The following is a 114319-nucleotide window of genomic DNA, read 5'->3' on the forward strand; positions in this document are numbered from 1 at the left end:
TTTCTGTGTATAAAACAGGCATAATAAGTAATTATGAAGTTTGTTAAATGAAGAAGTATATGCAACCTAGAAATATAAGAAATAGCTCAGTAAATATTTGAGGCTCTTACTGTTTTTCCTTTTACCCATTCCCTCCTTAATAGTTTTTTTTTTATACCCTTCCTCTAGTCAGTCCAAATCAGGAATGGCAATGTTTTGTTTGGTCTGACAACTTCCATTGCATTGCAGTAGCATTCTAGAGGTTTGTGATGCTTTGCCAAGCTCCATAGGCTGTCACCTGTTACCTGTGTTGGCCAGTTTTGAAGGAGGGGAAATAGCAGTACATATGCCTTGGGGTTGCCATACTTGCTGTAAACCTTCTTTTGCCTCTTTATACACCTACTAGAGGCCCGGTACACGAAATTCGTGCACTCAGGAGGGTCCCTCAGCCCGTTCAGTGCCCTCTCGCAGTCTGGGAGCCCTCGCGCAGTCTGGGATCCCATGGGGAGCTGGCCTAAGCCATCAGTCGGACATCCTTAGCACTGCCGTGGAGATGGGAGAGGCTCCTGCCACTGCTGCTGCACTCGCCAGCCATGAGCTCGTCTTCTGGCTGAGCAGCACTCTCCCTGTGGGAGCACACTGACCACCAGGGGGGCAGCTCCTGCGTTGAGTATCTGCCCCCTGGTGGTCAGTGCGCACCATAATGACAGGTCATTCTGCCTTTCGGTCGATTTGCATATTAGCCTTTTATTATATAGGATTCTCTCCCTGTTCTCTTGGGTTTTATCTACTTTTTGTTCTTGTACCTTTAAAAAAATGTTTTGGCTGTTACTATTGTTTTATATCATGAATTAGTCTTCATAATAAGGTAGTAATCTAGCGCTAGCCTTAGGTCCTTTTTAGCCCTGCTGCTTATAGACCTCATATGAAATGCAAATATAGCTGGTTTGACTTGGCCATGACTCATTTAAGGAAGATTAGATTTTGTGTGAACTTTTTCTTCTTTTTCTACTCTTTCCCTTGAGTAGAAAGTTCCTGCTCTGTATAGTATAGATAACAAAATGCAAAGGAACTTTTCTGTAAGGGATTATGGTGTCCTTATAGAGGAGATAGATTATGACCAGAAAATTTTTTTTGTGTTAAATGGCATAAACTTAAAATCATGGTTTTTAGGTATAAGTTATTTTCTGAGGGCATGCAGTAATAACAACCAATAAATTATAATCATTGGTTAATGAAGTAGTCCTTAGCATACAATGCAAAAATGATTTTACTTTTTAACACATTTTGGGTATTACATAGAAATGAACTTATGGACACCATAAAAAGGTTCTACTTTAAAAAATATATATATTTTTTATTTCAGAGAGGAATGGAGAGGAGAGAGAGATGGAAACATCAATGATGAGAGGGAATCATTGATCGGTTGCCTCCTGCACACCCCCTACTGGGGATCAAGCCTGAAGCCTGGGCCTGGGCCCTGATCAGGAATTGAACCATGATCTCCTGGTTCATGGATCAATGCTCAACCACTGAGCCATACTGGCTGGGCAGGTTTTATGTTTTTGGTGACTATATAGGTAAGTCCAGAGTATTTATAAATTAACATAAATCAGAATTTTATTTATATTGAAGGTTATTATCAGTTGGATTTTGAAATCACTTGCCTTGGATTTACTAATTTTTTGGTTATTTTAAATGCAGGCATTAATATCAGATGGTGTTCAATTAACTTCATTTTGACTTAATTTGAAGGACAAGCTAAAGATTTTTTTGGGGGGGGGGAGAGAGCAATAGGATTACAATTTTACTTTATTTTATTTATTGTCTAAAGTTTTACATATGTCTCCTTTTTCCCCCAATTGACTTCCTCCAACCCCCCAGCTATTTCCACCCCGGGCAAGTCCCTGCCAGGGGTGCATATATTCTTTCTGATTGATGTTTCTGGTTTCTTTGGATATAGTTCTAGAAGTGGGATTACTGGGTCAAATGGGAGTTCCATTTATAACTTTTTGAGGAAACGCCATACTGTTAAAGATGTTTTAATGACATTACCAGCTAGTAATCAGAAGATAGGCTACTTGGGTAAGTTGCTAACTCTCAAGACCTGGACTACTTCTGTCTAACATAGCTCTGGTGCAGAATTGTCAAGAACCCTAAAATTCTATGACCTTCTCCCCGACCCCAAATCTCTGCCAAAATTCATTTTTTTTTTTACTGTATTTTTAATGTTAGGTAGATATTAGACATCAACATACATTTCCAGTGCTTGATTTTTTCCCCCCTTTAACTTTATTCTGAAAAGACTATCACTTTTTTTTTTTTTTAAAGCTGTGTTTGGTTTTGTTTAGATTGTTCTTTTATTTATTAAAACACTAGAGGCCTGGTGCATGAAAATCATGCACTCGGGGAGGGGGTGTCCCTCAGCTCGGCCTGTGCCTGCTCACAGTCCAGGAGCCATCGGGGGATGTCCGACTGACAGCTTAGGCCCGCTCCCTGTGATCCTGGCTTCTGGCTGAGCGGCGTTCCGCCTGTGGGAGCGCACGGTCTTTCCCCGTTCTGTTAATTTGCATATTAGTCTTTGATTATATAGGATAGTTTCAGCTCTATATAGTGACTTGCATATCATGTATTTACTTCTGAGATTTAGAAAAAAACACATCTAATGCCCCAGTTTCATCCTCCCTATAAACTTTGTATCACATTTATATTGACAAAGTAATATAAATAAATGATTAATAAATAAAAAGTTAATGGATTTGAGCTTGAACATTCTAGACAGTGAAAAAAGCAGTACTGAACTATGAAATAGCCCTGCAGAAAAATCTACCAGGGAAGAGGCATGTGTTTTACATACTAAAAAATCAGCCTATGGCAATGAGGCACTGACTTGCTATGTATGGTTTTAACAGAGAATTGAATAGTTTTGTTATGTGGATTCTTTACTGAGTTGTTAAAACAAAAGAGGAATATTTAAGGCCTTTGATAATTTAAACATTTTTTTTACCCTAAAATGATCCTCAAGAGGCAGAGGGAATTCCTTGGTTATAGAACCTCAAGTGAAAAGCTCTTGCTGGGAAGAAAGCTGTAGAGCGAGGTTTTAGGAACGTTGGAGTAATTTCTGTTGCCTCAGTGGTAGTTACTCCTTGCATATAGGTGTTTTCCTGTGTCATCACTTCTCTTTAACTGTGTTCCTTTGAAATAAATTTAAAATTGGTTAGACATTTCTCATATTTTAAATTAGGAAAATGATTATTCAAATTTATAAAAATAAGTTTTCCAAGACTGCACAGGATAAATCCATGCTTGAATGTGAACAACACTTCTGTGTTTCTTTGGAGAGATTAAAAATAATCTTTTTTTCCCTGTGGAGATGAGGCAGGTAAGAATAAGTATTACCCCTACTTGATGTGTGTCAGAATTCTTGGTGGCAGTAAAACCCAATTCAAGCATATCATGTATTTAAAAAGGATATTGGGTAGAGCTCAGTGGTTCATCAAATTGTTGCATGGGTTAGAGAACCAGATTTAGGACTAAGCAGCCAGAAACAGTGCCCCAAATCACATTGCACAATGATTCCCACGAGGATGCCAGCACCATCTAGAGACAGACTGATAGACGCCACAGCCTGCCCCAGTGACTCTAGCTCTGGATGACTCTAAATGCTGCCACCTCTGCCCTGGACTTGACCTGGCTGCAATTATTCCACCATTAGTGTGAGAGAGAGTTCCTTCTGGTCTCTACTTTTCTTGCTCACTAGTTGCCCATTTCTAGTCTGGGCTGGGCATATATGTTTGGCAGAGCCCATGTATAGGACATGTGGGAAAGCATTTGACATTTTGAAATGATAAGATGAGAGGAAGTTCTCAAATTTAAGATGTAGCAAACTATTTGACCTTCTGAAATCATAAAATGGGGAAGTTCCCAAACTTACGAAGGGAAAGGCAGACAGAAATAATGAAAGATGTTCACTGCATCCAATGCTTTATTTTATTTTTGTGTGTTAATCCTCACCTGAGGATATTTTTCCATTGATTTTTAGAGAGAGTGGAAGGGAGGGGGAGAGACAGAGAGAAACAGCAATGTGAGAGAGACACATGGGCACAGGCCCTGACCAGAGCCAGGGATTGAGCCTGCAATTGAGGTACATACCCTAGAGCAGAATCCAACCCACGACCCTTCAGTCTGCAGGCCAACACTCTATTCACTGAGCCAAACCGGCTAGGGTGCATCTGATGTTTTAGCTGTGATATGTATTGAGCCTTCACTATATGCTAGGCACTATGCTAAGTGTTTTATAAGATTATTGCACATCGTCCCCACATTAGACATGAGGTAATAGGCCAAGAGAGAGTAAGAAACCTACCCAAAATCATAGTTAATCAAGGCAGAGCTGGGACACAATCTGAGAGCTCTGATTCCAAAGACTATGATTCCATAACCTCTGTATTAAACTGTTTTAATCCCCCCGACATATTTAGCTCAAAATTCTATAAATAAATCTGTTAGATTGACGCTACTAAGTTTATTAAAATTGTATGTATGGCATGTATACGTATTTAGGCATTTTAAAGAAAGTTGAAAATTTGTGGCTTTAATTTTACCTATTTTTAACTAATTGAATAATTTCTGATTATTTTTCTCATTTAGTAACTTACTGTAATTCACTTTGCCACACACTTCAGCCTGATAAAATTCTGTCTCTCTGAGTATCAGTGTTTGGAAGCCATTTGTTGAGTGTAAGAGAGACAAGTCAACAAGGAGAGGGGACACAGAATGACCAAGACCAAGGCAGGGCCTAGTATGGAAGACAAATCCTATATAATAAGAGGCTAATACGCAAATCCACCAAACAGCAGAACGACCGGTTGCTATGATTTGCACTGACCATCAGGGGGCAGACGCTCAATGCAGGAGCTACCCCCTGGTGGTCAGTGCACTCCCACAGGGGGAGCACCACTCAGCCAGAAGCCGGGCTCACGGCTGGCGAGTGTAGCGGCAGTGGCAGAAGCCTCTCCCGCCTCCGTGGCAACCATAAGGATGTCCGACTGATGGATTAGGCCCTCCTCCCCCTGGGGAGCGGGCCTAATCCATCAGTCGGACATTCACTGAGGGCTCCCGGACTGCAAGGGGGCACAGGCCGGGCTGAGGGACACCGCCCCCCACCCCCAAGTGCACAAATTTTGTGCACCAGGCCTCTAGTATGTAAATAAGTAAGATGCAATGTACTAAGTGTCATAGTGATGCGCGCGTGCGTGCACACACACACACACACGGGAGAAGCAGACAAATATATATTGAAGGACTGGGAACATGTTATCCTACAAAGTGGTATTTTTTAAAATATATTTTTTATTTCAGAGAGGAAGGGAGAGGAAGAGAGAAATAGAAACATCAATGATGAGAGAGAATCCTTGATTGGCTGCCTCCTGCACGCCCCCACAGGGAATTGAGCCTATAACCGAGGCATGTGACCTGACCAGGAATTGAATCCGGACCTCTGACTTTACCGACTTGGCTAAAGTGGTACCCTTTGTTATTTGTAATGGTTGAAAAACAGTGAAATTTTTTCTCTGCTTTAGGAAAGTCATTGAGCCCTCCCCCCCCCCCCGCCCTTTTTTTTAAAGTTAGAATTAATGCTACCTCTAGAATAAACTGTAAGTTTTAACCCTCTGTACCAGTTTGTATTTTAAATCGACTTGTGTACTTCTATTTGAAAACTAAAAATTATTTGCTATCTAGGAGTAATAAACAGGAGCTGTTATTTAACTTGGGACATATCCAACTTGGTTTTGGGGGGAAAAGTTGTAAAGAAACTCCCATAGTTACTATGATGTCAATCACGCTAGAGTATTTCTTCATAAATTTCTTGTTAATTATTCATTTAGTACAAGTCTGTCTGTACTGCAAATTTTTCTATGCTACCAAAGCAGCATTTTATAATGATGTAATTTTATTCACTTGTGCCTTTGGGACTAAATGGGCAGCTATAATTTTTGTTAAAGTGAGTAGATCAAATGCCCTTCCACACACATATTCTTATAGACCAAGCATGTCAAACTCAAAGGCTAACACAGGCCAAATAAATGAGGCATGTGGCCTGTGGGCCGCGAGTTTGACATGCTTGTTGTAGACCATCTACTTGTGGGTTGAGTGTTAGAGAAGTACTTGATATAAGGTAAATGTCCATGAAAAGAAGTGATTTTTGTCCTTTTAAGTATTACATTTTTTAATATTCAATATACTATGCTTTTTGTCCTTACCTCCCCACCTGAACTGTTTTAGTGGATGGACCAGCAATATTCAGATGGGCAATAGTTCATTTATTTTTTATTTTATTTTTAATATTTTTATTGATTTTAGAGAGGAAGGGAGAGGGAGAGAGAGATAGAAACATCAATGATGAAAGAGAATCATTGATTGGTTGCCTCCTGCATGCCCCCTACTGGGGATTGAGCTTGCAACCTGGACATGTGCCCTTGACTAGAATCAAACCCAGGACCCTACAGTCCACAGGCTCACACTCTATCCACTGAACCAAACCATCTAGGGCAATAGTCCATTTATTAAGCTATTAGGTTGAATACAGGATATTGGTATATACAGTTTCTTATCTTTTTATTTATTTTCTTTTTTTATTATATCCTTTTTAACATATTAATGACATTATGTTCAGTCAGCTACTCTTATCTTAAAAAAAAAAACTTCACCAGAGAACATGTTTTTATTTATTTTTATTGAATATTTGGGATATGGGTTTACTGAACGTTCTTTCATGTGACATGGATTCTACTTTTCTATTTGTTGGAAACCAATAATGGAATAGCTATCACTTAGAGGTGATTAGGTTAATCATGAATGAATAGTAATTAGTGAGCTGTGCAATGCCTAAATTACTCTTACTAGTTCTCTTAGACCAGTGGTCGGCAAACTGCGGCTTGCGAGCCACATGCGGCTCTTTGGCCCCTTGAGAATGGCTCTTCCACAAAATACCACTGCCTGGGCTAGTCTATTTTGAAGAAGTGGCGTTAGAAGAAGTTTAAGTTTAAAAAATTTGGCTCTCAAAAGAAATTTCAATCGTTGTACTGTTGATATTTGGCTTTGTTGACTAATGTGTTTGCCGACCACTGCCTTAGACCTAAATGTAGCATATTCTTGTGATTCATCCCTTAATGCTGTGAGAAATGCTCACCTGTCTGAATTCAAATAACAGACTTGGAGACACAAAGTACAGCGAAAATGAGACTTGTAATGTGGTCTTGCAAGATCGGATGTCTGGTTGAACAGGCACACTTGGAGCTGTGATCACAGGCTATTTATCCCCCCCCCCCCCCCCCCCCCCCCCCCCCCCCCCCCCACCCCCCCCCCCCCCCCCCCCGGTTTCTCATGGGCTGAGTACTATGGGGTTAATAGTTTTACCTGTACGTCCCCAGGTCTTATTGCCTCTTACTGGGTTATTTAAAAAAAAAAATGAGCTGAGGCCTTTTCTAGTTGTCTTCACCTCCCTTTGTCAAGTTGTGGTGGGTGTATCTTCCTGGAAAATGTGTTGCTGGTCATGTATACAGTTCTTTGTTCTTATACCCTTTCCCTTCCTCCCTACATCCTGTGTGCCCTGGGAAAATTCAGTAACCAACTGGCAACATGCTGTTAGTTTCCTCCATTAAAAGTTGATTATGTGCCCTAACCGGTTTGGTTCAGCCCAAGGACTGAAGGGTCCCAGGTTCGATTCCGGTTAAGGGCATGTACCTTGGTTGCGGGCTCCATCCCCAGTAGGGAGCGTGCAGGAGGTAGCTGATTGATGTTTCTCTCTCATCGATGTTTCTAACTCTCTATCCATCTCCCTTCCTCCCTGTAAAAATCAATAAAATATGTATTAAAAGAAAAAGTTGAGTATGCTGAAGATGGATCACAGAGGCCTGTTTCCTACAGTGCCACAGTTTACTTATTAATGTGTAACAGTAAACCTTTTTCCCCTTTTGCTTTTTTATCTAAAGCAACTTTGGAAGAATGGAACAAAATTTCTTAAATGAGCAGCCTGGATTTATGTTACTCCTGTGGGGCAAATGTGATATTTGTGACTAATATTTTTATTCCAGTTTACTGCAGATTGTAATAGTGAAAAAGAAAGACTGACATTTTGTATCCCGGCACTGTCTCTTTTTGGTTTGGACAAAATATTTAACCACTCCACATGCTTTGTTAATACCTTTCCCATAGGGAAATTCTGAGAATTGTGAACTAATGTAAATACTTGGCACACAGAGTTGCTCAATAAAGGATACTTTAAAATTACTAACCTTCTTTCAAGTGACTGGACTTGTTGAAGTCTGATTTCCAAATGAGAGGGGGCATTTCTGCAAAAAATACTCAAGAATTCTTCCCTCCTCCCAAAACAAAACAGATTTTAACATTAAATTTCATCCTCCAACTCTTAGAACCCCTGCTGATTGTTTTCATTGTCCTCTTGGTTTATTTTTGTACCTAAGGTCCATAGGCACATAACAAGTGCTTTGTGAAACTTAAACTAAGTAAAAAGAAATTGTTCAGATGAAAGGTATGTGAATAAGTCAGTTTTGGGGCAATTCTAGAGAACTCTTGCCAGAACTGGTATCTTTGTTTTGGTCTCAGAGACTATTAAATGTGATCACTGAGTCATACTTGCTGTTTTCTCTGTCCCCTGGCTATCTCTCTTAAGACCCTGAAGCTTGGCAGCCATAAGACGTTTAAAACAGAGTAGGCCTTACTCCAGAGGGAGTTTGTTTATTTAAAGAAAAATAATTAAGTTCAAACATCCCAACTATGTCATAGCTAGTCTAGTCATGTTAGAGTTAGTGAGTTCTTTTGATTCTTTCTGGTGGTCATGGTGCCTGAGGTAGCAGATACATTTGAAAGTAGTTAAATTTTTCCTGAGATTAATTGGAAGTTTATCATGTAATCCCTACAGAAATCCTTAAAGGAGTGGGAGGAAAGGGAGTGCTATTTATTTGGCTATTTTTTTTTAATGGAAGCCATTTGATTTAAATCTTTAACCACCTCCTTTCTAGTGTTATGATATAGATGATTTAAAAACAAAACAAAAAATCACACTGTAGTAGCTGTATCTTCATTAATTCTTTGAAGTTGGGACCCTAAGAATCCTTTGGACAGTAGTTCTATAGATGTTTAGACACAAAAATTGATGATTTTACATTTCAAATGATTGTCATCTCCAAAATTTATGGCTGATTTTTCCTAGCATATTCTCTCCCAAATAGGAAAATCAGATGCAGAGGTTTTGGGCTTGCCTAGGGAACTAGGATATATCTCTTTGAGATAACTTGTAAAAACAGTTCTAAGGGAGGTGGAGGAGGAATAAACCAGAGAGATAGCTGGTGTCATAGGCAGAGGGAAAGACAAATCCAAAGGCCCTGAGAACATGCTTGATGCATTTAAGGACAGGAAAGAGACCAATGTGGCTAGAATGGACTGAACAACATGGAGAGTGGTAGGAAGTGAGGTTAGAGAGACGGGGAAGGGAAATTTCAGATCATGGTCCTGTGCCTTTGTAAGGACTTTGGCTTTTATACTAGTGAGGAGGATTCAATTAGAGGGTTTTGAGCAGAGGAATGACATGATCTGACTTTCTTTTGAAAAGGACTAATCTGACTGCTTTGTTGAGGTGAGCAAGGAGGAGGGAGGCTGGGAGTTCAGATAGGAAACCATTATAGTAATGCAGGTGAGAAATAAGGTGGCTTGGTCTATGGTGATAGGAGTGGTAATATTGTGGATATCATTTGGAACCAGAGCTCCCAGGATGAATACTTAATGGATAGTGATGAATACTTCTGCACATAATATCTGATTGAACCATTTTTAATGATGTTAGGATTAATCACTGGGTTCAAGTTTTGTCAATTTGATTTATCCATTATAAAGTTTTCCATCAGCCTATTACCTAATGGTTTTAGCAATCATTGATCATTTTTAAATATCTATTATTTCATTAGGGGTTACAAAATGCTGATTTTTAAAAAAAATATATTTTTATTGATTTCATAGAGGAAGGGAGAAGGAGAGAGAGAAACATCAATGATGAGAGAGAATCACGCCTCACACTGGGGATCAAGCCTGCAACCTGGGCATATGCCCTGACCAGGAATCAATCCGTGACCTCCTGGTTCATAGGTCGACGCTTAATCACTGAGCCATGCTGGCTGGGCAAAATGCTGATTTTCCAATCCTCTCATTCCTTTTATATTTAAATTTGGAATCCTATAAAAAAGAGTTTATTGACTCTTGATTACCTTGGGGTATTTTTTCATATAAGAAAGCCAGGATAAATGCTTGATTATTCCCCTTTATCAAATGTCAGATAATAAGTTAGTGCCCTAGCAACATCCAAAGATGTCCTATGTGTTTAATGTTTCAATCAATGGTAGTTCGATGTTCATTTGATTTTAAAATATGTCTTCAAAGTAAAAATGATAAAATAAGGTTTATTCTGAGAAGTCTTCCATTTCTATCCCTTCTACCCTGTTTTCTCTTTTCTCTAATAGATAACTGTTTCAGTTTATCTTTCCATTGCTTCTTTTTGAAAGAAAAATCTGTATCAATATTTGCATTCCCCCAATTTTTACAAAAAGTGTAGCATTTTGTGGAATACTGATTGAGCCATAGGATAGAAAGGAGCTCCTAGTTTCCTTGAGGGTTATTTTTGAGACCTGTCAACTTTTCACTCTGTATGAAAGATTTTCTCTTATATTCTTAACTGTCTTCACAACCAGCACTTTTAAGAACATACATACTTAAAAAAGAAAAAGACCTTCACCCACACTATTGGACAATTTTTAGCACAATTGCATGTCCAGTAATTCCCCTTTCAGTAGTCTTTCCCAAAAGTTGCACTAATACAGTTATGAAGTGACATATGCCTTTGTTCTGTTCCTTGAAGGTTGGGATTATGTCTTGTCTTTTAATTAGGGACTTTGTTTATTTGGACAACAAAGCAGCAAAGATGATGTAGTTGGCATTAGCATCAGTGGTGTATGTGTAGAAGAGATGCCATTTTGACACTTGGCTGTTTTGAAATACTGTAAGGTTAAATCATTCATCAATTCATTTTTTCAATAAATATTACTGAGCACTTAACTCAGGCAGTCATTTTCTTAGGTGCTTGAAAAATATCAGTAAATTAAACTAACAAAAATCTCTGGAGCTTACTTTAAAAGTGTGAGGAGGAAATAGACAAACAAGCATAACAAACAAGCAATTTATTGTTTTCAAATGTGCAGTTTTAGGGCTTCTCTTCTGCATCTTCCTTTTTTCTTTTAAATGGCATTCTTTGGAATTGTAAGACCCTGGTGGGTGAAAGGGATTTAGGATTTAAAAGAGGTTGTGGATTTCTATATGCAGTAATTGTAACATAACTATGGAATTCTGGGCCTATGGGACCATAGCCTGTATTTCATCCATCCCACCTTACCCTCAGTCCTGTTACTGTTTTTATTAGGAGGTTGCTCAAGAACTGTTTTGATGGTTCCCTGTAGTCACTGAAATTTAGATAATTGCCCTTCAAGATTTCATGTTTTGTTATAATATATTCTTAATTATTGCATCTTTATTTCAGAAATGACCATGGAGAAGTAGATGCCCAGATGCAAAGTGATGAAACAACCAATTTGTCATAAAGTAAAATGCAGCTGTGGCTTTTCAACCAGATTAGTAAGTGTGGCCAACTTTTTTCTTTTAACTTTATACTTATTTTATCTACTTGGAAAAACATTTACTAAAAAAAAAAATACAGTGAGATATTTTAAAAGAGTCAATTTGTATTTGGCTTGTTTTTTACTGTAGATTATAGTAAAAATTTTAGCATATAGCTCTGGAAAATGATGTCAGTGTTGTACCTTTTTTTGTTTTTTTTTTTTTGTTGTTTGTTTGTTTAATCCTCACCCGAGGATATTTTTTTTCATTGATCTTCCGAGAGAGTGGAAGAGAAAGGGAAGGACAGAGAGAAACATCAATGTGTGAGAAACACATCGATTAGTTGCCTCCTGCACTAGGGCCTGGGCTGTGAAGGAGCCTGCAACCAAGGTAGATGCCCTTTACCGGAATCGAACCCGGGACCCTTTGTTCCGCAGGCTGATGCTCTATCCACTGAGCCAAACTGGAGAGGGTGTGCTGTACCTTTTAAGAACAATAAAGGTACTATTATACAATCATAGCTTTAGAGGAAATATATGAAAAAGAGTCTCTATAATATCATTATCCAACATAACTACTCTTATAATTTTAGAATATGTGTTTTCCCTACCAGTCTTTGTTCTACACATTTAAAAGAAAACAATTTTGATCATAGTGTTGTAGAGTATGCTTCTTGTGTAGTTTTTTAAAATTAAATTGTTTCAGATGTTTCTCCCTGGGGGAAAAATGTTTGCTTCAGTACAGGGTTTTTTATTGGGGGTGACGAAAATGTTTTGGAATTAGTGGTAAAGGTTACACAACTTTATGAATATAGTAAAAACCACTGTATTTTATACATTAAAAGGATGAATTTTACGACATGTAGAATAAACCCCAAAAGTACCCTTCAGAATATCAAATTTTGACTAAAGTAAACCCAGTTGAGTAATAATATTGTAGAATATGAAAATGTGCCATATTATGTACCTAGAAAAAATGATTTGATAGGCAGTAGAATAAGTATTTTTGTAATGATAAGAAATATGTTTTATAATAAACTAGAGGCCCGGTGCACGAATTTGTGCACAGGTGGGGGTCCCTTAGCATCGCTGGCGATAGGGGCCGGCTGGCTCGGGGGGCCGAGGGGGGGCGCGGAAGGTTGGCCGGCCGGGGGGAGGGACCTTGGGAGGTTGGCTGGCCACGGGAGGTTGGCTGTGGGAGTGCACTGACCGCCAAGGGGCAGCTCCTGCGTTGAGCATCTGCCCCCTAGTGGTCAGTGAGTTGCCATAGCAACCGGTTGAGCAGTCGTTTGGTCTTAACGGCTGCTTAGGCTTTTATATATGTAGACATTTTCATAAAAATAATAAATTACTTTTATTATTAGAGATTTACTGTCTCTTACTTAAGCTTTGGTAATACCAAATGTCATAGTAGTCTGTATGTACTATGTTAGCATTTTGTAACTTTTCATTTTTAAGATACTTTTCTGTTTTGAAACTAACATTTCAACCTGAAATTTTTTTTAGGAACAAAATTGTATCTATTTTCCTCAGAGGAGAATTCCACAAGGTAAGAAATTAATATAGTAATAAACTAAATATAGTTGATTACAGGCTTAATTGTTCTTGATTTTTTTTAAAAGTGTTTTTATTAATTTCAGAGAGAGGAAGGAAGAGTGAGAGAGAAATAGAAATGTCAGTGATGAGAGAGAATCATGGATTGGCTGCTCCTACACACCCCCTACTGGGGATAGAGCCTGCTACCCGAGCAGGTGCCCTGACCAGGAATCAAACCATGATCTCCTGGTTCATAGGTCAATACTTAACCGCTGAACCACACTTGCTGGGCAATTGTTCTTGATTTTAAAATTCTTTTCCCATCTTTATTTCATATCTTTTCTTGATTATTACGAGATTCTCACAGATTTATTAGCAAACTTTTACTACCTCAGATAGGCTAAGAAGACATAGGCTCGCCCTATCTGGTTTAGCTCAGTGAATAGAGTGTCGGCCTGTGGACTGAAGGGTCCTGGTTCAATTCTGGTCAATGGCACATGTTTGGGTTGCGGGCTCAATCCCTAATAGGGGGCGTGCAGGAGGCAGCCGATCAGTGATTATATCTCATGATTGATGTTTCTATCTCTCCCTCTCCTTACCTCTCTGAAATCAGTAAAAATATATTAAAAAAAAAAAAAAAGGGAACAGGCTCATCTTATTTGAAGTTAGGATTAAAAGGGTATGATAAAAGTAGTCACCTTTGAAACTCAAATACTACTTTTCATGGTCAGAGCTTATTCCTAGTGTCAGTAGGAGTGGGTTTGTCCATTTTATGAAAAAGTTCTCTTCTTCCACTGGGACCCCTTCACCTTTTACCTCGATGGATATTACTTAAATGACTTTGCAGAGTAGAAGGTTCATAGAATCTTTCTTAGGGGCTTTAAATTAAAAGAAATTATTTAGCTATGTTTCCACCTATGGAAATTGTATAATTGTTATATTTAGTTTTAAAAGTATAATGCACCTGACTGGTGTTGCTCAGTGGTTAGATTGTCAGCTTGTGCACCGAAGGGTCTTGGGTTCGATTCCCCGTCAAGGGCATGTACCTGGGTTGCAGGTTTGATCCCTGGCCGGTTTGGGGCTCCTGTGGGAGGCAACCAGTCAATGTGTCTCTCTCACATAGATGTTTCTCTCTCCCTCTCACCTCTTCCCCTCTTTCTTCTCTCCTCTCCTCCCTCCTCCCTCCTCCCCTCTCTCCCTCTCTCCCTCTCTCCTTCCCTCCCTCCCTCTTTCCCTCTCACTCTCTCTAAATCACAATGAAGAAAAAAAAAAATCCTCAGGTGAGGATAAAAAAAAAAAAGTATAATGTTTTTTACCAGGTAGATAATAAAAGACTGAGTAACATCTAGTATTTTAAAAAAATACCGAATGAGCACTTTTACAATGGATTTTAAATCATCATTGATTTACATTATTATACTCCTGACTTTTGAAGGTTGAAATGTTCAAGTGAGTCAATAGTAAAATCTCCTTATTGGTGTGCTTACCCTGTGCCAGGAACTTAAAATCAATTTCTTGTAAGCCTTAAGTTACTTTGGTTAAAAATTTTTAGGAACTTTTTAGTATAGGTAGTGGTGATCACTGCAGATTAATTCAACCTGTTAACTGGAAATACTTATTTAGCTAATTACTCAGATCAGTAACTCTCATTTATTCACTTTTTCCAGTATCCTATGTCCTGAGGGGCACCTGGCAGTCTCTCAAGCATATCTTTTCCACCTGGTTTTGAGACTGCCACTGGTTTAGTTAATCAGGCCAGTCTTTAGCCTGGTAACTGAGAACAAAGGGTTAAAATAAAGGGACTAATGAGGAGGAAGGAGGGCAAATCACCAACAGTTTTCATTTTCAAGTTTCTTGTGAAACTCTTTTTCCCTGTTTTTTCCTTCTACTTTTGGGTGTTAAGGAAGGGGATCCTGAACCTGTGTGTAGCACTATGTGATCTTTCAGGGCACTGCTCAAAGATTGCAGGAGAAATCTAGATCTTTCTTTTCCTGGACCACAATGCTTAAAGCAAAAACAGAAACTTCAAAGGATCTAATCTTAGTGAACCTGATCTGTTACATCTTTGTTTCTGTTCTTTTTGCAAATGAAATTTAAGTCTTCCACATTAAGGCAATGCATGATACAATGACATAAAATTTTTATCCTGACAACTAAAAACAAAGGAAATTGGACCAGAAACCTTTTGGTGTACAGGACGATGCTCCAACCAACTGAGCTACCCACCAGGGCTCAATTATTCTTAATGTACAACTTTCCAATATATTGACTGACTTTATATGTATATCATTAAGCATTTATTAAGTTAATATAGATTTTGTCTACTACTGTTATATAGAAAAGTATTTCATAAATATTTCCCATTTACAATGAAGGCCATAAATTTAGATATCTTAGTTTTGAACATGCCTGTGTACTTTCTGTAAATGTTTAATTTTGATGGATGGCAGATAAGAATCCCTTTGTGGGCATGGAATAAGCAGTTTGATCTCACATATTGAAGAATATGGTAATCCTTTGCTAATCCCCAAAAATAATCTGGTAATCCCCAAATTATCTGTAGTATAAAAATCAGGCGTACATATTATAAACCTGTATCTTTTAACCCAAGAGAATTAATTTGGTTCAGGCTCAGCTTTCATGGTATAAGAATAAGATTAAGATTGGTTTTGAGTAATCCAGTGCTATCCTAGGTCATTCTAGGTCTAGAGTATTCTCAGATGTACTAGCCATTTGGTTTCGATACGATTTGAGCCTTTGGAAAGACTGTGAGATTTTACATGTAGGTGGTAGGATAAATCCATTGACTCACAGTGTATTGAATAGATTGGAATTATAGGACTTTGAAGTTTAGCAATGTTTTTGTTGTTCAAAAATAACAAAAACTATATGTTAAAATAGACATGTCTTCTGACTCTGATTTCTAATTGCATAGGAAGGCTTCAGATGTTACAGTTCAATTTAAGTAAATTTGAACTTTCAAAATTGTGAATGGCTTTATCATTTTATAAAAGAATATAATTATTTTTCATGTTCTACTCTTCCTTATAATTCCATATGAGTTGCCTTTCTTTTTAGCCACTTGCTTTAGATTAAAAAACAAACACAAAACAACAACAAACAAACTCAGAATAGGTTGAAGCTCGACACAACTTGCTGCCACATAACAAAAGTGCTGATCAAGTTGAATCAATCCCTGTAATGTGTATTGAAAAGAAAACCTCTTCTTTCTCCCCCAATTTGAAGAACAAGCATTTTCCCTGCCAAGAAGGGCTGACTTTAAATGGACCAGCTGTCCATATTAGGAGCATAGGGTTGCTAAGGTGACCATGGCTGTTTGGAGAAGAATGCAGCTGAGAGGGCAAGTTCTTGATGTGTGAGCTGAGGGAAGGAATGTGGTGTGATTGTGCATCATTCCTCCTAATCACATGCTCACAAAATGCTGTGTGGGCAGCGTGTTGAAATTACAAGTCTGAGTGCTGGAATTTGTGTGGTTAAAATAATTTTGTTTTCATGTGAGCCTGAGGTTTACAGTTTAGATTGAAAATATCTACTTTGTATTTATGTGTGTATTTTTGGAGAAAGGGAGGGTGTTCTGGTGGTGGATAAAATGGGAATGAAGCCCGGCTAGTGTGGCTCAGTGGATGATCGTCCACCTATGAACCAGGAGGTCACGCTTCGATTCCTGATCAGGGCACATGCCCAGGTTGCAGGCTTAAAACCCAGTGCGGGGAGAGCAGGAGGCAGTCCATCAATGATTTTCCCTCATTATTGATATTTCTATCTTTCTCTCTGAAATAAATGTTAAAAAAAGAAAAGAAATGGGAATGAATTTATTTAGCTTGATGGACACTTGCTTTCATATTATTAAAAAAATTATCTTGAGATAAATGTTTATACCAACTCATCCCTTTGTCATATATACTCTATATAGTTAATAGTTTCCAAAGTGAATGATGTATTTATTTCTTCTATTGTGCTTATTTCCTTGGCACTTTGAATTTCAGAATTATTTGAAAGTCCTAAGAATATGTTGTCCATTAAAAAAAAAGTTCTTATTCTTTCCAAAGGAGATATTAATATATTAGGTGTTTCTTCCCTGAAGCATCCAAAGAGAGGTTCTGGCTTTTGGTAAAAAATATGATTCAAGGAACAATGGGATGGGTCAAACCAATACCCCACTTATTTGAAGCACTAGTTAGATTTTGCCATTGCTAATACTTAAAATGAGATATAGGCATAGATATTGATATAGGCACTTACTAAACCATGAGCTTTTTTGTTTTTTTAAATTCTTGTTAAATCCCTACAATAATATGCTGATCTTTAATGAGGTCATAAAAGTATAATACATTTAGAATGTGAAGTAGATGGAACATTGGAGGCTCTGTATTACATTAGCATCACATTATTTTTTCTTAATCAGATAGTCTACTTGCTTTGACATGGTTGGTGTTTGATTAATTTGAAATGAGATATAGGCACAGCATTGTGGAGGGAAATTAAAAGATTAAAATAATTTCATCTTTGAATTCAGTTGGTTATTTGGCATTTCTCAGGTATACCATTTTTAAAAATTTATTTTTTATTTCATTTTTTCCGTCACCATTTATCTTCTGTATGCCCTTGATAATTGTATTCTGAATTGTTAATTTGGAATATCTGCATAATTCAGTGAACCAATATTTACCAGATAACCAATGTATGATAAGATAATATACAATCACATGGGTAAAGATGCAAAGTACAAGATAAACCAGTAGATTTTAATGTAGTAGAGCATGAAAGTTTAGTGATGGTTTTAGAATCCAAATTTAACTAACTTTTAAGAAACTACCATTTGTTGAGTTTAGGTAAAGTATCAAGAATATCAAGTTATTTGAAATAGATTATTTCAATATTCTCTTTTGCAACTGTATATCTTCATATGCTTATATACTTTAACTGAAACAGTATATCACAGAGTGTCTTAAGAACCCCCTTTCATAAAGCAAGACATTGAAGATATTTGCAAAAATATAAAATGCTGTCACTTTTCTCACTGAGTTTTTTGGAAAATAGGATGTTTTAAACAGTTATTTAAAAAAAATAAATATGTATGTGTGAAAGGCTTATTTTAAATAAACTAATAAATATTTAAAACATTTTGCAGATTTAACTTCTAATTTGGTAAATATGAATAGATAGAACCCAGGTAAACAAAAGCTCTTTGTAAAATTCTCAAATAATTTTTAGAAGTGTAATGGGGTCCTCAGACATTATCAGGGCTTCAGGGGATATGATGTAATGAAAATGGCACTTTATCTCTGTGGTTTTCCTCTCCAAAACTCTTAAGTTACTCATGAAGAAAACATTAGACCAATTCCAAAAAAGGGTCTACAAAACCAGTATTTCCCCAAACTGCCAGCGGCATCAAAAAACAAGGAAAAATCAGATATTCTGTAAAGTCAAGAGGAACCTAAGAAGATATGGTGATTAAATGTAATGTGATATCCTGAATAGGATCCTGGAATGACAAAAAAAAGGACATTATGTAAAAACTAAGGATATGTGAATAAAGTGTGTATTTTAGTTAATAATAATGTATCTATATTAGTTTATTAATTGTAACAAATGAAAAGATATGGAGTCTCGCCCTAGCCGGTTTAGCTCAGTGGATAGAGCGTTGGCCTGCGGGCCCAAGGGTCCTGGGTTCGATTCCGGTCAAGGGCATGTATCTCAGTTGCAGGCTTCTCCCTGGCCCAGGCCCTGGTCAGGGCTCAAGCAGGAGGCAACCAATCAATGTGTTTCTCTCACATCAATGTTCTCTCTGTCTTTCCCTCTCTTTTCCACCCTCTCTAAAATCAATGGAAAAATATCCTCCAGTAAGGATTAAAACAAAAAAAAAACAACAAAAAATGATTTGGAGTCTCAAAATTTTTTATTTTATTTTTTAAAAATGTTTTTGTTGATTTTAGAGAAAGAAGAAGGGAGAGAGGGAGAGCGAGACATGGATGTGAGCGAGAGAAACACCAGTCGGTCGGTTGCCTCCTGTATGCATCTGACCGGGGATTGAACCCGCAACCTGGGCATGTGCCATGACCAGGAATCAAACCGGCAACCCTTTGGTGCACAGGATGATGATGCTCAACCAACTGAACTACACAGGCCAGGGTTCTCAAGTATTTTTTTAAACCCAGAAATCACGTGCTTCACAACTTTTACCAGATTTTTGCTCGTATTTCATTCTTTAATATGTACTACTCCTGGAGCAACCCGATTTTTAAAAATCTGGTAATAGAATAATTTGCTTGAGGGTATTGCATAACTGGTTCTTGCAAACAGGCTTAACATTTTTATGCTGCATTTGCTGCCAGCTGAAGGCCTCCCTACAAGTAGAAAGTTGTTTTTATTATAATCTTAAGTTCTTTAGTATCATTTGAAATATTTAGTCTTCAGACCAACCAAAATTTTTGTAAAAAATATTGACTATACTTTTGGAAGTATAATTTGTTAACCTAAAAGTCCTTTCTTATTCTTTGATATAATCTTAACATATTTTTAATAATTTAAAGAGAGATAATGGTTTCAAATAAATAATTTGTTTTTTAGAATAATTTTGCCTTAGGCACTTGAATGATGGTTTGGTTTTCTTTTTATTACTCAAGCATCACTGAGGCCATATACAGTGTGGGGGAAAAGTAGGTTTACAGTTGTGAATATGGGAAACACGGCTTATTATTGTATTATTATCTATTAGTTATTGTATTATTTTCCATACGAATAATTGTAAATCTACTTTGGTCACACTCTTCATTAGGAAAATGGCATTTATTGCCTCCAACTCAGGTATTTTCTTGGGTCGGGGTGGAGTGTGTTCTTGATATTTCTCCTTACTAAACAACAGACATATTTATTTTTGACTAAATAAACATTAATATGTAGCATTTTAATTAAAAAGTGAAAAGGCTAGCAAAGTCAACCTTAACAGTTTTAGCATTATCAACAGGAATTTAAAACCTTACTTTGTTAGCTTTACCTTTAGTTTATTTATAGATGAAAGAAGAAAAAGATGACCTCTTTTATTTTTACACTAGGGGCCCAGTGCACCAATTCGTGCACCTTGAAAGGAACTGTGGGCTGCAAGGCTATGGTGACCACAGAGGTGGGTCTCGGCCCATTCTCCGCTCCCCTGCAAGGCTCCTCCCGCCACAACCTTGGGTCCCCTGTCTGCCAGCAACCCCACTCCCGCTGCCACCACTCCCACATGCTGACAGCACCCAGTGATTCAGGCTGGTGCCAGCAGCAGGTGTGAGTGGGGCCAGCGCAGGCAGTGGGTGCAAGTGCTAGGCAGGACCGCAGTGCATGGGAGCAAAGAATTTTCAGTAACCACCAGAGGCTCACCCTAATGACAGCCACTGGCGCTCCACCTTGGTCTGGTGCCCCGCTCACCTGCTCCACCATCCCACCATGGCCGACGCCCATCATGTTCTATGTGTGCCCCCTGGTGGTCAGCACATGTCATAGCAACTGGTTGTTCGGTTGTTCCACCGTTTGGTCTATTTGTATATTAGCCTTTTATTATATAGGATTTTAAAACAGATTTCTGAGTGAATTAGGGTACAGAAAGAAAATATTTGAAGAAACAAATGTTGTGATAGTTAAACCATTATTTTAGTAGCCTGTGATGTTTCACACTTGTCTTTTCACTTACATATTTCTCTTTTAGCTGAAATAACTACCAAAGAAATACCAAATAATTAAACCAAAGATGTTGGTGTTGGAATTGTATATGGCAGGTGATTCAAGTGATATTCAAAGAAAATACTAGTTAATATTAGGTACCTTTTAAGGTTAAAAATGAAAAGAACTTAGGGGAAGGGTTTGGATCAGAAATCCAAATAAATTGTAGTCTCAGCCCTAGAGTTACTCACCTTCAACTTGAAGGAGTAACCTAGCTTGGAGGAAGTGATACAGGTTGGAAATGACTTTTAGGCAGTTGACTTGCGCAGACAGAATCTTTAGACATTTCATCTGCTATAATAATTACAATCCAAATGACAGTTTTTGAATCTATGTAGTATGAAAAGGAGGACATCTGGTGGCAGCTAAGTCTTGTGAATATACTTGCTCACTTTGACAGTCACATTGCTTAGAATAATTGCTTCTAAGAGAAATTTGTGATACAGCATGCTGAATTTCAAAGCATTTTGCATGACATAGCTGTCAGTGTTTAGACAAATGCTACCTAATAAAATGGTAATATGTAAATTACCATCACTCCACTACGCCTACGATTGGGCCAGAGGGAGGTGCAGGGGGCAGGACTCGGGGTGGCCGGGGTAGCCGATTAGGCCGGCAGGACGCTGAGCTCGCGCTGCCAGTGGCTCGCACCGCCAGTGGCTCGACGCTGAGCTCGCGCCGTCAGCGTCTGTGCCATGGCTGTGCTGCGGAACAGAAGGGGCCTCTGGGGCAGCGAGCTCACGTCCTGCCGCGGACCATCTAAAGCGGGGGAGCTGGGTGCCTGTCTGCTCCGGCACCAGGCCTTTCAGAAGCCTCTGCTGAGCCGGAGGCTTCTGAAAGGCCTGGTGCACCAGCGGACAGGCATCCAGCTCCCCCGCGATCGAAAGTGAAAGTGTGGGAGCTGGGTGCCTGTCTGCTCCGGCACCAGGCCTTTCGGAAGCCTCTGCCGCGCTGGAGGCTTTCGAAAGGCCTGGTGCCGGAGTGGACAGGCACCCAGCTCCACCGCGATGGAAAGCAAAAGCATGTAGGGGACCCTACATGTGCATGATTCAATCATGCACTGGGCCTCTAGTCTAAGTGATAATTTTGAGCTCTATTTAAAAAAGTAATCTATAAATAACTATAAAGTAACATCTTAATTAGTGAAAATGTAAAATTATCTGGTTGTAGTTTTATTGATATGTTTTCTTGTTGCAGAAGTTTAGGGACAAGATTTATCCTTAATAAGTATGCTGCTGCCCTAGCCAGTTTGGCTCAGTGGATAGAGCGTTGGCCTGTGGATTGAAGGGTCCCGGGTTTGATTCTGGTCAAAAGGGCATGTACTCAGTTGCAGGCTCCTACTGGGCCCAGGTCAGGGCTCGTGCAGGAGGCAACCAATTGATGTGTTTCTCTTACATTGATGTTTCTGTCTTTCCCTCTCTCTTCCACTCTCCCTAAATATCAATGGGAAAATGTCCTTAGGTGAGGATTAACAACAACAAAAAGTATGCTGCTGTTTTGAAACATTATCTAATACTAGGGTATTCATTTAACTAAAACTTATTGAGCATTTAATATGTTCAGCATGGCAGGCACTATGTATATAGCAGTGAAGAAAAAAAAGTCTTTGCCTCAATGAAGGCATTTTGTGGGGGCTATGTGATAGAGAGAGAGGGACTCAAAAAATAAAGAAGTCAATATAGCGCTAGCTGGTTTGGCTCAGTGGATAGAGTGTTGGACAGCGGACTGAAGGGTTGCGGGTTCGAGTCCAGACAAGGGCACATATTTTGGTTGGAGGCTTGATCCCCTGCCCTGGTTGGGGTACATGTGGGAGGCAACCAATAGATGTGTCTCTCACATCGATGTTTCTCTCTTTCTGTCTCTCCTCCCTTCTACCTTCTCTGAAAATCAATGGAAAAATATCCCTGGGTGAGGATTATCAGTAACAACAAAAAGTCAATATATAGTGTGTCAGTTGGTAGTAAGTCATTTGGAGAATAATACAGCAGTGTAAACAGAAAAGGGAGTACCATTATAGGATAGGAGTCTGCCTATTTAAATAGGGTGCTCAGGAAAGTCCTCTAATAAATTGATTTGTGAGCAAAGATCTGAAGCAGGGGAGGGTGGGAGCTCTGTGGGTATCTGGCAGAATAGTGTTCTAGATAGAACAACAGTTGGCAAAGGATCTTGAGGTAGGATCATGCCTAGTGTATTCAGAAACAGCAGTGTGGCTGGAATAGAGAGTGGAGGGGGAGAGCACATGAGATCAGTAGTTGAACCAGAAGAGCAGGAAGTGCTACCAAAAGTGTTTACTTTTTACTTTCAGGGGACAGGGGAGCCATGCAAGATTTTGTCAGAAAAATTGTGAATGACTTTGAAGTGGGCAGAAAATGATGAATGGGGGTTCTGTCTTGTTCATCCATTGGATTTATCTCTGTCTCATTTTCTTTGAGTTATTTTATAGTTTTGTAATTAGTAGAAACTTAAAAATGCACACGATTCTTATCCATAGAGATGCAAATGAGTTGTGTCCAGTGGAATGCAATTGATTATTACCCTGTGAATAAGAACTGCTTTATATCTACTTGTAAATTTATTTCAGAACTAGAGGCCCAGTGCACAAATTCGTGCATGGGTGGGGTCCGGCCGGTCCGATCCCAGTCGGGGCAGATCTGGGCTGGGCCTCTGGGGAGGAGGAGATGGTGGGAGGTTGGCCAGCTGGCCTGCCCCAATCGGGGGCAATCAGGGCCGGGCCGGCTGGGGAAAGGGGCCGCAGGCCGATTGGGGTTGGGGGGCTGATTGGGGGTGGGACCAGCCATGGGGAGGGGCTGTGGGCAGTGGGCCGGCCAGCCCCACCCCCGCATGGGGTGGGGGGTGCTGATCGGGGGCCAGTGGCCTGGGGGAGGGGCCATGGGTGGTTGGCCAGCCGGCCCTGCCCTGATAGGGTAGGGGGGCCAATTAGGAGTGGGGCGGGCTGGGGGAAGGGGCTGCAGGAGGTTGGTTGGCCTGCCCCAACCCCTATTGGGGTGGGGGGTGCGACAGGGGCGGGCCAGCCAGGGGGAGGGGCTGCGGGCCTATCATGGTGGGATGGGATGATTGGGGGGCGGGCCTGGCCAGGGGGAAGGGAGGGGCGTTTGACCGGTGGCCTGCTCTTGATTGGGGTGGGAGAGTCTGATCAGGGGCAGGCCGGCAGGAGGGAGGGGCTGGCCCCACCCTATGATCGGGCTGGTTTGCTGGCCACAGTGGGTGTCAGAGCGACCGGTCGTTAGGGTTGTTATGGCCCTTAAGGTCGCTGGCTTTTTATATATATATATAGATTCCTTATTCTCTCTTTATACAGGGTGTCCCCAAAAAATGTATACACACTTTACCAGCTGATAGCTCAATTGATGTTTCTTTCTTTTCAGATTAACCTGTTGGAATTAATAATTATTCAAAGTGTATATATATTTTTTGGGACACCCTGATAGGAGTGTTTCTTAGAACTCTCCTTTGAACCAGTTATAACATCTTAATGGTTCCCTCCTTAATTAATCCTATCTAATAAAAGAGTAATATGCAAATTGACTGTCACACAACACACAAGATAGCTGCCCCCATGTGGTCAAAGATGGCTGCCCCCGTGTGGACACAAGATGGCTGCCACAAAATGGCTGGCAGGGGAGGGCAGTTGTGGGCAATCAGGCCTACAGGGGAGGGCAGTTGGGAGGGACCAGACCTGCAGGGGAGGGCAGTTGGGGTGCAACCAGGCCTGCAGGGGAGGGCAGTTAGGGGTGACCGGGCTGGCAGAGGAGCAGTTAGGCATCGATCAGGCTGTCAGGGGAGTGGTTAGGGGGTGATCAGGCTGGCAGGCAGAAGCATTTAGGGGCAATCAGGCAGGCGAGTGGTTGGGAGCCAGCAGTCCTGGATTGTGATAGGGATGTCCGATTGCCAGTCGGACATCCCTCAAGAGGTCCCAGATTGGAGAGGGTGCAGGCTGGGCTGAGGAACACACACACACACCCCATGCACGAATTTTGTGCACCGGGCCTCTAGTGAGTTAAATAATATCTTTGACATATGTTCATTTTACCATGTTTATAAGAGTCATGATTTTTACCATTAAAAAATATATCCAATCCAGTAACACTTTTTTTGTTGTTTTTAATCCTCACCCAAGGATATATTTCCATTGATTTTTAGAGAGAGTGGAAGGGAGGGGGAGAGACACATCGACTGGTTGCCTCTGGCACGTACCCCTACTAGGGCTGGGATCGAGCCTGCAATCGAAGTACATGCCCTTGAATGGAATCGAACCTGGGACCCTTCAGTTTGTGGGCTGACGCTCTATCTACTGAGCCAAACTGGCTAAGGTAATAACATTTTTTTTTTTTTTTTTTACCAGAAGTACTCTGGCTGCTCTGTTGGAGGACAAGAGCAGAGGCAGAAGCCTTCAATCAGTTAGAGGCTGTTGCAAAAATTCAGACTAGAAATGATGGTAGCTTGAACCTGAGAAGAATGGTGGTTATGGTAAACAGCTAGCTATTGAACTGGGATATATTTTGAAGATAGATCTGAAAAGATTTATAGATTGGATATGGGATGTGAGAATGAGTTGTTAAGGACAATTGCAAGATTTTTGGGTATTAATCTTAGTAAAATTTACAAATAATTTTCTTTTTTATCCGTTTTTATGTTGATAATTTTTATTTTCCATTAAGAATTTAGTTTGATAAGAAATGTAAAAGCTGATGATCATGGTTCTTTTCTCATGTGCTATTTTCTGTAGTGGTTATAGTATAATATGTAATTATTGAATTGAAAACAGTAACAACTTTGAGTCAGGTTCTGGCAGGAAACAGAACACTGACAATGTTAATAGAAAAGAATTTAATGAAGGGATTATTTGCATAGTTTAGGCAGGTTAAAGGAAACCAGCGAGCAAAAATGATGACCAGGCTAGCTAGTAACAGCAGAAGCTGTTACCACCTCTGTCTGAAAGGGACAGGGGAAGGGAGTGATCACCTGAACAGCAAGAGCTGTAAGTATAGGAGAGGGCTGCCTGATAGGAGCCATCAGTAGAGAAGCTTCAGTAAGGAATGGAGCCATAGCTAACCTGGTCTGCTGGTGCTCCATGTCCCCAGGGCCCAGAGCAGGTCGCTTTGGAGGATAGATGGAAAATATCCAACATCGCAAAAATATTTTTATAAACTCTGCCATACAACCAACATAAAAACAAATAAACAAAACCAAGTAAACAAACAAACATAAAAATAAACAAGCAAACCAACTGACCGATGTGCCTGAACTTTAAAAGGAAGAAAAGAAAGAACATAATTTTTTAGTTGTAAAAAGTTATAAAAACTCAGTTGGGTAGGTTTTAATGACATGGAACAGAAGAAGTATTACAAATAATATCAATCATAAAAGTTTTTACATCATGTTAAATGTTTTACTTTGGACTCACAAAGTTATAAAAATCCCTTTATCTTTTTTATGTGTTTTACTTAGAATCAATTTAATCTAATTTTAAAACTTTATACAACCATTACTTTATAATTCTAAATATTTAAAAACTTTTTGTTGTGTCTTTCCCTTCTTTTTAATGCAAAGTATTTCAGATTTAGTTTGGTCCTTGAAATTTACTTAAATTGAAACAAAGCTCAAGTCATCTCATCCAGTTTCTTAACCAGTAGTGGAATCTACGGAACATTGTTAGTGATTGGGAACTCAACATTTAAAGTAATTCAATTTTTTGTTAGATGGAAGTCTGTTTTATTCTTGTAGACTTTCTATGGTTTGGTCCAACTTCTGTTCTAGGAGCAAGTGAGTTTATTCCATAAAATAGAGAAATTTGAAGACAGCTGACTATTCTTCCCTACTCTTCTTCTTCTTCTTTTTTTAAAATATATTTTTATTCAAAGAGGAAGGGAGAGGGAAAGAGAGATAGAAACATCAATGATGAGAGAGAATCATTGATCGGCTGCCTCCTGTATGCCCCTTACTGGGGATCGAGCCCGCAACCCGGGCATGTGCCCTTGACTGGAATTGAACCTGGGACCCTTCACTCCGCAGTCCGACCCTCTATCCACTAAGCCAGACTGGCTAGGGCTGCCCTACTCTTCTTTACTGCTAAATTTTTTTTTTAAAATCCAAACTAACTTTCTGTTGTTTTTGCAATCTTACCTTACTGACTAGACAGTTCTTAACCGATTTCATTTTGAATCACTCTCTTCCTTATTAGGCTTCTGTGATACCACACTTTTGGAGATTTTCTTTCTCTCTCTTGGACAGTGCCTGTTCCATTTCCTTTGTGGGCTTCTCTTCCTCTGTAGTTCCCTTAAATGTTGGTGTTTAGCTGGTGTGGCTCAGTGGCTGAGTGTTGACTTACTGGTATGAACTAGGAGGTCACAGTTCGATTCCAGGTCAGGACACATGCCCTAGTTTCGGGCTCAATCCCCAGTAGGGGGTGTGCAGGAGGCCACCCATCAATGATGCTCTCTTATCAATGATGTTTTCTGTCTCTCCCTTTCTCTCTGAAATCAATAAAAAAATATTAAAAAATCAGCCTTAAAATCAATTGTATCTCAGCTTTGATGAAAAACAGTATATACTAGTATCTCCATTAGTATTCAGAATAACAACAACAATAACTGTAGTGGCCTCCATACATGAGGATTACTGTTTGGGTAAGACTGTTTTCTTAAACATGTTCAAGAACTGGAAAGTAAGCAAAAAAGGCTTCTGGTGCTTGAAAAAATTGTTGTTATGAATCTCATAAAGTAAAGATTATATACTTTAGCATACAGTATTCTTTTGTCTCTGATTATAGGGCTTTATTTTGTATCTAGTTAAAATTTTTTTTTTGGTTTAAATTTCAGAGAGAGGAAGGGAGAGGGAGAAGAAGATAGAAACATCAATAATGAGAGAGAATCATTGATTGGCTGCCTTCTGCATGCACCCTACTGGGTATCAAGCCTGTAACCCGGGCATGCACCCTGACCGGGAATCGAACCAGGACCTCCTGGTTCATAAGTTGATGCTCAACCACTGAGCCACACTGGCTGGACTTGCATCTAGTTTTAATAGGCTTGGATGTCTAATTATAGAGTCTATAAGGATTCAAAAGCGTAAACTAAAAATAAAAGCAAACACAACAAACACAAATACATGTTTATTATGTGATAGTTCTAGGACCTGCTGTATATACTGTCAGCTGAGAATGAGGGTGACCAACAAAGTAGAATTAAAAACTATTTTTTAAAAAAAACAACATAAAACCCAGAACTAGGCAGACAGCCTGACAACACATATGTCACCGATTACAGCTTGGAAAGATTCTTTATCAGAATGCAGGCTATCTGATTCCATTGGCACTTTTTTTTTAAAGGACAAAATGTATTTTATTTTCTCATTTTGACTGGGGAACACTTGGTGATTATTTATCCCCTCTTGTGGCTTTATGAAATTGCTTAGAACATATTTTGCCCTGAAAATATTAGGGGGAGAATAAAACTTTTGATACTCACCTGTCAAGCATCTGAAATAGGATTTGATTCTGTAATCCTAGTGGTGTCTGGACCCTGATCTGTCTACCCTTGTTGACACCAAAGTGCCATTTTTAGGCCTTCGGGCTAAGGATTGGATAGAGGTTATTAGGAAGGTGTTGGAGAGGAAAGACATAGCAGAGGAGAAAAGCTTAGAGAACAGACTGTGGTACTGAAGAGTGTTTCTAGAAGCTCTCAGTGGGCAGTTGTACACCAGATGGCCAACTGCATTATTTTTGTTTGGAATAAACCCAGGTTATGTATATTCATAAATTCTTAGTATTAGGGGGCCTTTCGGGACATTCCCCTAAGACATGTGAATTCTGAGAATAACTTTGCTGGCTGCGAGCACCTTTAGCCTAAGAGTGGATGTTAAGTTCTGTGCATTGGCAGATTTCCAGCATTTACTAATTAGGTTTTGCCTACTTAAATTCTCCTGGCAGTTTCTCTTGGCCACACTCTGCCCTAACCTGTTTAGTATATAGTCTGCCTTTGGGATCTGCTTAGACATTTATAGCTTTTCTTTCTAAAGAAGCCTTTAATAAATATTGATTTGTATATTCTTTAGCTAATAATTTATTATTGATTATAAAAGCAATTCACACTATAGAAAAAGTCTTACACCACATGAACCAGCATTAACATTTTAGTATGGTTTAGTCTAGTTCCCTCCCCCCTCCCCCCTCCCCCTCGGGTTTATGTATTTTTGTAGGGGTAGAAGAGAGATAAGTGCGAAAGCTATTTTTTTAAAACTAAGAAAAAATCCTCTAAATTTCCTACTGGTCACTAAGAGCAATTTTTATTTATTTATTTATTTATTTATTTATTTTTTTAAATTCTCATCCCATAGGATAATTTTTCTATTGATATTTTGAGAAAGTAGGAGGGAGGGAGGGGGGGGGGAGAGAGAAAGAAAGAGAAAGGGAAACAGGGATGTGAGAGAGCCACCTTGATTGGTTGCCTCCCACACATGCCCTGACTGGGGCGGGGAATTGAAACTGCAACCCAGGTATGTGCCCTTGACTGGGAACTGAACCTGAGATCCTTAGCTGCACGGGTCAGTGCTCTAACCACAAGACACCAGCCAGGGCAAGAGTAATTTTTAAAATAAACTTTATTTTCTGAACAATTTTGAATCACAGAAAAATTAGGAAGATAGTACAGAGGTTTTCATATACCCTTTACCCAGCTTTCCCTAATGTTAATCACACACAACTATGGTACATTTGTCAAAACTAAGAATTGACACTGGTATGATATTATTAACTAAACTATATGCTTTATTTAGGTTTCGCCAGTTTTTTGACTAATGTTTTTTTTTCTGTTCCAGGATACAATTCAGAATACCATATTGCATTTTAAAAGAACAGTTTTGTCCTTTTTTTTTCTGTTTAACTTTATACCATGAACATTTTTTGCAATTAAATATTCTTTAAACAATGTTTATTAATGGCCTTATAAATGTACATCAAATGGATAGATGTATTCTGTTGTAAATATCTCTGGTTAACTTTTTTTGTGGCATTTTGTGAGGGTGGGAAGTGTTAGAAAACACACCCACACGTCAAATCATTTTTATTAGTGGTGTATTTGAATCAGGTGAGTTTGCTAGATTGTAAGAATTTTTAATGCATTGCTCTAAAAGAAAATAGTCAGTTTATTTTCCTTTGAGAATATGTTTAAGAGCATTTCAATTGAGTTAAATGCAGAAACTGATGAGCTATTCATGAAGTAATTTGTTTTGAGGGTTGGATTTGCTTGGCATTTGGCTTTATTTTGTGCAGATTTTGTGTGTGTGTGTGTGTGTATGTGTGTACATTTTATACACACATACACACACAGTTAATATTTACACTTTTGATATGTGTCTAGTTAACAATATGATAGTCACCTGAGTTTGGAAATACAGATTTATGGTATATTCTACTTAAGCACTTATATATTTAGTTTTTAAAATTACCCCTTCTTATTTTTTTTATTATCTTTGTTTATTTAGTTCTAAGTTAAGCATATTATATAAAAAGTGGAGATGTCTAGATATTTTCTTGATGCCTTATATTTTGTTGATTGTTATAGCTTGATTGATATTGACTAAGTTTTATATTTGTTTAACATGAAGTAAGGTCAGAGGGATGCTCAGTTTACTAAAACCTCATAAGTTAAACATTTTTAATGCTAGATTCAGTCCTTAATAGTAGACTAGTGTCTAATAGTAAATTTATAAACTAGAGATTTATTAGGGTTAAGCAGTCATTTATTAATTTGACACAATTATATGTTATTAATATATAGAAATAATAACAGTTGAAGAACACAAATACGGGAGTCTGATATACAATAATTATAGAAAATTGAATGCACTATCTTTTTTTTTTTTTTAATCCTTACCCGAGGATATTTTTTCCCACTGATTTTTAGAGAGTGGAATGTAGGGAGTGAGGGGACGCATACACACACACACACACACACACACACACACACACACAGAAACATCGATGAGAAAGAGACACATTGATTGGTTGCCACCTGCAAGCGCCCCGCTGTGATTGAACCTGCAACCTAGGTATGTGCCCTTGACCGGAGGATTGGACCCAAGACCCTTTGGAGCTCCGGCTGAGACTCTAATCACTTAGCACCACCGGCCAGGGCTGAATGCACTATCTTTGTAAGATCAAATATATTCATTGCAGTTTTCAGAATTAATGATAAATACTTTCTGGAGAATGCTTGTACTCACTTCTGCAATCTTGCAATCACTTGCATTTTTATGGTGCAGTCTGTGAAGTTTAGTGGGGAGAGCTCCGTGATTTGTCATACAGAATGTTTATCACTTTTATGTTGCTGGAGGACAGCATTTGATTTCCTTGTACATATTTTTATATTGCAACATAAAGTACTAAACTAAGAGTTTCTTTGAGAGTCCCCAAGACCGATCCTATTTTTTCCTGTGATTGAAGGTACTGGGAGTTTTGCCCTCCGGCACTGATTACATTATTGAATTAGCTAAGGCAGAGTGACTCATCTGCTGGGTTTGCACATCTGTAGGTGCGTTTTTATATCTTAGGGCAGAGATTATGGGCACTCTGACTTAATTGTGTAAATTTCATCATTAGCGTTTCTGGGTGTAAGTATATTCCAAGGTTATAGATGACTCTAGGATTGAATTAAGGCAGAGTTGTGTTTTTATATAATTGTCCATTTCAGCTTTCTCTTGTTTTATTTTCGCAAGCCATTTTAGTACCATTTTAATAGTGTTTGCTATGTACAGACAGTTGTTGATTAATAGATTGATAGATGGTATATAAAGATATACAGATATAGATTTTTAAATTTCTGTTCCTAAAAGCCAAAGTGTATAATTGAAAGAGACTTTGTTAAATTCATTGTGAAATATAAGGTTAAAGTGGGTGACTTTTTCTAGGTCTAGAAGGATTATCTGAAGTTTATGTCATCATCCTTCAATGACACTGCAGGTCCAGATGCTTTTGGGAGAATGTTAATATTATAGATGGATGCTGTTACTTTTAGGTTAGACTTTGGACATCATCCTATATAATAAAAGCCTAGGTGGTATCACGCCCTCGTGTGACACCGTCACAAGATGGCTGTCACAAGATGGCTGCCACAAGATGGCCGCACGCACAGTGGAAGCGAGGGCCCGGTGGCCACTCCGCGCGGTGAGGCCCGGGGGTCCCACGGCTCTGCGCAGCGCGGAGGAGGCCAGTCCCAGCGTCTCTGCCGCCTTGTGCAGAGGAAGCGGGTCTCAGTGGAGGAGGTGGGTCGCGGCAGGGGAGGGCAGTTGTGGGCGATCAGGCAGGCAGGGGAGCGGTTAGGGGGCGATCAGGCTGGCAAGCAGAAGCGGTTAGGGGCAATCAAGCAGGCAGGTAGGCGAGCCGTTAGGAGCCAGCGGTCCTGGATTGTGAGAGGGATGTCCAACTGCAGGGATCGGGCCTAAACCAGCAGTCAGACATACCCCTGAATGGTCCCAGATTGGAGAGGGTGCAGGCCAGGTTGAGGGACACCCTCTCCCCCCGACCCCCGTGCACGAATTTTGTGCACTGGGCCTCTAGTCAATAAAACATCTTTAATTTTATTCATATAAATTGGAAGTTTTATTCATAGATTTTCTGCCCCTATAAGAATGTATTTGGTAGGCCATTAGTGGTGTCTTTAAGATTATAAAGGAAATGTGAACTGCCCACAGTATTGCAAACTGACCCTTCATGAAATTGTATAAGTCTACCTTCCCGCCTATCTCCTAATGTTTTCCCATGCATTCCTACATTTCAATGATAAGGAATTACTTTCAGCTTCTGGAACAGGCTATGCTTTTTCAGATTTTTAAAAACATATTTTTATAGATTTTTAGAGAGGAAGGGAGAGGGAGAGAGAAAGAAACATCAACGTGAGAGTGAAACATTGATCGGCTGCCTTCTGCATGCCTTCTACCAGGGGTCGAGCCCACTACCCTGGGCATGTGCCCTGATGGGAATTGAACTGAAAATCTTTTGGTGCATGGGACAATGCTCAACCATCTGAACCATACGGGCCAGGGCAGAATTTTGTGTTTTTGCATGCAGTCTTCTTGGTCTGAATTGCCTTTGCCCTAGCAAACTCCCATCTGTCTTTTAGGACTTGACTTAGAAGTCACCTTTCCCAGTCACCTTTCCATTTTTCTTAGGGAGAGAGTGGAAGAGAGAGGGAAAGACAGAGAGAAACATTGATGTGAGGGAAACACATTAATTGGTTGCTTCCTGCTGGAGCTCCGACCAGGGCCTGGGCTGGGGAGGAACCTGCAACCAAGGTAGATGCCCTTGACCAGAATCAAACCGGGGACCCTTTGGTCTGCAGGCCGATGCTCTTATCCACTGAGCCAAACTGGCTAGAGTTATAAATAATTTTTATCTACTAAGTAACCTTTTGTTATTTCAAACAACTATGTCTGAAATATAGAAATGTTACTTTATTAATATTTTAGATTTATCTATAGGAAAACGAATTGATGTCAATTTAAATTACATGTAAGCATGTCCTTAAGCTTTCTTGATCATCCCGGTTTTACTTGTCTCTTACAGAGGAAACAGAAATGAGAGGAATCTCATTTAAAATTACAGCACAAGGAATTTAGATTAGACTAAGAGTTTCCAGAAAAGAAAGTACCAGATATTGAAGTGATTTGTAAGTAGTTAAATTGATTTTTTTTTTTTTTTAGCGTTAAATAGTGGGGTGTGGATGGAGGTTTATGAATTGCAAACTGGTTCACAAACATTACCCTCAGATTAAAAAACCTAAAGGAAGTAAAAAACATTTTGTAATATACAGATACAACAACATTCATAGGTAGATGCTTAAAAAAGAGTTGGATACTTTTTGGTTTTGTGTGTATATTTGCATTTTAAATTTTCAGCTAACGAGGAAACTATGTTGTAGGTATCCTTACTTTTCACAGAATGGCTCTGGTTTGTTTAGGTGTCAAGAAGATTGTACTGAATAATCTCCTTCCTTAGCTTTTTTTTTTAAAATTCCTCTTCCTTATAATATAACTAGAGGCCCAATGCACGAAATTCGTGCAAGAGTAGGCCTTCCTTCCCCTGGCTGCTGGCACCGGCTTCCCTCTGGCACCCGGGACCTGGGCTTCCCTCTGGCTGTCAGCACCCAGGTCCCAGGCTTCCCTCCGGCCGCTGGCAGGCACCGGGCCCCAGGCTTCCCTTGCAGCCCTGGCTTCGTCCGGAAGGATGTCCAGTCTAATTAGCATATTACACTTTTATTATTATAGATGAAAAAATCGTTAGCAGTGTTAAGAATAAGTCTGAAACTATTGTATATCAGTATAAAAAAGACCTACCTCATAGTTTAAAAACAATGCAGCCAGACCATTGACACAAAGAACAGGAATTGAATGCCATTCTCTTGATTGTTTTAATGTAATTAAACATGACAGTTAGCTGTGCCCAAAATTTAGTTATATTGCTAAGCTTTTAACTATAGATATTCTATCCTGGCTGTATTTGAACAGAACTACTGTAGTAAAGGTCAAATTCACCCTCAATGCTAGTGAACTGAAAGAGCAAATATACCTTCCTGAGCACCAAATTTATAATCACTCTTATGAATAGAGTTCAGTGTTCTCTTTGCTTGTCAGTCTGCAAGAATTGGAATAATTTAGGATAGTTTTACTAAATGTATTAATGTAACTCTTGTTATGAGGATGGTGCTTAAGTTTTAGGATTCTAAGCTTATAGTGCAAAAGGCTTCTTTGTGATACTAGAGACAGGATTTTACTGTTAGTGATAATATAATAATGCCTTGTTTTTTAAACTATGTATTTTTCTAAATGTCTTCATAGCCAGAATTTATTTTGTCTTCACAATACCTCTGTGAAATAGGTGTCCTAATCTTATAAATGAAGAAATTGAGGCACAGAAAGGTTGACCAACTGCCAAAGGCATATAACATTGCTTTAAAATAAATCATCATTAGTCCCGTAGCTAACATTTACTAACTGCTTACCATAGACTAGGCACTATTTTAAGGTTTTTATGTGTATTAATTATTAAGAGTTAGATCTGGATTTAATTCTGGCTCTTCTGCTTATTTTCTATTGACCATGGGAAAGCTACCTAACCTCTTCAAGCCTTGGTTTCCTCATTTGGAACAAGGAAATAATGATAGTGCCTACCTCACAGGGTGGTTGTATGGATTGAGATAATCCAAATGAATGTGTCTATCATACAGTGAGCGCTTTAAAATCAGTTTACTATTGAAAAACAAGGTGTTATTAAATAGTATTTAGTGTAATTTTTAGCTTCTTGATGATTATCCTGTTAAACTCATTGTATTTTTCTTGAGTAATATAATCATAGTACATGCAGCTATATATACCTATTTTATAGAAAAACATTCATGTTACAACAAGATCATAGCTCCGTATAGTGGCTATAGTTACCTCTTCCCTTTTACTATTTCCCAATCACCTTTTGGCTCTAAGCCTTCCACTAGTGCAGGGGTCCTCAAAACTACGGCCCATGGGCCACATGCGGCCCGCCGAGGACATTTATCCGGCCCACCGGGTGTTTTTGCCGCCGCAGCCTGTCCTGCTTAGCAGCCGACTTAGCAGTGTGCATAGGAATTTGTTCATAGTTGTTGTTTTTTTAAACTATAGTCCGGCCCTCCAACGGTCTGAGGGACAGTGAACTGGCCCCCTGTTTAAAAAGTTTGAGGACCCCTGCACTAGTGGGAAGAAACCAAAGAGAGTTAAGTCATGGAGAGTTATCTAAGGTGTCCATGTTCCAAAATCAATGGCAGGACACCTGCACTCCATCGGCTTACGTTCATTCCAGAAGTACTGTGATATGTCAGTTATTTGGAACCCAAACATATTTTCTTGTAGAAAGTATCCTTTTAAATGAGGTACAAGAATTCTATTAATCCCTGATACAACTGACATGGTGGATATTTGCACTGAAAAATAGTAAATACAAGCAAAAACACAATACATTGGCAATGCCAATAATCAAAGTAATTAAAACAATAAACTGAATATATCTTGATCCTTACAAAGAGGTCTGGAGAAGATTCTGTGAAGATGGTGGAGTAGCAAGCATCCAGAATCTATCTCCCCTGCATGGGCAGAACCTGATGTAATTATTCTAGAACTCTGGAGCTATTGAGGATTTGTAGCTTTTAGGAGAAAAGCCTTACATGTAAATTGCACTTACTTTTGATCAATTTCAACTTTTTACACAGTAGCAGCTACCCATCATCTACTCCCAGCTCTGTACATCTTATACACAGCTTATAGGACCCAGGGCAGGTCCAAAGGACCCTCTCCAAATATCAGGAATCTATGTGTGATTACTGCTTTTGATAGTAGAGGAGCAGACAAAGAGATGGGCAACCATTGTGTTGTGCCTCCCCATTGTTGCAAGCCCCTTCTCCTCCAGCTGAAGTGACTTCCAGGATATTTAAAGAGCTAGTATCCTCTTTTGCTTCATTCATTTTTCTCCTTTTTCCCTTTTTGGGAGCCAGAAATTAAAGACTAGAAATCAGTGACATTGCATATACAGGAAAAATTAGAAAGTGACCACGTGCACCAAAGGAAAGGCTCAGAAAAGACCTGAGAACACCTTAGGTTTACACCTCAGGCTAACAGTTGGTGCAGAGATAGCCTATAACTGTAAAAAATAAATAAATAAATAAATAAATAAATAAATAAATAAATAAATAAATAAAACTAACAAAATAGTTACACCATTATTAGATTCAAATGTTCAGTTTTTAAAAACAAAAATTACAAAGCATGCAAAGAAATAAAGTATGGCCCATTCAAAGGGGGAAAATCAATAAAAGCCACTGGTGAAAAAGATCTGATTGTAGTACAAACAACTCTCTTAAAGATGTTCAGAGAACTAAAGGAAGATGTGGAAAAAGTCAAGAAAACTGTGCATGAATAAAAGGAATGTCAATGAAGAAATAGGAAACATAAAAAGCAACCAAATACAAATTCTGGATCTGAAAAGTACAATAACTGTAATGGAAAATTTAGTAGAAGGATTCAAAGTCTTACGTGAGCAGACAGAACAACAAATCAGCAAAGTTGAAGATAGGACAATGGAAATTATTCAGTCTGAGGAACAGATTGAAGAAAAATGAGCAGAGCCTAAGGGATCAGTGGGACACCATCAAGTGGTCTAACACATATTGTGGAAGTTCGAGAAGGGGAAGAGAAAGGGGCACAGAGAATATAGAAATAGATGAATATAAATATCTAAGGAGCTCATTGTACTTCAAGTAAGATTACCCCACAGAAACCCACCCCAAGATACATTATAATCCAGTTTATTACACAGGACTCTTGAAAGCAGCAAGAGAGAAGCAAATTGTTATACATTCAAGGAATCCTCAGTAAGATTACTTCCAAACTGTTCATCAGAAACTTTGTAGGCTAGACAGAAGTAGACATATATATTGAAAATGCTAAAAGACCCATAAAAATTCTTTTAACCAAGGATCCTATATCTGAAAAACTGTCCTTTAAAAATGAGGGAGGGAGAAAGGAAGACATTACCAGATAAACAAAAGCTGGAGTTTATTATCACTAGACCTGCCATTAAGAAATGCATTCTCTAAGAAAGGGTGTCCTGCAAGGTGATACAAAAGGACACTCTACACTAACTTGAAGCCATGTGGAGAAATAAAGATCTCACAAGGGGAATTCTAAAAGCTAGTACTATTATAACAGATTTGTAACTGTACTTTTTGTTTTCTGATTTAGTATTTAAGGGACTAATACATTCAAAGAAAAAAATAACTTACCTGAAAGCTAGTATTTTAACTTTGGTTTGCAACTCTTTATTTTCTATACAATTTAAGAAAAATAATTAAAAGAATTGTTTATTTTTCTGGGTGCACTGTATAAAGGTGTAGTTTTGTGATATCAATAACTGAAAGGAGTGAGGACAGAGCTGTTAAAAGAGCAGAGTTTTTGTATATTATTGATGTCAAGCTGGTATAAATTCAAAATGTAATCCTTATGGCAACTACAAAGAAAATAGCTAAAGACCATATACAAGACTCAAAATACTTAAATCAGAAATGAAAGTGGGGACATCACTACTGATTCTGTCAAAGTAAAAATGATTGTAAGAGAATACTATGAACAATTGTACACTAACAAATTAACCTAGATGAAGCAGACAAATTCCTAGAAACACAAAACTTACCAAGACTAAATCACAAACAAAATAGGAAATCTGAACAGAGCTATAACTAGTAAAGAGATTAAATGAGTAATAAAAAAATCTCTTGACTAAAAAAACCCCTGGCTACCTGCCTCCTTAGCGCAGTAGGCAGCGCGTCAGTCTCATAAAAAAAACCCTGGCTTCACTGGTGAATTCTTCTAAACATTTAAAGAACTCATATCAATTCTCAAACTTTTCCAAAAAATTGAAGATGAAGGAACACTTTGCTAACTTATTCTATGAGGCTAGCATTACCCTGATACCAAAGCCAGATAAAGAAACCACAAGGAAAATACAGACCAACATCCCTTACGAACACTGATTCAAAAATCCTCAACAAAATACTAGCAAATAAGTTCAGCCAAAGTGCGATTTGTTCTTGCAATGCAAAGATTTTACAACATATAAAAATCAGTCAATATAATACACATTAACAGAAGGAAGATAAAAAACACATGATCATCTCAGTTGGTACAGAAAAAAAAAATTGACAAAATTCAACACCTTTTTATAAAAACACTAAAAAGCTAGGAATAGAAGGAAACTACCTCGACATAATAAAAGCTATATATGAAAAACCCACAGTGAACATCATACTCAATAGTGAATACTGAAAGCTTTTCCTCTAAGATCAGGAAAATGTCAAGGATGCACACTTTCACCACTTTTATTCAACATAGCACTGGAAGTTCTAGCCAGAGCAATTAGGCAAGAAAAAGAAATAGGAGGTATCCAAACTGGAACGGAATAAGTAAAATTATCTTTGTTTGCAGATGACAAAATTTTCTATTTAGAGAACCCTAAAGATTCCACAGAAAAAAGTCTTAGAACTAATAAATGAGTTCAGCAAAGTAGCAGGATACAAACTCAACATGCAGAAATTAGTTGCATTTCTATACACAAGCAATGAACAGTCTGAAAAGGAAATTACAAAAACAAATTTAATATGGAATCTCAAGGAACTCCAAATAGCCAAAATAATCTTGAAAAGGAAGAGCAAGACTGGTCAACTTACACTTCTGATCTCAAAACTTACTACAAAGCCACAATAATCAAAACAGTGTGGTACTGGCATAAAGACAGACTTGTAGATCAATGGAATAGAATAAAGAACCCAGAAATAAGCCCTCACATGATGAAAAAACTCATGTTCAAAAATGTTTTGACAAGAGTTCCAAGACAATTCAATGGAGAAAAGGGCAGTCTTTCCAACAAATGGTGTTGAGAAAACTGGTTATCTACATGCAAAAGAATGAACTTCAACCCTTATCTAATATCATACATGAAAATTAACTCAAAATGAATCAGATGTAAATATAAGACATGAAACAATAAAATTCTTAGAAGAAAACATGGGCCAAAAGCTTCACAACATTGGATTTGGCAGTGCTTTCTTGGATATGACACTAGAAGCACAGGTAACAAAAGCAAAAATAGACAAATTGGACTTCCTGAAAAATAAAAATATTTGTGCTTCAAAAGACACTGTCAACAGCTCTGGCAAGGTTTCTCAGTTGGTTAGAACATCATCCCGATACACCAAAGTTGTGGGTTCAATTCCAAGTTGGGGCATATATAAGAATCAACCAATGAATGCATAAATAAGTGGAACAGCCGGCTGGTGTGGCTCAGTGGTTGAGCATCAACCCAGAGCCAGGAGGTCATGGTTTGATTCCCAGGCAGGGCACATGCCCAGGTTGTGGGCTCGATCCCCAGAAGGGGGTGTGCAAGAGGCAGCCAATCAATGAGTCTCTCATTATTGATGTTTCTACCTCTCCCTCTCCCTTCCTCTCTCTGAAATCAATAAAAACATTTAAAAAAAATAAGTGGAACAACAAATTGATGACTGTCTTTCCTCTCAAATCAATAAATAAAAATTAAAAAAAGAAACAGAGGGATAAGAGCAACCCACAGAATGGGAGAAAATATTTGCAAATTATCTACATATATAAAAGGCTAAGTGAACTGCCGGTAGGTATGACATGCACTGACCACCAAGGGGCAGACACTCAACACAGGAACTGCTGAACTACGGTGACTTGGCAACAGTGGTTCTTGGTTGACGCACCCCGGAACCAGAGAGGAGGGAGCCCGATTTGGGCGTGCAATTCCACCTTTGGCCGTGGGTTATGTTGTTGCTGGGGCACTGTCGCCCCTGAATCTGGTTTACTGCCAAGCTGCAGTGACTGTAGACGCCCTTCTAGCTGCGCCACCGCCCTAGGTGCGGCCAGCCAGGGAGGGACCACGGGAGGTTGGCTCCAGTTCATGTCCGGCCCGTCTTGCCCAGTCCCGCTCCACCCGCCACCTTCTAATTAATTTCCTTTCAATGTGCACAAATCTGTGCACCGGAATACTAGTATATTTGATAAAGGACAATATCCAGTATATATAAAGAACTTCTAAAACTCAGTCATAGAAAAACAAGCAACCTCGCTAAAAAATGGACCAAGGTCTTAAGTAGACATTTCTCCAAAGGAGATAACAAATGGCTAATAAGCACATGTAAAGATGCTCAACATCACTAATCATTAGGGAAAGGCAAATCAAAACTACAGTGAAATATCACCTCACACTCATTAGGATGGCTGATACAAAAAAACCGAGAAAACAACAAATGTTAGTAAGGATGTGAAGAAATTGGAACCCTTGTGCTCTGCTGGTGGGAATGTAAATCAGTATGACGGTTTCTCAAAAAATTATGAATAGAATTACCATGTGGCCTAGTTAATAACATTACCCAGAAGCAATACTACTTCTGGGTCTGTATCCAAAAGATTTGAAAACAGGGTCTCCAAGACATTATCTGTACATCCATGTTTATAGCAGCATTATTCACAATAGCCAAAAGGTGGATAAATGTCTAACAATAGATGAATGGATAAGCAAAGTTTGGTATATACATAAGTGAAATATTAATCAGCCTTAAAAAAGAAAGAGATTCAGACACCTGCTACAACATGAATGAATTTTAAGGACATTACGGTAAGTTAAATAAGGCAGGCACAGAGATAAATACTGTATGAACTTTTATATGAGGTATCTACTAGTAGAGTAGTCCAACTTAATCCTATATGATAAAGATGTAATATGCAAATGGTCGTTACACCGTGAAGCCTAACGACTGACTGCGTAACGACTGGATCATGGATCAGCAGGAGGGTGGGGCAGCGAGCTACAAGCGGGCAGTGGAGAGCTACAGGAGGGGGCAGGGCAGCAAGCGATGAGGGGGGGTTGGGGGAGAGGAGGAAGCTACAGGAGGGCAGGGCAGTGGGCAGAGAGCTATTGGTGAGCTACTGGTGCACGGATTCGTGCGCAGGGCTACTAGTAGTACAAATAAAAAGAATGGCAGTTGCCTGGGGAAGTGAGTTGTTTAATGGGTAGAATTTCAATGTTGCAAAATGAAGTAGTTCTGGACATTGGTTGCACAACAATATTGAATATATTTAACAGTCCTGAAATGTATACTTAAAAGTGGGAAAGATGGCAAATTTTATGTTATGTGTATTTTACTACAATTAAAATTTTTTGAAAAAAGAAAGAGAAGAGAGATTTGAAGGTTAGATGGAATAAAAAGTTTCCAGAGATTCTAATGGAGGCTTTTTAGTATTTTCAAGAGTTTTATAGGTTGGTATGCTGGTTCTTTAACCCTTTGTACTCGCTTGCTTTTTTCTCGATTCCTTTATTCTACTTGGGATTTAATTTTTTAAATACCCCAGATTTTACAAAGCGCGGCAGTAGAATAAAAAACTGGAGTTTCTTTTCATACAAACTTATTTATTTGGATTTTTTATATTTAAAATTATTGATACATTCAAAGAGTAATTTTAATCTCGAAATCCGAGTGCAAAAGGTTAATGTTTCATTTCAAGACTTAGGACTTTTCCTTTATACAGGGTTATAGATGGATCACTCTCATTGTCTTAATTGTATTTACTATGTTTAAACTCATTTCAGGATGGGGGTTGTGGGATGTTTATAAGTGGAATGAATAAAGAGAGGAAGACAGATTTTCCTGAGTTGATTGGCTAAACTTTCTTAAAAGAGATAGACAATATGTATTTTATATAAAAAGCATGGATTATGGTAGAATTAGCAGGACAGTTTTATTTTTCAGAGAGGAAGGAAGAGGGAGAGATAGAAACATCAATGATGAGAGAGAATCATTGATTGGCTGCCTCCTGCAAGCTCCCCACTGGGACTTGAGCCTGCAACCTGGGCATGTGCCCTTGACTAGAATCGAATCTGGGACCCTTCAGTCCGCAGGCTGACGCTCTATCCACCGAGCCAAACTGGCTAGGGCTAGCAGGACAATTTTACAATCTAGAGACAAAGCATGATGTGTGTTAAGTTTATGGTGAAAAGAAGGGTGTGCTAAGGAAGAGACACCAGGGTGCTGCCCCCACCCCCAACCCCAACGTGGTGTGTAGCAGCACTTTATGAGGGGTGTGAGCAAATACCTGGCTGAACTGATTATATATGTAAGCCTGAAATCCAGAATTGAAATTTTTGATTGAGTATGGGTTCATGGTTTTGGAAATGTTCATTTTGGTTATCAGTCATATTCTTTTAACTCTAGTTAATATAGATTAAAATGAGACAATTCACAAACCTCTAAAATAATGCCTGATATAGTATAGCAATAAATGTTAGTGCCTGTGTTTGAGTGAGTTTAATTTTTTCTGTGCTATAACAAGTGAATAAATGCCCTGGCTGCTGTGGCTCAGTTGGTTGAAGCATCGTCCTGTTCACCGAAAGATCGCAGGCTCAATTCCTGTTCGGGGCACATACCTTAATTGCAGGTTTGGTCCCCAGTTGTGCATAAGAGAGGTGGCCAATCAATATTTCTTACCTCCTTCCCTCCCTCCCTCCCTCCCTCCCTCCCTCCCTCCCTCCCTCTCTCCCTCCCTCCCTCCCTCCTTCCCTCTCTCCCTCCCTCCCTCTCCCACACACACACACTCCCTCATCCCTCCTTCCCTCTCTCCCTCCCTTCCTCTTCCTCTCTCTTAAAAAAAAATCAATTAAAAAAGTGAGTAAATTCACCAGAAGAATTTCAAAAGTATATTGAAATCTCTTGAAACTCTAGATTGTAATTGATTGCTATAACTTATATTGTCCTGTGACTCTGGCATGTTTGTTCATATGGACTGTTTAGTGATGACTGACTCCTCTGATTTTGCTCTGGGGGCTTCTCATAGAATAGGAAGATGCAGGAGGGATTCTAAAGAGAGTCACTGACTGCTCTTTGGAAGGATGATGATGAAGTTTTAGAAAAGTGACTGCAGGTAGAGAATTAGCCTGCCACTGGCTAAAATAGGGTTTTAGAACTGGAAAGGAATATTGGAGGTGATTTAGTTTACTTCTCATTTTATGGCTGAAGAGGTAAGGATAGAGAAGTGGGTTATCCAAAGTCATAGCTATAAAGGAAAAGCCAGAATCAATGGCTTCTAAAAGCCCTGATATTTCTAAACATAGAACTCAAACTATTACATTTTTACTTTCTCTTTTGAAAAGGCCATATTAATTATAACGTCTACACATCGTATTTTAAAAATATATCTTATCTATTAGATGATTTTTAGCCCTAGCCAGCCAGTTTGGTTCAGTGGATAGAGCGTCAGTCTGCAGACTGAAGGTTCCCGGGTTTGATTTCGGTCAAGGGCACATACCTAGGTTGCAGGCTCAGTCCCTGGCCCTCATCAGGGCATCTGTGGGAGGCAACCAATCGATATGTCTCTCTCACATTGATGTTTCTCTCTCTCTGTCTCTCCCCCTCCCTTCTACTCTCTTTAAAAAAAATTAATGGAAAAATATCCTTGGGTGAGGATTAACAACAACAACAAAAAATAATAATAATTTTAAATCAAATTTTAGATATTTTGAGTTTAAATAGATAATTTGAACTAACAGTGCTGCCAGAAGTCTCATAAGGAAAATTATTACTTTAAAAGAAATAAAAAATTCTCCTCTCTTTTAGGTTAAGTCATCAAACAAAGAAAACATGGTGTTCTGAAGTATGATTAAACTCCTGCGGCTGCAGCAGAGGTTAAGCATATTCATGGCCAGATCTAGGTGAGTTGAAGTTTATCTTAAAAAAAAAAAAAAAATCGGCCGAAACCGGTTTGGCTCAGTGGATAGAACGTCGGCCTGTGGACTGAAGGGTCCCGGGTTCGATTCCGGTTGGGGGCATGTGCCTTGGTTGTGGGCACATCCCCATTGGGGGGTGTGCAGGAGGCAGCTTATCGATGTTTCTGGCTCTCTATCTCTCTCCCTTCCTCTCTGTAAAAAATCAATAAAATATTTTTTAAAAAATCGCCTTAGCTGGTTTGGCTCAGTGGATAGAGCGTCGGCCTGAGGACTCAAGGGTCCTGGGTTCGATTTCGGTCAAGGGCACATGCCCAGGTTTTGGGCTCAGTCCCCAGTAGGGGGCGTGCAGGAGGCAGCCAATCAATGATTCCCTCTCATCATTGATGTTTCTATCTCTCTCCCTATCCCTTCCTCTCTAAAATCAATAAAAATACATTTTAAAAAATAGCATAAAAAATCATTAAGTCCACAAATTATATTTTTAAACAAGAAATTTGATGTTTTCTTTTTTTATAAATTTAAATTTTTCCATTACAGTTTACTTTCACTAATATTTTGTATTGGTTTCAGATGTATAGCATAGTGGTTCAACACTCATATACTTTAACAAAGTGCCCTTCAGATATTTCCAGTATCCAACTGGCACCATGCATAATTCCTACAGTATTATCAAGTATATTCCTTATGCTGTAATTTATATCCCTGTGACTGTTTTGTAACTACTAGTTTGTACTTCTTAATCCCCTTCACCTCTTTCCTCTTTCTCCTAGTCCCCCCCAACCTCCCTCCCTTCTGGCAACCACCAGTCCACTCTCTGTGTCTGTGAGTCTGTTTCAATTTTATTTGTTCATTTATTTTGTTCTTTAGATTCCACATATAAGGGAGAGCATATGGTGTTTGTCTTTCTCTGACTAATTTATTGAGCATAATATCCTCAAGGTCCATCCATGTTGTTGCAAATGGTGAGATTTCATTCTTTTTTTGGCTGAGTAATATTCCATTTTATATATGTACCGCAGCTTTTTTATCCACAATATATCCACTTGTCTGTTGATGGACAGTTGAATTACTGCCACATCTTGGCTATCATAAATAATGCTGCAGTGAACATAGGGATGCATATATTCTTTCAAATTAGTAATTTGGGTGGTTGTTTTTTTTTTTTTTTTGATAAATCTCCAGAAGAGGAATCACTGGGTCATAGGACAATTTCCTTTTTCTTTGAGAAAATTCCATACTGTTTTCCATAGTGACTGCAGCAATCTGCATTCCCACCAACAGGGCACTAGTGTTCCCTTATCTCCACATCCTCGTCAGCAATTGTCGTTTGTGCATTTATTGATGATGGCTATTCTGACAGGTGTGAGATGATATATCATTGTGGTTTTAATAGCATTTCTCTGATGGTTAGTGATGTTGAACATCTTTTCCTATGTCTATTGGCCTTCTGTATATCCTCTTTAGAGATGAGTCTATTCAGGTCCTCTGTCCAATTTTAATTGGATTGTTTGTTTTTTTAAATGTTGAATAGTATTAGTTCTTTATAAAATTTGGATATTAACCCCTTATCAGATGTTCTCCAATTTAATAGGTTGTCTTTTTGTTTTGTTGATGTTCCCTTGCTGTGCAAAACTTTTTAGTTTGGTGTAGTCTCATTTGCTTATTTTTTCTTTTATTTCCCTTGCCAAAGGAGAAAGATCAGAAAAAATATTGCTAAGAGAAATGTTTGAGATTTTACTATGTGTTCTTCTAAGATTTTTATGGTTTCAAGTCTTACATTTCAGTCTTTAATCTATTTTGAGTTTATTTTTGTACATGGCGTAAGAAGGGGGTCTGATTACATTTTTTTGCATGTATCTCCAGTTTTCCCAACACCGTTTATTGAATAGACTATCTTTACCCCATTGTATGTTCTTGCCTCCTTTGTCAAATATTAATTGACCATATAGTCATGGGTTAATTTTTAGGCTCTCTCTTGTGTACCATTGATCTACATGTCTGTTTTGATTACTATGGTCTCATAGTTTGATATCGGGTGGTGTGATATCAAACTTTGTTCTTCTTTCTCAATATTGCTGAGGCTTTTCAGATTTTTTTATCGTTTTGTATTAATTTTCAGATTATTTGTTCTAGTTCTTTGAAATATGCCATTGGTATTTTGATAAGAATTGTGTTTGCTTATAGATTGTTTGGAGTGGTATGGACATTTTAATGACATTAATTCTTCCTGTCTGTGAACACGATATATGCTTCCATTTATTTTATTTTCTTCAATTTCTTTCTTCAGTGTATTACCATTTTTTTGAGGACAGGTCTTTTATCTCCTTGGTTAAATTAATTCCTAGGTATTTTATTTATTTTTTGATGCAGTATAAATGGTATTGCTCTTTTAGTTTCCCTTTCTGATAGTTCACTATCTACACTAATAAAAGAGAAATATGCAAATTGACTCTACCTCCACCAGCCAATCAGGAGTGACTATGCAGATTAACCCAACAAACATGATGGGTTAATTTGCATTCGCAGGCTTGGAGCGAAGACTGAAGGCTCTGGCCCGAGTGAAGACTGAAGACAACTGAAGATTGAAGACTGTAGAGGCTTGGCTTCCCTGTGGTCGGAGTGGAGAAGCCTCGAGGCTTGGCTTCTCCGGTACGCCCGGAGCAGAGAAGCCAAGCCTCGCTGCGGCCGGAGCGGAGCGAAGGCCTGGGTCCTGGGTGCCAGAGGAAAACCGGTGCCAGCAGCCAGGGGAAGGAAGGCCTATTGTACGAATCTTCATGCAACGGGCCTCTAGTTGATGTATAAAAATGCAACCAATCTCTGAATATTAATTTTGTATCCTGCTACTTGACTGAATTAATTTATCAGTTCTAGTAGTTTTTTAATGGAGTCCTTAGGGTTCTCTAGATATTGTATATAGAGAACCCTAAGGACTCCATTAAAAAACTGCAATAATGACAGTTTTATTTATTTCCTTCCAATTTGGATGCCTTTAATTTTTCTTCTTGTCTAATTGCTGTGGCTAGAACCTCCAGTATTATCCTATATAATAAAAGCCTAATATGCTAAATGTCCAACCAATCGCTGTGATGCGCGCTGATCACCAGGGGGCAGATGCTCCGACTGGTTAGCTTGCTGCTGGGGTCTGGCCGATTGGGACTGGATAAGTTGGGCCAGACACGTCCTGGAGTCCTCCCGCGGTCCCTCCCCGGCCATCCAACCTCTTGCGGTCCCTCCCCGATCGGCCCTGATGGCCCAATTGGGACTGGGCGAGATGGGCTGGACACACCCTGGAGCCTTCCCGCGGTCCCTCCCTGGCCCCGATCATGCACTGGTGGGGTCCCTCAGCCTGGCCTGTGCCCTCTCACAATCCGGGACCCCTTGGAGGATGTCAGAGAGCCGGTTTTGGCCCGATACCTGCAGGCCAGGCCGAGGGACCCCACTGGTGCACGGAATCCATGCATCAGGCCTCTAGTATTGAATAAGAATGGTGAAAGCGGACATCCCTGTCTTGTTCCTGATTTTAAGGGAAACACTTTTAGTTTTTCCTTGTTGAGTATGGTGCTAGCTGTGGGTTTGTCATATAAGACCTTTATTATGTTGAGGTATTTTCCCTCTGTCCTCACTTTTCTGAGACTTTTTATCACAAATCGGTGCTGGATTTTGTCAAATGGTTTTTCTGCATCTCTTGACATAATCATATGATTTTTATCACTCATTTTGTTTATGTGGTGTATCACATTAATTGATTTGTAGTTATTGTAGCAACCTAGCATCCCAGGAAGAAATCTCACTTGGTCATGGTGTTGGATCTTTTTAGTGTATTGCTGGATTTGGTTTGCTAATATTTTGTTGAGGATTTTAGCATTTGTGTTCACCTTTGTAGTGTCTTTATCTGGTTTTGGAATTAGGATAATGCTGGCCTCGTAAAATGAGCTTGGGATTCCTCTCTTGAACTTTTGAAATAGTTTGAGAAGGATTGGTGTTAGTTCTTTTTTCAGTGTTTGGTAAAACTCCCCTGTGTGAAGCCAGCCATCAGGTCCAGGACTTTTGTTTGCTGGGAATTTTTAAAAATTTTTTAAATTAATTTATTTTTTTATTACTGCTTCGATTTCATTAGTTGTAATTGCTGTGTTCTGATTCTCTGATTTTTCTTTCTTTCTTTTCTTTTTTTAAATATATTTTATTAATTTTTTACAGAGAGGAAGGGTAGGGATAGAGAGTTAGAAACATCGATGAGAGAGAAACATCGATCAGCTGCCTCCTGCACACCCCCTACTGCGGATGTGCCCGCAACCAAGGTACATGCCCTTGACTAGAATCAAACCTGGGACCCTTCAGTACACAGGCCGACGCTCTATCCACTGAGCCAAACTGGTTAGGGCATGATTTTCTGATTTTTCTTGATTCAGTTTTGGAAGATTGTATGTTTCTAGGAATTTATCCATTTTTTCCAGATTGTCCAATTTATTTGTAATATTTTCTTATAATCCTTTGTATTTCTGTGGTGTCAGTTGTTATTTTCCTTTCATTTCTGATTTTATTTATTTGGTCCTCTCTCTTTTTTCTTTATGAGTATCTTTAAAGGTTTATCAATCTTATTACTCTTTTCAGAGAACCAGCTCTTGGTTTCATTGCTCTTTTGTATTGTCTTTTTAGTCTCTATTTTGTTTATTTCCACTCTGATCTTTATTACTTCCTTCTACTCACTTTCGACTTTGTTGTTCCTTTTCTAGTTCTTTTAAGTGTACTAGTAAGTATAGATTGTTTATTTAAGATTTTTCTTGCTTCTTGAGGTGGTCCCTGTATTGCTATGAATTTTTCTCTTAGGTAGGACTGGTTTTGCTGTGTCCCATAGATTTTGGGTTGTTGTGTGTTCACATTCATTTGTTTCAAGGTAACTTTGGATTTCTTCCTTAATCTCATGGTTGACCCATTCATTTTTTATTGACATGTTATTTAGCCTCCATGTGTTTGTGTGTTTACCAAGTTTTTTTCTTTTAGATTTCTGGTGTTATACCATTGTGGTCAGAGAAGATGCTTGATATGATTTCAACCTTCTTAAATTTATTGAGACTTGTTTTGTATGCTAACATGTAGTCTATCCTAGAAAGTGTTCCCTGTGCACTTGAAAAGAATGTATAAGAATGTATATATCCTGCTGCTTTGGGGTGAAATGCTCTGAAAATAAATCCATCTGGTCTAGTGTATCGTTTAAGGCCACTGTTTTCTTGTTGATTTTTTGTTTGGCATCAATCCATAGATGCCAATGGGGTGTTAAAATTTTCTATTAAGACTGTATTACTATCAATCTGTCCCATAATAATGTTTTGTTGAATGGACTCATTTTGCCTGCTGATTTGCTGTCACCTCCCACCTCCAAGGAATAAGGACAAAGGGCTTTATTTAAACGAAGACAGTATTTACTAATATAAAATATTCAGCAAACTTGTTGCAATATTGATCCTCCCAAACAGTAGCTATCTTTTGTTCTTGAATGTACCCTAGTTACTTTCCTAAGTTGCTTTCTTAAGGGAGCATAGTAAGTCTATTTGTGTTTTTGCTGAGTAATGAACTTGGCACTGTGAGATGATGAGATCATATGGTTTCTCATCAAGTGTTACAGTATTAGCGCATATTATTAGGTCTTACATAACTCAGATGTGGTCTCCAAGTATTAGTCTGGCGGTCATAAATGCAGAATATCTAGTATCTTTCCTAGGAGTTTGTGGTTCACGAAGAGCAGTCAGAGATGTGGCTGAAAACTACACACTAAAATAAGTCTCCTTTTATGTTAGAAATTGACCACAACTGCCTTTTGTTCCAGATATTTCAGTCTCTCACTCAATACTAAGCCTGTTTTTCAACCTTACTAAAGCTTCCTGTTCCTTTTTGCCTGCATTTTCTCCCATTTCGCTAGCCCTCTTCTTCTCTCCTGAACAGACCACTTCACTACCTCCATCCCAACTCCATGTTGCCAATATTCTTTCTTTAATTTTCTTGTCCTCTTACCTTCACTCATCCTGGCCAGTTGAACTTTCTACCTTTTGGACTGCTGAGCACAGCTAGAAAAATAGCATAATCTTACTTTGTAGCCTCTCTGAGCTATCAGCACAGCCTACTTAATCTGGCAACCTTTCTTGGGTAAACTCCTCAGTGAAATACCCTGTCATTCTCCTCATTTTGTAAACTTGCCTTCTATTTTACAAAGAAAATTTAGGATGTTAATCTCCTTCAGCTTCTCTACTGTGCTCCCTCCACATGTCCTTATTCTCTTCCCTTTCTCCTCACAGCATGAGGCATTCCTCCTCCTCCGGTCAGATGTCTCACTTTGGAACTCATCTTTAGTCTTCCCCTTTGTCTTGATCCATCCTTTATTTCCCTTCTCTTTCCCTCTTTTCTTCCCCCTCCCCCTCCCCCTCCTCCTTCTCTCTCTCTCTCTCTCTCTCTCTCTCTCTCTCTCTCTCTCTCTATATATATATATATATATATATATATATACACACACACATATATATATGTATATATATATATACACACATATACGTGTGTGTGTGTGTGTGTGTGTGTGTGTGTGTGTATACATATATATATATATACACACACATACATATGTATTTTTTTTTTTTACCCCCAGGAGCCTATGTTTGGTCATTTTTGGTCTGGGGAAATGGTTCGTGTCCTCAGGAAAGCTAAAAATCACTAGGTTTGGAAGTGTAGGTCTGGGAAGACTACAATTCCCAGAAAACCCTATTGGAATAGTTCTTAACCAAAAGCAACTACAGTTCCCAGAAAGTCTTGAATTAGCCTCAGGATTGGCTTATATCCCAACCACCTGCCTGTGTCAAATACGGTTTGTGAAATCATACAGATAATTTCCCAACTTTGACCAGATGTAGTACCTAAAAGGACCATACCCTAAATCTATCGAGGTTGTATATCTTGGCCTAATATTCATACTTCCACTGTCTGCTGGGCTATAACCCACGGAGTGCCTGACTATACTTGTGAAGTGTTTGGCAAAAAGATTACTTATTAGAATGTCACCAGACAGTAATGACTCTGGGGCCACTGGGGACTTACCTGGATTTGTAGTACATGTGTTGTGGTAATATCTGGCATAAACAGAAGAGGACCCCCCCCCCCCCCCCCAGGTTTTCAAAAGGGGATATGAAATAGCTTGCTAGAACCAGCCAAGAGTAAAGGTGTCCTCCATGTGTCCCCATTGCCCCTTTATTTTTCTTTTCTTTTTTCAAATTATAACAAAGTTTACTTAGAAAGTCATAGAGGTAGAAGTGAGCCAGATGGGCTGCAAAGGCTCAGGAGACAAGTTACAGGGGCTTTGAAGGGCCCTTGGAGCTTAGGAGAGACAAAGGCAAAGGCAAAGGCAAGACTCCTGGGAGGAAGAATGGGAAGGGAAAGGCTCTGGAGAGGGAGAGCAAGTCCCCATTGCCCATCCCCATCTCCCTCTTCTTGCTTGTTAGAGAAGCCAGGCCAAAATTGAGGCCCAGCCTTCTATCTAGAGTCCCAAAAACTAGAAAGCATCTATAATTGGGAGAAGCACATGCTGGCCAGATTGGAAATACAGCCACTGTCAGGAGGTTCAGATACTCCGCTGGTTAACTAAAACTTGGGGGGACCGGGGTGGAGACCACACCTGGACCCAGGTGTCCCTTGCGTTGGGTGCTCCCCCACCCAGAGCTGAAACTAGGAATGGCAGAATACTCCCCTGCAGCCTCTAGCTTAAGGCAGCCACTACCACCTCCAAGGCCTGCTCTCCGGGGAAAATCTCCCCCTATATTTTGAAACCTTTCCTGACCTACTGATTACAAACCTGTATACATCTATGCCATCTTAAAACAGCAAATAACTCAAATATCACGTTTTCTTACTCTTTTTTAAAAAATATGTTTTTATTGATTTTAGAGGGAGAGGAAGGGAAAGGGAGAGAGGAAGAAACATCAATGATGAGAGAGAATCATTGATTGGCTGCCTCCTGCACACCCTCTACTGGGGATCAAGCCTGCAACTCAGGCATGTGCCCTTGACTGGAATTGAACCCGGGACCCTTCAGTCTACAGGCCAATGCTCTATCCACTGAGCTAAACCAGCTAGGGCTTCATATATATATAATTTAATTTCAGAGGAAGGTTCATAGGTTGACACTCAACCACTGAGCCACACCAGCTGGGCCTTTTCATCTTCTTAATATTTATGCCTGCCAGACATTCTTTACCTTTGTTTAGTACAGTTTATTCAGCTTACAAGAGACTTAGAGCACCTACTGTGTGCTAGATGTTGTGTTAGGCATGGGCAATGCAAAAAGGAATAAGGTTCATTGCTGCTGAAAAGGAGCTCCTTATGTAGGGAAGAAGGTAGATAAGTAAACAGTCTACCACAGTTTCTACTAAGTAAACACTGTGAAAGATGCTGTGATACTGGGATGCCCAGGGTGCTTTGCGGGTCGGGGTGGGGGGTGGGTTACATAAGAAGTATAATTCGCCCAGTTGGGTGGAGTCAGAGAAGGCTTCCTGAACCCCACAGTACTCTGGGTTGAATCTTGAGAAAGAAAAGAAGCAGAAGGGTGTGAGAGAATAAGATACTCTGGGGAAACTGTTTAATATGCCTGGGTAGGGCTTGAAGCAGAGGAGGAGAGTTTAGTCTAGACCTGTAGACAGGGACCAGACTGGGAAGGACCTCATGGCATAAGCTCTGAATTTTTTCCTGAATGTAGTAAAGAGCCACTGAAGAATTTTAAGCAAGTTTTCATCAAATTTATGTTTTAATATTTTGTAGCTTCTTGTTGCTTTTTTCAAATATTGTCACATTTATTCTCTTTCCTTTGTAAGTGACATTTTAGATTTTTCCTTTGTTCATTTGGAGTGTTGTTGAACACTTCATGTCACCTATAACCTCTTATCTGTAACCTTCAGTGGAAAAGAAAGTTTAGATAGATACACTCTATCAGTTTTGTCAATATTCTCTTTAGGTTATTGCTTGAATTTTGAGTTGTCTTTCTTAGTGAACTACTCCAAATTTGGTTTTGTGTCAGATTTACCAATGAACTCTAGTTTGGTGGAGTACATAAAGGATACTACAATGAGTAATAAAAAATACCAGCCAAGTCAGAAGTCAAGCATCCTTAGTAAATTTATTAATAAGGGACATGAAATTCCTGGTAAGCCATAAAAGATTAATTCCTTCAATGACTTATTAAAATAGTGCTACATATGAGACCTTAAGTTGGTTTGCTTTTTAAGATAATTTAAAAATAGACAGACCTTTGCAAATTAAACTGGAAATTTGAGATTCCTGCGACGTCTACCTCACAAAATTATTATCATTATCATTGAGCAAAATTTACCAGCTAGTTGTGTGAAATCTACCTCTAGCCATATACTTTCTTGGGCTTAATTTTCCTCATCAAAATAATTCAGGGCTTGTGTTAGATGATTTCTAAAACCTTTTTTATTTTATGATTTTTACATCCTACATCTAATAATTTTTTTCTAATTATCTTTCATGTAGTGCTCACATGGTCTTCTGAAAGAAGCCATGGGTAGCTGTTGTAGCTGTCCAGATAAAGACACTGTCCCAGATAACCATCGGAACAAGTTTAAGGTCAGTAAAACTGCTTGAATTATCTCTCTTATTGCCTACTTGGATATTCTTTTATTTCACTTAATATATCTTACTTTTTCACTTTTATCTCCAGATCCTTTATTTCCCTTTTTGTTCACTCTGCTTTTTCTCATTTTAACAAATGACGATATTTTTTTCACTGACAATGTGAAATCATCTTATACTTTCCCTTTGGTCCTCTGTATTTAATTAGCCACACAGTTCTGATATTACTTTATTTAAAACACCATTTTATAGGTTCCTCTTTAGTACTGTCACCACCTCCAGTCATTGATTCATGCCTAGATAATTTCTTAACTGGACTCTACCTTGAGTCACCACTGTGATCCGTTCTGTAGTTGACATCAAATTACTCTTTCATCATTCTGAAATGTCTATGGTTTTCTGTTACCTAGAAGCTAAATGCTCCACTCCTTAATCATCCACAGCTATTTTGTGTCTCTTGTAGTCTGGCCTCAGTCTGCTGTAAATCATAGCCTCTGGATTGTACAAACTTGGGTGTAGGTCATAACCCTGTTGCTTCATAGCTTTGTGATCTTGGATTATCATTAAGTCTTTGTTTGATTTTTTACAGTATTACCTGCAGTTTAGGAGTGTTATGAGGATTAAGTGGGAAAAATACATGTACAACACTGTCTAGTTCCAGGGGTGTAGTAAATTCTCCCTAAGCAATATCTGTTCTTCACAGTCTCTGGCCATTTTCTGAAACTCAGTAGTACAAGGCCTTATCTGAACATGAACTTATTTCCCCAGTAGGAATGTGAGTTACTTGGCAGATATGAACCAGGTATTATATTGCTACATAGTCCTACACACACATTGGTTGGTGAATAAACTAACAAAGGAGTAAGTAACTGAACCAATCAGCAACAGTGTATTTTCCTGACAAATCGGTGAAATATGAGTATGACTGTCAAGTGAAAGCATTAAGTTGGCACTAATTAACTTTCTCTTTTAGGTTATTAATGTGGATGATGATGGGAATGAGTTAGGTTCTGGCATAATGGAACTTACAGAGACAGAACTGATCTTATACACTCGCAAACGTGACTCGGTGAAATGGCACTACCTCTGCCTGCGACGCTATGGCTATGATTCAAATCTCTTCTCTTTTGAAAGTGGTCGACGATGTCAAACTGGACAAGGTAGGCAGAGCCTTTTTCTGCAAACCTTGTCACATTTGAAATACTAGTACTATTCTTTCAGTTATTCTATACACAGTGCTTAATATTTTATTTTCTTCTGATAGAAAAAAAATTACCTAAATAAGTGCCTCATTAAGAAAAGAGATATAGTAAACTAGTCATTTAGCAAGCATTTATTAAGCACCTTTTCTGTGTCCAGAATTTTGACTCATATTAGCTTTAAGATTTTCTGTAAATGATTAGTCCCAGCCCAGTAAACAGGGTTATGTGTTTTTACTGTTACAGCTTGTTGGGGAAAGAAACTAAATTTTGGAGTCCAACAGTGCAAGTTTGATTATTTTGCTACCTACAATTTGAAAGGCCGTGGGCAAGTTACCTCTATTTTTCTCTATCAGAGGCGAATGATAATCCTTGCCTTACAGAACTATTATAATGATTAAACATAACAGAGCCAGGGCCTGTCAAATGGTAAAGGATCACCTTGGTAATGGTGAGTTGGGCTCCCCCTGCTGTTAAAAAGCAAACTGAAGCAAGTGTGAAAATCTTATTTTTATCTGCCTTATTTTGGGCCATCTCCCTTAGACAAATGAAAATTATTCTGTGAACTTTCTTTTGGGTTTATGTTTGAAACAGGGAATTTCAATAATTTATCAGACATTTATTTAAATGGCCTTTCTTGCTATTGGTATACGGAATGCTTATTTTATAATTTTATTCTTTAATAGGTGCTCCTGTATCTTTTTAAAAGATGTGGTAACCATTGTTCCCTTCTGGTTTATATTTGTAGGAATCTTTGCCTTTAAGTGTGCCCGTGCAGAAGAATTATTTAACATGTTGCAAGAGATAATGCAAAATAACAGTATAAATGTGGTGGAAGAGCCAGTTGTTGAAAGGAATAATCATCAGACGGAATTGGAAGTCCCCAGAACACCTCGAACACCTACAAGTAAATACCCATTTTCCTTCTTGTATTTTGATTAGCAGCCATTTATAGACTGGATATTTAATCTATAAAATGTTAGAAATGTAAGAGTAATGGTTGTCAGTTTTAAAAAGCTATTAGCTATAATTATAAATGTATTTAACATTTTAAATATAATAACATTAACTGTTCCATAGTATCTAAAATGTGAATGGAATGTTGACATGGAGGTTGATGCTCAACCACTGAGCAACACCGGCCAGGCCTCTCTTTTCCTTTTTATTAGTTATATACTTACCATTATCTAAATAATAAGTCTGTTTTCTGCTATATTTGCCAGAAACACCTTCCTTAAACCTGTCAGTGCAGATTGGATTCTCATTCATTTTTATTTTCTCTTCCCTGCCTCTGTATCCTGCTTTTCTTCTTAAACTAATGAACAAAAACTCAGCTCCAGGGTTTGCTGCTCAGAACTTACCTAATGGATATCCCCGATATCCCTCATTTGGAGATGCTTCATCCCACCCTTCAAGCAGGCACCCTTCTGTGGGAAGTGCTCGCTTGCCTTCAGTGGGAGAAGAATCCACACATCCTTTGCTTGTGGCCGAGGAACAGGTAAGCACGGGCTACTGTCTAACTTGTGTGGAGTTGAAGATTTTAGTCAGTTTGAATTTAGCTTTCACTGTTTGTATGACTTTTGTAGTGAAGAATCAGAGGAAATATCATGTATTTGTTGACATATGCTGAAATATGTGCAGGTGTTGAGGGAAACTTAGCATTAGAGTCGTTTGTGGGTTCACAGGAGAGGTGCATCTATAGGTAAAGACAGACATAACAGTGGCCAGTTCCCATTATAATAACCTCCAGTTAGTTCAGAATTTATGCTCCTGTTTATATTACAGCTTTTATAGTTAGTGGACTACTAGCAGGAAGGTAGATTTTTGTTATCGATGTTTTTATAGAGCTATGTAATATTCCTGATTATTCTGTTTTTCATTTGAGGAAGTATCTGGTTAAACATTATGTATGTATTAGTTATATACTTATCTTTTGTAAATCACATTGTCATTTATCATTAAGAAATTTTTATTGTTTTAAAATTCATTTTTGTGTTCTTTACACAGAACATGAGTTCTTACATTATTTACTATAATTACATTTCTCTCAATTTTGCATTTTATTTTTGAGGTTTTCAAATTTTATGTATAGGCTACTAAATGTTTTTTATATTGTCTCTCCAAATACCATTGAGCTTTTCATTATCGTTTTAGTGATTATTTCTTAGTAGGTAGTATTTATTTTATGTCCATGCATTTTACAGAAGTCTTATTAAATCTAGTAGGGTTTATTTCTTCATATAGTCAAGTCATTTGTAAATAATGATAAATTTGTCTTTTTCTTTTTTAAAAAAATATATTTTTTTTATTTCAGAGAGAAAGGGAGAGGGAGAGAGAGATAGAAACATCAGTGATGAGAGAGAATCTTTGATTGGATGCCTCCTGCACAACCCCACTGGGGTTCAAGTCTGCAACCCAGGCATGTGCCCTAACTAGGAATCGAACCGTGACCTCCTGGTGTTCATAGGTCAATGCTCAACCACCGAGCTACACTGGCTAGTCCTGTCTTTCCTTTTTAATATTTATGAATCATGAAAATTTCTAGATACCACCAAAATGCTAATCCCTATTTGTTCCTGATGTTTTTTGTTTTTTTATAGAATGCTTTTTTTTTCATGTTTCACTATCAAGTATAATGTTTCATGTTAGAGTAGTTATTATTTTATCAAATTAGGAAAGTACATTTATACACCCCTTTTTATTAGTAAAAAACAGGTGCAAAAGTTTCAAAGAAAAAGTATTTTTTAGACAGAAAGTTAATAAAATTAACTGATGAGATCAGACATGTTTTATATATTTACTAGAGGCCCGGTGCACGAAATTTGTGCACGGGGGGGGGGGGTGTCCCTCAGCCCAGCCTGCACCCTCTCCAATCTGGGACCCCTTGAGGGATGTCCGACCGCCCGTTTAGGCCCGATCCCAGTGGGATCGGGCCTAAACGGGCGGTCGGACATCCCTCTCACAATCCAGGACTGCTGGCTCCCAACTGCTCGCCTGCCTCTGCCTAATTGCCCCTAACCACTTCTGCCTGCCAGCCTGATCACCCCCTAACTACTCCTCTGCCAGCCTGATTGACACCTAACTGCCCCCTGGCAGGCCCTATTGCCCCTAACTGCCCTCCCCTGCCAGTCTAGTCACCCATAACTGCCCTCCCCTGCAGGCCTGCCCCCCCAACTGCCCTCCCCTGCAGGCCTGCCCCCCCCAACTGCCCTCCCCTGCAGGCCAGGTCCCCCCACAACTGCCCTTCCCTGCAGGCCTGGTCCCCCCCAACTGCCCTCCCCTGCAGGCCTGGTCCCCCCAGCTGCCCTCCCCTGCAGGCCTGCCCCCCCCAACTGCCCTCCCCTGCAGGCCAGGTCCCCCCATAACTGCCCTTCCCTGCAGGCTTGGTCCCCCCCAACTGCTCTCCCCTGCAGGCCTGGTGCCCCCCAGCTGCCCTCCCCTGCAGGCCTGGTCCCCCCAACTGCCCTCCCCTGCAGGCCTGGGTCTCCCCCAACTGCCCTCCCTTGCTGGCCTGGTCTCCCCCAACTGCCCTCCTCTGCTGACCTGGTCACCCACAACTGCCCTTCCCTGCAGGCCTGGGTCCCCACCCCCCCCAACTGTCCTCCACTACAGGCCTGGGTCCCCCCCCCCCCCAACTGTCCTCCACTACAGGCCTGGGTCCCCCCCCCCCCAACTGTCCTCCACTACAGGCCTGGGCGCCCCCCCAACTTCTCTCCCTTCCTGGCCTGGTCTCCCCCAACTGCCCTCCTCTGCTGGCCTGGTCACCCCTAACTGCCCACAACTGCCCTCCCCTGCAGGCCATCTTGTGGTGGCCATCTTGTGTCTTGGAGTGACAGTCAATTTGCATATTACTCTTTTATTAGATAGGATTTTTTTTAAATAGATTTTTTACAGAGAGGAAGAGAGAGGGATAGAGAGTTAGAAACATCGATGAAAGAGAAACATCGATCAGCTGCCTCTTGCACACCCCCTACTGGGGACGTGCCCGCAACCAAGGTACATGCCCTTGACCGGAATCGAACCCGGGACCTTTCAGTCCGCAGGCCGACGCTCTATCCACTGAGCCACACTGGTTTCGGCTAGATAGGATTTTTTAAAAATATATTTTTATTGATTTCAGAGAAGGGAGAGCGAGACAGAAACATTAGTGATGAAACCCCCCTCCCCCTTGGGGATTGAGCCTGCAGTCCGGGCATGTGCCCTGACTGGGAATCAAACTATGACCTCCTGGTTCATAGGTCGATGCTCAACCACTGAGCAACACCCTGGCTGGGTATTTTTATTGTTTTAAGCAAGTTACTGATTCACTTTCTTGTTTTAGGTACATACCTATGTCAATACTACAGGTGTGCAAGAAGAGCGGAAAAATTGTGCAGCTGTGCATGTCCCGTTGGAGGCGAGGATTTCTAATGCTGAAAGCAACACTCCAAAAGAAGAACCAAGTAGTATTGAGGACAGGGACCCTCAGATTCTTCTTGAACCTGAAGTAGTTAGATTTGTCTTAGGACCAACTCCTGTTCAAAAGCAATTAATGGAAAAAGAGAAACTGGAGAAAATTGGAAGAGATCAAGTCAGCGGAAGTGGTGCAAATAACACAGAATGGGACACTGGATATGACAGTGATGAACGAAGAGATGCACCCTCTGTTAACAAGCTAGTGTATGAAAATATAAATGGGTTATCTATCCCTAGTGCCTCAGGGGTCCGGAGAGGTCGTCTGACATCTACCAGTACCTCAGATACCCAAAATATCAACAACTCAGCTCAGAGAAGAACTGCATTATTAAACTATGAAAATTTACCATCTTTGCCTCCTGTTTGGGAAGCCCGCAAACTAAGTAGGGATGAAGATGACAATTTAGGACCAAAGACCCCATCTCTAAATGGCTACCATAATAATCTAGATCCAATGCATAACTATGTAAATACAGAGAATGTAACAGTGCCAGCAAGTGCTCACAAAATAGAATATTCAAGGCGTCGGGATTGTATACCGACAGTCTTTAACTTTGATATCAGACGCCCGAGTTTAGAACACAGGCAGCTCAATTACATACAGGTTGACTTGGAAGGGGGCAGTGACTCCGACAACCCTCAGACTCCAAAAACGCCTACAACTCCTCTTCCACAGACCCCTACCAGGCGCACAGAGCTGTATGCTGTGATAGACATCGAGAAAACTGCTGCTATGTCAAATTTGCAGAAAGCACTACCACGAGATGATGGTACATCTAGGAAAACTAGACATAATAGTACTGATCTGCCTATGTGAGCCTGGAAAGCATTACATTGTTTGCACCTTTGTGAACTTAAAAAAAATGAAGATGCAAGTACTTCATTTTCATTTCTAAACACTAACTCCTTTTATAGACTGATAAATTTTTTTAAATATTTCATGTGCTTCTTTAACTAAAGGGAATTAATGTAGAGCAGGTACTCATTAAAGAACACTAATTTCATTATATACAACTCATTACTGTACAGCAGCACTCCTATTTTCACAGTGCCTATTTAAAATGAGAATTGAAGTGAGTGACATGCTGGTTGATTTTTATCAATATTCTGGACTTATGCATATCATTCATGCCTAAGTCATGGTTGGCATTTCAATATTTTATAAAGCCTCTTGATAATGTGCATTGCTAACATAACTCTAGGCTTTGAAAGTAATATTTGTAGATTCACTGTTCATGGTATGTGGTGTTCAGCATGTAACATGAAGAATCCTTTATTTCATTAATTGTAGGCTTTTTGACTTGAGCCAAACCATATGTAAAGGAAATAGAAGTACCACACTCCCTATATACCAGTCAGCTCCTTTGCCTTCATCTTATTAGAAAGAGTCCTGTGTCCGTGAATATGGTTTGCTATTGGTGTGTTGAAAGGCAGGGAAGGAGACAATACTTAGTTTATTCATCTCATGATGTCATTGGAAGGGCATGCCCAGATATCTTAATCAGAATTACAGTAGGCTCAAGAATCAGTCTCAGGTCACTTTATCCAAAAGCATTTGAAAATCTGAACTATGATCTTTTGAAAGTGTCTCTCCTATGGATTATTAACTATAACATTGTTCTGGAGGCATTTGTGCCATTAGATTGCCACTCACCTTCAGTTTTTCTCCTTCGGTGTTTGGGATGTTGTATTTTGTTGCTTAATGTCTTTTTCAATTTAAAATGTTTGAGTTTGTATATAGTTTTTAAATTGGATTATGTGTTTATTGTTGTTTAGTTTGCATTTTTGTCAAATTGTGGTTTTGAAGGTTCATTTAGAACTTACTGTTATTCTATAACAGGGTTGCCCTTGTCCAGTATTTATTTATATGCTGTTTACTTTTCAAGTTGTTGATAAAAACATTCTCTCAGTTTTAAATTTTACTTGTGTCCATAGGTGATCTTTTTAGCAGCTGAGAAAAAAAAAAAAAAAGAAAGTTACTTTTAACATGCGAAGTTCCCGAAAGGTACTGTTTTCTCTTGGGCACTCTCCCCAGCACTTTAGCAGTGATTCCCTCAAGTCACACGGCTGCAGTTACACTTTGCCCACTGCAGTGCTCCTCAGCTCTGCTGTCCTTTCACTCCTAGCTGGATCTTTGATTATCCCTGATTTCAATGGAATGTTAAGATTATTGCCAGCATAGCAAGTATAGTGGAAGTCGTGTAGCAATGAGATTGTCATAATTTAGGATTTAAAATGAATTGAAGCTTATATAAACTGACGAGAGGTCATATGTCCAACTCTTGGAAATCAAGAATGTTCCAGTTTCCCAAACACTAGAGAAAACAAGAGAAGGTAGAGTGAAAAGAAGGTTAGGTAACCTTGCAAAATATTTTACCGTTTTCTCTAAATATGAGGAAATTTGAGATTATGATCTGTATCTATCAGATGTAACTAAGGTTAAGTTAGCATGAAAAAGTTTCAGTCATATAGCATCCAACCTGTTCAATAAAAAAACCAATTATAGGACAGTGAATGGATTAGGAAAATTATTAGAATGGGACCATTATAAAGAAAATAAATTATTAAAGGTGTCTATTATTTTCAGTGCCATTGGTTTATGTGCATAGCAGAATCTCTTCTCTTTTTTTCTGTGAACTTGGTGCTTACTAAAGTGTTCACTGTTCTCTAAAAAGAGAGCAGTGGTATAGGTGTGCAGTTTCCATTTTTAATATATTGTTGCATTTATGTTTTCTTCTGAGTAGTTTGCTAATCGTGCCAAATTTATGTGATTTTTGTAATGTGGAATAAGAATTGTGATGGAATTAGTACGCATGGTTTTCTCTGAAATAAGCAGTCGAGACAGAACATTAACCTCCAAATGGAAGGGCTGACCTATTTATTCATTTTGGAGGTTGGATACTTTTTCTTTTTCTCATCCTTTTCATTTTCCCTTCCAGATTCTAATTAGTTTTTATATTTTTTTAGGTAACTCCAATGTAATCATTGCAGTTTATGCTTTAATACTGTGTGCTTTAAAAATGAAAATGGGACCAATTTGTCTGCTAAGAATTTGAATTTAGGTACTATGAGTATTAGGAAGATGTACACATAAAACTGGTGTTAATTTCTAGACGTCTCTGGAAATCACCTGTGTTCCTATTTAATAAAAAGTAATGTAGAACACTCCTTTTCCTTTGCAGTAGTCTAGTAATGGGCATTAAGCTCTATCCTGGAAGAATGTACCTATTACTAGGTGCATTTTAGAATGAGTTATTTTATTGGGATATAATTGTGGCCATATGTTTCAGATTTTCTGAGACAGACCTAATTTTAGATATTCTGTTCTGTTGCTAGACTATGTGATCCTACTTTTCAGTTTTGGAAATATAATAATTATTCATATATTTTCCTAAATAGAATCCTCTTTTATCATTATAGATCATAACAGCTTTTATCCCAGACCAGGGTTGGAAACAGATATGGATATTGACTGTGTTTTTTCTTAGTGCGTTTTACTTCCCAGTTTCATCTTCTTTAAAAATGAAATTATGGTGCCTTCTCTCCCTCCAGGAAGATTGGCAAATAGTTCTTTTATTTACTGCTGCTGTGGAGTGATGAGATATGCACTTTACTCTAGAAGATTCAGCAAAAAACTTTTCACTTCCCAGTATATCCAGAATAGATCACATTTGGGACTTAAGAAAATTTGCCAAGCAATCTTTGTTTTTATAGTTATTATGTTAACTCCACAGTTCAATGTTATAAGTCAAGCTAGTGTTTATCACCCCCGCCCCCAAAGAAATCTGTGGCACAACATAAAAAAATGTACCTCAATAATGTTCTATTAAAAATGGGACAGGGGCCTTATGTTTTCATAATTTCTCAATAATGTGCCACCATATTTTTGCCTCAAGGTAAAAGTTTTAACAAGCTAAAAAGTACTTCCCACTTCCCCCTGTGCTGTTCCTAACCCCTAATGCCCAAGTGTTTTGTGCAATGTGTAGTATGTGTAAATATATATGTATATGTACACATATACATATATTTATCTTTGAAATAGACATACCATCAGAGACAACATTCAGAAGTAACTGATGTATTGGCATCTCATTCATATTTCTGATATGTGAGGTATATGGTACTAATTAACCTTTTCCCTGATGTTTGCCAAATTTGAATAAAGGCATTGGTACGAAATTCCAGAATGTATACAAAATGTTTTTGGCTTGAAAAATGAACAACTATTTTATTACATACCACAATATACTCTGCCCAAACCAGCACCATATCTATCTTTCCTATTCTTCATATCCCTACTCCCCATTCCTACTTTCTCAGTTTTTGGGGGTATAACACAATTCTTTTGTAGCATCATTATGATTGCAATTCTATGATGGACTGGTTATTAATAGTACAGTAGTCACCGGTGTGCCACATTTGCATTAGTAAATGCAAAATATACATTTTATAAAGGACAAATTTTGTGTTATGTTTTTATTTTCATTACATTGTATAATATTGTAAGATTATTGTATGTCCTAATTTGCATTATAAATGTTTTTTTCCTACATAAAGGCATAAATATAGCAACTTTGTATAAAGGTAGCTTATTAGATTTTTAATTTTTTTCTTTTATATAAAATTGTCTAACAGTGGGACTACCATTGCCAAATTGTATATGAAATATGAATTTTACCCCCTATGGTTAATTTCTTTTATAAACATTCCACATTTCTCTAATAAAAGACATAAGTGATACTGTACTATGCATAAATTGTATTTTAATGCTGTTTCATAACAGCATTTTAAATTTGCTTTGCATTTTTAATATTGGCAAAATTTACCACTGTTGATTAAAACCTTGTTGTATATGTAACAACATCTTTTGCCCTCTATTCCTCCCCCCCCTTTGTTCTCTGTTTCTCCCTATCAGTGCCAACTTCATACATTTTGTAGCATGGCAATAAAATATAACTTTTACACTGAGGCCGAGTGTGGCTTTTTGGAGGATGTGGAGATGGGAGAATTACCCTCTAGTTTTTGCCATATGAACCATGTCTCCAGGCATGAGAAGTTATCTCGTATGATGTAAGCATGCTTTTAAGGACAAGTGTGAATGTGCTTTTAAGCTTAATTTTTGTCATAACAAATAAGAACTAATTTTTAATCTTTGGAAAAGTCAGAGTTCTTGAAGTACAATCAAACCTTTAGTAACTGGCGTACTTAAAGAATATGCTAATAATTGAATTTAGTTCAACAAGGGCTAAGCAACACATTTTTAAAATATATTTTTTTAAATCTTTACTTATTATAGAGTATTAGTATACTGTCCCAAAGTTATATGTAAAATATGGTTTAATCTTAGAGGATTTAGGATCTTGTGATGGCTTACTGTTGTCATTCTGGCCTAAATTTCCATGATGAGTTACTCAAGTTGATATTGGAAACTGAGCTGACTGACTATACACTGACCTTAAGCATCATGAAAAACTGCTTTGTTGAATGAAATCTGGTTGGAGTTCTTATGGTTACTTTCCTCTTACTGATGAAAGTAGATTGCAATAAAGCCCCAATAAAAGCTTGGATACCTATTTATAGTTTTACTGTATTTTTCACACATTTCTTGAAACTATGATAAGAGGTTTTATTTCTTTGCCTCATATCATGGCCTCCATTTCAAAGTGAACATATAATGGGTTAAGGTTTATGTTTCATCAAAGTGAAATGAAATTTTAAGTATTTGACAGACTCACAGTTTTAAATGTGTGGTCATCCAAACTAGTAGTTCTCAGCTCTGGGTCTCCAAACCTGTTTTTCGTTACTGAGTGACACTGCAAAGCCCGTTTGGATACACTCAAGATGGAAATCATTTAAACAATGAGGGGGAAAGACAAGTCCACAAACGACTGGGTGCTTAACTATGTGCCAGACACCACGGAACACATAATTAGTAAAGATGTGGCAGAAACCAAATCTTGGGAAGTGTAGGTATTTGTTCTCAGAAGTTAAGAACTTTGGATTATTTATGTATTTTTTTCTTGAAGACAATAGCTATTCACATGTTTTTATTTAATGAATGAGCATGAACTAGGTCATATGCTAGTAATGAGTGTTGTCCGGATACACCAAGATTTTGGGTTTGATGCCCGGTCAGGGCACATACAAGAATGAACCAATGAATGCATAAATAAGTGGAACAAATTGATATCCAGTCTGAACAGCCCTCTTCATGATAGGCCTTGGGAATAGTGTAAACCAGGATCAGCAAACTTTTTCTATAAAGGATCAGACCATAAATACATTAGTCTTTATGGGTTATACAGTCAGTCACAATTACTCAGCTCTGCCATTGTATAACCATTGCATTGCACAGTATAAAAAATGAATGTGTACGCTTGTGTTCCAACCAAGTATGGACACCAAAATATGTTTCATATAATTTTAACGTATCACGAAATAATCAAATTTTTCACCATTTAAAAATGTAAAAATCATTCTTTACTCTCATCACACAAAAACAGGTGGTAGGCAGGAGGAATTTGGCTCCCCATAGTTTGTCAATCCCTGGTGTAAACTAACCCGGTAGAATCAATTAAAAAATGGAAAATGATGACGAATGCCAAAAATCCAAGAGCTTGCTAATTGTTTAGTTTAATCAAGGGGAGAAAAGGATATCAGTAGGTGATAGAAAACGAATTTTTTTTTAAAGGGCCAATTTAGAGAAAGTAGAAAACTTTTTGATAAACTGAAATGTTTGGGATTGATCTTGATTTCTACCAAGACATTACTGCGAGCATATATCAGTCATCTCTAGTAGTGGGGGAAGCGGGTGAGTGAAATGCAAAGCCTCCTGCGGAAGCCAGCAGGGCAAAGACTCAGGTCTCCGTCCGAGTTCAGAAGGCCTTGTCCTGGACAGTCAACGTCCAGTTAAAAACAGCAGTTTAAAATTCAATAAGAGGAACTAATGTAAGTCTTCCTCCCTAATATTCAGTAAAATTAAAATAGCAATAACAATCTTACTTAGGTATTTGATGGTAAGGAACCCTCCAAAACAAAGAGGAAGTGATGAGGTTGGTGAATTAGGTTGTTCATGGTTAGTATATAACACTTTAATATGTATACGTGGTACTTTAAGTCAAATTTTTAAAGATTAAATTTAAGAAAAACTTGCCAGCAGGAACTCCGTTCCTATAGCAAATCCTGGGGCGCAGCGTCTGCCTCTTGTTCTAGGCGCTTCTACTCCCAATCCGCCCGCCCCCCAGTGTCAGACCCGCCCCTTCCTCTTCGCGAGCCGGTGGAGCCGCAGGGGGCGGGGCGGAGCCGGGGCCCCGCCCCCCACTGTGAAGAGCAGGCTTACGTCCCCGCTCCCTTCCCTTCCGCCGCGAGGGGCGCGCAGCCGGAGCGGCACGCCGGCGAGGCTCCGCCCCCTGCGGCAGAGCGTGTGGCGTCACATCCGGCTCCTCTCCCCCTCGGATCCCGGCCGCGAGTTGTGAGGGAGTACCGCGAGTGGCCGCCTCTTCGGAACCATGGTGAGCCTGGCCCCACTGGCCCTGCCCTGCCAGTCCCCGCCGTGTCCTTCTGCCCCACTGCCCCTCTTATCCTCCCAGCGCCGTCGGCTCCCTGTTTCTGGGCCCCGGAGCCTCCGCACATGGTGCGGGCTGTGGCGTGTGGCCTGCGCCCCTTCCGCCGGTGAAGCCTTCCGTGGGGGCTGGCGGCTGGTGGCTGGGGTGGGCCTCCCGGCCCGCGGCCTGCTCTGACACGGCCTCTCCCCAGCCCCAGAACTCCCAGGCCGGGGGCGCACCTCCAGCGGAGAAATTTCTAGTGCCGGGGTGGGCGAGACTGGCCCCGCCTTCCTCGGGCGGAGCCGGAGTGGCGGGGAGGGAGCGGTCCCTCCTCGCCTGGCGCTTGGCCCGTTAGCGGCCTACAACCCTGCCTGCTTTAGTCTTAGTTTAAAACCATCTCTAGTCTTGCTGTTTTTGACCGTCTCTTTAGTGTGTGATTTTTATTACTGGAGCAGTTGTGCATCCAAAATAAAAGGTCGCCTTCCTTATGCAGCGTTTAGAAGCCCCTCCCGCCTCCCCCTTTAATAAATGACTGCCTGGATGATGGAGAACTCCCATTTGTTTGAAAAAGTACAATCCTGTAAATTAATTTTTTTCTTGTCTACCTACTTGTAAGTCTAATGGAAGACATCTAAGTATATGTATTAACAAATACTGGCTTTCGGGTGGGTACTAGACTTAACCCGGGGATCACTTTCTAAATTATATAAATGTCTAACCACTATGCTGGAGACTTGAAACTAATGTAAAATAATACTGAATGTCAGCTCTCTATATAAAAGGCTAATATGCTAAGTGTCCTTCCCTTCCTCCAGGTAGTGACATCACATAGGAACGCCACGCTTCCTCTCCCTAGCGACTAGCCTCCTTGCAGTTTCTTCAGCCCAGGAACACTACTTGCTTTATAGCCAGGTGGAAACACTTCACACTTTAACCCAATGTCTGTGAAGCGTTTTCCCGTGCCTCATCTCATTTGATCCTCACAGAAGTCCTGGAGTAGGTAAATAGGAGACTCAGTGGAATCCTATTTTCTTTTCATTAGCTGGAAAACGGAGACTTAGAAAGCTTAGAAACTTGACCCAACTGAAAAGAAATGGTGGCCCTTGAAAATGGCTTCAGGTTTTCTCACTGCACAGAATATAGTCAAACACTGCTGCAGTTAAATATTTTACCCTTTGTTCTCCCTGCATCATCTGCAATAATAATCTGCTTCATGTTGATATTTATTGCTGTGTTGCTGACAATTACCTGAAAGAGAACTTGGGGTGCTTCCCTGGGCTGGAAAAAGTTTAGCTAAATCAGAAAGCAAGTCTAATTAAGCAAGTTTATTCTATATCAATAAAAGGAAAACTTGACTTTCGCATGCTTGATACATATAAAGCTCTCGCTGGCACCAATTGCACAGGTGTTTCGATCTGTCATTGTTGATTGTGAATTTGGTTGACTCTTCTATTATAGAGAAAGGGCGAAGAGCAATATTAAAACATTTCTTCTAATTAATTTCCTTTTAATGTGCACAAATTCGTGCACTGGGCCACTAGTTGAAATATAAAAGATGAAATTAAAAATATTTTAAAAGAATATTTGTATTCAAACTGATTTTTCTTTGTAGGCGTCCCTTTCTCTTGCACCTGTCAACATCTTCAAGGCTGGCGCTGATGAAGAGAGAGCAGAGACAGCTCGTCTGGTAAACCTTGTTATCCTCATTCATTTAAAGATACAGTTGTACTTTTACAATTTTAAGACTAGAATTGATTTTTACAATCTCTTTGATCTTTATTCCAGTCTTCCTTTATTGGTGCCATTGCTATTGGAGACTTGGTAAAGAGCACTTTGGGACCCAAAGGCATGGTGAGAAAAACAGGGAATTTTTATGTTTTGATATTGTTTTAGAGCCCTTAGTGGAAATATACATAGTAAATAACATTTTTTAATCTCTCAACTTTAACTCTTAATTATACACATAAGACATGGATATATTCTTTTTACTAAAAATCAAAACAGTAGTCATATGGCTGAAGTCCCATTTGTCCTACCTTCCATCCCAACCGCAGTTACCACTAGGATGTAAATCTTCCCAGTATTTTTGTTCATTTATGTAAATATATGTGTATCTTATGTATTGTGTATTTTCTTAGACTCGCAAGGTAATACTTTTTTATCATAGATATTATTTATATGTAGTTTTTCTGCAGCTTGTTTTGTTAAAATTCTGACTCTTTAAGTGTCAAATGGTATTTGGCATCTTGATTAGTTTATAGTTTACATTTTTTACTGTACTGAGTGATAGTTTGTTTCCATTGTTTTGGCTATTACAGTGCTGAAATAACCTTGTTCCTATCTCCCTTGTTCTTCTAGTGTTTTTAGGGGTAGAGACTAAGGTTTGTTTGTGGGGTGTATGCATTGAAAAAATTTGAATGGATACTGTCAAATAGCCTTCTAGGATATTTACCCATTAGCAGTATATGAGGGTATTGATTGACCCATGCAGTGTTGAAGATGTAATTAGATCTTAACTTGAGCCAAATATGTTCCTTTTAGGACAAAATTCTTTTAAGCAGTGGACGAGAAGCCTCTCTTATGGTGACCAATGATGGTGCAACTATTCTCAAAAACATTGGTGTTGATAACCCAGCAGCTAAAGTTTTAGTTGGTGAGTCTGAAGATGATTCTGATTTGTTAACATTTCGAAACAAAATTTTTGCTTTAGAGAAACATCAATTTGTTGTTCCACTTACCGTTGCATTCATTAGTTAATCCTTACATGTGCACTGACTGTGGATTGAACCTGCAGCCTTGCTTTATAGGGATGATGCTCTAACCAACCGAGTTACCTGGCCAGGGCTTGAAATAAATTTTAAATAGGCTATGTTGACTACTTTCAATGAACTGTTGTCCACTTTTTATTTTTTTTATTTTTATTTTTTTTAAATACATTTTATTGGTTTTTTACAGAGAGGAAGGGAGAGGGATAGAGAGCTAGAAACATCGACCAGCTGCCTCCTGCACACTCCCTACCGGGGATGTGCCGCAACCAAGGTACATGCCCTTGACCGGAATAGAACCTGGGACCTTTCAGTCCTCAGGCTGACGCTCTATCCACTGAGCCAAACCTGTTTCAGCTGTTATCCACTTTTTAATTATTGTCATTATTAAAATAAAAGCTTCTGGAGTGTCATTAATTATTGATTGTAAAAGTATTGCATTTCAGACTGAAAAGTTCCAAAGAATTTATCAGGTTAGGAGACCTAGTTAAGTGAGACTTGGATTGGTAGTGGGTATTTTTGGAGGATTAGCTAAGCTACAGAGAAGTAATTTAAAAGTCAGAATCAAATATAAGTGAGTTAATAACTTTTTTTTCTAGATATGTCACGGGTTCAGGATGATGAAGTTGGTGATGGCACTACCTCTGTTACTGTTTTAGCAGCAGAATTACTAAGGGTAAGACTATCTGAGCAACTTTAATGTCATTTTACTAACTTTTTTTTGCTTCTGTGGTTTTGAATGTCAGAAATAATCAAGTCCTTACATCCTAAATTTTTACTATTGACAAGTATTTTTCACTGTTTATTAATAGGAAGCAGAATCTTTAATTGCAAAAAAGATTCATCCTCAGACCATCATTGCGGGTTGGAGAGAAGCCACAAAGGCAGCAAGACAGGCTTTGTTGAATTCTGCAGTTGATCATGGGTTGGTATACCAAAATATTACTGTTTTAAACATTCAACATTCTGTCCAAACTATGCTTCATGCACGAAGTCTAGAGAACAAGGAAAGCATACACAAACATGATCCTGCTGCTTCATCCTGCCCCAGCCAAAAACCCCACATTTACCCTCCATAGATGGCCACTAAAGTTAAAGTTTGGGTTTTTATTTTTTGCCTAATCAGAGGTAAAACAAATAATAGCATTGTGTAGAGGGGTATTAGTATTAGCCTCTTTAACACAGTTGAATAACAACCAGATTTGTGGGTATCAGTATTCTACACAACATTTTTAATCGAGGTATGTATTTGACTGTATACTACAGTATAATTTACCTATCTATAGTTGGAGTTTAGGGGTAGATACCAAGGTTTGCTTGGGTGTGTGCATTGGAAAAATTTGAATGGATACTGCCAAATAGCCATCCAGGATATTTACCCATTAGCAGTATAAGAGGTATTGATTGACCCATGCAGTGTTAACTTTTATGCTGTGACAAACTTGTTACCAAGAAAATACTCCAGGAAGTATTGCTGGGTTCAAAGATAATGTGTGTGGTTGTTTTTCTTTTTTTAAATATGTTTTTATTAACTTCAGAGAGGAAGGGAGAGGGAGAGAGATAGAAACAATGATGAGAGAGAATCATCGATTGACTGCCTCCTTCATACCCCCTACTGGGGATTGAGCCCAAAACCAGGGCATGTGTCCTGACCAGGAGTCGAACTGTGACCTGGTTCATGGGTCGATGCTCAGCCACTGAGCAACATTAGCCAGCAAATGTGCGTGTTTTAATTTACAAGTAATCGTCCAGAAAAAAAATTTATTTACATTTCCACTGCCTGTATAACAGCACCTGTTTTTCCATGTTCTTGACAACATTTGGTATGCTTTTGTGTGCTTGTTTCTTTTTTAGTAGTTTGCCAGTTTAGTGGGGAAAATAGTATTCTTTAATTTGCATTTCTTGCTTATTGGTGTGGTTTAATTCTTATCACGTGAGCCCTGACTGGTTGGGATGAAATTGACAGGCATGTATCCGCATAAATTTTGCAAAGTAAATTAGGGTTGATATCTCTGAAGAAGCACTTAAGAATGAAGAAGCAATTTAAGCATTTCATTTGAAAAAAGTCATGAGCTTTTTTGTTTGGTGGTTTTGTAGTTCTGATGAAGATAAATTCCGCCAAGATTTAATGAACATTGCAGGAACGACATTATCCTCAAAACTTCTTACTCATCACAAAGATCACTTTACTAAGTTAGCTGTACAAGCTGTTCTCAGATTGAAAGGCTCTGGTAATCTGGAGGCAATTCATGTCATCAAGAAGCTAGGAGGAAGTCTGGTGGATTCCTATTTAGATGAAGGTATGTATGTATATATGTTAAATGTGGGAAAAGAAGCTCTGATGGGAGGTTGAAGGCTAAATACTGTGAATCCTGTTTTTAGCTAGTCAGGATGAGTGACTGTACAAAGCCAGAAAACCTGTCTTTAAGGACAAAAATTATATTGCAACCATTTTTGTCATTTCAATTCGTTTGTTAAATTGACAGTGTCCTTCATCTCATACCATGTCAGCATTTCTTTGATAATATCCAGATTTTACTTTATACCATGAAGATATTTTCAGTCTCTAGTAAAGAGAAATTACAGTTTTACTAAGTCAGCTGTTTTCAAATGGTGCATTTTCCAGGACTACATGGGTTCTTAGGAAGGGTCTGGGTTAATAAGTCAAATCATTTTTTAGTTGGCAGGTGTTGAGGATATAGTTCTTGGTGTTCTCAGAGTGATAAATGAGTCTTAGCAAGTACTATTTCCCTATACTGGTGTATTTTGTTCATAAAGTAGGAATTTTCCAAGTACTTTTACCATTGTGTTTACTTCATAAGCTGGCCTGTAGAAAGTGGAGTAGGCATTATCTTTTATAGAGAAGGAAAAGGGAGTAAGTTGTACTTTTCAATTTCTGCTTTACCAGTGATTTAGCTTCCAGGTATTGCTGCATGTCATTTTTATCTTCCATAGGGAGTAATAATTATGAAAATATTCTTGGTTTAATTTATGTGCAAGGGCTCTATCATTTCTAATAGGGACTGGTGGTGGGGAAAGATAAAAACAAAGATAGCTACCATTCTTTGATTGTCTGCTCTGTGCCAGGCATTCTAATAGGAATTTTACTTAAAATCTCATTTCTTACGATAGTGAGAATTAGGTTCAGCTTAATAGAGCAGAAAACTCAAGGTGATAATGGATTAATAAGATAAAAGTTACATATACTTCTGAAAGAAGCCTGAAGAGAGAGGCTGTGTTCTTATGATAGTTCTAAATCAACAGAGTCCTATGCTGGTAACTAATAATCTATGCCATTGATTATATTCCCGTTTTACAGATGAGTAAAGTTGAATAAGTTGTCTAAGGTTGCATACATAGCCTATATGCAGCAGGGGTATGATTGGGACTAGGTTTGTCAGACTCCATTGTCTGTGGCTTTTTCATTTTATCATCAGCCTCAGTTCTTTATGTATCTCAGTAATTTCTAGCAGTATGTTGTGTATCTAAATATTCACAACTTGTTTTCTTTTGTGTTTGTTTTAAGCTAATAATAGTGGACTTAATACTTTTACATTGCAACCCACATTCCTGTGTATGTAGTGTACTGTACATCTGATATAAGTTTCAAAATACTGTGTTTACTAGGACTCTTAATACTTGTGCCGTACTCTAAAATTTTTCCATTTCATATAGTGTTTTTTTAAATGACCTACCAAATTGATTTTTTGTGATCAATGTTCTAGTGCAGTGGTCGGCAAACCGCGGCTCGCGAGCCACATGCGGCTCTTTGGCCCCTTGAGTGTGGCTCTTCCACAAAATACCACTGCCTGGGCGAGTCTATTTTGAAGAAGTGGCGTTAGAAGAAGTTTAAGTTTAAAAAATTTGGCTCTCAAAAGAAATTTCAGTCGTCGTACTGTTGATATTTGGCTCTGTTGACTAATGAGTTTGCCTACCACTGTTCTAGTGGAATGCTTTATAGGGTCTAGGAGCTTAGACTTAGTTTAAGTATTAAAGTCTTAAATTAGACTTAAATGCATTCTTTGAAAGCAATTTGATAAAGCAGACAACTTTGTAAGAGTTATTAACCTTGAAGTATTTTACTGTCCTTATATTATAGGCTTTCTGTTGGATAAAAAAATTGGAGTAAATCAACCAAAGCGAATTGAAAATGCTAAAATTCTTATTGCCAATACTGGTATGGATACAGACAAAATAAAGGTATGTTTACATTTCTTGAAACTAGTAGCTAGCTGCTATAAACTCAGGCTGGGAATCCATTGTACCATAAAGGTTAGACTATATATGAATATATGCACATGTACACTTTTTTTGTTGTGTTTACATAAAATGTATATATGTGCTATGGGACTCTGAAGAGTAATGAAAGTAATGCTATTTTTCTGCTTTCCTCTTAGATATTTGGTTCCCGTGTAAGAGTTGATTCTACAGCAAAGGTAGCTGAAATAGAACAAGCAGAAAAGGAAAAAATGAAGGAGAAAGTTGAACGTATTCTTAAGCATGGGATAAATTGCTTTATTAACAGGTCTGTGCATTCTTGTGCCAACAATATTTGTAACTATCTAAGGAGGGATTTTTTTTCTAAAAAGGCTTATGGAAGTACTTTATATGGAATTAATGATTTATTTAGGAACTGCTTTTTTTCCCCAGATAGAAATATAATTGTACACAAGGCATTTGCATTACAAAGATTTTAGTGATACTTAACTGATTATACTTTACTAAACCTTTTTATGTTAACAGTAACAAAAATAATTTTCTGATTTGGCAGATATGCTATAATTTTGGCTATAGTATACATGTATTTGGAGGAGAGAGTTTTGTATTAAATGATGGGAGTTTGAAGTAGCTAAAAGCATAAGAGATAAAAACATTGAAGAGATGAAAATATTAAGAATTTTTAGGGCTTTTTTAAAAAAACATTTTTATTGATTTCAGAGAGGAAGGGAGAGGGGGAGAGAGAGATAGAAACATCAGTGACGAGAGAGAATCATTGATCTAGAGAGAATCATTGATTGGCTGTCTTCTGCATGCCCCCTACTGGGGATAGAGCCAGTGACCCGCGCATATGCTCTTGACTGGAATCGTAGAACCTGGGACCCTCAGTCTGCAGGCCGACACTATCCACCGAGCCAAACCAGCTAGGGCAGGGCTTTTAATTTGTATGAAAAAATATATGTAAACCTTTTTCATGTATTCTTAATTGTCAGTAATGAAGGCTTTTATGGATTGTTTTGAATGGAGAAAATAGTAAGAGGAACATCACATTTCAGTGAAATGGCTGCAGTTAACTTTGAGAGATAATGTTTAATGAAAAATAATTGTTTAGGCTAAATGTTTGTGGGCTTTTTAAAAGTAAGTTTCTCAACTATGTAATATGTGAATCTGATAAGACATTTTGCCTAACAGTGTATTATACTAATTATAATTTGGCTTTTTTAAAAAAATTTACAAACTTTTAAACAGATGTTCTTTTATTCCTGTTGTAAAAGTAACATATGCTCATTTGGAAAATAGAAATTATAAAGAAGTAACAATCTAGGGTCTTACTCAGAAAGTCTTTCCTTTATAAAAGTTAACTTTTGTGTGTGTCTGTATGTGTGGTAGTCTAATTTCATAAGCTGCAAATTTGTAACTCGCTTTTTAAATCTATATATTTTTACTTAAAATTACAGACTTTCTATAATTTGTAAATTGTGATTTATACAAGCACTCTCCTAGTGGACATTGGATCTCTGGCAAATTTTGTTATTCTATATAAACATTATTACAAATATCTTCATTACATGTTTTAATACCAAATTTTCTTGTTGTAGATTCTTAGGAGTGGAATTAAAGCATGTGAATATTGACATGGTTTTGTTGCATTACTGTTAAATTGCTTTTCAGTTGATACTACCAATAGCAATACAGTGGAACCTCGGTTCTTAAACTTAATTCATTCTGAAAGGTGATTTGTTCTAAAACGGAATAATTTTTTCCCCATTAGAAATAATGTAAATTGAATTAATCCTTAGTTCCAGACTCCCAAATGATTCCTTTTTAACCTGTGTTTTATATAGTACATGTCTAATGTATTGTTTAATATATAAATAACCACTTTTTTAGAAATATATTTTTATTGATTACAGAGAGGAAGGGAGAGATAGAAACATCAATGATGAGAGAGAATCATTGATTGGCTGCCTCCTGCATGCCCCCCCACTGGGGATCGAGCCCGCAACCCGGGCATGTGCCCTTGACTGGACTCGAACCTGGGACCCTTCAGTCCACAGGCCAACGCTCTATCCACCGAGCCAAACCAGCCAGGGCAAATAATCACTTTTTAAAAAAAATTTATGTATCCGCTTCTAGCCTTACATGAATCACTTTTAGCACTCATTCCAGGAGTTTCTTTCAGGAAGTCAGTATGAGGCATCTTCACTTTTTCATATATGGCTGCCTCTGAAATGCTGTCACTGGCTAACTGCTATCCAAATCAACAGTTTTTCTACCTCTTCAATTGCCTGTCATCGTTCTCCCCCCCCCCCCCCCCCCCACACCCTTAGCAACATTAGCACTCTTGATGGCCTCTTTATGTTTTAAAATTGTGCTAATCATAGACTGACCCAGCATCAAAAGCATTCTCTCCTTTGTTGCCTGAGACCTTTTTTTGTCATACTGAAAAGGTTGTCAGGTCAAAGTTTGGTTCCTCAACAAGAAGTTTGGCTTGACAACTTAACACATTTTTTCCCCTGAACAACTTAGTCCAGAATCAAATTGTTCAAGATGGGTGTCGGTCAAGAACAGAGGTTTGACTGTGTAAAGGAACACCTGTTTTTAATACTAGCATGGATGTATTACAATTTGCAAATTATTGTATAGCTGAAGAATGATATCTTCTAATTTGTATTTCTTTGATTTCTGTTGTGAAAATTTTTCCTTTTTGTTTAGTCTAATGTATTTTATCTTAGGAAGTAACAATGTATTTATGTATTTTATTTATAGGCAATTAATTTATAATTATCCTGAACAGCTCTTCGGTGCTGCTGGTGTTATGGCTATTGAACATGCAGATTTTGCAGGTGTAGAACGCCTGGCTCTTGTCACAGGTATGGGGAAAAGTCATTAATTAATTTCTTACAAACATAATAATCATTCTTGGATTTATTGAGTTTTAGTACAGTTGACTCAAACAACACAGGAGCCAACTACCAACCACGGGCAGTCAAAAATCTCATATAACTTGAGTTCGCAAAAACATAATAGTTAGCCCTTCACATCCAACTGCAATGGAAAAAGTTGACCCTTGAATAACATGGGTTTGAGCTGCACATATCCAGTTTTTTAAGTTCACTATAAGTGGACCCACGCAGTTCAAACCTTGTTGTTCAAGAGTTAACTATATATGTAACTCATTGCTGAGAGTACAAAGAAATCTCTTTAAGGTGTTTGGAATATAAACTGTTATTCTGAAATCTGACTTAAACTTTTTGGATATCTTTAGTTTCATTTATTTGTTTGTTTATTCATTTATTTATTTTAAAATTATTGTTGAAAGTTTTACATATGTCTCCTTTTCCCCCCATTGACCTCTACCCACTTGCTCCTGGCCCCATTATTATTTAAAAAATATATATTTTTTTATAGACTTCAGAGAGGAAGGGAGAGAGAAACATTAATGAGGAGAGAGAATCATTGATCTGCTGCCTCCTATTACCCCCCCCCCCCCCACACACACACACACACACACACATACTGGGGATTGAGCCCGTAACCTGGGCATGTGCCCTGATCAACTGGGAATCGAACCATGACCTCCTGGTTCATGGGTCGATGCTCAACCACTGAGCCACGCTTGTCAGCACATTATATTTAATACTAGAGGCCCGATGCACGAAATTTGTGCAAAAGTAGGCCTTATTCTTATTTTTGTTTTGAGAAATTGGGTCATAGGAGTACTGGTCTTCTAGACTGGATTCAGAAGAGAATCTGTATTTAAATTCTGACTTAAAGGTAAATGTTAAAGTTTCAGTTTAACCTTTCAGGTTGTGGGTTGTAGTATGCAGTATGTGTATATAGGTGTGAGGCCAGACTGCTTGGACTTGAATCCTAGCTTTACCTTATTTGTTCAAGCTGTGTAACCTTGGATAAGAAACTAAACATCTCTTTGCCTTAATTTTATCATTTCTAAATAATAATGGAACTTATCTCATTAGATTTGTTACAAAGACTAAACTAGTTCATTTGAGGTGCTTCAAACAGTGGTTCGCAATTTTTAAAAATGTTATCTGTCCATTATTGCTTGTTAAAAAACAAGTTTTAAACCTGTTGTGTATTTAATTACGTTCGTAGGCGGTGAAATTGCCTCTACCTTTGACCACCCAGAACTTGTGAAACTTGGAAGTTGCAAGCTTATTGAGGAGGTCATGATTGGAGAAGACACGCTCATTCACTTTTCTGGGGTAGCCCTTGGTGAGTGATCATGTAGATCCTGGTTTAGGTTCCTAAATCTTTGCTAGACTCTGTTGAAATGAAAAACAAAAAACAAAAACAAAACAGTTATATAGTTACTAGAATATGATGTGTCTTAATTCTTGTGAAGTATGGTATATGTTAATTTTAATCACTTTTGAGGTCAGCCTTATATTATCTTTGGGAACAGTGCATTTTCAACATACTTGTTTTTTAGATAATTTAGAACTGTTATGAACAAGGGTTGCTGGTAGAGAATGTGTAATAGTGGAAGACATATCAGCTTTCAAAACAAAGTAATATAACCACACAAATGATAGAAGGCAAATGTTTATGTTTTATAATTAAATGCTCATTGTGACATAATACTGTTTTTTAACATTAGGTGAGGCTTGCACTATTGTTCTTCGTGGTGCCACTCAACAAATTTTAGATGAAGCAGAAAGATCTTTGCATGATGCTCTTTGTGTTCTTGCACAAACTGTGAAGGATTCTAGAACAGTTTATGGAGGAGGTAAAACATTTTATTTCTTTACTTAAAGTATAGTATAAATTGTAAGTGATTTTTAATGGTTCTTGTAGAAACTATATATTGCCTTTGCACTTAATTTTCAAATGCTTGATATATCTAAGGAAAGTCAGTAATTTAGTGTTTTTGAGACAACTAAGCATATGGTATTTTATTGAATTTTTAATTCATAGGCTGTTCAGAGATGCTGATGGCTCATGCTGTGTCACAGCTTGCCAATAAAACACCAGGTAAAGAAGCTGTTGCAATGGAGTCTTATGCTAAAGCACTGAGAATGGTAAGTTAAAAATAAGAGATCTGAACTTAAATTTTATTGATTTTGATGGTTTTTAATTAAATATCTATATATATAAAAGGCTAAGCGACCATCCGATCGGTAGCTATGACACGCAGTGACCATCAGGGGGCAGATGCTCAACACAGGAGCTGCCAAACTGTGGTGACTTGGCAGCTGCGGTTCTTGGGTGACGCACCCCAGAACCAGAGAGGAGGGAGCCCAGTTCTGGGGTGTGTCCCCCGAGAACCACCCTGGCAATCCAGGATCCCTCGGGATGTCGGAGAGCTGGTTTCAGCCCGATCCCCGCAGGCCAGGCCAAGGGACCCCACCTGCCCGAGGGACCCTGCTCACTCCGCAGACGCCCTTCGAGGTGCGGCTGGCCAGGGAGGGACCACGGGAGGTTGGCTCCAGAGCGTGTCCGGTCTGTCTCACCCAGTCCCGCCCTGCAGGTCACTTTCTAAGTAATTTCCTTTCAGTGTGCACGAATCTGTGCAACGGGGCACTAGTATTTTTATAACTTGGACACAAAATGTTTATTTTCTTGCCTTTAAGAAAAGGAACTGGTTTACACTATTACATTTGATTCTGGCTCTGGCTGGTGTGTTCAGTGGTCAGAGCATCCGCCTGCACATGTTCAGGGCTTGTGCTAGAGGCAACCATTGATGTCTCTCTCTCACAATTGATGTTTCTTTTTCTCTCCCCTTCCCCCCTTCACTCTCTAAACACCAATGGAAAAATATCCTTGGGTGAGGATTAACAAAACAAAAAAATGTGATTCTGGCCCTAGCTGGTTTTGTTCAGTGGATAGAGCGTAGGCCTGCGGACTGAAGGGTCCGGGTTCAATTCCAGTCAAGGGCATGTACCTTGGTTGCAGGTTCCGGACCTGGTCAGGGGCATATGGGAGGCAAGCAATTGATGTGTCTCTAACATCGGTGTTTCTCTCCCTTCCACTCTCTAAAAATCAATGGGAAAAAGATCCTCAAGTGGGAATTAAAAAAACCAAATTTGATTCTGGAGTTTATCCTCTTTGAGTAGTGATTAAAAGGAAGCAGATTTTACAGTGTTATGTATTTTTATTTTATTTTTTCCATTTTTTTATTAAGATATTATATGTGTACATATCTTACCATTGCCGCCCCCCCCACCCCACTCCCATGCATGCCCTCACGCCCCAGTGTTTTGCATCCATTGGTTATGCTTATATGCATGCATACAAGTCCTTCGGTTGATCTCTTATCTCCCCCACCTCTCCCTAACCTTCCCGCTGTAATTTGACAGTCTGTCTGATGCTTTATTGTCTCTGTGTCTGTCTTTTTGTTCATTAGTTTATAATGTTATTTATTATCCATAAATGAGTGAGATCATATGGTATTTTTCTTTCATTGACTGGCTTATTTCACTTAGCATAATGTTCTCCAATTCCATCCAGGTTGCTGCAAATAGTAAGAATTCCTTCTTTTTTATGGCAGCATAGTATTCCATTGTGTAGATGTACCATAGTTTTCTGATCCATCTGCTTACAGGGCACCTAGGCTGTTTCCAAATCTTAGCTATTGTAAATTGTGCTGCTATGAACATAGGGGTGCATATATCCTTTCTGATTGGTATTTCTAGTTTCTTAGGATATATTCCTAGGAGTGGGATTACTGGGTCAAATGGGAGTTCCATTTTCAGTTTTTTTAAGGAAACTCCATACTGTTCTCCACAGTGGCTGCACCAGTCTGTATTCCCACCAGCAGTGCATGAGGGTTCCTTTTTCTCCGCATCCTCGCCAGCACTTGTCGTTTGTTGATTTGTTGATGATAGCCATTCTGACAGGTGTGAGATGGTACCGCATTGTCATTTTGATTTGCATCTCTCAGATAATTAGTGACTTTGAGCATGTTTTCATGTGTCTCTTGGCCTTCCTTCTGTCTTCTTTTGAAAAGATTTAGATCTGTTGCCCATTTTTTTATTGGATCATTTATCTTCCTTTTATTAAGTTGTATAAGCTGCCTGTAGATGTTGGAGATTAAACCTTTATCAGTGATAACATTTGCAAATATGTTCTCCCATACAGTGGGCTTTCTTGTTGTTTTGTTGATGGTTTCTTTTGCTGTAAAAAAGCTTTTTATTTTGATGTAGTCTCATTTGTTTATTTTCTCTTTAGCTTCCATTGCCCTAGGGCAGTATCAGTGAAGAAGTTCTTTTGGCATATGTCTGAGATTTTGCTGCCTGTGGATTCCTCTAGTATTTTTATGGTTTCCCGTCTTATGTTTAAGTCCTGTATTCATTTTGAGTTTATTTTTGTGTATGGTGTAAGTTGGTGATCTAGTTTCATTTTTTTTTGCATGTATCTGTCCAATTTTCCCAACACCATTTATTGAAGAGACTGTCTTGACTCCATTGTATGTTCATGCCTCCTTTGTCAAATATTAATTGAGTATAGTGGTTTGGGTCGATATCTGGATTCTCTATTCTATTCCATTGATCTATGTCTGTTCTTCTGTCAGTACCGTGCTGTTTTGAGAACAGTGGCTTTGTAATACAGCTTGAAATCTGGTATTGAGATCCCTCCTACTTTATTCTTCTTTCTCAGGATTGCCGTGGCTATTTAGGGTCTTTTTTTTATTCCAGATGAATTTTTGGAGAGTTCTTTCTAGGTCTGTGAAGTATGCTGTTGGTATTTTAATGGGGAGTGCATTGAGTCTGTAGATTGCTTTGGGTAGTATGGACATTTTAATGATGTTGATTCTACCAATCCATGAACATGGTATGTTCTTCCATCTGTTTACGTCTTCCTCTATCTCTTTTTTCAGTGTCCTGTAGTTTTCCGTGTATAGGTCTTTTACCTCCTTAGTTAAGTTTATTCCTAGGTATCTTAATTTTTTTGGTGTGATGGTAAATGGGATTGCTTTTTTAGTGTTATGTATTTTTAAAAAGCTGTCCTAGTTAGGCATAAATGTTTTTTGTTTTTGTTGTTGTTAATCTTCACCCAAGGATATTTTTTTGCCCCAACCAGGGCCAGCAATCTAACCTACAACCCAGGTACATGCCCTTGATCAGGAATTGAACCCTTGACCATTTGGTGCTTGGGCTGATACTAACCACAGGACAACACTGGCCAGTGCAGGCATAAATGAATTATACTATAATAGATAGTAACATTTTGTCTTCTCCACTTCATAGTTGCCTACTATTATAGCTGACAACGCAGGCTATGACAGTGCAGATCTGGTAGCACAGCTCCGAGCTGCCCATAGTGAAGGCAATACAACTGCTGGACTGGGTAAGAAATCAGTTGGGACCTTGTAGTTGTTAAGAGTAAATTTTTACCAAGTTCTTTACCTTTTTTAAAAAATGAATTCTCATGGTAACCATATAAAAGAATCCTGTGGCCCTTGTGTAAGCATTACATAATCTAGAAAAATGTTTTACTTCATATTCTTAACACTGCCAAACTTTGTTACTCCGTAAAGGGTATAAATCTAGTTAAAAGACTTGTTTGTTATGACTATTGAAATTAAGTACATAAACAGTACTTACATTCTGAAATAAGTGTGTAAACTTCACGATATCTATTGTAATAAAATCAGCATCAATTCCTAATCTCACAGTAGACTTATTCTGAGACATTCTTGAATGCAGATCTGTGATACATAGATAAAAATGGCCAAAAAGGCAAATTTAATTCAGATAGAAAAATATCCCAACAAACTATCCAGGATGTTATAGGAACAGTCTTAGAGGGTAAGTAATCCTGCCATTGGATAAGAGAGCTGATGAATAATGATCTGTATGAGGTTAGGATTCTCACAAGAATAAAAATATTTGACTTCTAAATTCTCTCTTCCAGTGCTTAAGAATTATGGTAATTAGCAAATTTTCTATAATAATTTTATATATATGTTGTTCAAGATAGGTAGGTGATCTAGTATAAAATTTTGTGTAAAATTTTCATTATTTGACTTAGTAGTTCTCCATTAATACAAATCATCAGTAGTTGATGTTTTGATTTTTTAAAAGGCTTTTCTTGAGTCAAAGACTTGAGTCATTAGGTGCTGTAATTTTATTAATTGTAACAGGATTAATTTTATTTTTTAAAAGTCATTAGTGATGTTTTGACCCTTGTTAAAACCGTAGTTTATTTAGTAAAAACTTTTTCTTCCCAGATATGAAGGAAGGTACTATTGGTGATATGGCAATACTGGGCATAACAGAAAGTTTCCAAGTGAAACGGCAAGTCCTTCTTAGTGCAGCTGAAGCGGCAGAGGTGATTCTGCGTGTGGATAATATCATCAAAGCAGCACCAAGGTATTGGAGCACTTTATAAAACACTTCTTAGAAAAAAATTATTGACATGGAAACAAACAGGTAGCTGCATATATTTGACTAGAGGCCCAGTGCATGACATTCGTGCACTTGGGGGTGGGAGAAGGGATCCCTCAGCCTGGCCTGTACCCTCTCACAGTCCGGGAGCCCTTGGGGGATGTCCTATTGTAGGGAGTGGGCCTAAGCTGGCAGTTGGACATCCTTAGCGCTGTCACAGAAGCGGGAGAGGCTCCCACCACTGCTGCTGTGCTCACCAGCCGTGAGCCTGGTTACTGGCTGAGCAGGGTTCCCCCTGTGGGAGTGCACTGACCACCAGAGGGCAGCTCCTGCGATGAGCGTCTGCCCCCTGATGGTCAGTGCGCATCATAGCATCCGGTTTCAGTCGATTTGCATATTAGCCTTTTATTACATCGGATATGGTAGTTGATAGAAAGTGTAGCCATTTTTGCTTAGATAAAAGAATTATGCAAGTTACTTAAAATGTATAATCACAACACTTAGATTTAAGCCAGAAAAATTTAGGGGAGTAAGGTGTGGTGACACAGGGTAGCTCTCAGGATTGAAAGGACACACAAAGAGCCAGGCGTGGAAAGGTCAAGAACCAGAGAGCTTGGGGGCAGGGGAAGAACTGATATCTTACCATAATGGATCAGTTCCAGTCATTCCTGTCCTGGGCACACTTTTCCATGCCGGCATTTCTTTCTTTCTTTTCTTTCTTTTATTTCCTTTCTTTCCTTTCTTTCCTTCCTTTCTTTTCTTGAACGATGAGTTTCCTATAGTTTCTTTATTTTATTGATTTCAGAGAGGAAGGGAGAGAGAGAGATAGAAACATCAATGATAAGAGAGAATCATTGATCGGCTGCCTCCTGCATGCCCCCCACTGGGGATCAAGCCCGCAACCTGGGCATGTGCCCTTGACTTGGGCTTATGCCCTTGACTTTTCAGTCCGCAGGCCAACGCTCTATCCACTGAACAAAACCCACTAGGGCCATACCAACATTTTTTTAAAAATATATTTTTATTGATTTGAGAAAGAAAGGGAGAGGGAGAAAGAGATAGAAACACCAATGAGGAGAGAGAATCATTGATCGGCTGCCTCCTGTACGCCCCCTACTGGGGTCAAGCCCGTAACCTGGACATGTGCCCTTGACCAGACTCGAACTGGGACCCTTCTGTCCACAGGCCGACACTATCCCCTGAGCCAAACAGGCTAGGGCCATACCAACATTCTTAAGCACATAATGAGCAGAGTTTCTTGCATGTTCTTATATCAGCAGCTTTTCTAAGATGTCAGATTTTTAAAAGTCACATTAAAATGATTAAATGGCAAGAAAATTTTAACTTTTGAATATTTCAGTTAATTTTAGTTACTCTTATTAATAGTTACCAAAATAATTTATTTTTACTTGTTAGTGATGGTTCTGGGAGATGGGAGGGGATGGAAGATGTGAGAGGAATGGGAATTGTGGCTAATTCAAGGTTTTTGTAGGGAGAAATAGAGTTGCTCTTTTCTAAGGTGGCTTTGGGAGTGAAGAAGGGGATTTCAATTTGGGAATTTGAGATGTGTTTTGATAGTTGAGTTGGGTAGTTGATTTTGTAGTTTAGTAGAAAGTTGGAGCTATAGTTATAAATGTAGGAGTTGTCAGCCTATGTGTGTTATTTTAAGCCATTAGACTGGCCCAGTCCCCAAGGGAGTGAATGTAGTTAAAAAAGGAAAGGAGTTTTAAGGACTGAGCACTGAAGAATTCCAGTTTGGAAAGATTCAAACTGGATTCATGATATAATCTCTGCTTTTATATACATTTGAGATTTCCCGTAATACAAAAGGTGGGAATAGTGGGGGGTGCTACTACAGTGGGAGGAAAAATCAAGAGAATGAATATCCAGAAGTCAAGTGAAGAAAGGATTTACTTGACCTATTTGCATCAACTGTCAAAATGATGCAAATAGGTCAAGTAAAATAAGGACTGATAATTGACCTTAAAAATTGGATTTAATGCCTGGCCAGTATTGCTCAGTGGTTGAGTGTTGGCCCATGAACCGGGAGGTCATGGTTCGATTCCTGGTCAGGTTGTAGGTTCCATCCCCAGTACGGGGCAGCCGATTGATATTTCTCATTGATGTGTCTATCTATCCCTCCTTCTCTCACTAAAATCAATTAAAAACGACTAGAAAAAAATTGTGTTTAATAACCATTGGTAATCTTGACAAGTAGTAGTTTTAGTGGAATGGAGGGGGTGGGAAAATAGGAATTGGAGAAAGTGTATATAGGCTGCTTTTTGGAGGAGTCCTGTGAATGGGAGCAGATAAGTGGGATAGTAGCTAGAGATGGTGTATGGGTCTTTATCTTGAAAATTCAGCTTAAGAGGGAGCGATTTCCTAGAGAGGAAATGATGGATGCAGAAAAGGGGAGCTGTCCACTAAGCAGCTGCAAGAAGGAATGGGAGATCAGAGAATTAAGAGCAGGAGTTGGTTTTAGACAGGAGCACAGGGAGTTAATCTGGAGTAATAGGAAGGAAGTTGGGATGCTACTAGGAAATTGTACCTTAAATGCACAAAGTTACAAAGTGACTTTTTTTGTGCAGAACCCTGCATTACTCATTTCATTGACTTCTGTGAGCGGCAACTATCATAATACTATTAGAGGAAGGAAAGAGAATAGTGATTTGGATGTAGAGAGAACAGATGAAATGCTATTTAAATCTACTGTGATGTAGTGGAAAGAGGACTGGAATGAAAAATCTAGAGATTCCCTGCTTCGGGTACTGGGAAGATAGGATAATGAGGAGCACTTCCCTCACCAGTTTCCCATATTTTGAAATGGAAAATTGGTGAGAAGAAGAAGCTGACAGAAAGTTTTTTTGGAAGTAGTGCCGCCAAAGATGATTAAATGCAATTATGATTTTTGTTGTTTTTAACAGAATGATAGCAAAAGGAAACAGTTCTATAATTAAACTTTTCTGATTTGGGTCAAGGTTACATAGCCACACTCTCAGAAATCTTCACAATAATTTAGCTCCCTCCACTACCTTTGAAATACACACTGTAATACCTCACTTGATCAGGTAAAACTGTTTTAGAGGTTTAAGTGTATTAAATCTATTAGAAATTCTGATCTGGGCTGTGGACTTCTCTTTGTACTAGTTAATAACATCCAGAGGACTTATTTTCCTGGTCAGTGCCCTTTAACAGCTGCTTAATAACTTTCTATATTGACATCTTTTAGCATCCTTTAGTCATACTCCCATAAGCTTTGAAGTTGGGTTTATCTCTTTATATGATTCTAGTATGCTATCTATACTCCTTGGGTCTGTATTCATGCTTTTCTGCTTCTCTTACTAGTAACTGTTGTGTTTATTTCTAGAAGCAGTGTTTCTCAAATCCTAGTTCCTTGAACAGGCATTAAGTAAATAATTTCACTAGTACCCCTACCATGCCACCTTCCTGAGCCATTCACTATATGGTTATGAGAGAATAAAAGTTTAATGTGTAAGAGGTACTATTGGCGAGTTACTTGACCCCATCACCACCTTACCTGTTGGATTTATTTTTCTTCAGTAATCCGGAAATTTTCTTCTGGAGGCTCCAAAGCCTTGTCATTTTACAGTTTCTGGTTAAGAATAATTGTCTTTGACTAATTTAGTAAAATTCCCTAACACATAGTAGTTGCAAACATGAATTAACCATTTTCTGGAAAATGACGTATTTGTTTAAGTAGGTTGTTTGGACAAGAAATTAACTGCTAAATTACTATGGACCTTTGTATTTCATAGATTTTGTAAAGTCCTCTTAATAAAATGATAATTGAGGGATGTTAGGTAAAAACATCTTGTAGAAAATTGGGTTATAATGGTCTTAATAATATAAACTTTTGGTTACAATCATGCTTTTCATTCTCACCATTGACTTTTTTCTAAAGTGTATGTTGTGTAATCCTTACAGGAAACGTGTCCCTGATCACCACCCTTGTTAAGCATTCCTATATGCTGTTATGCTCTGGACCAGTTCATAGCCAAGTTTGAAAGACTTCGACTTCTTAAAGAAGACTGTGGAATCGAAGTTGATCTGTGGTTCTTATATCCTTAATTTAGACATTTAGCTGACCTTTTATTTTAACATGGGTCTAACTTATTTGCTGTTCATTCTCCATAAAATTCAGTTGTTTTAAAAGTACATTTCTCATACTGTGCATCAAAATAAAAATTTGAACAATTACTTATGTCTTACCTTTTTTAGTGATTTGTTACTTGTAACTTAATGGGTATGAATGATTGTACTTTCAGTATAGAGTTGTTTCAACTTAACTACTGATTGACCTTAAACATTAATGAAATAGTTACCTTGGGTAATATAAGTCTAAGTCAGATGTGATACACATACGCTAATTTTTTTGTTCTCAGTTACACATAACCTTTATTAACCATTTATTTTTGTTTAGTGAAAATACCTAGTCTTCAGTACTCATTTAATTTTGTGTAGCCTAAGCACTCTCTCTTATGTAGGAAAATTAATGATGGTTTCTGTTACTTCAAGTGGGAAGGAGTCATTTTAAAAGTATATATATTTTTATTGATGTCAGAGAGCAAGGGAGAGGGAGAGAGAGAGAGAAACATCAGTGATGAGAGAATCATCTATTGGCTGCCTCCTGCACGCCCCACACTGGGGATCAAGCTCGGGAACCTTGAAGCCCTTACAGATTTTATTGTCATGGCCCTAGAATACTCCCAAGTTAACAAAATTTTTAAAAATATATTTTTTTATTGATTTTACAGAGAGGGGTAGAGAGTTAGAAACATCAATCAACTGCCTCCTGCACAACCCCTACTGGGGATCAAGCCCTTGGCCGGAATCAAACCTGGGACCCTTGAGTCTGCAGGCTGAAGCTCTGTCCACTGAGCCAAACCCATTAGGACCCAAGTTAACAAGGAGGTGAAGTTCTAACCTAGGCCCTTCTAATTTCTATGAGTTTTAGAATAGAGTTTCTGTTAACTCAAAAACAGAAAATATGGAAACTGATCTTTATTTTCACAAGACTTCTGTAACATGGAAATAGAGATTTGGAATGTACATTAATAATCACTGCATAGGAAATTGTATGTTCAGGATTTTAAAATCTAGTAGCCTTCAGGGTTTTATTTGCAGGAGAATGTGTGCTGATTATTCTCTTTTGAGCTCTCCTTAAGCCAGGGTCCATTCTTGGCCTGCTTGGACGCCATGGGTCTTCCCCAGGATGACTGCTTCACAATTCTCTGTGTGCTGGTTTCCTGTGATTTAACTCAGGAGGCAATGGCAGGAGAAGGAATCACTATTTTCCTCCTGTTCTTACACTTTGTCTCTGGAAGTGGCTGCATCTCTGAGACATACCAGTAATTGCTTCACAGGGCAGCCCCTCTTATGGCTCTCAGCTCTTACTGGATTTGGGTAACATTTCTGTTCCCTTTTCAGTTAGCCGTACAGGTTATGACAGCTGCTGCTGTTGCTCTTGTTTCTGTGTATCAGTATTACAGTATTACCACCTCAGTATTGGTTTTTCCCTCCCTTAATCCTACTCAGTAATAGTTTTGTATTAAAGTCTCCCCATGTGAACCATATGCCGGGGGGGGGGCGGGGGAATGAATTTTTTTGCCAGGACCCTGACTGATAAGAGTTAACAGAATACTCTTTGTATAGAATTATTTTCTAAAGTCTGCCTTGTCTTATACCTAGTGTAGTGTATTAGAACATTCATAGAACAGAAGTGTAAAGAGGACTTAATCTTTTTAAAATTAGAATTACTGCCCTGGTCAGTTTGGCTCAGTGAATAGAGTGTTGGTCCTGGGTTCGATTTTGGTCAAGGGCACATTCCCAGGTTGCGGTCTCGATCCCCAGTGGGGGAGGCATGCAGGAGACATCTCTCATCATTGATGTTTCTCCCTTCCTCTCTGAAATCAATAAAAATATATTAAAAAATAAATAAAATTAGAATTACTATAGAACATTCCAGCTTCTCAATATGAAGAATAAGGCAAACCTGATTTCACAACTTCATTTTTAAATTGTGAGCTATACAGTACATATGGGTATTGAAAAGGTTATATGAATTGACTTAACCCAAGACCCTGAGGATAGTACATACCATGCCTGTGGGCTGGGTGCCTGATAATATCTCCAAAATTCAGGTAACTTGGTAGAATTGTCCTAGGCACTGGAGATTCACAGATAATATCACTTGTTTCCAGTTCAGAGATAGTCCAGGAGGAAAAAACATAAACTTAGTTGTTTTTTAATAGTGTTAATACCCTTTCTATGGTAATGAGATTATAAAGGTGTATGCATGTTTCTTTTACAGTGATAAAAGCCAGAGAGTAAAGTGTCTAGCAGATACACACCCATGTCTTTAGTCCGAGGCCGCCTTCCCCTCAAGACACACAGGGTTTAGTGCCAAGAATAGCCTCATGTTTTCAAGTATAGCAGTTCCTCATATGCTCTTTAATTTTTCATTATGTTGATAAGATGCTGTAGGAACTTAACTCCTGTTTATATCAGCCTGTGGTAAAATTGGTTTTGTTATATGTCCTTTTGCTTAAAGTTGTAGAACCTCTCAATGTTATGTGATGACTTAACTGTACTTTGTTGATATTATTGATTCTAGAATAAATAGGGAAAGGTCAAAGTATATTCATTTAGAAATTTAAAAGTGAAGTCTTTGGTAATTACATCTGTGTTTTCCTATTTAGATAAGCCAGAAGCATTTCACCACATGGCAGTTACATTTTTCATATTCAAGACTACAGATACTGTTGTTGAAAATTTTATTGAAAAAAGAAAAGTTTTCTATGGCATTTATTTTTTTTTCTTCAAGCAAGGAACTATAATAATAGGGTAAATATAAGTATTGTGCTGCATGGCATAAGAATGTGGTATGTAAACATCAACTGTCGCCTGCCAGGCACTTTTCTGTGCACTTTATACACAGTAATTAGTTTAATCCTTGTAGTCCCTGAGTGGTAGGAACTTAACCATTTACTGATGAGAAAACTGAGGTACACAGATGGTAACTGACCAGTAAATGGCAAACATGGGATTGGACCTCAGGTAGTTTGAAGGCCATGCTCTTAATCATCATAACCACACTGCGCTTTTAGTTAAAATTTGAGTCTAGATGACTATTAGGCCACAAGCCCACTTTTTACATTTTAGGACAAAAAAAATTTTTTTGGCTCATTTCCCTAGAATGCATATAAAAGATTTAGTTGGCATCACTCATATTTATGGAAACTAAAATTCTGTACAAACTTCTGGAAGAGATTTTCCTCTGATGCATAATACTTTAAGGTTCAGGACTTTTAAAATCATAAGTAAAGTTATATTTGGTGCTTCAGCATTTTCCGCTCTATAACTTTCTAATTGTGTCAGAATTTCAAGAAAAAGAGTAATGGAAATGGAAATATGCATTTACGTAGTTAATTATTAAAATTGATTGAAACCCTATAGTGGAAACATTTTGTACAGCAAAATCAGTGGTGGTTTCTTATATTGTTTGAGAAATGTTTATTATGTATTATTTTAAAAGAAAAAAGTTGTGTGCAAATGTTTATAATTTAACATTTGATATTTAACATTTGATGCAGACTGGGTAGCTCATTATATGGAACCTCTGCATAGGTCATGTGGCTTTACTTTGTCTTATGGCTTATAGCCGCAGGTCATGGGGCTACACTGGAAAAGCCGCAGGTCATGGGGCTACACTGGAAAAGGTGAGCTGTTAATCTTGGGAGGGGAAGACAGGGTCAAAAGAAACTCAAAGCCAAAACAAGGAGCGTCGTCCTGTACACCAAAAGGTTTTGGGTTTGATTCTTGATCAGGTCAAGTGAAGGAGAAAGCCAATGGATGTTTCGCATATCGATGTTTCTCTCTTAAAAAACATCCCTCAGGTGAGCATTAAAGAAAGTCCAGCCTGGCTGGTGTAGCTCAGTGATTGAGCGTCAACCTATGACCCATGACAGTTTGAATCCTGGTCAGGGCACATGCCCAGGTTTCGGGCTTGTTCACAGTAGGGGGTGGGGTGTAGAGGAGGTGGCTGATCGATGATTCTCTCTCATCATTGATGTTGCTAACTTCCTCTCCCTTTCTTTGAAACCAATAAAACCATATTTTTAAAAAGTCAAAACTTTCATCATAAGGCTGCCTGTTGGCAGAAAGTTTCTAGCATGAACTGAGTATAGCTTAGTTTCAGTCATTAGGAATGAGTAAATAGACTGTAAATACTATCTAATAGAAATCTGGGCTCATTACTAAAGGAGTTGAATGGTGCCCTATTACATTTAATGATTAAAGTTTAATCAATAGGTTGCAAGTACTCTACAGACTGGGAGTGGTGATAGGAAGACTATGCGATATGAAACTTTGGCTTACCAAGAAATATTTGTGGTAGGAAAAATGAAAATAGTCTGCTGTGTAATGTCATTTGAGAAGCAAACTTTGATGGGTTAAGATGCTTTTATGGCAAAAAGCTATATAGTATGTTTTAGTTAAGATGACATTTTTAGTGTCCTTGATTGATGAAAAAGTTTAAAGAATTTCTATCATTCTTTTACATAAAGAATTGTGTTATCAAATCAGCCACGGATAGCAGTTTCTTTCCCCTCTGCCCCAAGTAGCAAAGGAACATTTTCTCTCATGAGCTTTAGCCCAACAGCAAGGAGGCATTAAAATTGAGATACATTACTGACAAGCTGAAGTCTGTACAAACATCAATAGAACAACTTCCCCCTGTTTCAAATAAATGAGCAGTTTCTTTAAAGTATCCATGGGAAGGTCACAATTTACATACTTAAAAATGTCCAAAATTCCTACGTTTATACACTGATCATCATAAGGACCCTATCTACAAAAATCAAAACAAATCAGAGGTACATACATGAGGCTAAAGAGGCAAAAGCTTCCTCTTTACCACAACCTGCAATTCAGATTTCCAAGTGCTTGTTTCAAGTGAACAGATTTCCCCACCTACTACCTTTAACCTGGTAGGATTCTGGAGATGTGGTTTCCCTCCATGGCAGGGAAACAGCAGGGCTCTGCTCCACAGAGGCAGCCAGGGTTACAACTAGGCTTGATTTTAATGAGACCACATTGCCGTAGAGAGGTTCCACTTCCTACAGGACTTCCAGCGTTGTCCGCGACAGGAAACAGTTTAGAGCAGACCTTGGGTCAAACCTCTTAGGGAAAATGAGCCAAGTCAGCATGAACCACTGTCAAGTGTAAGGTGGCAGCCTTTGCAACAGCAAGGTCTTTCTGTGAGTGAGTGACCGACTAGGTAGAAATGTCCTTTTGAAGTGGCCTGAATTAGTAATCTTTTCATACCATTTGCGGTCACTCAGTAAGAAAATACATGTGTGAAGGACTGGAGACAGTCCTTTGAGTTAAGTTCTTTACAAAGTCCTTATCTGAGGTGCTCACAGCCTCGTGACCAGCCGCTCTGAAGAGCGGAAGAGGCCCCAGTGCCCCAGTCCTTGCTCTTCACTGTTTCAAAATACCTACTTGGAAAGACTGGTTTTCTGGCAAGGAAGTTGTCATGCTGCCCTCCGGGAGAGAGATTTGCCAGAATGTTTTTCTTCTTGGTGTGATTTAGGGATTTCATCGGACTCCATCGGCTCCTGCTGGCGGAGATGCCCTAAATGTCCCAGAGCACTCCTGCGCTCCACGGGAGAGGTCTCCGGGAGATGCCAGCTGGGTTCCTGGCATTGACCTACCACTGAAGCTCCTCAGGAGTTGGTCGGAGGAAGTGGAGGAGGTGGGGCGGGTGCCTCCTGGCTTCCCTCAGCCAAAGCATAGCGCCTGGCTTTCCTGTGGTCAGGCTCTGGTGTCTCCTCTGCCCACCTTCCCACGCGGCGCACGCCTTTGGCCACCTTGGGGGCATTCCTGCAGGGATTGTGGTCATAGATAACCAGCTTCAGACTTGACAGGTGGGCCAGGCTGGGGAAGTAGCAGATGTTGTTCCGGTCCACGTCGATCACCTCCAGGAAGGGCATGTGAAGCAACACCGGGGGGAAATCGCTCAGCAGGTTGCCTGAGAGCCAGATGGTTCTCAGCTCCCGGAGGCGCCGCAGCTGGCCTGGCAGCAGACGCAGGGCGTTGGAGCCGGCATGCAGGGTCTTCAGGAGACTGAGCTCACAGACCACCTCTGGCAGCTGGGTGAGGCAGTTGGCCTCGACCCACAGGGTCCGCAGGTTCTGGAGCAGGCTCAGTTCACTGGGGAGATCGCAGAGTTTGTTGTTGCCCAGGTAGAGGATGCAGAGCTGTTTCAAAGTACACACCACCTGGGGCAGCGCCTTGAAGTTGTTGAAATCCAGGGCCAGGATCTGCAGGTTCTGTAGCTGCCCCAGCTCCACAGGCAGGCTGCTGAGGTGGTTGTCGCTCAGGTAGAGCTTGACCAGCTCCCGGAAGGAGCACACGTGCACCGGGAGGCGGCGGAGCTGGCTCCCGCTCAGATCCACCATCTTGTCCAGCGGCATCTCCCGGAGGTCTCTGACCACGAAGTTCTGGCAGCTGTCAGCGGGGATGAAGGCCACGAGGGCCCTGATGGTGTTCCCCATGCGGAGGCTGGAGGCATGGCGAGCCCCGGCCCACCAACCGATGGGGCTGCTGCCCACTGCGCAGAGGCCTGCCCTCCCCTCCCCTTATAACCCAGGGGGAGGGGGAGGCGTGACAGCAGCCAGTCACTTCAACAGAGGAAAGTGCTTCTGATAGCAACCTGAGTGTCGGGTGACAGGCCCAACAGACAGGCCCGGTCCCGGAGCCCAGGTCTGCCTCACATACTCGCTTTCAATCCCTTACACCCCCATCTCTTTTATCTGCATTTTTAAAATTTGTTTGTTTCAAGCTGAAAATAGCTGCACTGTTTTTTTTTCTAATGATAAAACAGTGAGGCATTACATAAAGACTGTAAAAGAGGAAAGTGGAAAACACCCATAGTCATACGACTCAAGGATAAATACTGTAAACAATTTAATAATTGTCCTCCAGTCTTTTTCTTACAAGTAATCAGTTCGTTTTAAAAAATTATCCTGTTCATAGAGCGTCGGTCTGCGGACTGAAAGGTCCCGGGTTCGATTCCGGTCAAGGGCATGTACATTGGTTGCGGGCACACCCCTGGTAGGGGGTGTGCAGGAGGCAGCTGGTCGATGTTTCTCTCTCATCGATGTTTCTAGCTCTCTATCCCTCTTCCTTCCTCTCTGTAAAAAAATCAATAAAGCCCTAACTGGTTTGGCTCAGTGGATAGAGCATCGTCCTGCGGACTTAGGGTCCCGGGTTCGATTCCAGTCAAGGGCATGTACCTTGGTTGCGGGCACATCCCCAGTGGGGGGTGTGCAGTAGGCAGCTGATCAATGTTTCTGGCTCTCTGTCCCTCTTCCTTCCTCTCTGTAGAAATTAATAAAATATATTTAAAAAATCAATAAAATATATTTTTAAAAAATAATAAAAATAAATAAATAAAAAATTATCCTGTTCAGGAGTATTATGTTTTATCATAACCTGTGGACATATATTTATGTTTGCAGGTTATCTATACAATTATAAACACCTGCAGAGTCCATCATATGGATGTACATTTTTAAAAAATATGGATGTAATTAAAAATAAATACGGTAAATATGTTTTTAGTGACTTCAGAGAGGAAGGGAGAAGGAGAGAGAGAGAAACATCAATGATGAGAGAGAATCATTCTGCATGTCCCCTACTGGGGATCAAGCCTGTAACCCAGGCATGTGCCCTGACCTGGAATTGAACTGTGATATCCTGGTTCATGGGTCGACACTCAACCATTGAGCCACATGGGTCCCAGTGCGGATACGCTGTAATTTAGACAGGTCTCTATCATTGGGTATCGAGGCTTACAGCATGTTACTGTTATAAATATCCTCATAAGTACCATGTGAGCAGTAATCCACTCATTTCTTTAAGAAACATCCTTACAAGTGTTTCTGGGTCAAAGACACGCATCCTCTTAAGGCTTTTCATTGATGGTGTCTCCTCCCTACCCCACCAATTCTGACCATTGTACATACTCTACAGGTGTCCATTTTCTTATTCTTCACTCTTACCAGGTAATAGTTTTCCACACTTTAAAAATGCCTTTGACACCTGAAACCTATATACGTTTATTAACCAATGTCACTTCAATAAATCCAATAAAAATTAAAATAACAAATAAAAATAAAACACACACACAACACTTCCCTACATGTTGACTTGGAAGACTCTTATAAAAATAAAAATACCAGTGTATAAATATATATATATATATATATATATATATATATATATATATATATATTTATATCTATATAAACATATATATTTATATATTTATATTTATATAAATATATATATATTTATATTTATATAAACATATTTATATTTATATAAACATATATATATATATATTTGCTTATTTCACTATGGTTGCAATAATAAAAAAACTGGAACACATCTGACTATTAGTAGGGGCATAGTTGACTAAATGACAATTCATCTGTGGAATACTGTGTTGCATTTATTTGAATGAGGTAAGTCTATATTGTTTTCCCCTACACTTAGTCTGCTCCATGCTGTGTCTCTATGAAACCTCTATAACAGAGTATTTTTACTTTTATAACAAAGTAAATGACTAATAAAGACATAGTTTTAAAAGCTTTAAAAAAAAAAGCCTATGACAAAAGACAAGTAGAAAAGCAGAAAAAAGAGGAGCAAAGAACGCCAGCCTCCAACAGCTTATGTAACTGAGAATGTATTCCGACAGACAGTGCCTCTGCAGCAGGTGCAGCTCACGGCCCATCACAGGCTCATGCTTCCCTGCGTGGTGCGGAGTTGTCGGAAGCAGCTGTCCAGCTGCAACATCTTCTAGCACCAGCCTAGGGCAGGGAGGGAGTCTAATTTTGGCAGTGGAATGTGGGCAAAAGTGATATACGTCACTTCAGGGCCTGCCTCATTTAAAACAGACCTAACCTTCCTCCCCACTGTCCCCATCTGCTAGCTGAGCATCGACACCCAGGGTGACCTTAGAAGCCACCAAGTATGTGGAAGTCACATGTGGAAGTTGGCAGGGCCTTAGTCATCCTGGACCCCTGAATAAATGCCAGGATCAGGACACCTCCTGCTCCCCAAACACTACTACCACCATTTGGATTTAGGTAAGTGAGAAATAAACATCAATTATGTTAAGCCCTCCAGATCTGGTGGCTTATCGCATCTTAATAGAGCAGTTATCAAAAATAAGTAGGTAAAACTACATATATTGATATGCGAAGATATTCAGGATTAAGGGGGGGCAAGTTTCAGAACAGTTTTTTATAATCCTATCTGTAAAAAATATGCATATGTTCTTGTATATGCATAAAGTTATCTAAACAATAACAGTGATTATCTCTGGGGAATCTACCTTATGGTTTGGGGGTGATAGGAATGCTGACTTTTCTATTTCTTCTTGTACTATTTGACTTTTTAAAAAACGATAGACATACATCCCCTTTAAATTTATTGTTATTATTATTTTTAATATTTTTATTGATTTCAGAGAGGAAGGGAGAGGGAGAGAGAGATAGAAACATCAATGAGAGAGAATCATTGATCGGCTGCCTCCTGCATGCCCCCTAGTGGGGATCGAGCCCGCAACCCGGGCATGTGCCCTTGACCAGAATCGAACCTGGGACCCTTCAGTCCGCAGGCCAATGCTCTATCCACTGAGCCAAATCAGCTAGAACCATCCCCTTTAAATTTAAAAGCTGTAGTCCCAAAGTAACAATCCATTAGCTTGCCTGCCCTCTGGTCTGGATAGTGTCTGAGTTTGGGGGGGAGGCTTGGCACACCCTTTCACCTCCTGGGCTGCCTTTACTGAACAGAGCGAAGAGGGCCATTCCACGGGGATGGCCGTCCTGCAGTTATTTGGGGGTGCAGTGTCCTACTCGGTCACCCTGAAGCCCTGGGACTTTCCACATTGAAGGTCAAGGGCTTTTATCTTGAGTCCTCTCCTTGCTTTGTTGGTTTGTCCTGTAATAACCAGCCCTCTCAACAGGTACTGTGCTTCGCCTCTATTTTTAGCGTGGCCAGTAGTGACCACAAATGGTCATGAAGTAGCTGCCCCGCTGTCATCTCTAGAAATGATAATGATGATAATGATTGGTACTCATTATTTGTAAGTAATCTGTGAAACTGAGCGCTGTGCTGGGTGCTTTACAGATACTGCCTCTCAGAACCCCTGCCAGAGAAATATTTTCATCCCCAATTTTCAGACGAAAAAACTGAGGCCCAGAGAGGTTTAATAATAACATTGAGTAGCCGAAACTGGTTTGGCTCAGTGGATAGAGCGTCGGTCTGCGGACTGAAAGGTCCCAGGTTCGTTTCCGGTCAAGGGCATGTACCTTGGTTGCGGGCACATCCCCAGTGGGGGGTGTGCAGGAGGCAGCTGGTCAATGTTTTTCCGGAGCGTGTGAAATGGGGAGATCCTGGCAGGTTCCCAAAGGACTCTGCGCTCACAGCCCTCCCGTTCCCATTGCTCGTGGCTCCTGGGTTGAGACCTTGAGGCTCAGGAAAAGAGCACTGGCCTCTGCCCAGACGGTGTGGCTCAGTGGTTGAGTGTTGACCTATGAACCAGGAGGTCACGGTTGGATTCCTGGTCAGGGCACATGCCCGACTTGAGCCCCAGGGGGTGGCGTACGGAGGCAGCCGATCGATCCCTCTCATTATTGATGTGTTTTCTCTCTCTCCCTCTCCCTTCCTCTCTGATATCAATAAAAATATAGTAAAAAAAACACAATAATTTTAAAAAGAGCCCTGGCTTCTTCATTGTGCTCCCACCGCCCCCATTCTATTCATTTCTCACTTGTCAGCTCCAGCGCCTCCTCCTGGGGCCGCAGGGGCCACGCAGAGCTTCATCACTCCCACCTCTAGCCGGGCAGGGCCTCTGATTCCGAAGAATGAAGAACGGAGTCCAGACTCCTCGGTGCGGCGTACAGGACCCTCCAGGACCTGGCCCTGTGCACCGGGAACCATGGGCTTCCTCCTCTGGCTCCTGCTGGGTCACCCAAGGTGCCAACCTTCCTCCTCAGGGCTTCCCACATGCAGCCCCCGCCTCCCACCCCCTCCCCCCACTTCCACCCCCGCCTGGAATGCTCCCCCCACTCGCCACCCTCTCTCTCCTCTTGCTCTTCTGTGCTGTCCCACCTCAGGTCATTTCCTGACCCTCAGACTGAGTTAGTGACTTTACGATGTGCAGTCGGCACTTCTCTCTGTAAACATGTGTTGACTGCCCATCCTCCCGGGACTGTCATCTCCGGGAGGCCGAGGCCAGCTGGGAAGCCCTCCATGGGGTCGGGTCGTTGGGTCTCCGCCTCAATGCCTGGCCCCCATAGGTCCTCAGCCAGCAGGAATAAAGGGGCTGATGCTAATTGGCTAGTGAAGCAGGCATTTATTTACACACAGACAATTATTTTTAAATACTTAAGGATAGTTCGAAATATAGAAAGACTACACATTTATTATCCCTCGTTAGTACTGCTACAGATAGTACCCCGGGTAAAAACCTTGTTGTACATATATGATTGTACATATAATGTGACATATACTAGTAGTATATATGTAGTTTCACACATAAAAGTTGTCTTTCATTGGGAAAAGGGAGTAGTCATAATGTTAGTTCCCCCTAAATGAAATATAACTTCTAAGCCCATAGGGAAAATTTTCTTTCAATTTGATAAAGTGGCTTGGATAGTAGAGAAATACCTCATATTAACCATATTTTCAGTGCTTTGGCATTCTTGATATTCCCAGATCTTCTAGGCAAGTAAAGGGTTGATAATGTAAATGCAGCTTTTGGTCTGGACCTGTGAAAAATATATATATATTTTTTGTTGTTAATCCTCACCTAAGGATATTTTCCCATTGATTTTCAGAGAGAGTGGAAGGGAGGGGGAGAGACACAGAGAGAGAAACATTGATGTGAGGAGACAAATTGATTGGCTGCCTTCCCTCGCACCCTGACCAGGGGTGGGGATTGAGCCTGCAACCAAGGCACGTGCCCTTGACTGGAATCGATTCTAAACCCGGGACCCTTCAGTTCATGGACTGATGCTCTAACCACTGAGAAAACCGGCCAGGTCTGGACCTGTGAAATTTGAATGGACTATAAATCTTATAAAGGACTCATTAAGTCTTTTCTAAGTTGTTGGCTTTGTTGGGGGAGGGGAGGCCGCAGGGGGTGGGTGGATCTTATAATGCATTTTCCATGGAAACGATGCTATAAACGGTGGTTTCCCAGGTCCATCTACAAGAGCTGGCCTAACTGTAGGACAGCCGGAGCACAGTGATAACTCAGTGATAAGAAGCCGCCTTGCTGACTGCTGTGTGTAAGATGGGTTCAACGAGGTAAATTCTGAGCTGTAGCTCGAGCGTGAGGCCTAGTGGCTGGAGGTGATTTCAGCAGATGGTAGATCCTACTAAACCGGGGCCACCTGGAGCTGGGCACGCTGCTGTCTCAACGCAACCAGGGTCCTAGCATCAAGGAAGAAAGGAGAGGTTCCAAGGAAAACCAGCAGTTTCTGTCAGGGGAACATCTGGTGGGTGCAGCTTGGCAGGTGGTGACCTGGGGTGGCATTTTAGTTCCACTATTTCCTGCCTGGATGGCCTTGCTGAGGTTGCTGAACTTCTTGGAAAGTCCTTCGACATTTGTCAAATGAAGGTAATTAACAATGTCACGGTGAGGATTAAATGACAGTAAATGCCTGGAACACAGTAGGAGCTGAATACATGTCAGCTTTCCCCTGCCATTGTAAACGTTCTCTCATCAGTACTTGCTTGAAACCACCTCACGTCTTTAAGGAAAGCCAATATTTGCCCAGGCAGGCCACTGACTGGCGACGTAGAACCTCCTGGAATTGATGGAGCAACCTCATAACTTTGGAAACTAATGAGCCACCACAAAGCCCGGTGAGCAGTGAGCGGCCACCGGACAAGGACAGTGAGGCTTACCTTGGTGGCCCGGGTGTGCCTTCAGGTCCTGGTGGCGTGAGGAGCTAAGGGAACCGTGCCACAGCCCGGTTGTGACACCATCTCTTCGTGACGTCGCCTCTCATTCCCCACCCGCCTCTGAGCTGACAGTGGGATGAGGTGAATTGACACTGGGGATGGACTGACGCCATACGCTCGCCCATTCATCCCTCTCTAGCCTTTCAGAGTTTCTTTAATCGAAGTTCAGGTCAGCAGGCCTCATCTTGGAGAAGCAGGGACCCTGGCGGAGTTTAGGGAAGACCTCCAGCTGCAGGTTTGCTGGTCGATAGCTGTGACGCTCCCCTCAGGAAGTGCATGGAGAGGAGAGAATGACTAAGGAGCAGCTACGTGATGGTGTGAGTAGACTGTGGATCTGGCTTGGGAAAGCCACAAACCACGGACTCCCCAGAGGTCCGGGATGATCTGTGTGTCTCTCTGGCTGGAAAGTTTCTCCCATCTCCTTTGGGAGAAGGAGTGGCATTGGTTTGACATTGCCTTATCTCAGGTGCCTTTCCGACAGCAGGGCTCAGTTTGAACACTTCGCTGAATCTTGCCCAGATGGAGTCATATGGATGGGGTGGGGTGTGTTGTGAGAAGGGTCCCTGACTCGGACTCTCGAGATCTGTTTGAATTTCTCTAATTGCGGTGGGAGCTTGGGCCCCTTGTTTAACTTCTCCGGCTCTCCTTTTCCTCATCTGGAGACAAGAGGGTTGGACTAGGTGGTCCCTCGGATTCCCATCAAGCTTGGGACCTTCCACTGTGTGACTCTGTGTCGCCAAATGTGTCACTCAGCTGCAAATGTGTGTTAGGAGTGAGGCAAACGGGGAGGGGGCTGTGCTTGAGAAAAATGTTGTTTTGTTTTAGTATGAATTCTGGAACACTAAGTTGGCAAAGACCTTGACCCAGAGGTCTTTTGTGTAACTCCCTTGCCCCTCCCAGAGACACTCAGAGGGGCCAGTATGACAAATGGAAAGAGAATACATGGGCTTTGGAGTTGGAAAAGTTTGAGTTTGCATATCAGCTCTGCCATTTACTAGGGCAAGTTTAACAATTTCTCTGAGCCTCAGTTCACTATCTGCAAAATTGCAATAACAACACCCACTGCAGGGGTTGTCCTGAGGGCTGTAAGATAATGTGCTTAAAGCATCTTGCGTGCAAAAGGTGCTTGAAAAATGGTTGCTATTATTGTTCTTTTGTTATTGCTGTTATTATCAGCTACTGGGCTGGGGTTATTCCAGGGAGTCCTAATGGATGCGCAAGTGAGCCAGCTCGGGGCTGTTTCTCTCAATTCTTCGGGGCTGTTTCTCTCAACTCCTGGTTTGGGCTTGGGAGGGTCTAACACAGACCTGGCCAACTCTATATCCTTTTGGTTCACTGTCCCAACTCCTCCTCCCACCATGAGGTATTAGACCAGAACTTAATCCTGTGGGCTTCGGGCAGGTATTTGCTTCTTACAACCACAAAAAGGCTTTTTACTGACCGTGAGTGGTCCTCTTTGACATGCTGGCTGCATGCTCTTGTTTGAGCAGGACAATGTCTTATGTCTTCCTTCCTGGGGCAGAGAGCAATACCTCACTGGGTACCCCAGCTGGGGGACGAGCTATCATTTTATACATCCTTTGGTCAAACGCTTTGAATGTTGGTCCACAAACCCACAGAAAATGAGCCATAGGTCACGCCAACGAGTGGAGTGGCTAGATGTTCGCAGGCTGTGCCTTGGGACAGAGCTGGCTGGCTCCTCGGTCAGAAGCACAGCCGTGGAAAGAGCGCCTTTCTCTAAAAATAGGGCAGCTAGAGGCATCGCTGCACCAGCAGATAGTCTCCCCTCGGCTTTGGGACAGGCCAGCTGATAAAGCCTTCTGCTCTGCGGGCCCCAGATTCCTCACAGCTGTTTTCCAGACCAGAGGACCCTGGGGACGCTGGCCGCGCGCCACACGTCAAGTGCTTTTCACCAAGCACTCCCCAGGAGGCAGGAGTCGGCTTAATCAGCCTTGAAGCCTGGCCTGGCCTCCAGAAAGGATTAGGGCAGGCTGGGAACCTTAGCTGCAAGCACATTCCCAAACCCAGCAATCTCCTTGCTTCACTTTGCATGTGCATATATTTTTTCCTTTTTTTACGTCTATTAAAAGTTGGATTTTCCTTTCCATTAGAAGTTGGGGGATAGTATAGCATAGTGGTTAAAGGGTTAGTGTGCTCGGAAGCCAAACTTCCTGGGTTAAAAGCCTGTGCTTTTTTTTTTTTTTAAACTAATATATTTTATTTTTTAGAGAAGTTTTAGGTTCACAGAAAAAATAGAGCAGAAAGTACAGAGAGTTCCCATATACCCCTCCCCCCCGCCCCTCCCCGCCCCCCCCCCACCCCCCGCCACACACACACAACCTCTTCTACTACTGTCATTCACAGCGGTACATTCGCTACAATCAAACCTGCACGGACCCATCATTATCCCCTAAAGTGCATGGTTTACTTTGGGGTTCACTCCTGGCGCTATACATCCCATGAGTGTGAACAAGTGTATAATGACATTACCCCTCCTGCAGTATTACAGAGAGTAGTTTCCCTGCCCGAAAAGCCCCGGCTCTGCCTGTCATCTCTCCCTTCCCCTAACAGGAACCTCTGATCTTTCTACTGTCTCTATACTTTCCCCCACAGAGTGTCATGAAGTTGGAATCACACAGGGTGTAGCCTTTTCAAGTGGGCTCCTTTCACTTAATAAAATGCATGTGTGCTTCCTCCATGTCTTTTCATAGCTTAATGGCTAATTTCTTTTTTAGCGCTGAATACTATTCCACTTCCTAGATGTACTACAGTTTATCCATTCACGTACTGAAGGGCATCTTGGTTGCTTCCAAGTTTGGGCAATTATGAATAAAGCTGTTACTAGTATAAATATCTGTGCTCAGGCCTTTGTGTGGACATTAAGTTTTAAACTCCTTTGGGTAAATACAAAGGAGCATGATTGTTGGCTCATTTGGGAAGAGAATGTGTAGTTTTGTAAAAAACTGTCTTCCAAAGTGGCTGTCCCCTTTTGCTTTCCCACCAGCAGTGAATGGGAGCTCCTGCTGCTCCACATCCTCCCAGCATTTGGTGTTGTCAGTGTTCTGGATTTCTGAAGGCTGTTCTTGCTTCCTCTTAGTTTGTGATGGCCTGAGGCAAGTCACTGAACCTCTCTGCCTTGGTTTCCTAGTTTGTGAAACCTGGAAAACAGTGGCACCTCCATTGCTGTCATGAGAATTTAATAAAGTAACTCATGTCTGGCATGTAAGACTGAGACGGGGTATGTACATTCTCCATGTACCTTGGGGATGGCCATCCTGCAAGAGAGATAGCTTGGATTTCTTTTCTAAAAAAACATTTGAAATTCTTGGACACCAAATAATGTTTAGGTTGGGGGTGGATTCCACAAATTTATTTTTATTTATTTATATTTTAAAGGAAGGAATATTTATTTATTTACATTTTTTAATATATATTTTTATTTACTTCAGAGACAGAAACATCAATGAGAGAGAATCATTGATTGGCTGCCTCCTGCATGCCCTCTACTGGGATCAAGCCCGAAACCTCGGCATGTGCCCTTGACCAGAATTGAATCCGGAACCTTTCAGTCCTCAGCCCGATGCTCTATCCACTGAGCAAAACTGGCTAGGGCCACAAATTTATTTATTTATTTATTTAAATATATTTTTATTGATTTCAGAGAGTAAGGGAGAGGGAGAGAGAGATAGAAACATCAATGATGAGAGAGAATCACTGATTGGCTGCCTCCTGCACACCCCCCTACTGGGGACCGAGCCCGAAACTCGGTCATATGCCCTGACCGGGAATTGAACCGGTGACCTCCTGGTTCTTGGGTGGATGCTCAACCCCTGAGCCACACCTGGTTGGGTCACAAATTTATTTTTAATAAGAGTTGAACCCATGCCATTTACTGTGCTGAGGACTTCGTATACTGTTTGATTGGAATATCACTACTGTGCTACAGAGTAGATTCTAGCATTATTATCCATTTTTAGATAAGAAAATTACAGCTTAGAGAGGTCAAATTGACCTTCCCAAGGTCACCCGATTCTGAAGAGGTGGAGTTGGGACTTGAGCCTGAATTTATGTGATACCCAAGTTCAACAGCCCCTTGTGCCACTGCCTTCTAACTTGTTCTCCCTGCCAACCTGCACCTTGGGCTTGGGAATTTAGATTTACGGGATTATCGTCTTTCCAAGCCATTCTCTACTTAAGCAATGAGGCAGGCCTATGCGTTAGTATTAATTGCACTTCACATTTGACATATAAAAATGATTGTGTTAAAGTTCATGTCATCTGTTTTGTTCTTCTGATGGCTCAGCCAACCTCTGGTCTTTGCATATATTGCTCTACACTTCTTCTGCCTCTCCATCAGGCCAGCTCACACTCAGCCTTCAGCTGTTTGCTTAGACACTACTTCCAGCAATGAGAGAGACTTCTGGGTTAGGTGCCCCCCTTTGACCTCTTAGACCCTGTCTTTTCCCACCGCAGCTCTTATCACCCTTTATTGTAAGTTTATGTCTGGCTCCTCTATTACACGGAGCCAATGTGTGGAGAGACCCTACTGGTCTTGCTCACTGTCGTATGCACAGCCCACAGGACCACCCCTGGCATCTCTGTGGGCCTCACAAATATCAGTGGGATGAATGGCTGAATGACCGGGCAGGAAAGGCTGGTGTTGGGCTGCAACATTGGGTTCGGTGTATTCTTCTTCTGAGCCCAGGACGGTGGCTTTTATCAGCATGGGCCCTAACCTCGGGAATTCGCCATGGTGTTTAACTTGCGATTGTCCATCTTCTGGGTCCCTTTCTCATACTGCATCAGCAAGGCAGGCAGGAAGGAATGACACGGATAGGGAGGACTTAACCCTTGAGTAGCCTCCTGAGCTCTAAAGCCCTTCTCCCCAACTCACTCACCCTGCAAGGACGGAATGGGCTTCATCCATTCTGTGCTCCCCTACATTCTTCATGGTGGTCCCACGAAAGTCAGCTCCACTGGTGATAAACCCATAGGTACCTGGTGGTTTGGCCATATTGATTTTAAAATGTCAACATACTTCCATACCAGTTGGTCAAGAACCCTTGCCCAGAGCCTGCTGAGTACTCTCCTCACTACTCCAGCTCCCCTGCCGCTCTCCTGGGACCTCTGACCTCCCCACAGTCCAGGAACTAAGGTGGTAACACCTGATGCAACAGGAGGCTCCACGCCCTGTGTTAGCACCATGGCTCATTGAATCGCTTCAGTGTGAGTCTTTACGTACTTCGAGTATTCCCCCTGGGACAGTCCTTCCTGTGTTCTCTGGAAATGGCGCAGGGGATGGGGGGGGAGGGGGGGCGAGGAGGAACAGGGGTGGGGCCCCTGCCCCCGGCACCTGCTCAGAACTAAGAGGAGGCAGGAGTTGTTTACACGTGGTCTCCCGCTACCTGCTGCATGGACAGCTGCTCTTCACCTTTCTTCACTATGTAGAGACAGTTTCTAGAACATCAGCCACCATTTCTGAGCTCTTACCATGTGCTCAGTACTCGGCCAATTGTCCATTTACCTCTCCTAACAACTCTGAGTATGAACGATTTCTATACTGTGTTTGCTGATGAGAAATCGGGTCTGAGAGATTAAGGGGTGGCAGGCCACGGGGCTCGTAAGAGGCAGAGTTGGGGGTGTGACTCAGAGGCCGCAGCCTCCTTCCCCCGGGCACCACACGGGTGGGGAGTATCTTAGGGCTCAGCAGGGAGGCCCTCTCCCGGGAGAGAGCGCGGAAACGGGAAACAGCCCATGGAGAGGGCTGCCACGTAGCCCCGTCCCCCCCGCAGCCTCAGGGACGCTGCCCAAGAACCCCAGGCCCTGTGGTGACTGCCTGGGGCTGCCCTGCCCTGAGCCTCTCTGCTCACCTCTGTTGGAAGTGAGTCAGCCACCAGGTCCCAGATGTGCCCTCTGGGACCCGCCCCCAGGGCAGTGCTCTCCAGGGCCCTGTGCCTGTCCCCAGGCTTCAATTCACACTCGGTCTCCATAGCAACCCTGGCTCGCCAGGAAGCACAGAGCAGACGGAGATTTTAAGAACTCCTGGCCTGGATCTATGGGTCACACTCTTTCTTCCCGGATGTCCCCAAAGCAAATTCCTATTGTTTTCATTTTAAAAGGGTGGAAATCACGTCTAAGAATAGAAAATTCTTAAAGGAAAAACATCTTTAGGAACATTATTCCCCTGGTGGCTCAGCTGGTTGGAGCGTTGTCCTGTACACCAAAAGGTAGTGGGTTCTATTCCTGCTCGTTATGTTTAAATTCCCCCTTTCCTTCTTATTGTGGAGTGGATGCGAGTGAATGACCACTGGAGCCCAGACCAAATTAAAATTTAGGGAGCCTTTATTAGCCGGGCGGCCGGGCGACCCGGCGACTGCTCTGCCATTCTCCACGCAGGGAGACCAGAGAGCAGCAGCGACCCTTTGTGTAGGACCACTTTTAAGCACATTAACCACATCCGGTTTTTGCAGAACAAGTAACCCAAGACAAAACAGTTTTTCCCAAGCAACGTCAGGATCATGCCATTGACGACCATGTTATTCACAGGGCCATCCTGTTCTCCAGAAAGCTGACAGTGTTCTATGAAAGAAAGCCTACGTGCTGGGAAGGGGCCATGAGACCATATCTCAAGGCCTGGCCTGGTGTCAGCACTGACATCTCTATCTGGGGCATAGTCCACGGCCTCAGTAGTGCTCAAAAATTCCCACTCTCCAACACTTCTGGGATGGCTCTTGTCTACCCGGAGGCGTTAGAAGGGGATAGATGACCAGGAGGAGACCAGCCAATCCCCTCTCTCCTCTGTCATTCTGAGTAAGTCACCTGCCTGCTTCCATCAGGTTCCTCATTTGTGAAATGGGGAAATGGCAGAGCAGTGGGACTCTGTAGAGTCGGGATGAGCATTAGGTAGATAACCTGGGTGACATTTTTATTACCATCCGGTTCATGATAAATGCTCACGGATGGTGTGTCCTCGTGAGCTTCAGTTACTATGACCACCAGCGAGCACTCCGGCCCAGGGAGCCGCCCTTCCTTGGGACCCCAGGGTTCCGTACGGTGCCATCCGAGGTGGACGGGTGTGAGGAGACGGTACAGAAATGCCCCCTCCTTACTTGCTGACGTCTAAGTTCCCAGCCATGTGCTGAGAAAGAAATTGGCTTTAGAGTTGGAAGTGGCTGACTTTCTCCAGCAATAGAAGAAGCTGACCTTGTTGCTCCCAGGAATGCACATTTGATCTTTCCTCTGGAGTTCCTACAGGTAAGGAGGGCGGGCATTCTTTCCTCTGGATGGGATGGGGGCTCTCCCAGGGATGGGGGATGGAGAAGGGGAAGGTGAGTGAGCCCGAGGTCTCTGCTGCTTGTGGGGGCTGTGGGGGTGGAGGAGAGGCCGATGCTCTCTGTCCAACTGTTGCTGGCTCTGACAGGCCACGTGGAAAGAGGGTGGGGTCCTGGATTAGATGAACTCCTAGGCAAGTTAATGTAGTCAAGTGGCCTCATTCTCTGTGAGTCGGTGATCTCTCTGGAGCCCCAACCTTTCCTCTAAGCCAGACTTGTCTGCATAGCCAGCTGTCTATCTGATATTTCTACTTGGAGGGGGTTTATACAACAAAATAAAACTATTCCTCCACCAACACTAACCACTACTACAACGAAAACAAAACAGAAAATAGCCCTGTACTCTCAAGTCCTCATTCATTTATAAACAAGCACTCGCGTGCCAACAGTGGACCAGCCCGGAGCAGAGCAGTGGAGGAGCAGGCAGGTCCCCTCCTCAAGGGCCTACAGGACTGGAGGCTGAGTGTCTGCAACAGGGAAGCTGACTGTGCTGCCCTACTGTGCACTGGCCACAAAAACAAACTCAAAAAGGTGGGGAGTGTTGTGCTTGCTTCTGGGTACACATTTGTGTAGGGCTGTTGTGAAATTAGGACACTCCCTGTAGGGGAAGGTCAGGATGGTGAAGATTCTGAAGATCATGAGATGGAAAGAACTATTTGGTGTGTCTCAGTTGGTTGGGCATTGTCCCATGGCCGAGAGGTCACTGGTTTGATTCCTGTTTGGGGCACATGCCTGGGTTGTGGGCTCCACGGAGTGTGCAGGAGGCAGCCAATCTCTCTCTCTCTCTCTCTCTCTCTCTCTCTCTCTCTCTCAAATAAATGAAAACATTAAAAAAAATAACAATTTTGTTTGGCAAGATTTGGTCTCAAGAAAAAGTGTGTGTGTGTGTGTGTGTGTGTGTGTGTGTGTGTGTGTGTGTATTTTGGATGCTTACATAGAGGCAGCAAAATGGCATTTTTCAACTGTCTGAGGCTGGTCCTGAGTGAGGAAAAGGATGGACTAAGTAGGTATAGACCCAGAGGTGGAATAAGAGCCAGTGGGACCTGGAGGCAGCTTTGGGCTCAGTATGGAGAGCCATGTTCCGGCTCACAGTGGGTCACCGTGGGAGCGGTGAGTGGTCTTTCACTGGAGTGGTTCCTGCTGGGTGGACATCGGCAGGGAGAGTGCAGAGAGAATGCTCTCACAGTGGGACACTAAACTCTGACACCACAATTCCCTTCCCACCACGAGGTCTAGGAACTGGCCACCGAGTGACATGGAGATCCAATGTGACTGTGTTTACAGTAGTCAGCCTTGTGGGGGGGTAGGAGGGGAGGGGAGGGAGGGTTCTCGGCAGCCTCTGAGGTCTGCAGGTGAAGATATCTCTATTCCATAATGTCACATTGATTCAAAAAGCAGACCCGCTGGATATGAGGGGCTCAAGATGTGGTGAAGGCTGAGGTCCCTTGCTCTGCTCAGATCGGTGCAGCCTTGCCTTCTGTCCCCTCCTGACCTTCCTCCTCACCCTGACCAAAGTCCCCAGGTGCTGAGCACACCTGAAGGGCCTGTTGCATCACCTCCTTGATCTCGAATAACACACTTGTCTTTATTGCATTGTTCTCCCTCCTGATAAGACTCTTAGCTGCCAATTTCTTGGATTCTGTCTTTGATGAACAACCTATTTGATAGAGATTTTAAATGTTAACAAAAGTTTTAAGGATGTGTATATGGCTGGACTGTCCTCAGATTCAATATGGTAATGCCTTTAAAAAACCATATTTTTATTGACTTCAGAAAGGAAGGGAGAGGGAGAGAGAGATAGAAACATCAATGATGAGAGAGAATCATTGATTGGCTGCCTCCTGCAGGCCCCCCACTGGGGATCACACCCCACACTGGGGATCCAGCCTGCAACCTAGGCAAGTGCCCTGACTGGGAATCAAACCATAACCTCCAGGTTCATAGGCTGGCGCTCAACCACTGATAATGCCTTTGCATTTCAGGGGGGTGTTTGGGCTTTCTGTGCAGAATTTAAGAAGGAGGCACTGGGTTACTGAGTGGGCCTGGGGGATTATGTGGGATACCCCTCCCAATTTGCCTTTTCCCCTTTCCTCCTACTCCACCCACGCTTCCTTCTTCTACTTTCCCCTTATCATCTTAGACCCAGGATGTCAGACCCAAGCCCCCAGCAAGCCTTGCTCCCATCTCGCAAGCCCCTCCATTCTTGGAACACCATCCTCTAAAGTTTCACATATTCAAGTCCCTCCCTGGTGCTGGGACTGGGGGAGGCGGCAATGACCTCCTGGCAGAGTGACCTGAGGCGTATGGGGGTGTCCTTTGGCCTGTATCAGGCCCTGGTTCTGGGAGGGACCTGTCTGGTGGTGAGCAGATGGCTCCGGGGACCAGTGTGGTTTAAAAATTTTTTTTCTTTTTTTGTGTATTTTATTGGGCCTCCAGAAAGGACATGCTGATTTAAATTGTTTACATGGACAGGGTCCCTGCACAACCTAGGGGTGGTCTTACCCCCAGGCCTGCATGTGTCCCAAACCTCCTCCCTCAGGGGCAATTTCAAGTGCACCTGAGAGCCTGCTGGCAACCCTGAGGGGTGAACATCACTCCACTCTCGGTTTCCGGTGGATAAAACTGGGGGCGGGGTCTGATTTGGGCTTTTGGTGCTCAGCCCGCTGAAGCTGTCTGGGAGCAGGCTGTGCTGGGCCATTTGAGAAACCCTCCTCTCTTGTTCCCCTCTTCGGTCTTAGCTTCTGCAGGGGGCGTTTGCTCTGTTCTGTTTTATCAAATCGGTCTAAGGCAGGAGAGTTAAGAAATTATGTACCTGAATCTTTGACTCAGCAAAAAAAGACTCATTTTTACACCTTCAGGGAAGTAACATCCAACATTCTCAAATATTATTCTTGCTCTAAATCCAGGCTCATCTCATTAACTAATAATAAAGATAATGAGCGATGATTCAGTTACAACTTTGCATCAGACAGTATTAATTGCTTTATATTCACTATTTCACTTACTTTTTATTTATTTACTTATTTATTTTTTCAAAACATGGACACTTTAAATATATTTTTATTGATTTCAGAAAGGAAGGGAGAAAGAAATAGAAGCATTAATGATGAGAGAGAATCATTGACTGACTGCCTCCTGCACGCCTCACACTGGGGATCGAGCCCACAACCCGGGAATCGAACCGTGACCTCCTGGTTCATAGTTTGACGCTCAACCACTGAGCCGTGCTGGCTGGGCACTATTTCCCTTAATTTTTAAAACAACCTGATGAGGAAGGTAGTAGCATAAATGCATTTTATTACTGATAAAATTGAGGCGCAGGCACCTCAGGTAACTTATCCTCAGACACACAGCTAGTAAGTATCTGAGCCCGAGTAGAGCCCAGGACCCCGGATCTTAATCTCCATTGCTATTTAATAACATAATGATACTAGAGGCCCAGCGCACACGAAATTGTGTGTGGTTAGGGTCCCTAGGCCATCTTCTGCCCGCTCGCCAGTCCCCGCTGCCACCCCCTGGTTGGCCGTGGTTCCCCGATCGCAGCCTGGCTTCGGTTCCCTGGAGCCTGGGGGCCTGGGGGAGGGACCAGGAGGTTGCCATTCCGTCCTCTACCCGCCCCGAGGCCACTCACCTTGGTTCGCTGTGGTTCCCTGTTGGCCAAGCTGCGATTGGAGCCTGAGGGCCACGGGAGGGACCAAGAGGTGGACTGTTCCACCCCAGGTCGCCAGTCCTGCCCCGCTGCTCCGTTTGCTGTGGTTCCCCGTTTGCCATGCTGTGATGGGAGACTGCAGGCCGGGAGGGAAGGGACTGAGAGGTGCTCAATGCACCTCATGGTGACCGGTTGTTTGGACGTCCTGGTTGTCAGGGACACTGGCTTTTTATATATATAGACTAAAAGCCCAGTGCATGAAAATTCATGCACTGGAGGGGGGGTCCCTCAGTCTGGCCTGCCCCCTCTCACAGTCCAGGAGCCCTCGGGGCAGTAGGCAACCCGGCGATTAGGGGAAGGTGACACCCCCATCACACCTCTGCTGCTGCCACTGCCGGCGGCGCAAGCCTCGGCCGGCCCTGGTTACCTGAGCCTCGGGCTGGCCCTGGGTGGCTGGGCAGCCGCCATCCGAGGCTTGCCTGCATCTCGGGCCAGCCAGGGGTGGCTGGGGGGCTGAGGGGACTGGGAGACTCCGAAGGCAGGTGCACGCCTGCCGCCCACCTGCCACCCCGGCGGGGCTGAGGGGACTGGGCGCCGCCATCTTGTGGCTGTGGGCGCTGCCATCTTTGAGGGTGGGGCAGTCAATTAGCATATTCCCTCTTTATTAGATAGGATAATAATAACAGCAAACATCAAGTGCTTACTATATGACAGGCAATGCGCTATGAATTTTGTATGAATGAACTCATTAAATATCACAATAATAGGTATGACTATTATCTCCATTTTATCTGTGAGGAAACCAAGCCACGGAAAGTCACAAGCAGCAGTGACGCCAGCATTTCCACCCATGCAACCTGATTCCAGCAGCTCCCATTTTTACCCCCCGTGTTCCGAGACTTCTCTTCTTGACAAAGGTTGACTAGGCCATGTTTGAAATGTGGTTTTACGAGTGGAATATAAACTAACCACGAGCTCGCTCTGCCCGCTGCGCCCTGGCGCACTGTGGACTCCAGGCTGTTGATGTGTCTTCCGTAACCTTTGTCACTGACCCTCAGAGTACAGTGCCTGCTGCCTGCTGGAAAACACGGCGGAAAGGCGCGTCCTGGTCCCCAGCTCACCGTGCAGTGGCGTGATGCCCGCGTGATCCCCCCCTGCTCTTTTTGATCCCAGGAGGGATGGGACTGTGTGTATCAGTAGTTTCAAGTTCTAGAGGTCACCGCCCACTCTGGACAGCTCCGGATCTTAGGAGCTGAGTTTATATCCACATTTTACTGTGTGTTGGATGGGGCAACAACAGAGTGGTGTTTGCAAAAGCCGTGGGTGGAGGTGGCATTGACCCCCCCGGCCTCAGGCAAAAGAGGCAAGGCTGCTGCAGAGCACTGCCCCGTGGCCGGAGGCCAGACCCCACCGATGCCGATGGACAGCTGAGGAAGAGTGTCATTTCTTTCTTTTAAAAAAAGATTTAGTTTTTAATTTTTTTTTTTTAAAGGAAGGGAGAGGGAGAGAAACATTGATCCTTGATTGGCTGCCTCCTGCACAACCCCTACCTGGGATCGAGCCTGCGACCAGGGCATGTGCCCTGACCGGGAATTGAACTGGCGACCCTTCAGTGCACAGGAGGATGCCCAGCCAGCTGAGCCACCCTGGCCACGGTGAGAGTGTCCTTTGGGGTCTGATATTGAGCTTCCTACTGTTTGTGCTCCGACTCCTCGGGGCCTCTCCCACAGGCTCTCTGAGTACCCTTGCAGTGTAGTCTGAGGAAAGCGACTCTGGACAGGAGTGTTCTTGCCTCTTGCATTTGGTGTTTCACCTCAGATCTGTCTTTTATCAACTTCTGATCCTTTACGGCTTTCAGAGGTTTTGTTTCCCAGGCGCTGAACGAGTCTGATGTTCTTCCCAGCCGTCTCTTCCTCACACCAACAGGGTTCACCAACTTGGCTGTTTCTTCTTCCTTTACTTACTGACTCGTCCTTTCCTTAGGAGAATGAAGCTAGCTTAAAAAAATTACACATTTTGCCCTGGCCAGTGTGGCTCAGTTGGTTGTAAGGTTGTCCTGTGCACTGAAAGGTCACAGGTTCGATTCCTGGTCAGGGCACATGCGGGAGGCAGCCCATCCATGTTTCTCTCTCACATCAATGTTTCTCTCTCTCTCTCTCTCTCCCTCTCTCTCTCAAATCAATTTTAAAATTACAAATGTATTCATCTCCCCGCTCTGTGCAGCCTCCCTGCTATTCAGTGCTCCGTGCCATTTGCTCCAGAGCTGACCTCGGGGTGACTGATGGATCCTGAGGTTGATGCCTGGAAATAGCAGGCTCCGGGCTGCCTTTGCTCTTGGCAAGAGACCATCAGCCTCCAGCTTCCATGACCAGCAGTGGGGAGGCTCGGGTTACTCCAGTGGGAACGACACAGAAATGAATGCTGTTCCTGGGTCGTCTGGGACCTGACATCCCTGCAAGGCCTGCTGCCAATGGGACCTGGTCAAGCAAGGCTGATCAGTGCTGGGCGTCCCTGCCTCTCGAGCGAGTTGCCCTGTCATCAAGCCAGGGAGACTACTAAGACTGTACAGTTCACCCGGAGAGGCAGGTCAGAAAGAGACAGAATCCAGGTTTAACATGTCTGAGTGGGGCTCAGACATGCTTAGTATGTGACAGGCAATGCACTATGAATTTTGTGTGAATGAACTCATTGGATATTCACAATAATAGGTATTACCGCTATCTCCATTTTATCTGTGAGGAAACCAAGTCACGGGAAGTCGCTTTGCATAGTTTAGGGCACAGACAGTGGTTGAGGTCTCCATGGAGCTGGTGATGCTTTAGTAAAATAATTGAAATCTCAAGCTGTCCACCAGACCAAGTAGGCCACACCTG

General features: G+C 40.7%; 3 protein-coding genes across 5 annotated transcripts; 2 read left to right on the plus strand and 1 right to left on the minus strand.

Annotated features, from left to right (window-relative positions):
- Positions 1–11583: 11583 nt before the first annotated feature.
- On the plus strand, positions 11584–66028 carry FRS2 (fibroblast growth factor receptor substrate 2). Of its 3 annotated transcripts, XM_079775017.1 has the most exons (8): positions 11584–11679; positions 13167–13209; positions 44138–44232; positions 53773–53865; positions 54845–55031; positions 55819–55977; positions 56405–56568; positions 59392–66028. In XM_079775017.1, exons 4-8 carry the CDS (start codon positions 53800–53802, stop codon positions 60340–60342), a joined length of 1527 nt encoding a protein of 508 aa, XP_079631143.1. In that variant the 5' UTR covers positions 11584–11679; positions 13167–13209; positions 44138–44232; positions 53773–53799; the 3' UTR covers positions 60343–66028. The 3 variants fall into 3 exon arrangements, with proteins under 3 accessions (XP_079631143.1, XP_079631145.1, XP_079631144.1); XM_079775019.1 differs by lacking the exon at positions 13167–13209 and having other exon boundaries at positions 11640–11679; XM_079775018.1 differs by lacking the exons at positions 11584–11679; positions 13167–13209 and adding an exon at positions 33564–33601.
- Positions 66029–66886: 858 nt separating this feature from the next.
- On the plus strand, positions 66887–90880 carry CCT2 (chaperonin containing TCP1 subunit 2). The gene is made up of 16 exons (XM_079775642.1): positions 66887–67036; positions 68682–68756; positions 68855–68920; positions 69611–69722; positions 70434–70510; positions 70647–70759; positions 71932–72134; positions 73934–74034; positions 74232–74359; positions 76822–76925; positions 78169–78288; positions 78674–78802; positions 78991–79094; positions 82263–82362; positions 83246–83387; positions 87348–90880. Exons 1-16 carry the CDS (start codon positions 67034–67036, stop codon positions 87376–87378), a joined length of 1608 nt encoding a protein of 535 aa, XP_079631768.1. The 5' UTR covers positions 66887–67033; the 3' UTR covers positions 87379–90880.
- A 2268-nt stretch (positions 90881–93148) lies between these two features.
- LRRC10 (leucine rich repeat containing 10) lies at positions 93149–93979 on the minus strand (the record flags this gene model as incomplete). The annotated part of the gene is made up of 1 exon (XM_079775437.1): positions 93149–93979. The coding sequence occupies one exon, from the start codon at positions 93977–93979 to the stop codon at positions 93149–93151; it is 831 nt and encodes a 276-aa protein (XP_079631563.1).
- Between the last annotated feature and the right edge of the window lie 20340 nt (positions 93980–114319).

This window comes from Cnephaeus nilssonii (genome assembly GCF_951640355.1).
Source record: "Cnephaeus nilssonii genome assembly, chromosome: 6".
Classification (NCBI taxonomy): domain Eukaryota; kingdom Metazoa; phylum Chordata; class Mammalia; order Chiroptera; family Vespertilionidae; genus Cnephaeus; species Cnephaeus nilssonii.

What these genes read in the sequence shown, in the direction of transcription:
- FRS2 (XM_079775017.1), top strand. Translation starts at nt 53,800, where the DNA reads ATGGGTAGCTGTTGTAGCTGTCCAGATAAAGACACTGTCCCAGATAAC. An exon ending in AACACCTCGAACACCTACAA is followed by an intron (nt 55,978 to 56,404) that starts GTAAATACCCAT and finishes ACAAAAACTCAG; the next exon opens with CTCCAGGGTTTGCTGCTCAG. An exon ending in TGCTTGTGGCCGAGGAACAG is followed by an intron (nt 56,569 to 59,391) that starts GTAAGCACGGGC and finishes TTCTTGTTTTAG; the next exon opens with GTACATACCTATGTCAATAC.
- CCT2 (XM_079775642.1), top strand. An exon ending in CTTTTCTGGGGTAGCCCTTG is followed by an intron (nt 78,289 to 78,673) that starts GTGAGTGATCAT and finishes TTTTAACATTAG; the next exon opens with GTGAGGCTTGCACTATTGTT. An exon ending in TAGAACAGTTTATGGAGGAG is followed by an intron (nt 78,803 to 78,990) that starts GTAAAACATTTT and finishes TTTAATTCATAG; the next exon opens with GCTGTTCAGAGATGCTGATG.